The sequence below is a fragment of the Corythoichthys intestinalis genome, chromosome 1 (genome assembly GCF_030265065.1).
Source record: "Corythoichthys intestinalis isolate RoL2023-P3 chromosome 1, ASM3026506v1, whole genome shotgun sequence".
In the NCBI taxonomy this organism is placed as follows: Eukaryota; Metazoa; Chordata; class Actinopteri; order Syngnathiformes; family Syngnathidae; genus Corythoichthys; species Corythoichthys intestinalis.
In genome coordinates this window covers 62,212,658-62,356,836 of record NC_080395.1, presented here as the reverse complement: position 1 = coordinate 62,356,836, position 144,179 = coordinate 62,212,658, and the positions used below count along the sequence as shown (strand labels likewise).

Below are 144,179 nucleotides of genomic sequence, written 5' to 3'. Positions count from 1 at the left end.
ATGAAATGATTATATTTTCCCGACTGAAAGGGATTTGTGTGTGACACGTTTAGTCATCAATAGAAATAAAGGATGCACGACATCAGCATGTAATTTATTTGAAGGTCACTGATAATAACAGTGTCAATTGTGTATTATCTCATTAGCATCTTTCATTTTCATGTTCTCTGCTAACCACTGATAGTACCTATATGTGTTCATGACCTTCTTGTAGGTTTTTCCTTTTTTCCCTGATTGACTGTATAAACAAATAATTATCATAGTCATACCCAATCGTCCATCCATTTTCAAAAGGGTTTGACCTTTTAGGGTCGCAGATGAGCAGGAGCCTAAAATAAATATGAAATCAGCTTTAATGATGGTGATGCAATCATGAGTGGGAAAGCAGAGGAAAGAATTTGGTAGCGAGGAAAACATACTTACTGACATCCATGGGCTGTCAGCACTCTGATTAATGGTGGCTGAAATCTGCGCTTGGTGGAAAAGTATTGTTGAGGTGTAGAGAGAGCCACGTATTGAACCAGAACTAATAGCATTCAACTTGAACAAGCTGTCTAGCTTGCTGGCAGCGCGACACCCAGCTGGAAGAAAGGAGCAAATAAGAAAAGTTGAGAATAAAAAAAAAAACACACACACAGACAAGCTTTAAAGTTGGTAAACATTGGTTAGACACTATTATAGTGTTAGCCATAATCACCGAAATATAGATTCCACAGTACTACACACTATTTTCTATGTTGCCATCTAAGAGTAGACATCAAATGAGCATACATAAAATATCTTAAAACCCACGTTTCCCTGCTAAACTCTGTTAAACACAAACAAAAATGTCTGTTTTCATGGAATGGATGTCGTATTAGCCAACAACATCATTCTGTCATCTCTAGTTTTGCTGAAGGCGACAGCGAGCCCGACAGCTGGGACATAATGAAGCTTTCAGGCACTTGTTCTCCACCTCGTGTAGTGCCAGCCTCTGCCGGCTTCCACCACATGTTCCATCGTTTCACTCCAAAGTCCCTGCTGCAAAAAAAGAAGAGGATGGCTGCCAGCAAACTGGGTACCTGCAAGCTTCACACTGGATTCATGCCTCTAGGGGAGTAGTTGGGTTAATTGCTTGTTTCCTGTTTATTGGCAGGGTTTTGTTATCTCATTTTTGGTGGTTAAAAGCAGCTTTGCTCAAACATTGAACTGGATAGAAACGTAAAAACATGCATGAAAGAAAAGATAAAACTATTGAATATTCCTACATGTTGAAGGGCTGCATAACATCTCCAGGAAGTCACCAGAGTGCATAAAACAATTACTTCAGAAAATATGAGCAAATTATTCCCAGAGAATGAGTTGGAAGATGGAGATATATGAATGTGGGCCAAATTAAGTACTCTACAAAAGATTTTAAGTATTAAAAAAACAATGAAAAAAAAAAAAAAAAACTAATCCAAGCTTCTCAAGCTTTATGAATACTGTGTATTACAAAAGTGAGTGCACCCCTCGCATTTCTGCAGATATTTAAGTATATCTTTTCATGGGACAACACTGACAAAATGACACTTTGACACAATGAAAAGTAGTCTGTGTGCAGCTTACATAATGGAGTTAATTCATTTTCCCCTCAAAATATAGCCATTAATATCTAAGCCCCTGGCAACAAAAGTGAGTACACCACATAGAAACTATGTACATCCCTAAAGTTCAAATTGAGTACTGTTTGTCATTTTCCCTCCAAAATGTCATGTGACTCGTTACAGGAGTGCTGTCAGCATAGCTGCAGGGATTATAGAGGTGGGGGTTCAGCCTGTTAGTGCTCAGACCATACGCCGCACTCTACATCTAATTGGTATCTGCCTGTCTCATCAGACCATCGGACATGATTCTAGTAATCCATGTGCTTTGTTGACATGTCTTCAGCAAACTGTTTGCGGGCTTTCTTGTGTACCCTCTTCAGAAGAGGCTTCCTCCTGGGGTGACAGCCATGCACACCAATTTGATGTACTGTAGAGTGTGGCGTATGGTCTGAGCACTAACAGGCTAACCCCCCCACCTCTTCAATATCTGCAGCAATTCTGACAGCACTCCTGTAACGAGTCACATGACATTTTGGAGGAAAAATGACAAATAGTACTCAATTTGGAGATTTAGGGATGTACGTTTTTTCATAGGGGTGTACTCACTTTTGTTGCCAGGGGTTTAGATATTAAAATTAGACTAGATTATTCCACCACGGACCGTTGTGATGTCGGCTTTTTTTTCACGGACTGGCAATATGTGTCAGAAAATTACAGAAAATATAAAATAACACGACATAGCTAAAAACGAATTTTAAGTACAAGGAACATTTTACGCTCTGAACGTTGAATCAGTGGGAGGCCTGAGTGTCAGGCCGAGATGATGAGGCAGAATCAGCTGCGGAGTTTTGGCACAAAACTTTTATTCAGGAAACAAAGGTTCGTCCGCTTGCATGCGGGGATGAGGAAAAGTACAAAACAACAAAAAACATTAATAACAATAAATCAGGACAACTTGGATCAAAAATTCAAACAAAAAGCACTTTAAAAAGAGGAAAAGTGCAAACACAAAATGCTCCAAATGGAGGGAAAAGTCAAGATAACTAGGATCAAAAGTTCAAACACAAAGCACTCCAAATGGAGGATAAAATCTAGATAACTATGACTGTCCAAGCGGGAGCTAATATGACCCGCTAGTAAACTTACTGGGTCATATTAGCTCCCGCTAATACAGTTGAAGTTGACAGTTGAAGAGGTTCGAGAGTTGCTCGGTCTAAAAATGTCTCTCATTTCACTTTCAACTGCGTCATAATTAGCACTGTTGGGTGCAGTTGATTGTGTCCTTTGCCGCCGCTCGAGACAGGAAGCCAAAGAAGTTACAGTTTCTGGGGTCGACAAAATGTTTTGCAAAAGTCCAACTGCTTGCCGAAGTGATTGTGCGTCCTCTTCCATGCTGACCCTTAGTTGTTATTTTATGAACAGTAACCCGCGTCAGGTTCTCAGCCAATCAGAGCTTACCAGTCAGAGCTAGCCAATCAGCGTTGGCTTCCTTTTCAACTAGACTCCTTCCGTTTTCACTATACCTTCACTCATACATACATACATTCTCCTCTCACGTTCAGACATACTTTCCTCACATACATATATATTCACTCCTATACACATATATTTTATTTATACAAACATTTCACAGACTAAAAATGTGTGAATGTGAGAGTAAACATGTATGAATATAAGAGTGAAAATGTATGAACGTGAGAGAGAAAATGTATAAACGTGAAAGTAAAAATGTATAAACGTGAAAGTAAAAATGTATGAATATAAGCGTGAAAATGTATGAACGTGACAGAGAAAATGTATGAACGTGAAAGTAAAAATGTATAAATGTGAAAGTAAAAATGTATGAATGTAAAAGTAAAAATGTATGAATGTGAGAGTGAAAATGTATGAATGTGAAAGTAAAAATGTATGAATGTGAAAGTAAATATGTATGGATGTGAAAGGAGAATGTATGCATGTGAGAGGAGAATGTATGTGTGTGAGAGTGAATATATATGTATGTGAAAGGAGAATGTATGTGTGTGAGAGGGCCAGAATGAAAAAATGTCTTGTACGGCCCCTCATACCAAAGTTTCACTCCACACACAGACACACAAAAACTTTTACGAGTTGTTCGAATTTTTGGTATTTTGAAGTCTCCATATCCTCTCAAGTTATGAGTTCTCTCTTTCATTGTAAAAAAGTTTTGCAATTTAATTGGTAATAATTTATTGAATGCTTTATAGAGGATTATTGAGGTATTATAATTTACAAGATCGTAAAATTTTAGCAGCTTTGATTGAATAAACAAATTATGTGTGTGATCCAAAAACCCTACCTTATGTATGATCTGCACGGCCCGTTTCTGTAAGGTAACTAAAGGATTTATCGTGCTCTGATAAGTGTTTCCCCAGACTTCAACACAATATGAGAAGTATGGGAGAACCAAAGAGCAGTACAAAGTGCGGAGTGCGTTCTCATCAAGGAATTGTTTAACTTCATTTATAATTGAGAGAGACTTGGAAATTTTTGGTTTTATATGTCTGATGTGGGGTTTCCATGTCAGTTTACTGTCATTTGTGACACCCAAAAATGTATTCACATCTACGTTTTCAATTTGGATACCATCGATAATTACATGCAAATCAAGATTAGTTTTAAAGCTACCAAACATCATAGCTTTGGTTTTACTTAAATTTAATGATAATTTATTTATATCCATCCATTTTTAAATTTTAATTAGCTCCTTGTTCACGACCTCAACCAACTCATTATAATTATTACTACTATAGAATACATTGGTGTCATCTGCAAAAAGAATAACTTTTAGAGATTGAGATACATTAAAAATATCATTTATATATAGATTAAACAGTTTTGGCCCCAACACTGACCCCTGAGGAACACCACAAGCAATACCAAGTTGTTTTGATGTATACTGTCCCATTTTGACATGCTGCACCCTTTTGCTTAAATAATCTTTCAACCAATTCCCTGCAACCCCACGAATTCCATATTTTTCCAGTTTATGAATCAGAATTTGGTGATTGATTGTATCAAATGCTTTTTTTAGATCACAAAAAATACCAATTGCATATTTATTCTGATCTAACGCATTAGTGATTTCTTCAGTTGCTTCAATCATAGCCCTTGAGGTTGTTCTTCCAGTTCTAAAACCATACTGGCCTTCATTTATTATTTTATGTTTCTCCAGAAATTTTTCTAGTCGAGAATAAAAAGTTTTTCAAGAATTTTAAATTGGTCTGTAATTGTTAAAACTATATTTATCGCGACTTTTAAATAGTGGTATTACTTTTGCAATTTTCATTTGTTCAGGAAAACAGCCAGATTGAAATGATAAATTGAAGATATGAGTTAATGGTTTTGCAATGTTAAAGATGACTCCCTTAACCAATGTCATGTCAAGATCGTGGCAATCGGTAGATCGCTTACTTTTACACTTGAGGACAGTATTAATCACTTCCTGCTCGTTTGTTGCTGAGAGGAAGAGTGAGTGTGGATTTGGTTCAATTCTTACACATCCTTCGCCACCTCCGTGGTCCGGAATGTCAAAAGCCAACTCTGGGCCAATATTTACAAAAAAATCATTGAAACCATTTATTATATTGTTCATATTATGTTGTTTGCCATTTTTGCCAATGAAATAATCCGGATATGACAATTGAGTAGGACATTTCTTAATTAAATTATTGAGCACATCCCAAGTTCCTTTCATACTGTTTTTACTTTCATATATTTTTTTCCTATAATATAACTGTTTACTTGCCCTTATAATTTCAGTTAATTTGTTTCTGTACGTCTTATATCGTATTTCTGATTCTTCTGTTTTCAGCTTAATAAATACTTTGTAAAGATTATTTTTCTTTTTGCAAGCATTAATTATTCCTTTGGTAAGCCAGGGACCTTTTGTTTGTTTTTTCTTTATAGAATATTCTTGTACAGGGCAGTATTTGTTATATAAAGAGGTAAATATGTCTAGAAAATTACTGTAAGCACTGTTTACACTCAGCTCACTGTAAACTGTTCTCCAATCCTGAAGTGCTAAACTGTTATTAAATGCATTAATTGTATCGTCACTTTTTATGCGTTCATAAAACACCTCAACAGAAACCTTAGATTTCTTATGATCACAATTACACAGAGTAAACACAGGCAAGTGGTCAGTGATATCACAAACAAAAAGGCCACTAGTGGTTTCGTTGTCCATTGTATTAGTGAAGATGTTATCAATGGCAGTAGCACTGTGTGATGTTATTCTGCTCGGTTTAGTTATTGTCGGGTATAGTGATAAACTGTACATGGTATCGATAAAATCATCAATGGTTTTCAGTTTAGATGGATTTAATAAATCAATATTGAAGTCACCGCAGACAAATAATTTTTTGTGGTTCATGGTGGAAATTGTTTTTTCCTTCAGTTCACCAAACATTTCGATACTTGAACCAGGCGTTCGATATACACAGCTCAAGATAATATTACTCTGTTTTTCTATTTGAATCTCCACTGTTAGACATTCCATGGTCCCATCAACTGCAAATGTCGCATCTGATAACACTGTGAATTTTAAGGTTTTGTGAATATATAAGGCTCTCATCATCAAAATGGTGAAGGCGTGTGTGGCGGTTGGTTGCAGTAACAGAGAAGATAGACGTAGAGACTTGAAGTTCTACCGTATTCCGAGAGACCCACAGAGGAGAGCGAGATGGACTGCTGCAATTCGACGAGAAAACTGGGCACCAAATGATCACCACAGATTATGTAGTAGTCATTTTATATCTGTTAAGATGCATTTAATATATATTTAGAGGGTTTTGGGTGTGACAACCACAATTAAGATCATTGCGAGGCTAATCGCCGACAACATACAGTTTCAAATTCAAGATGTTTATTTCTTCCGCCATCATTATTTTTTGAATAATATTTAGCTGGTACCAAGTGAAAGAAGCTGGCCTCGTCTCCGGATCATCAGTTAAACAGGGGTGTCCAAACTTTTTGCAAAGTGGGCCAGATTTGGTGTGGTAAAAATGTGGAGGGCTACCTTGGCTGATTTACGTAGAACAATATATTTAAACAAATTTTAGCAAGCCCTTCTGTGTGTCACATTTGCTTTATTTTATTTTTTTTTAATTCATAATTTCAACAATCTCGCCTTTGTGGCGTTCTCTTTTGACACTCGGGCTCTAGCGAAATATTGCTGCTGTGAAATTAAACTAGCTTCAAGTTGCTATAATTTCTCGCTGCGTATCTTCCCTGTATTGTTGTTGTACATGTCAGCGTGTCTTGTTTGGTAATATCGCGTCACATCGAACTCTTTGAAAACAGCGACTGTCTCTTTCCAAATGAGGCAGACACAGTTGTTGCATATTTTATTGAAGAAATAGTCCAATATCCACCTATCCTTGAAGCGTCGGCCATCGCAGTCAACTGTTTGTTTTTATTGATTGTCACCATTTTAGAAAATTGGAAGGGTCACACGGGGTAATGTTGCTTGGAGTGCTGCTCTTAAAGTTTTTCAAAGTTTCGTGAGAATAGGCTAAGTTTCTGTGGACAAGATAGTTGTAGATATCAGGGTAGCAGATGTCAGGCAGAGACGGCGAAGACAGCGGGTCGAAAAATATCGATTTAGGCATCAAATATGGATCTGGCGAATGGATAGACTGAAGCTTTTCCACATAACACCTTTTATGCAACGCATCCAATGAGTTTACAGCGTCTGAAAGCACCGGGGCTTCCATGAATTGCACTATAAATTGCACGACAAATTGAAACCATTGAGAATACGGATAAACAATGACGGACAATATGGCGGCCGGATACAGCGACATGTCGTTGTGTGACGTTGGTGAGTGGGGTCTATAGGCGATTAGGCGACAAGAGGAAGGGCAAGTACACAGACATGAGGAGGTTGAAGCCTTCAAAATAAAACAGGAAATGACATGAAATGACACTGAGCTTGTTTCGTTGAGACAAGAAGACAAACACATTTTGAAATGACTAAAAATGTGAGTAAAACTAATAAGTATTATCATCCAAGAGACTATGACTGAGATGAAAATTCAAAGCACTGCTAAAAAACAACAATAGTTCAGGCCTCTCAAATACTAAAAGGGTCAAGTGGCTACCAAATTGCCACTGACACAAGGCAAAAAAAAGCTATAAATTCTCTTGTCTTTGAGGTATACATGAATTAAATTGCGAGTCTTTGTTTACTTATTGCAGGGGGTGTGCAGGACCAAAAGCACCATGTTATTGGTTCTGTTCTCTGAATGCCATCCTAATATTAGCTTTTACAAAATTTGAATTAGCTATTGCAAGTTCTCCCAATGCTCGTGCATCATTTCTCCAGGTACTCTGACTGGAGACTACAAAATGACCATAGGCGTGACCATGAGCATGAATGGTTGCTTTTCGAGATGTGCCCAGTCCAGCACATGCACATACACACCATGCGCATGTGGCATAGAACAGCAGCGGAAAGTGGATGCTGGAAAAGTTGTTAGTATTTGTAAAATTTTTCTATGTTCATTCTCACATCATATCATTTTTTTTTTTTTTTGGTTTTGTTTTGTTTTATTAAAACGATCACTTTTGCATCTCTAAAATTGTATCCTCCATTTCATGTGAAAATGAACCCAACAAACTCATGAAAAATGAATTAACAATATTTTGAGGAGAATACCACAGAATGTCCTTTTGTGTTTTCATTGGGGCTGTCAAAATTATCGCGTTAACCGGCGATAACTCATTTTTTAAATTAATCACGTAAAATATTTGACACAGTCAACTCACATGCCCCGCTCAAACAGATTAAAATGACAGCACAGTGCAATGTCCACTTGTTACTTGTGTTTTTTGGAGTTTTGTCAACCTCTGCTGGTGCTTGGGTGCGACTAATTTTATGGGCTTAAGGACCCATGATCATTGTGTAATTATTGACATCAACAATGGCGGACTACTAGTTTATTTTTTTGATTGAAAATTTTACTGATTTTATCAAAACGAAAACATTAAGAGGGGTTTTAATATAAAATTGTACTTGTACTAAACTTGTACTAACATTATCTTTTAAGAACTACAAGTCTTTCTATCGCGTTAACAGAATGTTAATAATGTTAATGCCATCTTGTTGATTTATTGTTATAATAAACAAATACAGTACTTATGTACTGTATGTTGAATGTACATATCCATCTTGTGTCTTATCTTTTTAAAGACATTTAAACAATAATTTACAGAAAAATATGGCATATTTTATAGATGGTTTGAATTGCGATTAATTACGATTAATTAATTTTTAAGCTGTAATGAACTCGATTAAAAATTTTAATCGTTTGACAGCCCTAGTTATCATTGAACTTTTTTGCGGGGCAACAGTTGCGAATGTAATTAGGATTAGCTGTTGGTTTCTGTTCATTAATTAAATCATTTCATTTATGCTCTACTCATATCCCATTTAGATGTGGAACATTGTCAAAAACGGCTTTATTTTTAAGTAAGTGAGGACGTCTCAAAAGCCTAGCTCATCACTGATCCATGCACATTTAGACTTTAAACATCTGGAAATTGGCTTCTATGGCAACATTGCTTTGCCATCATCCTCCCATCATTAGGTTTCTCTCCTGCCCCGGGGTTCATAATGTCGTTATCTTACGTAGAAGAGCACTATAGTCACGTTACATGATGTCTCTCCACTACTTTACTGAAGCAGCCTGCCATGCAGTGAGCTTGTCCTATTCCATGGACACCACAGGGAAAATAGGCCTGATGAGAACGCAGGCTTGATGACAGGCGGTTTAGCATTTCTTGCGTCAAACATCATTGAATTTGGGGATTAGGCAAATAAAAAGCATCGCTGCAGTAAACAGGAAAGACTCGTAGCGGTACTCTGCGTTTAGAATGGGCTGTTTGGGAGTTGCTATGATGCCACTTTGCCTGCATGAGCTTTTCTACTTTTTTCACTCTCTCTTTTAGATACAGACTCACTTCATTGTATCTCCTGCTCACAGTTCTCCATACAGAATTTTAAACATGCGCCATCGCAGCTTTAGTTTTAATGGAATGTGCAGTCAAAATGATTAGCCACAATGTCTTAAATAATGTAGTTGTAATTACAAACAGATGGGAGGCTTTATTTGCACTTAAGGCGGCTATGTGCATGGGAAATGCAGTGTGAAGAAGAATAATTAAGAAGTTAGAGGCTTCTTTTTTCCAAGTCGCCATTAAATAATTAACACAGCGATGTAAATTTGTTTTAAATTAACTATACGGCTATATTAATACTTTGCTTGCAGGCTTAAGGCCTTCGGGCTGCCAAGAAATAGTTCATTATTGAGAGTTCAGTTGGAGGCATTGTTGAGGGAAGCAATGTGGAACTACTATGGCACATCATGCCTCGGTGCTTTGTTACCTAAGGGCTCATCGGGGAGACGATAAATCGTGGAACAGCCGCTACAACCCGTACCCCCAACTGGAGCGTTTTGTGGGTTTGCTAGCTCCTATTTTAAATGAAGGAGAGGCAAGTGGTGCTCTTTGACAACTTTTAAACTTAATAATAAAGGAACATTTTTCCATTTAATGTTCATTAAATGTATGCTGTGATCTTCCTTATATTAGTTACTCTTCATCTTAGTGTCTGACTACAAAATGTTGTGGTGCACTCGTTTGTATGCACGAAAATGTTGTAAATAAATACCCTTGTCTGCTATGAAAGTTCTTTGCTGAGGCACCTCCATTGTACAGCAGAGGTCGCTAGACGCTACTATTGCACAAATTGCACGAGTTGATCTCATTTTGATACCCAAAACCAAGTAAGGCAAAATGCTTCCACTTCTACCCTTAATGGAGAAAATGACTACCATATTTGGGTAATTTTAAAAATAATACTGCAGAAATAATAATAATAATAACTTAACCCCATGAAGACCTGGTCTCTACATACGTAGGCATCACATTTTGGGTCATGTAGGCAGCATGATTAACATTTGGTACACAAGTGTGGCCAAAACATGTCATACCCACATAATGTACTGTATGTTCTATACTATATTAATAATATTTTCTGAAAATTTTAATCATTATTTTTGTGAATGAAAAAAAATTAAATAAAAAAAATAAAAAAATATTTCTAGTTATGGCTGCCCAAAGTTTCCCCCCTTTTCTTGTTGTTGTTGTTTGGTGATTTTCTTTGTTTTGTTTTAGTTTTTAAATTTCAACACATTGCCTGCCATTGACTCATTTAAAAACAGGAGGACTGGCTGTGAAAGCACATCTTTTTATGGCAGCGAATGAGTTAAATGAATGTTCTATAAATTGATTCAACCCTTTATGATTGACTGACATATTTCTTGATTTCCGAGTTGGGTGCTTAGGGTGATGTGCTCTGCATTTATACTGTATATATTTGCGATTCATTAAATATAATAGTACAAACCAACTGTGAGAATGTTTAATTAAATAGTTACATCGAGTGTGGTTCAAACATACTGTACCAAAAAACAAAACAAAAAAAGCGTACTGTTTTTGTACACAATGGTGTTTTGTTGTTTTATCACTACTGTGCTTCAAAATCAACTTTAAAAAACTGGTTGAATGCACCCAAGTACATGAAATTACAATCAAGCAATGTTAAGTCAAACCAGAGTATAAATATTTTTAACCACTTGAATTAATGAAAATAAGAAAAAAAATTAAATACTTACAGTGGTTATATGAAGTCTACACACACCTGTTCAAACAGCACATTTTGAGAACTAAAACAGTAAAATTAAGCTAAATCATTTACAAACTTTTCGGCATTTACATTTCCAGTAACCTGTGGAGGGGGTGTATTTACAAAAAGGGAACAATCAACCTCAATGATTGCACCCTACTATCCATAACTGGGGAAAGGCTGTGTTAAAACTCCAACACATGTTAAATTGGAGTCAGCGCATCCCTTATACCATTTACAGAGCCTCCTAATATACTGTACATTTGAATCCTCACAATGTGGGTGAAATGTATTTTCTTCAGATTAAACAAAGGTTTTAATTACACAGTAACACAAGATGTGCCATATCAACATTGTGCACTTTGTCATGTGCATGATCATGCCTTCTATGATGAAAATAGCACAGCAATGCAAAAAGATGGTTTGTAATACACGCTAATGTAGGTGGATTTACCTACAACAACACACACGGTTGCTTGTGTGCTACTCATTAGGTAAAGATGCTCCAGCAATTCAAGCTAAACATGCTTTGATCATCATTCCATCTGAAACTACACTTAGCTCATGACAATAGGAGTGTGCGTTTAGCTCCTAATAGTGTCATTACAATAAATTACTATAAAAGCCATATCCTTGTGAAATTGGAACCTGATATTTCTGCTTTCGCAATTATAGCCTCCTTCAGGAGGGGACGTATTTATGCACAGCAGTTAGCGATGCATTGATTTAATATGTTTCTAATCAGGACATACAGCTAGAGGGCCCAAAATGTTAATTTTACATGCTGCTTACAAAGTAGCCTTTGATTTTCTGTCAGCGCAGTAATTACAGTGTTTTGCCACTAGATAGAGGGAGCGCTTTGTCTCCTCTAATTATGAGATAATCATTGCTGCAGTGCCAACACGCTGTCCACACCTTTGTTCTTAATATTGTTTGCATTTTTATTTTTGCCCTACTAGCTATTGCCTTTTTTTCCATCCACAATGCGTCATTGTTAACACTACGCGCATGAGTGTGTAGTCCGGAGTGTTTGTTCGGGGAGTGGTAGCCTTGTGGCTGCAATTGTCGGGGTATGGGTGCTGTTAATTACTGGAGTAAATGGTTGAATTGCAGCCAGGGCCCACTGTGATTGTGAAGTGGTGAGTAGAGGCAGAAAGAGGCAGAGAGCTGGAGAATTGTTTTTACCATCTGGGGTTGGAGGGATAGAGAAGGGAAGCAAAAAGCAAAAAGGGGGGACCGTGTCCCACACAGGGCTCAATAGGTGGTCACAGCCTTAGGGTGCATGGGCCCATATGGAAGGGAACACTTTGCCTTGCGCTTTATTGCACACCTTGCTGTTTTAATCATTGGCAAGCCTGTTCACAGAGCCTAGAGCAGCGGTGGTTGTTTGTCTGACTTTCTCTTTCACTGCTCGATCACACTTCTTATCAAAGCACTCCCAGCCACACTACTTTCACGGCTCTCTGGAAGAAGTACTTGTGCTTTGACAACATTTGCATATGTGTGAGTTAAATGGTCTTAGACGTGATATCATTTTGGCCTCTAATTGCCTCTAGGTAATTACGCGGCTAAGCAAGAGGAGGGTATTATGCTTTTCATTCATAATTTTGAGTGTTCAAGAAAAATGAAGTTGATTAACCAACAAATAATGTAATGTGTTTTATGCTCCTGAATGAAATGGACAGCTTGGATGTGTGTGAAAGCGATCGTTTCATATATTTAATTAATGAATCCCGCGCCATGAAAATTAGTGACTTCCGGCTCCAGTCTCGGGTTTAGGACTAATGCGAATGTGATGTCACCCGGGTTAGCATCTCACCATACAGCATAGCATGCAGATGGACTGCGATTCAGTTGATTTTGCGGATTAATTCGTTTATTTTTCGCATCACGCCAGCCAAACGGCTGCAGGCTTTTGTAGCTGCACCAGAGACAGGCGTGTGAGCCTTTTTGGGTTTCTGAAAGTTCCCGTTCACCCCAAGATCGGCCAAAACAAGTGTGCGACAACTGTGGGACCATTGGACTTACGAGGAAGTGAGTAAACATCGTGTTTTGTATTATGTCAAATACTGGGATCATGGCACATGTTTTAATATGTAATATATAATAGGTGACTTGGATTTTGTGGCTGACAGGCTCCTTGTCCACCGAGAATGCCACTCGGCACAATAAATCGGTCTGGATTGGTACTGTAAATTGATTTAATGAGCGCAATCGAATCAAAATCAATCAAAGCACAAAACATTGATTAATTTCATTATGTTTTAGTTCGGCAGTTTTGTTAAAAAGAATTATTTTCATCAAATATTTGAAATGTTATAGTGACAAAACTGTCAAAAAAAAAAACGGATTTATTTATTAATTTATTTTTAGTCCTTCGCTGAAATGGAACTAATAGTGTTAAACTTGTACATACATAATATCGAATTGAATTGATTGAAGGCCCTTGATTTACAGTGAATCAAATCTGTCTGTACAATCAGCTATGCGACACAATACTCTACCAGAAAGGTTTTCAGAGCAAGAAGTCAAGAAGTCTCTGCTCCGGACATTGGCCAGCTTGTTGTGTGTGCACTTCTGGCCTTTGCCACCGCCGCGATGGCCAACTGTGATCACTTTCATTGTGATTAAATTTAGCGGAGTGCTGCTGATGGCATGGCCAAATTGTTCAGCCACTCCCCATTACTGTCTTGGGAGGGTACCACAGAATGCTTAACACAGCAATTAACAACTTCATTAAGTGCCACAGCCATTGTGGCACTTCTGGAGCCATACAACAAGGACTATATTGATGGCAGGGAATTGCCAGTTGGCCCTCAATTGATTGCTCAATTGATCGGCTCGGATAGGCATTCGTCAATGACCCAGGGAAAGATGCGTATGTTGTGTTTCTTGTCTCAGAGGAAGAAGTCATCATGCGGTTGCTGTGTGACACGGTGATAATGACCTGCCAAACTGGTTGTGCGGCCGCTCCAAATCCCCCTGGGTATGACACACACAAGCCATATCAATCAGTCAGTCTCACCTTGTTGTTGTTGACACACACATAGACACAATATCTTGTAACATCAAACACGCATAATTTGGTAATGGAGTCATCATTTTGACTTGAATTTATTGACTTAAACTAAACCTGGGATGTCCATACTTTTCGCTTTCAGAAAAATGGAAAGGATGCAAGGTCCAACTTGAAATCCTTCCACTTTCGTTTGTTAAACAAAGGATCGAAATCAGGTATTAAAAGATCGGATTTTTATTAAAAAAAAAAAAATTCTTAAGTATTAACTACTTGTCTGTCCAATTTGACTCTGACAAAATTGATTAGACATCCATCAGAGTCAATAGCAGTAAAACATGATCACTCCATATTAAATATCACCCTTACCAATTGATATGGATTTGATGCCTATATACATATATACTGGATGTATTATATATGTATGTATATGTTCCATGTATCACTTAATGCAATTTATGCAATATGTATGTTTTCTGCACAGTGAATGCAGGGGTCACGTTAACCGAATATTTTCCGTCGTTGACCGATTTTTTAAAACGGTGACGGAAAAAACTGAAGTCCATCTGTCATTTTGACAGGTTGCAATTCACATCCCAGACCACAGGGTGGCGAGTGAGCATATTAATTAGCTATTGTCTCTCTTGATGCATGACGTCGTTGGCCTTATTCTGAAAAATGTCAAGGCAACTGAGTGTCCGAAGTTTCTTCAAAAAGCCCCAAAACGACGATGGTGTTGATAAAAGAGGTAAAAAAAGAGGGACTGCACAAGCGGGCACGCAGTTCAAGTCCAGCCGCACCAGGAGGAAAGTGTGAGACTGCGTTCAGGCCACAGCAGGTGAACTGTTAATTTCATTGTTCCATATGTAACCTCATCTGCTTGATGTGTGATGATGGCACGGTGTGGATTCTCTGTTAAGCTTGTTCGGACAGAATATTAATTTAAAATGAATGAAAACTAAATACTATTGAATATGTTGAAGCGGTATGCAATGTTAAGAGTCTTGTTAGCTCGAATTGCAGTATCCAGCCGCTGTAGCTCTGCTGCTGTCTGTGAACTCTCTATTCAAGCCGGAAGGCGCGCGGCTCTTAAGGGGGAAGTTCAGAATTTTTGACATCAGGCTTATTCTTCGTGTTGGGGGGGGTTGAATAGTCAGTGGAGTTGATTGAGAAAAATTCCGTATCGTTTGTTAGTCTTTTATTATTTTCAGGGCTCCACAGTGATTATGCTAATGCAAGTCAATATGGCCAGTTAGCATGCTAATAAAGACCGATATTCACAGATCTAACATAGTCAAATAAATTAAAAACGCAGCCCAATGTTCAAGAGACCCCTGCAGCCAAAACAATGTCTCACCAAACTGCCGTAATTCATTTAATTCTGCGGGACTATTTTTTTCTATGCGTACTGGCACCACAATAGAGGGGAGTGCTGTGGCCACTCGTATTCACCTTGGTCTGCTATGCAGAGCGTTCACGGAAGGACGTCAAAATGGTGAAATGTGCTTTTAGAAGTTGTGGAAACATACAGAAGAAATGGACAAAGGAAAGTGTCCACCGCCTGACTATGAAGAACGAGGAACGATATAAAATGTGGTTACTCTGCTGGATATGACATACACACACACCGGTGGAAAAGTACTGCTTTGGAGTATTTGCAGCGCCCATTTTCATCGGTATCCTCTCCTGTTACCCAATTGCTGTGCTTTCGAGTGTCCAAACGTCTTCAAGAGCTTCCGATAAACAGATAAAAAAAAAAAATTTTTTTTTAAATCATATATGAAAATATATCACATATATGTGCATGCACACCTCGATATCGCAGCTCGCGTTAGTGAGGCTTGTAACAAACGCCATGCATATTTATGGTTCGCGTTTTTAAATTGGAAACAATGGTCAATGTTCTGTCCAATATCTCACGAAGTGCATTTTTCCTTCGTGCTATTATTTTAAAAGCCGTTTGACAGGAAGGAAGTACTGTGGCTGCCATTTTTGTAGTATTTTAGTCAATCGGTCGTTTGGTGAGAGCTGGTTGTGTTGTTTGTACCTTCGAAGGGATCGTCTTTTCACTCCGATTCATTTTTGGATGCGATAGTGCAGCACAATAAAGCACCTGGAGCTCGGACGCTACCTCCCGACTCCCGTATTCATTTTGAATGGAGTTTGGCTGACTGTACACTTGTGTTCACTCACACACACACACACACACACGCACACACGCACACACACACACACAAGGGGAACAGTACAGTCAATTTCCAGATCACCATCCCGAATGCAGTAAATCCTTCCACATCGGGTTTGGATTTGGTTTACGAATCGTTCGTAGGTTATGTGTGTGAGCAACCGCCGTTTTTTGCACACTCCCACACACAGACACGTACTCTGACTCTTCCTCATTGGGACTAGTAGTCGGTAGTATGTAAATACCGGTAATCAATATGTCAATCATACAATATTTTTTTTTACCTTTACTATTCGCCCCAGACACCTCAGCCAATCAGTTATTGAAGGGTTATTTATAATAAAGATTGTGAGTGAACTGGGGGATATTGGAATACTTTATCACTTTCATGAAAAATTGAGAAGAAAACTTTTGAGCGTACAGAGTGATAACTTGGTTTTCTATGTCCTTAGATAAGTGACACCTACCTAGCTTGTAATAAATAAAGGAATAAACCAAGAAGTAATCTCCGATTTGGTCTTTGGGAAAGCGTTGAACAGCGATTTAAAAAATAATTCTAAAACTTTTTTGCTGAACATGACATTCCGCGAATTTTTTTTTTTAGATATTAGGGTTTACCTTATTCCGTGGTGCGGTTGTGTCTACAACACAGGCATATTATCATGACACATCTAACAAACTACTTTTTACTGTGATGTTTAGGTGACCTGGAGATGCTTTATGTACACCCAGAAGAGGCTCCACTTTGTTTTCAACTCCATGGAGGCAAGGGCACCAGCAAGCGAGGAATGCTGATGGTAGGCTCTATCAACTTTTTTTCCCATTAACAATTGCAGTCTACCCTTCTTATGTGTACATATCTCAATCAAATTTACTCTATTAGGGACTTCGAGATACAGCTTGGAGTTTCCAACGCAAACAAAAAGGTGGGTTGCCCGGAGGAGTTACGAGCCAACAACGCAGACATTCTGACAGAATTTGGTGGCGCATGTCCTGGAAAGACTGCAGGGTTCATCAGTGAAGTTTGCTGATCCAGACTTTTATTTCAAGCATCCAACTACAATTCCACAGGCATCAAAAGGCCTGATAAAGAAAGTCATTTTACATGTCAGTAGATTTAAAAAATAATTAGGCTGACATTTTCCTTTTTTCTTTTTAATAGATATTTTTGAATGTACTATAATAAAAAAAAAACACACATATTGTCTTATTTGTGAAATGTGAAGGTTTAAAAGATCAAAAGTTTCTGGGTATGTAGGAGTTGTACTTAGAATAATTGCAAAGCATCTTCAGTTTCACTAAAACCATTGTAGTTCCCAATGACAGAAGTGCACTTGTCACGGATGCAGGAGACGACACATGATGGAAGAACACGTCGCTGGCCTCTTCCCAGATGTTTACCTTTCAACGCCCACTCAAGAACAACCCTATATGCCACCAATCGGAGTTGCCTAAAACAACAAAACCATAATACAGGGTGATTAAAAAAGAAAGTGCCAAAATCATCATGTGATAGATCAAAAAATTATATATATTATTTAAAAAAGTTACAGAACTCTAGCTTGGACACATGTTCAATATTCCCAACACATAAGCAGCACTCTACTACTATATGCAGCTGGATTCAAAATGAGGGGGAAAAAAGTAGCGGCTTATAGTCCGCAAATTACGTAACTTCAAGTTTTTAAATCAAGTGCTCTAAGGGGACAATCACCGGCAATTGAAATACATGAAATAATACTTGAAGTTATGTTCAACACATTTGCCTATGTCAGTTTTATAATGTTTTTAATTTTTGACATATTGCGTGATAATTTAGACACATCCTTGTAAATAATTGCCATACTGCTACTGCTTTTTATATTGACATGCTTTTACTCTCACAATGCATTACTGTTGAGATGATATAGCTGCTTTCCTGAAGTAGAACTATGCTTAGAGAATACGAATATTCGCCCAGCGACAAAATAAAGCATGCAGGAATCCACTTACCTCATTGATAGCTGCCTGTTTTTTTCTAGTTGGTCTTGTCTATGAAGAAAAGTCGCTTCGTTGCCACAAAAAAAGAAGAAAAAAAAGCGGTGAAAAGACCAATGTGATATCCCTCCGCGCAGCCAGCTCGTTCTCTTCTCTGCAAGGCAACTGAATTACTAATGTTGCTGTTCTTAATGCAGTTATTGACATACAATGGTAAGTTTTAATAACTTTATCCTGAAAACATAGCCAACACTATTGATTGCGTGCGTCATCGGTGATTCTCCTACGTGCATATGTTGTTTTCATGAGCATGCTAATTGGCCATATTGACTTGCATTAGCATAGCCACTCCGGAGCCCTGAAGAATAATAGAAGACTAACAAACGATACGGAATATTTTGAAATCAACTCCACTGACTATTTAACCCCCCCCCCCCCAACTCGAACAATAAGCCTGATGTCAAAAAATCTGAACTTACCCTTTAAGTGTCTCTGTCACGTGACTGTGTCGTAGCCGGTAACGCGCTCGGCCAAATGGACACACAAGTACGGAAGGTGAATTATGCCAAACAAAGGGTCACCACAATGTCATTATCATCATTTTAAAAATTTAAGTAACGGGTAAAATTAGATTATGACCGGATTTTTATGACCCTGTCACTCAAAATGACAGACAACGAAAAAGTCTAGTGCAACCTCTGAGTGAATGGGAAAGATTTATTAATATTATAGGAGGAAAATTATACTTTTTCCTCCGATTAATTGAATCATTTACAGAGGAATTCTACAGATTAATCAAAGTTTCAGGCCTGACCAATATCAGGACAACACATATTGAACACACACATACACACCCACCGATGTATCTGACACACGCACCTCCCTTCCCCTACCCACCTCCATACACACACACACACACATACACACGCACACACACACACACTTACATTGCTCCCAGGAGAGCAGTTAAGGAAGCAGGGCAGGCATCTATATCGGAGGGGAGTGAAGTGGTGGTAGGACGTCAAATAAACTGTCATCTCTTATTGTGTCACTGAAGTAATTCCCTTTTAAAGGCTTGACCCTCGACCTCAGAGGAGCTCAGACAATTGCACAGTGCATCGGGAGCACCAAGAGGTAATAACAAATGACTCAGATGAAGGGGGGCAGCTGCTACACCTCAATCAGTTGGACCCAATTACTGCATGCAGTTTAACCAGGTGGAGGTTCTTTGTAAATAATATACATTTAAGATTATTGAACATGGTACTAGATTTAAGCGCATGCAATATCTGAATGTGCTTTTTTGCATTGTGCGTTCTCTTTCTTAAATAATCTAATTTTCATTATTCATTTTGTAGTACTATAAATCACCATTAGCACATAGGCTTGATTTGAACTTTTCATTCACGAATTTTGACAAGCCAAATGGATTGGACGTCTAGGGCTGTCAATGGCACTGGCATCCTCCCAGTTTAAAGGAATTAAGGAATTTGTTGTCGGTCACCGTTGATGGCATGCGATGAGTTAAATACTTATGCACAAACAAATCTACTTTAGAATGTTACTTGAGGCCGTAACTAAAATGCATTTCTTCATTTTAAAAGCCATTATTGTAGCTTTTTTAAACATTTGATTAAATAAGACAATAATATTACAAAGTGATTAATCATTTTAAAAAATTACATGATAATTTTTAAGTTTTTTTTTTTTTTTTTTAATGAAAAATAGTAATTTGCCCTATAATGGTCTTAAGAGACAAATGTTGAATGGCTGTTCACTGTTGTTAACACTATCCCTGAAAGGGTTAATGCAGGATTTAAAAGTTACGTATCACATCACCCAAAATAAGGCGAGCAAGTGTCAAAAGTATTTGACAGTTACCGTTTGTGTGTGTGACTGCTATGGTTCCAAGGTGGTCAACTTATGACCTGTAATTACATTGCCGTAACTTTACTCTCATGTCGCAGCAGAGCAGGTTGGTCTCCTATACTTCAATTACTTCGGCTCAGCACCACTGTGACTCTCACATTCCTACAAAATAATAGTGACAGACTGGGCTACTTACTAATTCCAGAGGATTTCATGCAATCCATACTATCCATGACGCAACAACGAAAATGATTTGTTTCTGTATTTTTATATCACAATTATTAACAATTTTGCCACTTCTTTTGTTCAGTTCTAGACACTTTAACAAGGGTAACCTAGGAAAAGCACAGCAAGGTCAACACTGATGTCCAACAAATGCACCTTTTTTTTTTTTTTTTTTTTTTTGAAGAGGTTGAATCCATTTGCATTTTAACATGGGATGGTGAAGACTGTCCCAGAAAATTTGAAGGTTGGGTCCAGGTCGAAATGCTTGCCCTTGTGTGCTTCTGTGCCATTGTGTAACAGAGCCTCAGCTGTACGACAGCAGAATTTAATAAAAACGCGGAGGCTGCCACGTCCAGGTATACCCTTTCAGGTTGAATTTTTGCCATGCTTTGTTATATCCTATAATGAACCATGGAGAAAGACGCATGCACACGCTTTTAATCGGGCAACCATTTCAATTATTATTTATCAGACACGCATAAAGGTCGACAATGGAGGTAGGTGTATTGTGCATAGAGTGCTGTTAGGCCACATCCTTGAAGAGGTTGTTGCAACAGATTGTAGTTGATAAACATTTGAAAACCTCCCTCAGATGTATCTAAGTAGTAATACAGTGGTACCTTAACATACAATCCTTTTGACAGCAGACGTAAAATTTGACTCGTCATTTGTCTGGACATATGACGACATGCTCGAAATATGACGATTTATGACAGCGTTGCAATTTCATTGTTTTACTGCAAGATGGACACACGGCAGATTTTCTTGTGAGAAAAATCAACATGGGTCCCAAGAAGGTTAGTGCAGGTGGTGAAAAAAGGTGACACTTACCATTGAAATTAAGAAGGAAATGATAGAAAAATATGAGCGTCGTGTGCGCATCGGTGACCTGACTCGACAATACGGCCGGAATATGTCTACGATCTCGAGAACGACTCTCAATATTATTATAATTATTGTAACATCGGCAGGAAGTCTCCAGCTTCATTAGGATTTTGATCATTTATTTCAGAACTTGTGCAACACAACACGGCTACTGTCCGCCATAGTTGAAGCCAACAACAGAAGAACATGAAAAAGGAAAGTAACACCTTGCTACTTTTCCACACCTCTCTCACTCTCGCGTCAGTCACTCGGCACATTCATGAACAGCTTGCAAAACACAGCCGTCACATTAGAACCCGATTCGTTACATTATTAATCATTATAATTATTGTCCTATTCCAATTTGTATGTATAATTTATTTGTTTTGCTATGTATAATTGCTATTTATAATTGCACCTGCGGCATTTGTTAGTTGAAAGACACTCGACTTACAACTACAGTGGTACCTCTACATACTGTACGAAATTAATTCGTTCCAGGACCTTGTTTGTAAGTCGAAATGGTCGTACGTTGAGCAGGGTTTTCCCATAAGAATACATTATAATATCATTAATTCATTCCACTGTCTGAAAACTACACTAAATCTTCAATAAATAATGCTGGTACTATTACAAATGGCAATTAAACATAGCAAAACATATAAAAAAAAAAAAATCTGAATAATATTATAATAAAAATAATTGCTGAAACAATGTAATGATTCGAGTTCTAATGTTGCGGTCGATTTTTGCGTGCTGTATCTGAACGCACTGAGGCACTGAGGCTGATGTGACAGTGAGCTCGAGCGCGCGGTAGAGATTTTACTTTGTCTTTTAATGTTTTGTTGCTGGCGTCAACTGCGGCAGACAGTAAGCGTGTTGTGTTGCACAAGTTGATCAAATAAATGATTAGAAACCTGACAAAGCTGGCGATTTCTTTGGCGATGCTTCCACAATAACTGTCACCTTACCATATGAAGACTGGCGAACGGCGGTCGCAAGAGGACCATCGAGATCCTAGACATTCTACGGCCGCTTTGTCGAGCCAAGCGGTTTTTCGCAGTTATTTTGTCTAAAGGTTGTGCTACCAAGTATTAGGCTGAGTGTGCCAATACTTTTGTCCGGCCCAGTTTTGGAGTTATGTGTAAATTGATAATGATTTTTTTTTTTTTCCATTCTCTTTTGTGTTTTTTCATTGCAAGCAAAATAAATGAAGACTACCAAAGCATTTGTAATTGCAATCATTTTCTGGGAGGGATTGAGCATTATCTGACAGAATTGCAGGGGTGCCAACACTTTTTGGCAGCAGTGTAGATTATGAACAGTAGGGGCCCAAGGACTGAGCCCTGAGGGACACTGGAGGTAACGGGTGAGGGAGTAGATTTAAGGGACTTCAGTTGTATGTAATAAGAACGTCCAGAAAAACTAGGATGAGAACCAGTTAAACGGGGTGTGGGTAATGCCAATAGTGGATAGACGGTGGAGGAGGGTGGCGTGACTGATGGTGTCAAAAGCTGAAGATAGGTCCAGGAGGATGAGGATGGTGAGAAATCCAGAGTCAGCTGCCATGAGGAGGTCATTGGCTATTTTAACAAGTGCTGTTTCAGTGCTGTAAAGTGAACGAAAGCCAGACTTGAACTGTTCATAGAGGTTATTGTGGTATAGATGAGAATGAAGTTGAGAGGCAACAGTTCTTTCAAGGATTTTAGAGATGAAAGGTAGGTTGGATATGGGACGGAAGTTGTTGAAATTCAAGCAGTTAGGCCAGGTTTCTTGAGAACTGGAGTGATGGCAGCAGTTTTAAAAGAAGTGGGGACAATTCCAGAGGTGAGAGATGAGTGGATGATAGCGAAAATGAGTGGGACTAGGGAGCGGGAGCAGGTTTTGACTAGCTGTGTAGGTATTGGGTCCAGTTAGCAGATGGATGATTTGGACTTCTGGATAAGTTCAGAGATCTCAGAGGGGGAGGGGAGGTGGAAGGAGCAAAATGGGCGTGAAGGCGGGTGCCAGTTGGGTGAGATGCTGGGATGAGGGGTTGATTGGAGGTCATGGTGGATGTTCTTGACTTTTTCGGTGAAGAATCTAATGATGGAATTGCAAAAGGAGGCTGTGTAGCAGTAAGAGGGGAGTAAGTCTTGGGGTTGGGTGATGTTGCTGAGGAGACTGAACAGAGTTTTGGGATTACCTTGACTGGCGGTGATTAGTCTGGAGTAGTGGAGGGTTTTGGCCTTGGTAATGGAATCCTTATAATAATCCTATATGGTTGTTTGTTGTACATTTCTTTGTAAATGGTGTGTCCTGTTGTCCTGAAGAGGCGTTCCAGCTGACGACCTTTAGCTTTCATGAGACGGAGAGCAAGGTTGAACCAAGGGGCGAGATGAAAATACCATGACATTTTAAAATTGAAGCACATTCAATGAAATTCAGTGCTTCCAGTATGAACATTGTGCATTTATTTATAAGTCATACATTCCATATAGTCATCTGTCAATCACAGATAAGAACACACAGAAATAATAATTGAGGCATCATGACTGTATTAATAAATACTGTATCTTAAGTGCACCTTTTGATACAATATTTATTGATCTCGTGTGATTTGTTCATGTTTAGCTTACTTTGAGTGTATTCCTTCAGAAAAAATGAAAGTAACACTTTAACTATACCAGCATAATCTGAAGTTGCTGTCAGATGACATTGTTTTAACCTAGCTTTAAAAATCAGAATTTTATATCGTACAAGCTAGCCTAACAAAACACTAATATGCAAAATATTGATTGTTCAGGATTATTTTTTAAGACTTTTCTCATTGCAGCAATATTATTTCTCCCAAACATACAGCATTTACCTCCCGCAGCATGGCAATTTCAATAGTAGATTTTATTTAAAACCTATACTTTATAGTCACGTCAACAGTAACTAGATTTTTTACCAAAAATCAAACAATTCATGACAAATAATTATTTACATTTAGTTTGGTGAGCATTTCAGGATGCCCCCCCCCAAAAAAAAAATAAAAATCAAGGAATTTTTGAGACCATGAGCGTCTCATTTGTATTTCAAGAGATCATTACACTATTACCATGGCAGAGGAGTTACCACAAATGCACGACTTTTTCATTTATAACATTTTCAGACAGAGATTCAACATTTATACAGGTAAAAGGTGCACCCCTACAGCCCTTAAGTTCAAAAGCATCACTTACTTCCAGAAAAAGAACTGGCTAAACACCTCCAAACAAGGTGACCTGTTCCTTTTTTCCTTATCAATTATTGAAAAGTGGTTGTCTGCTGTAAAGGCAGCCAGACTTTCCACTGATGTGTTCAATGAATATTTCAGCTAACAAACAGGCCACCTGACACCGTGCACTGAAATGCAACCTGCAACCATGATGTGCATTTACTGCACATTCACTGTAAAATAACACGATTACTATACTGAAGCAACTACAAAGTATTTCATTTTCAAATGTGTGTTTTCTGTTCATACAGTTCTCGGCAGGTGAATTTGTATTCCACCTTATTACTTTGTAGTCCACTACTATTAATTTCTTGTAAGTTTCTACCACCTAACCCACATGCATGAAAGTATAGTGGTATGAAAAAGTATCTGAACCTTTTGGAATTTCTCACATTTCTGCATAAAATCTCCATCAAATGTGATCTTATCTTTGTCAAAATCACACAAATGAAAAAACACTGTCTGCTTTAACTAAAACCACCCAAACATTTATAGGTTTTCATAGTTTAGTGAGTATAGTATGCAGACAATGACAGAAGGGAGAAAAATAAGTAAGTTAACCATCAAATTTAAGATTTGGCAGCAATAACTTCAACCACACGCTTCCTGTAGCTGCAGATCAGTCTGGCACATCGATTAGGACTAATCTTTATTTATTCATTCATTCATTTTCCATGCCGCTTATTCCTCACGAGGGTCGCGGAGGTGCTGGAGCCTATCCCAGCTAACTTCGGGCAGTAGGCAGGGGACACCCTGAATTGGTTGCCAGCCAACCGCAGGGCACAAGGAGACACACAACCATTCACGCACACACTCACACTTATGGACAATTTAGAGTGTTCAATCAGCCTACCATGCATGTTTTCGGGATGTGGGAGGAAACCCACGCAGGCACGGGGAGAACATGCAAACTCCACACAGGAAGGCCGAAGCCCGGGATTGAACCCTTGATCTCAGAACTGTGAGGCAGACGTGCTAACCACTCAGCCACCGTGCCGCCTTAATCTTTATTTATTCTTTATTTATTTAAGGATCCCCATTAGTCTCTACCAAAATAGAGACTATTCTTCCTGGGGTCCATTCACAGTAATTTAACAATATATACAAAACAATTAATAGCATAAAGCAGGTTTACATTTCTACAGTGTGGAAAAAATCAAATAAAACAACTACATCTATTTACAATGGCTAAATAAGCATCACTTCCTTACAAATTATAAATTTTGTAAGACTTGTTTTAAAAGAAATGTGATTGCTTGTTGTAAGCATTTCAGGAGGCAGTGAATTCCAGCATGAAACAGCTCGATAAATAAATGTTCTTTTAAGTGCATTTGTTTTTGGCAGTGGCAAAATAAACGTGGCACTTGAAGCACGTCTCGTGTTAAACCCATGTCTGTTACAGGTGGTCTGAAGTTTAGAGAACAGGCTAAAAGGTTTGTGTGAGATCCAGATTTTGTGCAAAGAAAGCACATTATTATATGTCAATCTGTCCTTGACTTTCATCTATGACAGTCTTTGATGCATTGCATTAATATTTGTACGAAAAGGACAGTTTAGAGCTAATCTAGCAGCCCGATCTTGGCCCATTCTTCTCCACAAAACTGCTGTAGTTTTTAGATTCCTGGGATGTCTGACATGAATTGCTGTCTATGGGTCATGCCCAGTGTTGTCAATAACGGCGTTAGAATATAACAGCGTTACTAACGGCGTTATTTTTTTCAGTAATGAGTAATCTAATTAATTACTTTTCTCATCTTGGCAACGCCGTTACCGTTACTAAGGCGGGAAAGACGTGCGTTACTATGCGTTACTAAGTTGGTTGAATAAAAAAAGGCTGAGAGAGACGGACTCACGGAGACGAGAGAGCAGAGCAGGAGTGGGGAGGACGCCGTTGCAAACGCGATGCTAGGTGGCTCAAATCGGTCTTTGTCAGTCACGTGCCCAAACTAGCGGACACGCCTCCACGCGCCATTTTGAGTGTACCACGGATGTAAACAAACCAGAACAGGAGTAGCTCCGACGCCACATAACTGCTTCCAACTTCATCGCTGGATATAAAATAAACTCCCTCGTTTACCCGAGTGTAGCCATAGCCTACAAACTACGCCCACATGATACGGTAGATATCACATATTATAGAACTAGATGCAAATGACAGACACGGCTGCATTGGCAACATGTTTTAATGACTACATGTGTTAGTAAACAGCCGCCATCTTAAAGCAGTAAACCTCGCAGGAAGGCTCTGATGTAGAGATCCTTCCTCGCGAACCTAAGTAACTTTTTTAAAATTTTGTTTTAAAATGCTCCTAAATCGGCAAAATCTTGACTTAAATCTATCTTTAAATGACGAAAACTTAAAACTTACACATGTTGATTGTTGAAAGTTGACAGAAGGGAACTAATGCAATAACGTGAGCAATTTTAACACCTTTAACGGTTGATTCACAACTTTAAATGACTTCCACACATAGCAAAGGTTACTATCTAGTTATCGCAAGACCCTTGTGTCTAGTTATGTGGAGGGTGAAGAATTGGGCTAGGGCCAATTGTTCCCCAAACCATTTAAACTTCACATTGTGTGACCTTTTTTTTTTTTTTTTTTTTGAGAAAAAAAAACATGAAAATTATCACTAGTTACTTTGCCAAGTAACTAATTACTCTTACATTCAGGTAACTGAGTTACTAACAAAATTACTTTTTGGGACAAGTAATTTGTAACTAATTAATTACATTTTTAAAGTAAAATTAATAACACTGGTCATGCTACAGCATCTCAATGGGGTTAAAGTCTGGACTTTGACTTGGCCACTCCAGAACGTGTTTTTTTTTTTCTTTTGAAACCATTCAGAAGTTGTTCTACTTCTGAGGCAGCAAGACAGCCCCAAATCATGATGCACCCTCCACCATGCTTTATGGTGGGAATGAGGTGTTGATGTTGGTGAGAGCGGTTCCATTTTTCCTCCACATATGACGTTGTGTGTTACTCTCAAACAATTCAACTTTGGTTTCATCAGTCCACAAAATATTTTGCCAAAACTGCTGTGGAGAGTCCAAGGGCCTTTTTGGAAACATTAAACGAGCAACAATGTTTTTTACACAGCAGTGGCTTCCTCTGTGGAGTCCTCCCATGAACACCATTCTTGGCCATAGTTTTACATATAGTTGATGTGTGTACAGACATATTGAACTGTGCCAGTGATATATCTAAGTCTTTAGCAGACATTCTAGGGTTCTTTTTTACCTCTCTGAATATTCTGTGCTGAACCCTTGGTGTCATCTTTGGTGGACGGCCACTCCTTGGAGGGAAGCAACAGTGCCGAACTCTCTCCATTTGTAGACAACTTCTCTGACTGTTGATTGATGAACATCCAGACTTTTAGAGATGTGTTTTTAATCTTTCCCAGCTTTATACAAATCAACAATCCCTGAGCAGGTCTTCAAACAGCTCTTTTGACCGAGTCATGATGCACATTAGACAATGTTTCTAATCAACATAATTCTTACCAGGTGAGTGCTTTATAGTGGGCAGGGCAGCTTTAAACCACTCATCAGTGATCGGGCACACACATGACTTAAATTGTTGTTAAAAATTGGTTTCAATTGCTCTTTAAGTCTCCATAGGCAGAGGGTTCACTGACTTATTTGTACCCCTTTTGTCATTGTTTGCACGCTATCCTCATTAAAATATGAAAACCTATAAATGTTTGGGTGGTTTTAGTTAAAGCAGACACTGGTTTTACATCTGTGTTATTTTGACAAAGATCAGATAACATTTGATGGTGATTTTATTCAGAAATGTGAGCGATTCCAAAAGGTTCAGATGCTTTTTCATACCACTGTAAGAGGAAAGGATAAGCACATGTAGGTTCTAGGGTGCTCTATATTTCTAAACTGAACAGCGCTACAGTAAAGTTAAATGTCATGTAGCCATGGTGGTTGATGCATAAAATAATTTAGGGACAAATAAAAATCCAAGAATTTCAATCTGATACGTTTGTTCCAGTCATTGTATCATGTGGCAAAACAACACATTCAGCATTCACTAAAGTCACTTTAGTGGTGAAAAAAATAGAGCCAGTGGAGCTCTGGTGTTGTTATTTATGTTAGACACAGTGCGAAAGCAGCCTCTATGGAGAGGACACAGCCCATAAATCTTGCTATGGCCTCTATGAGCAGGTCAGGAAGGCACCAATATTTCCTCTTTATTAGAAACAGCAGAGAGAACACGTAGCCATAAAGGGGGCCTAAGAGGTGAATCACAAACGCGAGTAAGAGCAGCTAAAGCATACTGCTCCCAGCTGAGAAGTACTCACGCAATCCATTCCGTTAAAGAGCTTGTACATTTATTGGGGCTTTTCTCACTTACAATTATACTCTCCCACCTGTGCTGTTTTTGAAGGGGAATAAAATGTTTTTTGTTGTTGTTATTTTGTAAGAATATATACTGTCATTTCCCCCCCCCCAATTGCTTAAAGCGTTCTATATAGGCTTCTTCCAGAGGATCTACTTCTGAAAGCATTTTGATACTTTGATTACATTTTAAGTGAAATGGAGAAGCAACTGAAAATGGTCTTTGGATGGCGCCTTCAAATCATTAAAACCACCCCTGTTCATCACATGTCAACTTTGAGATGAACTTTACAGGAAGGTGTAACAAATGACGGCCGCCACGGTGGCGATTCATGGCTGACGGCGTGCCATAACCCTCTACATACCCTGACCTCAATTTGGAGTGCTCGTGTTGAAGGCCCATCTGAGGGAGAATGGTATCGATCTGAGTCGCTGCTCAAACAACGTCAATAAACAACAGGCTTGAGGCTTCAAGGCCGAGGAGACACATCTCCATTTTAGCGGGAGAGTTCATATTTGGATCACAGAGTTTGGACAAAAGAGTTTTGGTGAATTCACAGCAGCCGCTTTAAGTCAGTGACAACTTCCTCACTGCTGCCGCTATTGAGGTAAGTAACCTCAAGCAGGCCTGTGCATGTTGACTTTGAATAATTAATATTTATGTTAAGGGACACAGCCAATTGATGTACCTGTCAATAACTGGAAGAGCAATCAGTGCTTAAAAGCAGAAGATGAATGGTGTTTCAAGTTCTCCTAGATCAGCATTACTGTGAAAGAAGAAAGAAGAAACTTTGGATCTACAATCGATGAGCAAAACAATCCTACAAATGCACGTGACTAATGAAATAATCATCATCATCACATCAACAGAAAAAAGCAAGCGCATTCAATTACACACAATAATTCTTGCTTCCTTCTTGACGTTTTTCCCCCCACTACTGAATCCTTAAATAAAGTGTGCCTCATATATTTAGAGTCAAACTGGGCTCTGTGTGTGTTAAGCAGCTTGTCAATAGTGAGAAAAGAGGTAACAGGCAAGAGAGGACGTCTGATAAAATTACTTTTAATTACCAGACAGTGAACGCTGGCTTTCCTCACTTTCTCATCAGAGCTAAGTCAGGAGTTTGATTTCTGATAATGCAGATTGCTGACTGAGCTTCATCCCGTTGCCCCTAAAAGCAGAAGGACCGAGCGTCAAGCCCTGGGAGAACGTGTTTGACAAATGGGCCAAATAGATCCTCTGCTGCTTGAGAAGGCACTAATCAGAGAACGGGATAGCCTCCCTCGTCTTACTCATGTCACAATTAGACTTGCAATAAATTTGGCAACAGATGGAGATCAATAAACCTTCACCCTGAAAGTTGGTCCTGGAAAGTTACGTTGGCAACAACCACAGTATGACTATCCAGTAAATATACTACTGTATGCAATGTATCAAACATATACAATTAAGCAAGGGCGTAGGTTTGGTCTCAACATTGGTAAGGACGATATAACGGCTTAACCTGCAGGTACACTTTTTGCTAAGGGCGGGACATTATTAAGACCAAACAGAAACGGGGATCAGGGCTACATTTCTCACAAATATGAACCTAATTAAATGATCGGCTAAATGATCAATACAAAATAAATCTGTATTGACCTACAGTATACTTTCATATGGATTGGTACAGGTGATACACCGTTTGATTCAAAACTTTGTTTTCAAAAACTACTAAAGACACATTTTGAAAACTTTCAGAATAGATGTCTGGATTTTATAAGCAAATTCAAATTGCAATATTTGAACATACATTATATTAATTTACACAATAAATACAAACTTGTTAATAATCTCTTAACTATCCAGAAATGGAAAAAAATAAACATTTGCCACTCAAAATTGTTTGTCTAAATAAAGAAATTAAGTATAACTGAAAAAATTTCTTAGGAAATTAAAAAAATAAAATAAAAATTGGGCCTTTTTCAGTCAAAACACTACTGCTTTTGTCTAAAATCACAGCCAAACTCAACAAAAAATGAAAGCTCCTTTGGGCTGCTTTAAGACCCCATAAATAAAATAAATATGAAAATTGGCGTGAAAGGGGTAAACCTCGGTTCACTACATTTCTATCCGTTTAATTAACGTTAACAATAGAAAACACGTACAGGAAGACACTTCTCTCTAAGCAGCTTCCTACTTAGGTTTTGCAGGTTAGCAAATTCACACAGTTTAACGTTATGCTAACTCTGATGCAGGTCCGACTATCAGTAGAAAAATTATTGGTGTGTTCCCCACGTCCACCTTTTTACATTACCTACAGTGGCTGCTGCTGGCTGAAAAAAAAAAACTTGAAATATCCCTCCTCTTTGAAGGAGGTGGAGGAGGTGGCATGTTGTCGCCATGTTGTATTTCTGTTGGAGCTATGAGTGTGTGTGTTTGTGTAGTTCAAGTCATCAGCCAATCAAACGTGAGTTTGGGAAAAAAATGGACTGTCACATTCAGCAAGTGAAAAGGTTTAAAACCTCACTTTGAACATAATGAAAACAATTCACATAATAATAGTAAGGTCGATTCTATCCTTACAACATATGGATATTACCTATATAACTGAAGTCATTATATAATGCAAATAAGGTTGCTTAAAGGTTCATGGGGACAATTTGAGCATCTTGAAAGTTGCGAGTGTCTTGTCCCTACCGTCCCTTTGCAAACCTACGCCCTTGCAATTAAGGAGGGGGTGGACCACCTGACTCGTCGTCCATTTATCAGGTTTCGAGACAACAACTGTAAAGAGGGTGGACCACCTGACTTGTCGTCCATTTATCAGGTTTCGAGACGACAACTGTAAAGAATAAAACATCATCATAGATCAATATTAATATCATCAATACAGGAAGCTGGACACATAATAGACAACTATTCACACTTATAGAGGGTATTCAATATGTGTTTTTGGGACAAGGAAGGAAACCTTGGCATGCTGTGAACGTGGAGAAAATCTACGCAAGCACAAAGGATGGCCCGAGCTAAGATTCTTACTCTGAGTATCAGAGCTGCGAAGCAGATATGCAAACCATTTGTCCATGACTAAAAGTTCATGAGGTCTAAGAATTATAAATGTGTTGCAAAACTAATAACGGCTATTAGCTAAGTTGTTAAAAGGGTGATTCAAAGTTGTAATGCCTTTTTTTTTTCCCTTTAAATAAGTACAGTATAGCCACACAGTATATACGTAACCATTGTGTACAACAAACTCATGGATTGGCAATGACATCGACGGAGGTCAATCCATTTCAGTGCCAATGAAATGCTGGCACAGCATTTCATGCCAGCCTGGCAGTGATCAGACACTGCCAGCCCCGCCCTGTCAAACGGATTTGACGTTTATTGCTGTCAATGGCAGCCACTAAGATAATTATTGTGAGAATGTTCAAAATTCGCAGAAGAAGTGGGGAGCCGAAATGAGAGAACCTGAAAACTGGACGTGCAGACCATTCTTTCCTCTGTGCTGCCTGCATAATCCAGCAAATTTAAAATTTCTAGGCAACATTACAATTTTAATTAAAATGCAAAAATGTGACAATGAGCCATAACATGTGAGCCGTTCTTACTTAGACTCACAAATTAACTAAATGACGCGTCTGCTTTCGATGAGAAGCGTAATTGATCAATGGCGAGAGACGTCTTTTAATTTGAAAAGAACTGAACGGATGTGTATTCTGTCATAGTATTGCGGAGCTTGTGATTTCCTTTCGCACTCATCTACAACCACGGCTAAACACCCACAAAATAACACGCTAAAACTTTACCAATCCCATTTTTTGCTTTTGTTTGGCTTGTCATGCAATCATGATGTAGTTTTGACTCTCTCACAGTTACTGTTACGCCTCTTTAGGTGTGCGCATCACTTAATAGAAGTATGTGGACTGGACAGGATGCTACTTCGTGTTAGCATACCATAACAGGAAATTATCTCGTTAGCATCGTCAGATGTTATGAACCTTCTTTCCTCGGCTTCTTACTAATGCTCGACCTCAGTAGCATTTTCATCATGGACTCTGAGGGGATTGTCATCCGAATAAAGACTCCGTTAGGGGACATGGATTCTTCTGTTGACTCTCCATCACTGCTTAACTTCACTGACTTGCTGGTAATGCTACACACTTAGGAAAGATCTTTTTCCCATTAGTAATAATTATTTGTATCTGTTTTGATTGAGAATTGATTACGTCATCTGTCATAGGTTGCTATCAGAGATGTAATGCCTGAAGCGACTGTCACTGCATTTGAATGTAAGTATCTTTGAAACTTTGCCAAAGTTTATGAGTAGGCCAACAGTATTATGCATTTCCAGATCCCACAACTTCCTGTCATGCACTTTCAATTTGTCAATTTTTTTTTGTAATGCTCGGGTCAGTTTGTTTTGATCTTGTGTGCCATATCTGGATAACATAATAAGTCACTTTGGTGCAATTGACGGTAATGGACATCCAATCCATTTCAAGTGGGAGAGCTGCCAGTGATCATTCACCCAGTTCAAATGGATCGGACATCTAAAGCCGTCAATGTCAATGAAACATATTCATTCACTGAATCACCTGCCAAAATGGATGAATGCCTAAGGCAGGTAAATAGTTAATGAGACACTGGCTATGTTCACATGGACACTTTTATCCGAAATAAAAGCCTGATCCGAACCCGACCCAGACCATTCCGATCAAGATTCTATTCCGAACGAGAGGTGTGGTTTAATGTCGATTGATAATGCGATGAGCGCACATAAAAACACTTTATTCCAAAATCTTGGAACAAACCGTCTTTACCTGTCTTACCAGTCTTTATCTGTGACGTCAGTATGTGCGTTTGTTAGTCCCGGAAACTTGTTGAAACAGCGAGCAGAAGACGTAACTTACTCAAGACTAAACTGTCTGTGTCCGAGACGAACACCTTGATGGAGATTTGACATGTGCTGGTATGAGATTCTGACAGGATGATAACTTTGAGCCAAAATATCACGGTTTCACGGCATTGTAATTACAGCTCTAAAATGTGTTACTTTGAGATCTCTGGGTTTAAAAAAAAAAAAAAAAAAAAAAAAAAAAACTCTTTCCCCATTGAACAGGATTTTTATTTTTCAAAACATATTAGCAAATTGGAACATAAGTAAATTGTTAAATTAAAATAAATTAAAAAAAAAAAAAGTAAAATATTCCAAATAAAATGAAAATAAATGCTCTCCTTTAGGTGAGCCTAAACCCAAAGCCACAGCTCAATATTATTACCATCTGAACAAAAGTAATTGAATTATTTTCCATAAAAAAGCACGAGTGTATAACTCATATCATGTTACATTATACACACACTCTCTTTCTCAACACAGTTGCCAGAGAGAAAAAAAAAACACATGTATTACCACCGCTAAACACGGTGGAGTTAACTCTAGTAGCTGGTGGGAAATGTTCATAACAGTGTTTACTAACCTTTAATTTTGTATAAATGCGAAATCATATTGAAGCTATTGCCTCCTCGGCAGCCACCCTCCGCAAACATGTTTTAGATGTCGGTTGATCCTCCTCCTCTAAGCCGCAGCCATCTGTAACTTTTCTGTAGCCCAAGTATTCCCATACCAGCCCCTTTCGATGGGGGGAAAAGTTTAGGAGCTTCGCCTCCTCCAGCCATCATGTAGCACAGCTGACTCACTGACACTGAGCAACAACCGGTAGGAGAGGGTTGAGCCTTTCATCTGCAATCATGGGATTTTTCCATGCATTTTTGGGATATAAAAAATGGCTAATACCTTAGGGACGGTATGACGGAAAATTTTTGCGGTATTGAAACCGTGATATTGTAGGTATTGCCTCCTTGGCAGCCACCCTCTGCAAACATGTTTTAGATGTCGGTTGGCCCTCCTCTCTAAGCCGCAGCCGTCTGTAACTTTTCTATAGCCGTACTATTCCCATACCAGCGATTTTGTTTTCTTTGATAGGGGAACAAGTTGAGGAGTTTTACCTCCTCCAGCCATCGTGTAACACAGCTGACTCAACCGGTGGGCGAGGGTTGAGCCTTGCAGCTGCAAGCGGGGGATTTCTCCATGCATTTTTGGGATACGAAAAATAGCTAATACCTTAGGAGTGGTATGACGGAAAATTTTTGCGGTATTGAAACCGTGACGGTTTAATGCCATGGTACATACAGTGGGGAGAACAAGTATTTGATACACTATCAATGGGAAAACCCATTGGCAGTGTATCAAATACTTTTCTCCCCACTGTACCTTGAAACCAGTAATTGGCACATGTCTACTGAAGATGTATATATTTTTTTAATTGTTGAAAGACTTGAGGGTGGAAAAAAAATACTTGAAATAACGTTAAGATTTAAGGTTGAAACGGTGCTATGTTTTGTTAAAACGAAATTCAGTACGGCTTTTTCTCCCTTTTCTACTATTCCCGGTATATTTGGTCATGCCGCCTTTAAATGCTCTGGGAAGGATGATCCTTACTGCAATCTTACCTTGGTTTACCACATTGGGAATCACGAGTCCATTTTAATTTGTTGCTTGGGTAAACCGTGTAAGTGTATACATTATGTTATTATCATGGTGTAAAAAAAGTGCAAATTGATGATAAATCTTCTTTAAAACCTTTTTTTTTCCTTATTTGCCATAATTACGAAAACAACTTCAAGGCAGCATCAATCTGTGCATGTCAAAATAACTTGTTCTGACGCATGAACACGTAAATTCTAATCAGATCAATATTTTTAGTATCCATTAAAACAGTGTACCCGATCATAATTTTAACTGGAAAACTGATGGGATTAAGGAAATGTTGTCCATGTAAATGTTGGTTTCTTGGCTTTACCAAACTTGTATATCTGTCATTCAGATGAAGATGAGGTTGGTGACAGAATCACTGTGAGAAGTGACGAAGAGCTCAAAGCCATGTTGTCATATGTGAGTACCAGAATTAATTTTTATTTTTTTGGAAGAAGTGAAAAAAAAAATCTCATGTGGTGTATGTTTTATGATATATATTTTGCAATTGATTTTTTTGTCAAAACATTAGGATGCCTTCTATATTGCGATGTGGTCCTTGAACTGTACACTGTAAAAACAGAAATGCATTTTCAGATTGTACGTGTAAGTAAAGAGTAACAATGTGCAGTGGTGTCAAATTGCTAGGGTGTTCAAACTTGCTAATTGCTATCTTGCTTATTGCTATCGTAATACATATGGGATGAAGTAGAACTTCGCATTTCCATGACAGTACCGAAATTTCTAAGCCCCTGAATGCATCACTCTCCTATTTCCTCTCAAAAACATGAGTTTCAAAACAAAATTATGTACAAACAAATGTGCCCCACGGGCAGAACAAACCCCATGGGCGGATGTTGACCTCCTGGCGCGCCATGCGTTTTGAGCACTCTAGTCTATACAATACTTTGCAAAGGTTGATGGTATTTGACAACAGATTTCTGGATCGTCCGATCCATTCTGTTTGATTGCTCATTTTTTTTATGTTAAATTTAGAAATGTCCTGATCCGATTATCTGATTGGAAATCTGATCCGGTGACACCATGTTCAGAAGATTGGAATCCTGTAAAATTGATTGGTATTACTTACCAGATCAAAACGTCTTATGTACAATGCTTTCAAGCCTTTTATTACACTCCAGTTGAGTTTGATGTTAAAACTGAACACACTCAACAAATATAATTCCTGTGTATTAAACACACTTCACTTTGGCGTTTAAAGCTAACATACAATGGCAGACGTCACAAAATTTAAAAAGAGAATCTGCCAAATGGAATTACAAAAGCTTGTTTTATGGTTAACAATATGGTGTTTTTGGTTTTAATTGCATGAAACACACACACGCACACACAATCAAATCTGAAGTACTGTATCCAGAAACTACGTGGCTGCCAAGTCGTTTTATGCTTTTAGACAAGTGTTTATTAACCGATGTGCCATGAGCGATTGTCAGGTGTGCCGCGAGAAATTATCCAGTATGTTTTTTTGTTTTTTTAACGTTACCAGGTGAACTGCACCATAATAAATTGTAAAAGCTGCCTGCGCACAAAATGCATCGCTGTCACTTTAATAATCGTGCTAGTCCTGTGAAAACTGGCAGCGCAGGTGAGATGTGACTCCGGAAGTGGAGAGAGAAAGACCACGACTACAGGCAGTTGCCAGGAACGGTTCATGAAGTCAGTTGCCAATAAATACACTGAGAAACTTCATGGTGATCCAAGATACACTTTAATACAGTGATAAGGTCCGGCATGTGTTCGAAGATGGCTGCTCTGAAATGCATCGGTAAAAATGGCCTGAATTTACAGCTTCAAATCGGTTTCCTAAGCCAACGCCTTTACCTGTAAAGTCGTGACATCAACCTTGTAGCTAGAGAGCGTGAACGAGCGCGAGTAACCACCGGCCAGGGGCGGAGCTTGGTTGGGTCCTGGGGGTGTGGCCTTGCCTAGGACAGGTGTAAAGAGGACGTGGTTGGGAGAATGGAAGTTCTAACACAACCGTAAGATGATGCACAGAACTATAATATACATACACTGTAAATGCAAAAATTGTCCTGACTCAACATTAAATAGTTCATATCACTTAATTCATACTAGTTTTTAAAGTTTACTTTCTCATATTGAGTTGTCTGCACTTTTTACCTGCTTACTTGTTTTATTAAGTTGTATGAACTTGAATCTACTAAGTGAGTAGCATGGTTTGTGGTATGAGAGCTGCGCACCTGTGGTGTGCATGTCCATTTCCGGGTGGCGCAAATCTACCTCTGGAGGAAAATTCGAGAAAGCGGTCAGAACAGAACCATTACGCCAACTGAATGTTGCCCTGACTTGGTTTGGGTAAGTAAAGCTTTTGTTTCTAACCTTTTCAATATCATTTAATGTTTAAAATGAGAATTGTTGGAAGGAAGTCCACTCTTAGACTTCGTGTTGGCATGTTCGCCTGTGTGTGTCTGCCTGCGGGTTCATAGACCAGTCGGTGTAGCCGTGAGCTACGTGTTATGCTAACAAGTCTCCGCCGGCCGGTCCTGTCTGTTAGCTGTTTGCGTGATGCTTCTGAGTTAACTGGTTAGCTCAGTGTAACAAGCTGTAATGTCGGGTGAGAAGTGTGTGTGGACGTTAAATGTTGTTTTACTTCAAAAATAAGGTGTCAAATGCAAAGGGAAAAAATACTTTTTCCAATTTAAGTGAGGATGTCACAAAAAGTGACGTATTCTGAATCATTTGGGAGTTACAAATTTGATATCCCACATGTGATTTTTTAAAATCTTTTTGTGCATATATAGTGATGAAATGCAGCCATTTCCACCTGCTCGTAATCTAAAGGGGTCTCCAAGACTGTATTACAGAGTTTTGGTTTATTCTCTGTGATTTTGTGCAGGCACTTCAATAAGCAAAGTGAACACACTATAATGTGTGTGTGATGTCTTACCATCTTAATTGAATTTGTGTTTTTATTTTAAATGCAGGATTCAGACTCTTCCGATGACTTTGTCCAAGTTCCTGTTGGGGCTCTGCAAGTCATACCGTAGGACATGCCTCTAACGCCATGCAGCAATGTGATCATCCTTGAAGGGAACCTTGTTATGAATGAGGTTCCCAACAATGTCGAAAGCAATTTGTCTTGTTTTTGCTTTAATTTTTGCACTGCATCTTGAATACCCCAAAACTATGAAAAACATTTTTGAGTTCTTTCAGAAGGTTTTGTTGAACATGGGACACCAAAAGCTAAGCCAAAACTGCAAACGTTAAAGTATGCACTTTTGGCCTAGGCCTAGTGTTTGCAGCTTGCAGGTCTAGGCCGTAGATGTTGTGGCAAGGAATATGTGTAATGGGAAACGATGTGTTCTGAATGTTAGTTTTTATTTATCAGTTTGTATTTTTATTTTTCCAGACTAAATGTTGCCAAGCCTTTTTGTTGCGAAGTCTGTTTGTTGCTGTGTTGTCATATTGTTTGGAAATACTGAAGTAATAAATAAATAAATAAATAAAACATGTTCATAATGCCATTTTGTGAATTCTTATTTTAAAGTTGGCAAAACTAGGTATGTTATAGATACGGCAATTTCGGTAGAAATTTCCAGTTCCTGCTGATTTGGGGTCATTTCTGGGACATGTCATGGTCATATTAGGTCACTTCCTGTTGATTTGGGGACATTTGGGGGACATGTCCTGGTCCTATCAGGTCACTTCCTGTCTATTGGGGGGGCATGTCCCGGTAATATCAGGTCATGTGGGGACATTTGGGTGGCGTGTACTGGTCATATCAGGTCATTTGGGGACATTTGGGGGGCGTGACCTGGTCATTTTGGGACATTTAAGGGGCGTGTCCTATTGATATTTGGTAATTTCCTGTTGATTTGGGAACATTTGTTTTTTTGCCATTGAAAATGAATGGGCAGACAATTTGAGTACTGCCCACTTACTTCGGCATAGTATATTAAGTTATTGTTACTTATCTTTATTGAGTTCCTGTCAACTTTATTGAAGTGGATTACACTAAGATACCTCAAGTAAAGTAATACAAATTTCAAGTAAAGCCCCCTTGTTTTGGCACAATATATTAAAGTTCATTCGACTCAAAGTAATTGAGTTGTAACAACTTGATATGAATTTAACTTTACTAAGATACATTAAGTTCTCACAACTTAAAAAAAAAAAAGTACCACTCACTTAAATTTGATAATTCCACACTACTTAACACAATAAGTTTGTTTACTTACTTTTCCCAAGGTAATCGGTTTCCTCAATTTATTTAAGTAAACTTAACTTCTTAGAATTTACAGTGTAGTGTTTAAGTGTTGAAATATGTCTGTCAGCACCTCAACCCCCACTATATAAATTATATAATTCGTTCTGTGGTGGAGGTTAACTTCAACGTTCATTGTGTCTATGGGTATGTGCGCATGTGCATATACTGCATTCATCAATCACACACATCCGTGCACACACACACACACCGACACATTATTTAGTGTTCATGACACGGACAGTAAGTGTAATGATGTGTGATAGGTCTTTTTGCAAGGAGGACACACTGTCAGATAAATGGCTGTCGATTTCTGATTATTTATTATTCAGTACTTAAAGATTTGCCTCATTAGGAAGCAGGCCCCTGCAGGCTGCAGATTTGCTCCAAATCTACGTTCATCTCAAAATGTCTTTTACCCCCCATCAGCTCAGAATGCTGCGGGACCCACAGGCAGAATTTCTGTCTTCCTGGTCTATGTTGAGCCTGCAATGTCTTCGGGTCATTTCTTTTTACCACAGTTTGCTGTATTTGTTGGATTATTATGTAAAATAAGTTTAAGAAAATCAAAATCTCATTACAAGCTACTTTTTTGAGCACATCCACAAGAGCTTGCATTGTTGTTGTGCATTTCTTACACAAACGGTCAAAGGTTGTCAGTAAGTTAAAGCTGAGTTGATGTTGGGTAAATAACTATTTTTAAGCACTTACATATCCTTGTGTGGTTGTAGTTCCAAACCATTTTATATCCATGATTGCTGGTTGACTGACTTTCATTAATACGGTTGTGTTTGCCAAATACTTAGCTTTCTATGAATGATCCCAAGCACCAGTGATGCACCATAAAAACATATGTAGCTTTTCAATTTCTGCATTAATTTGTACACAGCATTCGTCATTTGTATTATGGCAAGCTAGAGAATAAATGCTATACAGTAGGTCTGTAATGGTTTTCTTGTCCCATATCTGCTGATCACTGCGAAAGCTAACATACAAAGCCCGCAAACAGTTTGCTGAAGACATGCCACTAAAGCACATGGATTAGTGGAACCATGTTCTATGGTCGGGTGAGATGGGCGGGCTTTCTTGTGTACCGTCTTCAGAAGAGGCTTCCTCCATGCACACCTATTTGATGTAGAGTGCGGCATATGTTCTGAGCGCTAACAGGCTGACCCCTCACCTCTTCAATCTCTGCAGCAATGCTGACAGCACTCCTGTATGTAACGGGTCACATGACATTTTAGAGGGAAAATGACAAGCAGTACTCAATTTGGGCATTTAGGGATGTACGTTTTTTCATAGGGGTGTACTTACAGTGGGGCAAATAAGTATTTAGTCAACCACTAATTGTGCAAGTTCTCCCACTTGAAAATATTAGAGAGGCCTGTAATTGTCAACATGGTTAAACCTCAACCATGAGAGACAGAATGTGTGAAAAAAAAAAAAAAAACAGAAAATCACATTGTTTGAGTTTTTTTTAAAGAATTTATTTGCAAATCATGGTGGAAAATAAGTATTTGGTCAATACCAAATCATCTCAATACTTTGTTATATACCCTTTGTTGGCAATAACGGAGGCCAAACATTTTCTGTAACTCTTCACAAGCTTTTCACACATTGTTGCTTGTATTTTGGCCCATTCCTCCATGTAGATCTCCTCTAGAGCAGTGATGTTTTGGGGCTGTCGTTGGGCAACATGGACTTTCAACTCCCTCCACAGATTTTCTATGGGGTTGAGACCTGGAGACTGGCTAAGCCACTCCAAGACCTTGAAATGCTTCTTACGAAGCCACTCCTTTGTTGCCCTGGCTGTGTGTTTGGGATCATTGTCATGCTGAAAGACCCAGCCACATCTCATCTTCAATGCCCTTGCTGATGGAAGGAGATTTTCACTCAAAATCTCTCGATACATGGCCCCATTCATTCTTTCTTTTACACAGATCAGACGTCCTGGTCCCATGCAGAAAAACAGCCCCAAAGCATGATGTTTCCACCCTCATGCTTCACAGTGGGTATGGTGCAAGTCAGTATTCTTTCTCCTCCAAACAAGAGAACCTGTGTTTCTACCAAAAAGTTCTATTTTGGATTCATCTGACCATAACACATTCTCCCAGTCCTCTTCTGGATCATCCAAATGCTCTCTAGCGAACCGCAGACAGGCCTGGACGTGTACTTTCTTCAGCAGGGGGACACGTCTGGCAGTGCAGGATTTGAGTCCCTGGCGGCGCATTGTGTTACTGATAGTAGCCTTTGTTACTGTGGTCCCAGCTCTCTGTAGGTCATTCACTAGGTCCCCCCGTGTGTTTCTGGGATTTTTGCTCACCGTTCTTGTTATCATTTTGACGCCACGGGGTGAGGAGGGAGTTGGAAGTCCGTGTTGCCAAACGACAGTCCCAAAATATCACTGCTCTAGAGGAGATCTGCATGGAGGAATGGGCCAAAATACCAGCAACAGTGTTTGAAAAGCTTGTGAAGAGTTACAGAAAACATTTGGCCTCCGTTATTGCCAACAAAGGGTACATAACAAAGTATTGAGATGAACTTTTGGTATAGACCAAATACTTATTTTCCACCATGATTTGCAAATAAATTATTTAGAAATCAAACAATGTTATTTTATTTTATTTTTTTTTCACATTCTGTCTCTCATGGTTGAGGTTTACCCATGTTGACAATTACAGGCCTCTCTAATATTTTCAAGTGGGAGAACTTGCACAATTAATGGTTGACTAAATACTTATTTGCCCCACTGTACTTTTGTTGCCAGGGGTTTAGATATTAATGGATATATTCTGAGTTATTTTGAAGGGAAAATAAATTAACTCTATTACATAAGCTGCACACAGACTACTTTTCATTTTGTCAAAGTGTCATTTTGTCAGTGTTGTCCCATGAAAAGATGTACTTAAATATCTTCAGAAATGCGAGGGGAGTACTCACTTTTGTGATACACTGTATGTGGCATAATTCCATACTCTTGTAATTCAAGTGTCATGTCTCGGGCAAGAATTTGGCTTTAAATTTACAAGATTTGCCACGGAATCATTTTTTTCTGGAGTCTTTTTGGTGTTTAGGCTACTGATTGGGAAGTTTGTGTACATCATGATGATGACAAAATATTTTTTTCTTTCTTTTTACCCCAAAGAAAAAGTCCTTTTCTGTCTTTGCTGAGCAAAATTAATGCTCAAATTCAACAGTTAATTAACATCAGTCTGTGGAGGACATTTATTGTGAAAACTATCCCCATCAGTGCAAACACTGATTGCTACATGCTCCTGTGAGACCCACTAGTCTTGCAGGCATCCCTAATCATTATTGGACACCTTGAAAGACAGATGCCCCTGTTCAAAGTTAAAGACTGGCCTCTGTCAGGTGCTAAAAAAACGTGTGACCTCATCTGTTCCTCAATCAGCTCCCCCTGGAGGTAATGGCTCTAATTCCACCATTCTCGCTCCCATCGCCCCTCAGCTTGCTAATGATGATGAGACCCTCTCTCACTCTGATCTTGTCCCTTTAGGCTGAGCGATTGTATTTGGGATTGGACACAGTTTAGTTATTGGCCAACAATGGGGAATGTCTTTTAATAACACACCTTCCACAGATTTGGCGGTAATTGCCGCCTTAATCAATAAGCTATCTGAGCGGAAAATTAAAGGTACGTGAAGATCACACCCCCAATACGTACAACATGTTTTTGGTATTGGGCCCATTGTTCAGAAGTGGACGACCGAGAATGCCGGAGGGCAACAGCGTAGAGCTAGAAGCGAGCAGGGATGTGACAGTGATAAATAGGCCTTTTAATAACAGCTGTGCCACATGGGTAGCCATTCTGATCCATTTCTATCCAAGCTGGCCCATCGTCCTCCATTTCTCTCTTCCTCCTCCATGATGAGGAAGCAAATTTACATATGTGTAAGGACTTCTTGGTTCACGCTGGAGTGTAAATGAAAAGACACAATTAACACATGTACATAAAACTTACACCAATTTGTACATATTTGCAACTGTAACTGCGACAAGGTCACAGTGTTAATTGTTGTTGATTTCAAGCCTCCGCCACAAAGAAGGAGGCGCAAACACTCAAACCCACACCGATGTTCACAAACTCACAAAAACACAACCACCCACACACAGTTTAACAGATGGTTTGGTTAAGTGAAACATCAATTATTGCATTGGCTTGGCAAGCGTTTGAGAGGCTCCCGAGTGTGTCTACACGTGTTAGTCCTGTAGGATATGAGTGTTTGGTGAGCTGTTGACCTGGAGGAGAAAAGGGTTAATACTACACTCCTTCACAACAAGCCCATGGGGTATCAGTTCTCATCGGCAACAGATTTCAACACAGCATGCTTACATTTTTCAAACCCACTGGATGACAATTGAGCATTTTTGCATATTTTGAATCCACTAAAGCGAATACTGCCAAGTTTATGTTCTTGTAATTGGGTTTTGTGCTGTAATAGCACACTTCTAAATGGTGAGTACTTGTGAAAGCTTGTAACCGTGACTTTATTTTCCAACTTTAGTACTGCAGCACAATGAATGAACAACGGGTGAATGGACAGCTTCCAGAGCCTCTACAGATCTTTCCACGAGGTATGGTATCATTGCACTTAATCATGAATGCAAATTTCCAAAAGATGTGAGGTATTTACCGTGTTTTTTGGACTATAAGTTGCACCTCAGTAAAAGTCGCACCAGCTATAAAATGCCCAACGAAGAGGAAAAGAAAAACATATGCAAGTCGCACCGGAGTATAAGTCGCACTTTGGGGGGGAAATTAAAATCCAACACATAGAACAGATATGTAATCTTGAAAGGCAATTTAAAATAAAACTACAATAGAGAACAACATGCTGAATAAGTCTACAGTATGATAATGTTACATGATGCATGAACAATGAAATGCGAACGTGGCCGCTATGTTAACGTAACATAGCTATTAAGAGTTATTCAGATAAGTATAACATAAATAACATGCTAACAAGTTTACCAAAACATCAGTGTCACTCCATACACCAAATAACATTTGAAATGTTATAATAATGTGTTAATAATTTCACACATAAGGTTATCTAGAGTATAAGTCGCACCCCCAGCCAAACTATGAAATAAAAACTGCGACTTATAGTCCGAATGTCTTAGCTCTAAGATTCGAAAAACTGTAGCTCTGAATTGCCTATTAGACTGTATTTACAATTACCGTGATTTTCAGACTATAAACCGCAGGTTTTCACATTGAGTCATGGGATATTTACACCAAAGGACATGCATTACATGCATCTCATTAGCCTTTAAAAATCCATAAATTAGCTGCACTGTGTTTGTGTATGGCACTCATTTAACTCATTGGCTACCATTGACGACGCCGGCGGTCCAATCTGTTTTTACTGGAAGCGCTGTCAGTGACCATTCACTGACCATTCACCTTTCCAGTCCAGATGGACTGTGCATTTAGAGCTATCAATGGCACTTATATATAGGAGAATTCACAGCCAGTTCTCCCAGTTTAAATGAATTGGACATGATCATTGTAAGTGGCAGGCAATGAGTTAAATAGTATAAAATTACTGTGGGGGGGCATAGCCAAAGTATATTTGGTTTTATTTTTTGTAATTGTATTTTATTTTGTTCATATTATTAATTTTTAATTGTTACCTGTAAACATAGGTAGCTTTGAAGGGCTACAGCACCCAGTGGTACAGATTATGAATATATAAATATTTTATGTATTCACAAAATAATTCTATACTAAAATGCCAGATGGCAGTTTGACATCACAAAAAGTTATAATTAATGCTAATTAAAAAAAAATGTATACATGCTAAATATACTTGAGACCTGGTGTCCGCATAAAGGAAATTCTTTTTGATGCCACACTTGTATACTAAATGTTAATATTGTGGCCTAAATGACCCAAAATGTGATCTCGGATATATATTACGTTCTTAAGTTGCAGGGTTCAAAGCGGGCGACAAAAGTAGCAGTTTATTAGTTTCTCAAGAATCCGCAATCACGGAATTTACTGCAGATTTCAACCACTTGAAAATCAAAAAATCGAAAATCAAAACAGTCCTCGGAATACAGAAAATTTCATTTCACCTGTTGATTTTTTCCTGGACGGTAAAGGTTGCAATGAAATTAGCCATAAACTTAGTTAGCTTGGAGGGGCTCCAGCACCCTCATGGGGATAAGTAGTATAAGAATAAGAATAATTATTTTACTTTATAATAATAATAAATAATTTGGATTGCGGAATATTTCATTTGACCTGTAGTTTCTTTCCTGGCCGCTAAAGGTTGCTATAAAATTGCGCAAGCCAGTGGGCCCTGTTTGTCATATTAAAAAAGGTTGCTGGAAAGCGTCAGGCACATTGATTGACTGGATAGCTGGTTGGCAGACTGACTTGCTGACAGACTACAGTGGTACCTCTACTTATGACATTATTTGGTTGTGGAAGTAGTCTCGTAATCTGAAAATTCCTTAAATAGAGATGCATTTTCCATGTAAATGCCCTAAACCGTTCAAAGCAGTACTGACAAACCACATTAAATTTTATAATTGGGGTAAAACCCTAATAAAACAACAGCCAGAGAGAATGTTTTTAAGAATTGTGAACAATGCGAGCACATGGAAGTCAACTGCCTTGCTGCTCGGTCGAAATGCATTTACTGTATTGCTTGGATTACGCGGGTGCGCTAATTTGAGGGTCTGCTCATTAGACCACGGAAACCCAAACGTCCGCTCGTTTACCGCAGTCACCAATTCCTATTTATTTTTCACCCAATACTTATTTTTCCTGTGTACGTGTAAAATGTGTAGGGTCACAGGTCGCGCATGTGTAGTGACACCAAACCATACTTATTTTACGAATGATGACTCTACTTATTTCTCCTGACACCGGCCCACCGGGGAAATCCCCGGTATCCACGTATGCCAGTCTGACCTTGGTGATATGCTGTACGTAGATAGTTTTTGATAAATCATTTTTGCTTTTAGTGTTTCGGGGTTAAAATACACACTTTAAGCACATGGTAGATGTATTTGTAACACCTGACCTGCTGTGCCTCCCTGCTTTTGGGCTGGCCAAAACGTGATGGAGAACCCCTGCATCTAGCTTGGCGTATGCCAAGTAAAAGCGGGCCAGTCTCTTTTGCCAGTGAGTGTGGTGCTCATTGAAAAACAACAAAACTCGAAAGAATCACTATTAACTAAAAATATCTGTAATATTGTGATAATCTCCCTGGAAAAAAACTAAATATATATCTTGTTGGAATATGATTGGTCAGCCAAAAAATTGAGATTGTTTTAAATATCTTCGATGGAAATTTTACTTGTGTTCAAACAAAGCCTTTATTATGATGTTTTGTGATTTGCATCATGTTTGCAGTGCAAAATGCCTTTCGAACCTATCTACATGTCATTTGTTCGCACATCTAAGAAAGCCCCTAGGGCTTAGTGACGAAGAATAGTATTGTTGCCCAGCTCTTTTATATACATATTTCTCTCTCTCCTATCTTGTTCATTCCAATGCTTGTAATGGCTTTCCTTTCGACAAACTGTCAGTAGTCTCAAGAGGACAGCATCTCTAGCACTTTTTTTTTCTTTAGCTAATTTTGAAGTAACCCTCATTTCATTTTTCTTTTTTTTTTCTTTTTAAAACTGAACTGATGCATTTGTAAATGGCCTAGTGATGTGTTCTTCAATCTAGTCAATTACTGTTTCAGCCGGCAAGACTCCAGGGATCCGGAACATACATGGCCTGAAGGTACCTATCTCAATAATTGTTTCAGCTGCCTTACACAGAATGAGGAGAATGTCTTGAAGTGAATGGATTGGTAACACTGTGTTCCACTTATTGAAATGTCAATTGCAGTTGAGGCTGTCCCTCTGTCTCACTCCGGTCTGTTTTTGTATGGGGGAGGCTTGAATGGCTGTAGTAGCACTTGTTTTCTTCTTCAATGCTCACTATCGTTCACAAATTTTATGTAACACTCTTGAATGTTGTTGCAACTGGAAAATTATTTACCATTATAGGAAGGTAATTTTTTCTTTTTGGTAATAATTATACCCACAATTCTGAAGTACCTAGCCTACAAAGGTATTGAATACTCTGTGGCGCTTTGAATCCAACTGCTGCTCTACTAAGGTCTAGGGTTTGTTATGACACGATGTTGTTTTCCCCAAAACCTTTGGTAATCCTTTACCTCTTTTAACTCATGTTAATATAGGAGTAATTGACTGTGTAGAGTGGTGTATGCTGTTTAAATTAGGTCTTCCTGGGCACTAATTAAAGAGAGAATCTCTTTGCTGTAGTGGACCCAGCACACATGCCTTTTGACCCCAATTAAAAGAGTCATTTTCAGCCCTAATAGTCTTTTGGCTATTCTTTCATGTCTTTTGTGTAAACATGGATACGCATGAAACAATGTAGAGAACAATGCCCCTAGTGAAGCATAGCAATTTCAATCCCCCAATGTTTGAATTCTTCAGTCCTTTGTCTTTTAATAATTTTACATAATCACTGTATTGGAATGCGGAATCATTGTAAAAACAATTTGAGTCTGTGTGAATTTTGCTAGGTGAATGGGCATCTGTTGGTTGAAAATAATATAAGCAGTGGTAAAATGAGACTGCAACAATTTTTGTTGGACATCCATCCCATCCATTTCTATACCTCTCATCCTTATAAGGGCCGGAGGTGAGCTTGCTGGAGTCTATCGCAGCTGCCTTAGGCTACGTCGACACTAGGACAGATAATTTTCTCCAGGGTATTTTGCCGACTATTTTTATACCTATCCACACTTACGTTTAAGGTGCTTTTAAGCCCCCTCCCCCGCTTCTGCAAGGTACGCCTGCATTTGCACAAACTACGCATGCATGGAAAGGAGCCGCCTCATATATTACATCGTCGCCCGTACATTTTACCTCTGAACCGGAAACTCATTACTCGACAGTGGCAAATTTCGAAATTAGTACACCTTTTGGAATCTACACTCTCATTATTTTGTGATCACTGTTTTTTTCGTGAACGCAGTTGAAGGTGAAGGCATCACGCAGGAGCGAGAGTGAAGGGAGAGCACACTTGCTTTTATGAACAGTCGCCGAGTTGTGATTGAAATAAATCTTTAGAAAACAACGAAAGCCTGACATCGTTACTTGGGGAGTTACAATCGATGCTCAGTTGCGCTCTCACCACTTGGAAAACAACTAATTGAAGGACATGGTATGGCGCTGCGTATATTTCCTGGAAGCCGCAACCAGGAGTGCTTGTTCATAACAGTGGCGACCGTTTTGACAGGCAGAAATGTCATGGAAAAAAACTGATCGCGTGCCTCTTTGACTGGAGGTACCACGCAGGTCACTTTTCGGGGTTTAATTTTTCTCTACACATTTTGATATACTCATGTTCGGCCTGCTTTGAGTTGGGAGGCGCAACTGGCTGATCGGAGACAATGCGGGAGACGAGCTCTGTAAAAAACGCTCATCTCCCCGTCATCCGCGATGGGAGGACCACAAATGGGCACTGAATTGAAGCATATTATTGAGACGTAGTTTGAAGGTTCAAGAAAAAATGTGTGGAAAAGAAAAGAGCAGAAATGCCACGTCATGATCGTCCGCCTTTATTGTTTATGATGCCGTCATGCCGCACTAAAAATGGCGACGGCATGACGTCACTTCCTTAGTATCCGATAGTTGTACGGAGACAGCAGTCCATTTTAAACAGTGGGTAATATTACCCGCCTACATTATCTGTCTAACAACTAATCCGGATACTAGGCGTACTAGTGTAGCCGACATACCGTATAGTCCAACTAATTACACGTTTAAGGCCATTATCCGTCCTAGTGTAGACGTAGCTATAGGTGAGCTTCAGTCTATCGCAGCTGATTTAGGTAAGCTTGAGTCTGTCGCAGCTGACTTGGGAGAGAGGTGTGGTAAACCCCTGGACTGGTTACCAGTCAATAGCAGGGGATGGACAAACAAGCACTCGCATTTAAGGCAACTTAGTGTCCAATTAACCTATCATACATGATTTTATAATGTGTGTGTGGGGCAGGGAATGCGGGGGGGTCAAAAGCACCTGGAGAATTCCAAACACGCCGGGATGCAAACTCCACAAAAAAGAATTATCAAGAATTGAAGTTTGAAATTGAGTTTCACATTCAGACCCTCTTGACTGTAAGGCAGAACTGTAAATCACCTTAGGACCATATTATTCATTGTTCGAAATATAATATATTACGATAATGACTCAAATCCCTGATCTTTTCTGACAATTTGGTGCATGCTGTACATATACAATACATAGACTCACAGGCCACTTTATTAGGCACACCTGTCCAACTGCTTGATAACGCAAATTTCTCATCAGTCCGTCAAATGTCAGCAACTCAATGCATTTAGGCATGTAGACAGGGTCAACATGATCTGCTGTTCAAAGCAAGCATCAAAATGGGGAAGAAAGTGGACTTAAGTGACTTTTAACGTGAAATGGGTTGATGCCACTTGATGGTGCTTGATAGTAAGCCTGTCGCGATATGCATTAAGGCAATTAATTGCATGGTAAATAAAAATGAGGTCGGTAATCATCAACACACCCTAGAATTAATGTTCAGACATACGAAATAAGGAACCACATCTATATTAAACATTGTAAAATGTCAGCATTGCTACATTGATGCTAATAGGAAAAGAAACAATGTATTAACCACTGCTCCACCTGCTTTAAAACATTGGCAGTCTTCTCCAGGACGCAAACTTCAATTTAATTCAATAAACTTCATTTTTCAATCATGGAGACTCGCTGGTTTACAGCGTTGGCAAACGATGTGTGAAAAAGAAAATATCTATGACTGACACCACATGCATGACCGAAATAAAAGAGAAGTTTTTAAATTTTTTCTTCATTATTTAATTTTTTTGACTGAGTGTAAAGCTTACGGTTAGTGGCTAGCTGGAAGTACTTCTGGTGAACATGTAAATAAAGTTTATGGAGTGAATCTCACATACTTCAGATTTTACACTAAGAATAGCTTTAAAATGATACCCACAATGAAAAATATGATTGGCAATGAATAATTTGGCTTCATAATTTGGCTAACATGCGCACTTTGCAGGACAAGATGACAGTCATTTTGATCAAATAAAGACATTTGGCAGATAAAAAATTTGGCGTTGGGTTTCTTACCTATTTCATATTTTGCACTTACGTAGCTAGCTTTTAAATTAAAAAAATATTTATTTTCAATTTATTAATATAGTTTTATTTAAGATTTAGCCATTTCTTGAATTTAAATGGGTGATTTATTAGGATGTATTGTAGCTACATTAGTGGTTAAATTGGTTATTAAAAAATTGACAATAATCGCATATTGGCAATAATTTATGAGGCCGTATACCTCCTACTAAAATTTGTTATCGCGACAGGCCTACTAAACGGGCAGGTGAGTATTTCAGAAACTGCTGATCTACTGGAATTCTCATGTACAGCCACCTCTAGGGTTTAGACGAATGATCATTTAAAAAAAAAAAAAAAAAGACATCCAGTGAGTGTCCTTGCAGATGCCAGAGGTTAGAGGAGAACGCCTAGACTGGTTCCAGCTGGTAGAAAGACAACAGGAACACAAATAACCACTTGTTACAAAAGTGGTATGCAGGAGAGCATCTATGAATGCAGAACACGTCAAACCTTGACGCAAATGGGCTTCAGTAGTTCTTGTCAGCGGAGAACAAAAACTGAGTCTACAATTCGACAAGACGACGTGCCACATCTTGAAGCTCGAATAATCTCAGACTGGTTTCTCCCCAGTCTGATACCATAAATACAATTAACATTGGAAAAAAAGGCCACAACAATTATGAAGAAGAAAAAACCTAATCCACTTTACCTCGACTTAGCTTGCAGTGGAGGACATTCTTACCATTCGGCTTGGTGAACTGGGCTACGCACTAGCATAGCAATTTAAAATATGTCTAACCTTCCATCATTTCATTGTTCATATTTAGTGGCACCAAGGTCCTCTCAACACAAGTTGGCATGTATATGGAAGAAACTCACCTTTTGACAAACCTAGCCTTTGTATTTTCACCCTTAGCTTGTAAGAGTGCGATGGCGAATATATTTTAAGCATGTGCAGATACACATGGATGGTATAACACAACACTCGCACTAGTTGGCAGAGACTTTTGAAGACACCCCCCCCCCCCCCCCCAATCTTCATCATGATGTACCAGCCTTCTACGTGAAATATAAGTATGAATGAAATGGTGAATGGAAATGCAGGTTTTTATATTCACGAGAAAGCATAAAGACACCCCACCACCAAAAGAAAAATCCACTTACTTATTAAAAGAGTAGGGCTAAAATGGAAGTTGAGAAAAAAAAAATAGCAGTTTATGATATAAAAAATTGCATTATACATCTCTTCACATGCTATTGTCACTATGAAAACGTTTGTCACATTCTTATAAATTTTTTCCAGCTGAAATATACCCTTCAGCAAATAATTTACTTAAACACTAAATTTGGCCAATCTATTAATAATTTATAACTTTTTTTTTTTTTTACATGCCACTTTTATTCCTTCTGTTGGTTTGAAAATTTTAGGTTAATACAAGACCTAATCCCGCCAATGACTGTACACATGGGGTAACAGAGCCAATGGCCAACAACAGGTGAGCTCCGTGAGCAAACTAAAAGTGAAAGACTGGTGAAGCTGGAACGTTCCATATATCTGTACAAATTGTTAAATGTTATTCAGCTTGAAGAAATCCTCTGCTGAGCTGAAGAGGATATTGACAACTGGTCAGGTAAGTGGTTTTTTTGTTTGTTTAAATACAGTACATTTAATAGGGCATCAACGAACAATACAGTATTTTTCTTGATTTCCAAAGCCCGCATGGCTATATTTATATATATACACACACACATATATATATATATATATATATATATATATATATATATATATATATATATATATATATATATAAAATGCATTTTAATGCTCAAAAATTACAAGTCACACTGGACTGCATTTTTTTTTTACCATGTCTCCTAAAAGTATAACGATATTTAAGTAACAACAATATGAAAACAGTGAAGACAGATATTATTCTGATGTTGTTGGCTCTTTTTGCTCACTCTGCATCAGTAGTTACTCTATTATATCTCATTCTTGTTTCTTTTCAGATAAACGCCCAGGATATCCAATACCAAGAGCAACTTGGACAAGGAAATGGAGGCACAGTCTACAAGTAATTGTTTTCTGACTTGCACAGTAAGGTTCTGATAATACAAAGTCAAAGTGCAGTATTGGGTATTGGCTCAGAAACCCTATACTGTATGTCTCACCATAATGGGGATGCATAGAGATGGTAGGAATAGGAGTAGGGTTGGGATCTCCACATCCTCTCTCATTCCACCTTTCCACACTGACAAATGTTTATGGCCATGTTTGTCTATCATATTTTTCCGGTGTCTAATTAGTCCATGCTGTCATTTATTTATTGTGTTGTAATGTTTACAAATGTGCAATCAATTGAAACTATAAGGTCAATGTTGATTGACAGACTGTTTTTTTTAAGTGCACATGAAGTAGTTTTATAATATAAAAATTTAAAAGTAAAAACTTTTCTTTCCAAACTAATAAATTCCATATAACTTCTTATGAGTTATAACTTCCGTCCAAAAATACACAGACACTAATTTTTTTCGCAAAAAGAAAATCGCAAGGTTTCGGTAAATGGCTCAATTACTTTTGAGAACAGAACTACTAAAATATATTAGATCTCTTTTCCCACATCTTAATGTTCTTTAATTTGGAAATATTTTGAATTGGAGTCAAATGTATGCATTCACTAAACAGGTATTATCTGCCTGAATTCACCCACAAAAAATAATGAGGCCTACTAGCAGCTCACAGTGACTACACAGTGACTCCCTCACATATCAAATTACCAAAGAGGGCAGATGTTACAATTGTCAACATGTTTTGAACAAAAAGTAGGAAAACACCCAACAAATTACCTTTTATGCTCAATGACCACGAATGTCTGCGACAAAAGTTAGTGGGCTATTGTACAAACTGACTCTAGAGGCAATCGGCGGATAAGATCGGTTATATCTTTAATGAGTTACTGATCCCCTTTTTTTTTTTTTAAATTGGTCCGAATCGATTAGTGCAGCTTTCCTTTTTATGGTCATAAGATATATCGGGATGATATTTACGGCTTGTATTTAGCACAAACAGTACACTACCGAAAAGAGCAGTGTGTGAACGAATTGAGGTGAAATGTGAGACATGAAAGTGCGTTCACTATAGACGGCTAAGGTTTGACATGCCCTTGTACAAAATCTGAAACGATTTGTTTTTTTGATAATATTTGACAATTTTTATGCTGAAGCACATCAGACGTTTCCATTAAAAAGCAGTTTTAACAGAACGACATATTAAAAACACGACAATGTTAAACGATGTTTCGCGTTTTGATCAATTTGATTTCATTGCTGCTTAACTGGTGTATCAATCCAGATCGATGTGTCATTACATACCCACCATACCTTGTCCTTATTAATAAAAATTATATGATGATACTGTAGATCAACTCTTACCTTACTGGTCAAACATATGGCTTTTTGAGTTATGTTAAGTTTAAGTTATGACAGGAATGTTGCTTCTGTCCTTCTTTCCCCCTCCTTCCCTATTTCCGGTTTCCATCAATCCACATACATTGAGCTGTTTTATTGAGATTGAAGTATTGATTACTGCTTCAACTAACCTTGACTCGGCCCAGTGTTCTCTCACATCTCAGCAAACTCAGTAAATTTCCAGCCGAGCAAGGCCACAACGCTGCCTTTTTATTTTCTCTTGTCTCAATCCAAACACATTTGACTCTTTTATCGCTTTGAGATTGTTTCATTAAAGTCCAATCTCTCATAGTTGTAGGACAAACAGAATGTTGATGTTTAGTCGTACAAATGGTTACAGTACACTTACGAAGGCCAATATTGCAAATCCAACAACTTCTCAGTCAATTTAGCTCAGCAGAAAATCAATATGGTTTGGTACTGAAGATTTTATGGTTGGGAGGAGAGGAGAAGAAATACAACTCTACCTTGTTTTGCTGTTGTGCATTGTTTTTTCAAAAGTACTTAATAGTTGAGGCAAGGCAATTTATTTATACGTTAATGCATATTTCATTCACTTGCATGGTATGCTTCAGACAATTAGAAAAGAAAGATAAATTCAGGATCTGATGATAGTCCATAGACATAACTACATGAAACCAATTAAAACAATGTTTAAATGTTGCCACAATATACCTAAATCAGCTTGACAAGTATGACTTAATTCTGATTATTTCATGACTCAAAAATGATACTTAGAATATTCTGTTTTTGCTCTTCAGCCATAACACACTGGTCCATTTATTCTTTGGCATATCAATTCGAAAGGAATCACTGATGGCTCCCCACATTTTTACCCTTTAACCTATTTATGACCCACAGCCATTTAAACTCAATTGGATGTTACCAACACCTCTACTCAGGAAAGCCACACGGCCGGACCTAGGCCTCTTATCAGTGTTGGTCTACCCCAACCCCCTTTTATTTTTTTTTTACTGCACACTCCCTGAGGTCCATCTGTTCTACAAATTTAATGTACTACATAGTTTATAAATACAATTACAAGGACACACACACTGTTTATTTGACCCTTAATATGCATGTAACAGGTTTAAAAAAAAAGTCTTAAATAGCATTATTATGTGAATTAGAATCATTTTGAGACAATTCGACTATATACAACAAATTGGCAAAGTGCAGATGACAAGAAATTTGTCTTTTAATCTGCGGTTTAGCCACGCCTACCATTATAGGGCTCTAGCATCCCCAACAGGAGGATGACGTCGGCAGGACAATGTTTCATCTGATTTAGACTTCAGCCCATTGAGGGGGAATTATTCATAATGAGGAAAATGCGACGAAGAGACCAGCAAAATGTCATTCTTTTAATCTCTCTACTACAATATTTTTACAGGATAAGTATTTTTTCCCCCCAATTGCTAAAAAAAATTCTCATGCTCATGACAAATAAGTCTTGTGCTAAATGGAATATGAAATATTAAAAATTCAGTTATTCAGTACAACATGGCAAAATTACTCCATAATGGTCAGAGTCGACTTCACCTTTACTGTCGCACCTCCCGAATAATATTTTATGCCACCGGAATTGGTGAAGCTTTTGACATTTCCCTGCCCCAGCTTCGGGGAGCGTAAACAAACCAGGAGGCATGACTGCTTGCCAACATGCTAACCCGAACTGAGTGATGTTTCAAAGTCTATTCTTGGCTTTCAAAGCGAAAAACCACTCAAAACTACTCAGGATTATGTCACACAGCGGTGAGGTTGTCGATTGTCTTCGCTGATCAGCAACCCGCCCAGCGGTGATCAAGTTACAGCTAGTCCCCTGCTGCCGGCAGGAGAGCATGTTTGACGGGGAAGCAGCTGGAGAATTACGGACAAACTAGCCGACGTCGGAGGAGCGCGTAGCTGCCACATGGTCAACACGAATATAGCGTAAATTAATGCTTAACTACACGGCGAAGACGTAAACAGTGAGAGCGCGGCTGCAGGTGTTGTGTAGCTAACATGACAGGATGTGTCTGAGAACTTTTCTACATGTCTTCCATGATCAAACGTAAGGAAATAGTCCTGTATTTAAAGGAAGTTTGTAGTGTTTACTTTGTAATCGCTGTATTCGTGGCAAAAATTAACACAAAGTTGCAATTTCTGATGGGGTGGAAAATTTGACAGAACACCGGGCACAGAAAGAGGGCAATAAACCGAGTAAAGTGCTCTCCCGCGGGGGGATGTGCGACAAGCCGCCGGTCGTCAGCAGAGTTGACAAGGAGCATGTCAGCCACAGAATGAAAGCCACCTCCGTATTAAAACAGGCATGAAAATCTCTCACCTTTCGGCGAAATTTGCCATTTTGAAGTCAAAAAGGGCGACCTACGTGAATTGCGTAGATCCGAGGAGAAATTCTTTTTTTTTTTTGGGGGGGGGGGGTAGGGAGGTTTTAGTTAATTATTATTATTATTGTCATCATGTGATTAACTTAGTACGTAAATTGAGCACTTAAGAAATCGGTTCTTTAACTGACGAGAACCAATCATCGGCCCAAGCTGCGTTCCATTATTCCAAACGCGCGCACTCCTTACGCGTGTACATGGAGTGCGCGGAGAGCCTTTGGTTGCATTGCAAAGCTGCTCAAACAAAAAGCAGGCCTTATCCACACCGGGGCAGATCAGAGCGCAGCATACACACTTGCCTGTATTTGCCAGCAGATTGAATTTGGTGAGTAATGGTTTCAATCGTTTTCACATTTTGCGATATAAAAAAGTTACTGCCATTCGTTGCAGCTTGCGTTGAACACTGCCAGAGCTAGCCAAATCTCCCATGAAAAAACAATAGCTCCCGTTAAATTGGCGTCAAGCTTGTGTATTTAGCGGTAATATAAACGAAGAAACACACTGTTGAGTCAAATTAAGCGGCATGCTCTCGGATGGAGGGGGGCGCCTTGTATCGCTCCCGTCGTCCACCTGAGAGGCGTTATTTTCGGCTGGGACTTGAGCTGACGGCAGGCATGAAAATCTCTCATCTTTCGGCGAAATTCGCCGTTTTGAAGTCAAAAAGTGCGACCTACGTGAATTGCGTAGATCCGAGGAGAAATTCTTTTTGGGAGGAGGGGGGGGGGGTCGGCAGGTTTTATTTAATTATTATTATTATCATCATGTGATTAACTTAGTACGTAAACTGAGCACTTAAGAAATCCAGTCAGAAAATCCTTCTAGATGCTTCGCTGACGAGAACCAATCATCGGCCCAAACTGCGTTCCATTATTCCAATCGCGCTCACTCTTTACGTGTACATGGAGTGCTTGGAGAGCCTTCTGTTGCATTGCAAAGCTGCGAAAACAAAAAGCAGGCCTTATCCAGAGCGGGGCAGACCAGAGCGCAGCATACACACTTCCCTGCATTTGCCAGCAGATTGAATTTGGTGAGTAATGCTTTCAATCGTTTTCATATTTTGCGATATAATAAAGTTACTGCCATTCGTTGCAGCTTGCGTTGAACACTGCCAGAGCTAGCCAAATCTCCCGTGAAAAAATATCTCCCATTAAATTGCCGTCAAACTCGTGTATTTAGCGGTAATATTAACGAAGAAACGCACTGTTGAGTCAAATTAAGCGGCATGCTCTCGGATGGAGTGGGGCGCCTCGCATCGCTCCCGTTGTCCGCCTGAGACACGTTATTTTCGGTTGGGACTTGAGCTGACGGCCGGTGTCGGCACAACACCGGCCCGACGAGTGATGGGAATGACTCTTGCTTCTTAAAGCTTTTCAGAAATACAGGGATCCCTCGTTTTTCGCGGTTAATGGGGGCCAGAACCCGCCGCAATAAGTGAAAACCGCGAAGTACCCCCCACCCCCCGATTTTTTTGTGCGTGCTCGATGTATGTATTCAGATTTTACATTGGAAAAAAGATACATATATATATATATACAGTATATATATAAGACATGTTTTTTCACTTTTTTCACCAAAGTATCATTTATAAATGGTTTTCAAGCACTTCAAAATGTAAGAATTATGAGTTTTAAACATGTTACTGCCCCACCGAATTATTTTTAAACAAGAATAAAGTAGTAAGAAAATGCTTGGCTTTATTAAATGCTTCATAGTGAGTCTACTCAAACCCTCTCAGGCTTTGTTAAACGGTGATTGACACATGTGCAAAGTTTTTCTTTTTATATATATTTTTTTGTTTGAAGCAACTTATTTGATTGAATAATAAAGACACAAATGTCCTAGCCAAAATGTGGCCCAAACACAAAACAACATTACTTCAATGGAAAAATTTGTTTCAATCAAGAAAAATAGTTTTCAAATGCTTTTTTTGTCTCAAATTTATTTTTGCAATCAATAATTTTTTTTTGTTAAAGTGACTTTTTTGGGATTAAAAGTATATACTGTATTTTGATTGAAGCAACTTTATTTTTGATAGAAGTAACTTTGTTTTTTGATTGAATAAAAAAAAAAACACAAATCTACCTCCATCGTTATTGAGAGAAAGAAATTAGGAAAGCTTTAAAACTAAAAGCCACCGGGGAGTCTGTTTTTTTAAAAAAAAAATTTAATATTTATATTTCATTACATAGACATGCCTCGTAGGGAAAGGAGATTGAGGGATAAAAAAAGGAGTTGGATGAGGCTGCTAAAGGCAGTGAATATCTCATCAGCTGGGTGAATAGCAGACCTGGTAAGAACAAGTTTGCAAGGATAGTCGGGTATTAAATACAATTATAAACGCAATTACAATGTTATTTTCCATAAGATTTTATGTCATTGCTTTATTAATCAGTTGTTGTTAAGTATGGATAATAATGGAATTATAGTTTTGAGAAAACTGTGCTGTTGGTGGCTCAGTGACCATCTGATGTGGTTTGTTCTCAGATGAACAAGTTGAGGAAGGAAGTTTTGATGCAGACGTTGAAGGAAGAAAAGAGGCAGACTGACTGAGTCACAGCCAGAAAGTGTTGATGACAGTTTTGATTTCTATTCACTGTTGCCCCCTCCCAATTAAAGTATGTCACAGTCGCATCCAATTATTATCTAAAGCTGGTTAAAATTGAAGTTATGTTGTTTTAAGGTGTATTAAATACTTGTTCATGTGCCCCTTTTGATCTACGAGCACCCGCCCCTCCACCGGTCTCTGCACGGCCCTGCTGAAACACAGTGTGGGTCGACAGAGCTCAATATTTTGTTGGGGTGTACAGTGTACTGGAACATATTTCCTCCACACCCATCTCACCTTTTTAACCCCTGACCCATTTTCATGCCTGTAAAATTATCCCAGTAGTTGACATAATACAAAACACGATGTTTACTCACTTCCTCGTAAGTCCAATGGTCCTACAGTTGTCGCACACTTGTTTTGGCCGATCTCGGGGTGAACGGGAACTTTCTGAAACCCAAAAAAGGCTCACACGCTTCTCCCTGGTGCAGCCACAGAAGCCTTCAGCCGCTTGGCTGGCGTGATGCGAAAAATAACCGAATTAATCCGCAAAATCGGCTGAATCCCCAGTCCATCTGCATGCTATAAAGCAATGCTGTATTGTGAGACCCTGACCCTGAGATCATCTTCGCATTCGTCCTAAACCCGAGACTGGAGCCGGAAGTAATAATTTTCATGGCGCGGGATTCAAAAATTGAATATATAAAACAATCGCTTCCACACACATCCAAGTGGTCTATTTCATTCAGGAGCATAAAACACCACGTGAAATATGAATTAAACATGCTTTTTGGAGTCATACGCACTTTAAATAGAGACTAGCAATTAACATGAAAACATTAGCATGGGTGTGACAGGTGCTACATCTACTTGGAGACCTTTCTTTAAGCCTCAACATGTTCTTGATTGATTTTGTTTCTCACCACATTGATTAGATTTTATGGTCAAGGCTCCAACCTGTTTGGTTAATTGGTGTTTAGCTTGTACATTTGTGGTCAAAAGTTTACATACACTTGTGAAGAACATAATGTCATGGCTCTCTTGAGTTTCCAGTTATTTCTACAACTCTGATTTTTCTTCGATAGAGTGATTGGAACAGATACTTCTTTGTCACAAAAAACATTCATGAAGTTTGGTTCTTTTATGACTTTATTATGGGTTAACAGAAAAAGTGATCAAATCTGCTGGGTCAAAAATATAGATACATGGATCTGAAAAAGCGAATCATTGACTTGAACAAGTCAGCTGCAGGTCCCGAAAGCAACAGTGCAAACAATTGTTTGTAAGTATAAAGTACATGGCACTGTTTTGTCACTGCAATGATCAGGAAGAAAACGCAAGCTATCACCTGCTACTGAGAGAAAATTGGTCAGGAGGGTGAAGATTTAACCGAGAATCACCAAAAAGCAGATCTGCCAAGAATTAGAAGCTGCTGGAACACAGGTGTCAGTGTCCACAGTCAAGCGTGTTTTGCATCTCCATGGACTGAGAGGCTGCCGTGCAAGAAGGAAGCCCCAAAAGCGGCACCTTAAGGCTCGACTGAAGTTTGCTTCTGATCACATGGACAAAGATAAGACCTTCTGGAGGAAAGTTCTGTGGTCAGACGAAACAAAAATCGAGCTGTTTGGCTACCATGCCCAGCAATATGTTTGGAGGAGAAAAAGTGAGGCCTTTAACCCCAAGTACACCATGCCTACCGTCAAGCACGGTGGTGGTAGTATTATCCTGTGGGGCTGTTTTGCTGCCAATGGAACTGGTGCTTTACAGAGAGTAAATGGGATAATGAAGAAGCAGGATTACCTTCAAATTCTTCAAGATAACCTAACGTCATCAGCCTGAAGACTGGGTCTTGGGCGCAGTTGGGTGTTCCAACAGGACAATGACCCCAAACACACATCAAAAGTGGTAATGGAATGGCTAAATCAGGCTAGAATTAAGGTTTTTGAATGGCCTTCCCAAAGTCCTGACTTAAACCCCATTGAGAACTTGTGGACAATGCTGAAGAAACAAGTCCATGTCAGAAAGCCATCAAATTTATCTGAACTGCACCAATTCTGTCAAGAGGAGTGGTCAAAGATTCAACCAGAAGCTTGCCAGAAGCTTGTGGATGGCCACCAAAAGCGCCTAATTGAAGTGAAAATGGCCAAGGGACATGTTACCAAATATTAAGCGCTGCTGTATGTATATTTTTGACCCAGCAGATCTGATCACTTTTTTTTGTTCACTCATAATAAAGTCATAAAAGAACCAAACTTCATGAATGTTTTTTGTGACAAAGAAGTATCTGTTCCAATCACTCTGTCAGAGAAAAATCAGAGTTGTAGAAATAACTGGAAACTCAAGAGAGCCATGACATTATGTTCTTCACAAGTGTATGTAAACTTTTGACCACAACTGTATCTTGTGATCTTGGTGTTTCTCTTAGCCTGTTTTTTACTTGTTTTTGACACTGTGCCTTACCCTAATGTGCATTTCCACATAAGCACAGACACAAGCGATGTATCAAAATGTTTTATTCTAACCGACATTTGAAATATAAACATACGATTGGAAACAACCATACATGAATCAAAAAGACTGAGGATTTCATCATGTTTAGATTTACAGTATATCAGTTGGTGATTATACATCTAACTGCCAATTACAATTACAGTAAATACATGGGCAATAACTGTTGTGAAAGATAGAGAATTAAAATTAACATTACCAATAATCATTAGGGTCATCTTCAACATTGATTCATCCAGTGGGATTTAATGACAATAAAGATAAGAACATTACAGCCCACCCACCTCCACCCAAAAAAACAAATGTTTTCCCTGAGGCTACGTCTGCACAAGGACGGATAATTTTTTCCCCCTTGTAATTCAGGCAATATTTTATACCTGGTACGCATTAAATTTAAGGTGTGTTTATTAGGAGTGCAATGGTTTGCGGTTCAAAGCCGAACCGTACGGTTCGCCCTGTACGGTTCAATACGCCTTTATGAACCACGCCTTTTCGGTTCTGCAATTAATTTATTCCGAACGCTTGTGTAATGAATTGGTCGAGCTCTGTGTGCGACGTGAAGCACAGCTGTGGAGAAATTCCCGCACCGCCGCAAGTAAATGTCCGATCGCTGTCAAGCACCTGTGTAATAGAAGCCGAGTAACGCCCTCTCTCGCTTACGACCGAAGTGAAAGTGAAACAAGATGGAAAACAAAAAGCTATGGCGAGCGGAGGAGTGGAGTGACCGAATTTTGAGGAAGCACTGGCTTCTTTCAAATCTGCGGTGTGGCAACATTTCGGTTTCCCCGTGGACTGCAATGCAGTGGGTGAGAAAATAGGAGGGAGGGAAAATATTGAAAAAAACAAAAAACAATTTGCAAGCATTGCTCAGCGCTTGTTCCCTATGCTATAGGCAACACTTATATAATCTAACTGCGGCACCTCAGCCGGCATCACCCACAGATGTCACTTTCTCAGAGCAGGACAACCCCGGAGATGACACCAGTGAAAACACACAGCGGGCTTCGTTAATTTATTTGCAACGCTTGACCCGTGTTACATTGTTCCCTCGCGGACATATTTCTCCAACAATGTATTCCCCGACATTTATGAAATGGCATGCAAAGCCATCGAAGATGACTTCGTTAAAGCACATAGTTTCGCCGTGACCACTGATAGTTGGACGTCCCGTGCTACAGAGTGCTACTACCTAACTGTGACAATTTTATCAACTTTAATGGTTGATTCAGAACATTAAATGACCTCCAAACATCGCAAAGGTTACTATGTTTTTTTTTTTTTTTTAATGAAAGAAAAAAAACATGAAAGGTAACACCAGTTACTTTGCCAAGTAATTTTTTTTACTACTGTGTGTGTATTTCAGTAGTCAGTCACTAAACTAGCCAAAGAGCTAAAAGGCATTTTAACAGTCGAACATTTTTACATTTTAAGTGTTTATTTTATTTTCTTAAAAGCAAAATAAAGGCAGTTTAAAGAAAAAAAAATGCAAAAAGCAAACCGAAACCGAACCGAAACCGTGATCCCAAAACCGAGGTTCAAACCGAACCCTGGGCTAACTGAACCGTTGCGCCCCTAGTGTTTATAAACGCCATACTACTGCAAGAGATGCCTGCATATGCCTGTGCAAAAGAAGCAGACTCGTGTGTGAAGTCATCGTCTGCGCAGGTCACCCTTAAACAGTGAGCTTATCCTTTTTTGGCGTTGTTCGATGTCTTCTCTGGACATAATCAAGAGTAAGATTTACAAGCTCCTTCAGTTGTAAAAAGAGGAGCAGGAAAGCCGCGATTGTACCATTCGTCTCCATTGTTTACAATGCCGTAATGCATAATGGTGATGGCGCGCTCCATGACATCACTTCCTTTGCATCCGATTAATATATGGATTGCCTGGCTTAAGCGCTGTTCATGAAATTACACGCCCCCCTACCTCGTGTAATAAAATCTCTGGACAAGAGGCACATTAGTGTAGCCGACGTGCCGTATAGTCTAACTAATTACAAGTATAAGGCCATTATCTGTCCCTGTGTAGATGTAGCCTCAGATTGTAAGTTTAGTTAGACACTTGCACTGTAACTCCATGGCAATTAAAATAGATTCATTGGTTCTTTGAAAGGATCACCATTGTTTAATACAATCAAAGCAGAAACATTCTAATAATTAATTGTGGGTTTATAGGAAACATTTTCTTTCCTAACTCATTGTGTTGTTCTGTTTTTCCCAAAGCTTTCAGCCACTATTTACGGGATCACTTAATGCATATTATTCCATCCCTGTTTGTTTTTAGCCCTTTGCGTCTGTGTGTTGTAAGTAAAGCCATAATAGCTGTCAGGTAGAGCGAATGGTAGCTCGTCAACCATGTGGCAGTGTAAAAGTACTGCATTAGCCCTGATCCAGAAGGCCAGCCTTCCCTAACATATAACCCCAACTTGAGACACATTGTGAGAGGACCTATGAATACTGCATGATGGAGCTTTTATTACAGAGAAGCTAGAGTGTAAATAAGATCCAGGCAATGAGGCACATTTACTGGGGTCAGATCAGGGGGAAGTAAAGGGGGGTGGCAATGTAACCTTGTCCCCATCGCTCCTACTGTCACGGGCCTGTCACTGTAACTCATACATAAATATTTAGCTCTGAGGTGGTCAAGGACATTCTTCTTTAACCAAGCAGTACCTTGTATTTATCTTTATCATGCCCTCTTAAAACACATTTAAAGATACAATGTGTAGTTTTTATTATTACCATAGTTTGGAGTGTCCTTTCTGACTGACCTTGGAAAGATGCATAATGATCAATTATAAAGGAGCAGATAAGACCCAAGATAAATTGACCTTCTTGTGAAAAAATGGTTGCCCAAATCTAAATATGCAAATCTCAAATTTCATAGGACTATGACAACGAAGAAAACAATGTTTAAACACAGAAAATGACACAGATCATAGGCGGTGAAATTTAGGGATAAATGTGATTTCGGTTATACCCACGCTCCTTTGTGCTGGAGGTAATTTATGGACTGGCAGCCAGGATGTGTCAAAGGGCCAAAAAATTCTACATTCACTTTTGGGCTGTGAGGCAAAATTAAATGAAGCTGATGAAGTTTTTAACTCAGATAGGTCGAGTGGCATATCATAGAAATACCAAGTTATGTTTAGAAAAGCTAGGGCTGCAGGCTAACAGTTTGAGCCGAGTCGAGCCGAACATTGGATATAGCATCTTCATTGGGAGAAGAATCTTTGTTACAATCAAAGCAAAGTGACTAAGGACTCGATGCGGGAATGAATCGTTAATCATACATAAATGCATTACACACTGTTGCATATCGATGAAAAATATTCTATTTTACGATGATCAGGCAGAATTCTTAAATTTTACAATAAAATCTTACACAGAGCTTCTGTTTTTGTGCATTCAGCCAGATCCTTGGTAACTCAGGCTAGAATAATGGGAGGACTCCAGGTAGTTTGTTTGATAGCTTTCTCGGCTTCCACAACCTGCTCATTCAGCATTAACTTTTCTACCCCTGCGATCTAGCCTCAATTAACATCCTCGTTTTAATTACGAGGCAGCAGTCATGCTTAGCTGATATTGATTGTTGTTTAGAACAACACTGAGACATCAACAGGAAAACAAGGACATCAGCCTTTTGTGAAAATTGCTCTCTCGTGGAGAACATGACAGCGTAGTTCAGAAACACTCTTGGGGCAAAAATAACTAACACTGTGTATTCATGAAGTCATTGTCTTGTCCACACCGTATAGTATGTGACGATTACACATTGATTTACAGTATGTGTTTGAGTCAAATAATGGCCCTCTAGTGATTTGCAATGCTTTGAATTAATAAATGCACAATGTCAAGTTGAACAATGATAAAAAATGAGTTAATATTATTATTATTTTTTTTTTTTTTGCTGATTGTTACCCTAATGATTTTGATAATGGCAAATTTTGATAATGTCAAGCAAAGTAGGACTGTGATATTCATATCTGGCCCAGTGTAAATACACTTTTTACGACGAACATTCTGCTCACAACACTCACTGGCACATGGGAAGACGGTTATGAGGATTTAGTAAGCCATGTGATACTTGGACCCACATTTTCCTGCTGTTCAACTATTCATTCTTGTCCAATGTACAGTAGCTTGGGAGGTCAGTTTTGTGACTGGTAAACTGTCAAAGTGTTAAGTAGGGCAACTATTCTAGGCATTGAAGAATCTGATCACTAAATCATAATAAAGAACTTCACTTGCCACTATAAATTCAGGACTGTTTTGAATTTGTTGCAGTATGGCCAGCTTGACCAACCTCACTACATCTTTCCTATTAAGTTTCGCTTTCTATTACAGTCAATGGTTTCTTCCTAATTGTAAGGACCCTTTAAGAAGAACTCAAAGCATTTACTGTGTGTGACATGCACTTTTATGTGATATTTTTTCCCCCCTTTCTAGAGCTTATCATCTTCTCGGCAAGCGTGTTTTAGCTGTCAAGGTGAGACAATAATTCATAATGTATCATTTTAATATATGCTCCAGAGAGTTTTGTTTGAGGGTTTAGTTAAAGCCAGAACTTTTAGCTACAATTATCTGGTCCACAATGGATGACCTGGTGAAATTGTCAACGCGGTGGTATCACTGTGGTACTTTTGTTAGGCGATGTGTTTATTGCATGCACCTCACACAGATTAGTGCGTTAATCAACAGCAGTTCTGTTGCTTGGTGATGAATCGTTGTCTCTGCAACAAAGAACAGTGAGTCTTAAATGTGCATCACGGTTTGCAGCTGCTTCTTTAGGTTTAGCTCTCAATATTAAGCCACCTCTAGTCATCATTGTAACAGAATCTGTATTTCTTTTGCGCCTGTAGTATGTAGGGTGGAGAGCCTCACTTGAAAATCAAATGGCTGCCCCCTTAAAATTTGCCATTTTCAATCAGACGAAAACAGGATATACGTACTTGCTATACATTTTAACCTAGGGAAACTTTGAGAAAGTCCTGTCGGACCAATGTTTAAAGGTCACCTGGGAACTGTTTTTAAGCATTTTGTATAATGTGATGGGGGTTATCTTTTGTTTTACTTTGATCTAACAGGTAATTCCCCTTGACATCACTGTGGAGTTACAGAAGCAGATAATGTCAGAGTTGGAAATTCTCTACAAGGTCAGTTTCAATGTCCCGGTCATTCATTTGATTGAATATTTATGCTTAAGCATGCTTAAACCCAGATTAAAGGTACATTAGAGTTTCCCAATGTTGCACTTACTGCAAAATAGAATCATCCGTTCATCCATCTATGTGGTATATTCTGCCCTTATTAATTCTTATGTCCTTATTGCAGTGTGACTCACCCTACATCATCACTTTCTTCAGTGCTTTTTTTGTGGAAAACAGGATATCCATATGCACAGAATTTATGGATGGTGAGTTATTTTAAACATCATCAGTCGGTATTCCTCTCACCTGTCTGTAGTGTCTCTCTCGTGTACCCATTTACACTTCTGCTGATCAAAAGAATGTCATGGTGTTTTGAGCTGCTTAGTATGGCAGTGTGCTAAAAGCTACAAGGGTGTAATAAATCCAGACTTGAGTGGAATTTGAGGGGTGAGTGTGTGCGTAAGTCAATGTGAGATGTCTGTGTTAGTAGTTGTGCGTCCGTGTGTGTTAACTGTGTTAATGCAGTGAATCCCCTGTTTCACACCTTTGCCAAAATGTCAACAAAGTACGTCTAACAGCTTGGCACTTATATTTGTCACTTTTTTAAAAGTCTCTGATTACTAAAGCCATAAGGTTTTTGTTTTATAAAAGCAAGTTTTAGGTTAAAAACAAATACATGATACTGAACAAATACATAGGTCTTTCTTTTGCAAATACAAATTATCAGTGCATAGTAGGCTTTTCCCCCTCGCCCCCCTTTTAATTTTTTTATTGTGATCATTCACTAGACACCTCATGAAGGTTTTGTCGTCAAATTGGTTCTCTTCTAGGTCATTAGTGAAGATACAATGACTAATGTATTGGTAGTAATGCGTATTAAGCCAATTGTTCAGTGGTATGTAAGTGGATAACAAGCAAAATTTTCATTCAATGCAGGAACAAATGTCCTGCTTGTTGAATTTCACACTTAAATGTTGCACGGGCACACCTAGGTCAGGAACACAACTATTTGCATGCATACCTTCAAGTCAATTTACCCGTAATATCCCTCCTTTTTAGAAATCATTTGGAACTGAATGCAGTGATTGTTTTTGAAAAACAGAATACTCTTTTTCTGCTGCAGGTGGATCACTTGATGTTTACAAAAGAATTCCAGAGCATGTTCTGGGAAGGATTGCTGTGGCAGTAAGTTTGAATGTAGTCCATGGGATAAACTGTATACAGTTGTGTTCAGAGGATTAGTTGCACTCATTATAGGTGTGAATGTCACGATTTTTGGGCATTCAGTGATAAATTTGAACAATTATTTTCTTTGTTAGAAGAATTTTGCAACATACTTGCACAATATAATCCCGACAAGTTCATGAAAGTAGTACTGGTATACTGTTGAAAAGTCACTTTGAAATGTCATTATCTTTTGAGTTAAAAAACAGCTTTTGCCTATAGTGCTGGTATTACTGATAGATTTAATGCCATCTTCATTAATAGAAATGTTTTTTTTTTTTTTTTTTGAAAAGAAAAGCACATTTCGAAGAGAGCCCCAAATGTAATTCTGTTACAATGTAAGAAGTAGGTGCACAACTTGCACAGAAGTATGAATATATGGGCCTTTCAAAAACTCTCAATACATAGCTGTTAAATGGTGCAGTCATTTTGATGATTTGTTTCGAAATGACAAAAATGTGTTTGAAGATAAGTACTGAAAACATGCACAGGATGAGAGTAATGTAGCTCTATATTACTGAAGAACGGCAAGAAACTTTGTTTTTAAATTTTAGCACCTCAGACACATGTATGTTTGGGCAGGCCTAAATAGGTGACATTATTTAGGCTGCGTTCAGAGTGCAGACATATCTCATTTCAGTCAGATTCCTCCCCAAATCCGACTTTTAGGGCTGACTATACACACAATTGTTTTGCAAGTGTCCAAATCAGATCTTGGCCTGTTTAGACAGGGCTACATTATCGACCCATCTGACAGTTTTTTTGGGGGAAAAAAAAAAACACCATGCGGTGTAGAGTGACGTCCCGGACATCCACAACCCATCTGGGCTGTTCAAAGTAAGAAACATCTGTTACAACTTGGGTATGAAACTCCCTCCCGTTTGTAGTTTCAATCCGTCTCCCAAAAATCGGATTTTTGTACTTTGTGACTGTTTAGACTATAAAAGAGCCATCTACTTACAATCTGGATGAGCTAAAAATCAGATTTTGGCTGCCAGTTTGAACAAGGCCTTAGAACCATTCTTTCTCAGTCAGCGGGTTTCCGGCGCAAATGCAACTTCCTTATTTACATTCCAAAAAAAGGACATTATACAAATCGTAAATAAAAACAATGCAAGGATGTAGATGGTGGACACTTATCATTATCTGCTATTTATTATTTTCATTTGTTTTCAAATAGTCAATCATTAATGATCCTTCATTAGGACTAGCCTTGCCAAGCTAAATTTCTGTGAACCTTCATCAACAATTCTTAAAATAATTATGTATGTTATAGTATATCAGTATTTCAGTGTTTTTGTGAGGTCTCAAAATGTCTTAAAAGTCGTAAATTAACCAATCTTGACAAAGTGTCATAAAAAGGCATTGAGGAGCATCTGGTAAGTCCTAAATTCCTTAAATTTTAAATTGTCCTACATTGCATGAAATTGTCTCAAATTCTTGTAACAATCTCTAATTAATTATTATTATTATTTTTTTTTTCATATTCGCTGTCAAATCCGCCCAGAAATTGCAGATTATATTCTGTTCTATGTGGTCTCAGAAGTCTTCAAAGTCTCAAATTTTACTTGATGAAAGCTATAAGAATAATTTATTTATGAGTTTGTAACATTTGCCATCAACTACTGATACATGGAATGAATTGGTATTTCAAGTTATTCAGGAGAAAGGGGTGACTGAGTCGCAATTAAAAAAAAAAAACGGCACAAGGTAATTGGCTATTGAACATATAAATTGGGTTTTTCTAAAAAGTAGCTTATTTTTTATCAATGTAGCAGAAAAGAAACCATATCAAAAGATTAATTAGCCTCTGTTTAGTTCAGTCCTGAGAACCGCTATTTGCCCAAATGACCCCCACCCCTTTTTTTTATCCCGTTCTACCTATTCCTTTTATAATAATGGCCTTGATGTTGATATGTGAATGGCCCCTTTGAACAATCATTACCGTTCTCCTGTCTCTGTTCTTCTCTCTTCCTCAAACTTTGTCTGTAATCAATGACAGGTGTTAAGTTGGTGTTAATTCAATCATTTGCAACTTTGTCGTCTTTTCACCTTCAAATATTTTAGTTATCACACAAGAGGCACCCAAGAAGTAAAGATTTACCCATGATTTTCACCGCTTTTTTTTTGGCTGCGTGACCGTACACCTTTCTTTTGCTTTTTGAATGGTCAAAAACAGCTTCAGAAAAAGCTCCTGCTGCTTTTAGTTCTATTAGTTTTTACAAGTGCTATACTTTTGTACTTTTTCACACTGCGGTGCTGAAATGTTGGACTAACTGCAGTTTTTAATGTCGTTCAGGAGAAACTCTCTTCAGCTCAATTAACTCTTAGTATTATCTGCACTTAGTGCCTAATTGAAGGTTGACAGAGCCAAAAGTTTGACTAATGAAAGAAACAAACATATACTTTATTATCTATGTATCTGTCCTTAACTAACAATGCCATGTTTTGCTCCACCAAATGAATAAAAACTCATCATTGTGTTATATTAATGATATATTTCCCATTAACAAAAGCGACTTTTACTTTAGTTTTGCTAGAATCAAGGCATTGGCTATTATGAGCCTGGCCTGCAACAACACTAGTTTTTACTATTAGAAAGGGACTAATGGACTGTAGTTGATATTAAAATACATATTTGTCTGTTTTGTCAGGTAGTGAAAGGCCTAACCTATCTGTGGAGCTTAAAGGTACTTCACAGAGGTGAGTAAAGTTTGGTATGGGCTTGGTGCTAGTGAAAGAAGCTGAGTTGCTTAAGATCAGTGTCAGATTGCTGACGATGCAGTTGTATCAAGTAGTTTGTCTCTGCAGATGTCAAGCCCTCCAATATGCTGGTGAACACCCGGGGACAAGTCAAGCTATGTGACTTTGGTGTCAGCACTCAGGTACATGCATTTGTTTGTTGAACGTTCGATAGGGTTGTTGTTAGGATTGAGAGAAATAGAAAGATACTTTCCTATTGTGCAGTCCTTTATGCCTATGTCAAGCCATCACAGTCTGCATTCCTTTTTGATCCAGTGTTTTCCCAAGGGTCTATCTCATATATTCATATTACCCCCACTCCATTGTTCTGTATCATTCAAAATGTTTGGTATAATTATGGCCGCACAACTGCTGAGACTCATTTATATGCATTCAAACAGAGGTGGAGAATGCATGGTTTGCACACAATACCCTTGTAATTGTGTGCATGTTTGTGTCATTGTTTTCTCTCTATCAGAAAATTTAGCAATACGTGTGTTTATGATCTAATCATATGGGACTTTTTCCGAAACGTCAGCTCCAAATATCAGTCTACTTCTTTAATATTGACAAAAAAACTATGAAATAATGTATTTTTATGACAAATGTCTTGTAGTTTTCAATGTCATATCCCATATACACTATAACCCGCATTTACGTCATACTAACCTATAAGCCATATCTACTAGAATCACCATTTAAAAGCATTTTATTTCTGTACTCAAACTCATTTATTATGTGATTCCCGAATTTGCTTTTATAAATTTCCTTAAAAATACACGGCGGGCCGCGACATTAATTTCGCATCTCTTTTAAGGCACCACATACATCATACTCCACGGGGGAGCTTCGGCAAGGGGGGTGGGGCGGTGGGATGGGCCTAACCTGCATGCGGCAGTCCCGCCGCCCTAAACCGGGCTCTCCTATTTTAATGCGTACACAGCACTACCCTCCCCACACAATCCCATCACAGTGCTGGGTAATGGCTACCAGTCTGGGACTTGGCAGTCACAGTAATAAGGTAGTAGGAGGGCCCACACTTTTCTCTATGGCGTGGCTCCCTGAGTGGCCTATTCTCTGCCTGAGCTGCCGGCAGCAGGGTCGGGCTCCGATCCTGCGTCGCCCCGCGGCACTTCTCGGCGCTTTTCTGCTTCCGCCTTTTCTCTTTCTGGGCGTCCTGCGCTACGAAGTCGATCGCCGGCTGGGTACCAGTTAGCTGGCTGGTTGCTGGTTAGCCGGCTGGCTATCGCCTGCGGGTAGGAATCCTTCCCTGCCCTGGGCTTGGTGGGCCGCTGGGGGTCCTGCGGTGTGCCGTGCCTGCTGGGGGGCTGCGGCAGTAGCTTGGTGGCCGGGTGGGTGTGAGGGGTGGTGGCGCGTCCCCTTGTTCCATCCCTGAAGGCCGGTTGATGGGGGCGCAGATGACCTGGGGGACCACCCTGGATCCGGAGGGGATGACGGGGGCCCCCTTGCTGGGCTGCGGAGGAGAGATGGGCAATTGTTCAGCCCCCCCGATTGGCTGGTGAAGGGCCGTGGCCCTGGGGCGCGTCCCGCCGGCATTTCGCCTTGTCTGCAGGACTATCACGTCTGATGGGATTCACGCATGACTAGATATAGACACACTCAAGTAGTAAAACTCGGTGTCAGGATTAGCGATCAGATAGCATAGAATAGGATACCAGCATACTCAGACTCAGCAGACTCAGACAAGGGATTCACACAAATACTGGGTTCTACACCTCACATGAATGATTTGTGTACACTCCACCCCTCCCAATCACTTATCTTTTTGACCCCCCCTTTTTTGTTTTTTCCTTGGTCATCAGTCCCTCCACATGGGGTCAACTGGAAATACAAATGGCTAATGATAGAGCCAACATATTCATAGTTAGTGTAGGCGTTCTATGTATTTCTTGTTGTTGTTTGTACTTCTTCTGTCTCTCCTTCTTTTCTTCTGTCCCCCCATAACTCCTTCCTGTTCGCTACTTTTTTACTAATAAAGGAGGCATGTTGAATGATCGCAATGGGAGTATGTCATACTCCCAGGTGATACATTAAAACTGTTCAGACCAATCGGACACTCAGATTTCCATTCTCCCTTTTAAGCAGCTGAACAGGACAGGTTTAAAAAAAATCTTTAAAATTGGAGAATGGTAATATCAGCAGTCTGCGTAGCCATTCTCTTTGTAAATTGTCACATTCTTATCCTAGGTGCTGCTATTTCTGAGCCTTTGAACGTTACTTGATTTAGTGGGAATAGTGCCCAGAGGTGTTCCAGTCTAAAACATTCATAAACCTTTACATTAAATATTGTGGTAATCATTGCCATATTTTTATAGGTTGTACTGGGCATGAGTACACATTTCATAGTGACAATCTGTGAAATCCAGCATATTGAGGTGGTTAATCTCATATTTTCAGATATGGAACTGGGCATGAGTTTTCAACTCTCCCCATACAAGCTATGGCATAGAAATGTGTGTTGTTTGTGATTTACCATTTAAATTTAAAATGTTCTTGCATCAGCAATGACATTATACTGTAGCTGCTTCATGTCTCCCGTGATCCTTGGTAGACACTAAAAATGTTAGCAACACACACGTACATACATTTTGTATTTACAGTCATTTGTAACATTTGACTTGACATATGAAATTAAAACAGAAATGCCGAACTACTGTGTTGTCAGTGGATGCAAGAGTGTTGAAAACAAAGATTTAGGGATATCAATGTATAGATTTTTCAAAAAAGTATGCACTTAAATAAGAGTGTGTGCGATTTTGAGCGTTTTTCGTGATCTGGATCTGGATCGGGGGCTATGGTGACGCTAGACGGGGAGGCAGGCAAATGAAGCATTTGTCTCATCCATGACCGTCCATCCATCCATCCATCCATTATCTTCCGCTTAGTCCAGGGTCGGGTCGCGGGGGCAGCAGCTTTAGCAGGGAAGCCCAGACTTCCCTCTCCCCAACCACTTCAGCCAGCTCCTCCGGCGGGATTCCAAGGCGTTCCCAGGCAAGCTGAGCGACATAGTCTCTCCAGCATGTCCTGGGTCGACCCCGGGGCCTCCCGCCGGTGGGACATGCCCGGAACACCTCTCCAGGGAGGCGTCCAGGAGGCATCCGAACCAGATGCCCGAGCCACCTCAACTGGCTCCTCTCAACGCGGAGGAGTAGCGGCTCGACACCAAGCCCCTCCCGGATGACCGAGCTTTTCACCCTATCTCTAAGGGAGAGCCCGGACACCCTGCGTAGGAAACTAATTTTGGCCGCTTGTATCCGGGATCTTGTTCTTTCGGTCACGACCCACAGCTCGTGACCATAGGTGAGGGTAGGAACATAGATCGACCGGTAAATCGAGAGCTTCGCCTTTTGGCTCAGCTCCTTCTTCACCACAACGGACCGGTGCAGAGACCGCATCACTGCAGACGCTGCACCGATCCGCCTGTCAATCTCCCGCTCCCTCCTACCCTCACTCGTGAACAAGACCCCAAGAGACTTCAACTCCTCCACTTGGGGCGGGATCTCATCCCCGACCCGGAGAGGGCATGCCACCCTTTTCCGGCTGAGGACCATGGTCTCAGATTTGGAGGTGCTGATCTTCGTCCCAACCGTTTCACACTCGGCTGCGAACCGCCCCAGTGAGAGTTGGAGGTCACGGCTTGACGAAGCCAACAGCACCACATCATCTGCAAAAAGCAGAGATGCAATGCTGAGGCCACCAAACTGGACACCCTCAACGCTTCGGCTGTGCCTAGAATTTCTGTCCATAAAAATTATGAACAGAATCGGTGACAAAGGGCAGCCTTGGCGGAGTCCAATCCTCACTAGGAACGAATTCGACTTACTGCCGGCAATGCAGACCAGACTCTGACACCGGTCGTACAGGGACCGAACAGCCCTTACCAAGGGGCTTGGCACCCCGTACTCCCGGAGCACCCTCCACAGGACTCCTCTAGGCACACGGTCGAACGCCTTCTCCAAATCCACAAAACACATGTAGTCTGGTTGGGCCATCTTCCATGCACCCTCGAGGACCCTGCCGAGGGTGTAGAGCTGGTCCACTGTTCCACGGCCGGGACGAAAACCACACTGCTCCTCCTGAATCCGAGATTCGACTTCCCGACGGACCCTCCTCTCCAGCACCCCTGAATAGACTTTACCGCGGAGACTGAGGAGTGTGATCCCTCTATAATTGGAACACACCCTCCGGTCCCCCTTTTTAAAAAGGGGGACCACCACCCCGGTCTGCCAATCCAGAGGCACTGTCCCCGATGTCCACGCGATGTTGTAGAGGCGTGTCAGCCATGACAGCCCTACAACATCCAGAGCCTTTAGGAACTCCGGGCGGATCTCATCTACCCCTGGGGCCTTGCCACCGAGGAGCTTACCAACCGCCTCAGTGACTTCAACCCCAGAGATCGAAGAGCCCACCTCAGAGGCCCCAGACTCTGCTTCCTCAAAGGAAGGCGTGTCGGTGGAATTGAGGAGGGCTTCGAAGTATTCTCCCCACCGAGTCAGGACGTCCCGAGTCGAGGTCAGCAGTACACCATCTTCACTATACACAGTGTTAATGGTGCACTGCTTTCCTTTCCTCAGACGCCGGATGGTGGACCAGAATTTCCTCGAAGCCGTCCGGAAGTCGTTTTCCATGGCCTCGCCGAACTCCTCCCATGTCAGAGTTTTTGCCTCGGCGGCTGCCGAAGCCGCAGTCCGCTTGGCCAGCCGGTACCTGTCAGCTGCCTCTGGAGTCCCACAGGCCAAAAAGGCCTGATAGGCCTCCTTCTTCAGCTTGACGGCATCCCTTACCGCTGGTGTCCACCAGCGGGTTCGGGGATTGCCGCCACGACAGGCACCAACCACCTTACGGCCACAGCTCCGATCGGCCGCCTCAACAATGGAGGTGCGGAACATGGCCCACTCGGACTCAATGTCCCCCCACCTCCCCCGGTACAAGGGAGAAGTTCTGCCGGAGGTGGGTGTTGAAACTCTTTCTGACAGGGGATTCTGCCAGACGTTCCCAGCAGACCCTCACAATACGTTTGGGCCTGCCAGGTCTGGCCAGCAACTTCCCCCGCCATCGGAGCCAACACACCACCAGGTGGTGATCAGTTGACAGCTCCGCCCCTCTTTTCACCCGAGTGTCCAAAACATGCGGCCGCAAGTCCGATGACACGATTACAAAGTCGATCATTGAACTGCGGCCTAGGGTGTCCTGGTCCCAAGTGCACATATGGACACCCCTATGTTTGAACATGGTGTTTGTTATGGACAAACCGTGACGAGCACAGAAGTCCAATAACAGAACACCACTCGGCTTCTGATTGGGGGGGGGCGTTCTCCCAATCACGCCCCTCCAGGTCTCACTGTCATTGCCCACGTGAGCGTTGAAGTCCCCCAGTAGAACGAGGGAGTCCCCAGAGGGGGCGCTCTCCAGCACACCCTCCAAGGATTCCAAAAAGGGTGGGTATTCTGAGCTGCTGTTTGGTGCATAAGCGCAAACAACAGTCAGAACCCGTCCCCCCACCCGAAGGCGGAGGGAGGCTACCCTCTCGTCTACCGGGGTAAACCCCAACGTACAGGCACCAAGCCGGGGGGCAATAAGTATGCCCACACCTGCTCGGCGCCTCTCACCGTGGGCAACTTCAGAGTGGAAGAGAGTCCAACCCCTCTTGAGAGGATTGGTACCCGAACCCAAGCTGTGTGTGGAGGAGAGTCTGACTATATCTAGTCGGAACTTCTCTGCCTCACCCACCAGCTCAGGCTCCTTCCCTGCCAGAGAGGTGACATTCCATGTCCCAAGAGTTAGCTTCTGCAACTGGGGGTTGGACCGCCAAGGCCCCCGCCTTTGGCTGCCGCCCAACTATCGGCGCACCCGACCCCTTTGGCCCCTCCCACAGGTGGTGAGCCCATGGGAAGGGGAACCCATGTTGCCTTTTCGGGCTGTGCCCGGCCGGGCCCCATGGGGACAGGCCCGGCCACCAGACGCTTGCCTTCGAGCTCCACCTCCAGGCCTGGCTCCAGAGGGGGGCCCCGGTAACCCACGTCCGGGCAGGGGAAACTGGAGTTCATGTATTTTTCTCATCATAAGGGGTCATTTTGAGCCATGCTTAGTCTGGCCCCTCACCTAGGACCTGTTTGCCATGGGTGACCCTGCCACGCAAACCTCTCCACCACGATAAGGTCACTCACGGAGGATCCTTGACCGTATCTTGAATATTGCTTGAATATTAAGCATTTTTAGGAGATACGAAACATTTTTCCAGAATGTTGACTCGATTTCTTCAACTTCTCTCTCATCACCGTTGCCGATTGCGTCATCTGTTAGCGGATTTGCCGCCGGCTCATACATGTATGGACCAATAATATTGGGAAGATTTCCCTCATCTTCAGTATAGTCATGTGCCGGTTACCGGTTTCACGGTTTACCGTGGTATGAAAACGTCGCAGTTTCAAAACCAGTAAAATTTTCAGTCATACCTTAGTACGGTATTCGCTATTTTTCATTTGCCAAAATGCAGCCGAAGTGGCTTGGTGCGGCACCGCTCACCCCTTCCCGTTTGTTGCCGTGAGTGTCACTAAACAGCCAGCAAACCCAAAAACAAATCCTCCAAACACAAGGCGTACTTTTTTTCAATTTATTGAGCTCTCAAATCGTGGTGAAATATACAAATAAATACATTTAAAACGCTCTAAAATTGTATTTTTCCACATGTGATTAGGTTCAACAGGATAGCAGTAGCTCCATTAAAAAGTTCGCCAAAAACAAAACACACATTTTCCTTTCAAATTCAATATACAAACTAACTAAAACTTACAAAGACGAATGTTAGCCTAGGCTAAACTGGGAGAGCAGCTTCTTTTATGTCTCACAGCCGCTGAGTGAGAGAAAAGCTTGAATGTCGGGGGGAAAGAAAAAGAATCGCGTCAAAGATCGCTAATTGTGAGAGGAGGTCTCACTCCTCACTTTTTTTTTTTTTTTTTTTAGATGAAACCTTTCCTCAACAATATTTACATTTTAACTAATTTATAAAACTAACTTATACATTTTTAACTAACTTATTAACTTATGAATTCTTTGTCCTTTTTAACACAAAGGCATGGCATCATGTAGACTAGAGTTGACACAGTGGCTGAAAATGGCGAAACTCCACTTGAGCTTCCCCCCTCAAAAAAAAGTCATACAGTACATATTTTTATTTTTATTTAGAAGTGTTTTTACTTTTTATAGCAAATATGTTGTTCTTACTCTAATATTGAGCAACTTGAGCTGTGGCTGTGGGTATAGTCTAGGTTCTATTTATTTTAATTTTATATAATATTTGTTATTTTTTGTTAATTTATTTATTTTCACATTATATTCATGTTCCAATTTGCAAATATGTTTTGAAAAAATCCTGTTCAATGGATTTTTTTTTTTAAACCCATACATCTCAAAATTTTGGAGCTATAATTGCAATGCCGTGATACCGTGAAACCGCGGTATTTTTGCTCACGGTTATCGTACCGTGAAAATCTCATACCGGCACATGCCTACTTCAGTATATACTGTATGTAGTCTTCAAAACCATCAATGTCTGAATCGCTGAAGAAAGATGAGTTTTCTGACGATTGTGCTATATTAAGTGGGTAAAAACATCTGTGAAGCAGTGTCAATATAACTTTGGATTCATCCACCTAAGTTCAATGGGGAAGCTAAAAAGTATTCGCCGTGGTGTTGCTTGGGCGTACTTTGCAACACCGCCAGCCGCCCCAGGCAGGTCGGCCTATCAGTAGTGAAAAGGGAGCCCTGATCATCCGATTCTTAAGGTGTCCGTGCGGAATCTCCCGCAGTTGGTTCCACACGTATCGATTACCTTGCACTAGGGGTGGGCGATATGGCCTTAAACATGTATCACGATAAATGGAGCAGATTTATCTCGATAACGATAAATGACGATAAAGTCGTCCAAGCGGACTGTTATATAATTTGAAAATCTGAATCAATGCATGAAATACAGATTAACAGTTTCTTGTTGATTTAGTTACCAGCATTCAATTTAATATATTTAACAAATGTACATGCAGTCTAGACATTAGGTTTATACAAATGAATTGTAAACAATAAGAATTCAAGTATGAGCATTTATAACAGAGTGTATGGCTTGAACAATGTACATTGTCAAAATCGATATGCCTGTGCAAACATGTCATTGTAACACAAATGACTTGCAGCTCGAACAGTACACTTCAAAAAGACAATTTATTGTTAATGGCTGCTGTGACATAATTATTCAATACAAGTGTTTACTTTATGGTTTCAGGGTCCCCCCCCCCCCAGTGCATTTTTTAATAAATGCACACATACATGAACCCCCAAACAGACAGACAGACAGACACACATTAAAGCTATATTGATCTTCTGCAAATGAAACACTTAAAATTTTATGATAGCAATAATGACACAGAATTAAACACATACAGAAAAATAGCTGGGGCCATTTGTGCTTTATGCTGAATGCTTTACCATCACAAAAGCTATCAGAGAAATCACACACAGTCAGATACAAAATAACGCGACATAGTAATTGCTAGATGCAGTCCATGCCCAATCCACTCATTAAATTCAGCCGTTTCGACAAGGTTAGAGCCGCTATCCGACTCCATCACGTTCATTTGTAGCGTTAGCCGCTAGCGGCCGCTAGCGTTAGCGGCTAGCGTTAGCCTGTGGCCTGGCTACCGGTAGAAAGCACTGAAAGCACCATCTCCGGAAATTGTGAGAACAAGGGAGGACAGCTGGTGAAAGCCCGTCTGGATGCCACCAAGAGTCTATTAAATGTCGGGTGAAAGTTTGGCGAACCTCCCTTAAGCCACACTCCATCACGTTTTGCTTGTAGCATTAGCTGCTAGCGTTAGCTTACCGGGCTTCTGTTTGATTGGCTTCCTGATGATCACGTGACTCCCTACGTAAGTACATTCACTGCTTTCTTAAAGGGGAATGAGCATAGACGAACAACACAGAGTCAAAGCGGGATGAAAAGACTATTTTCTTGTTTTATTAATTTACCGAATTTACCGACATGGTCAAAATTACGTCGGTCATCGTGAAGAATTTCGGTGACGGTAAATTTTCGGTTTACCGCCCAGCTCTACCTTGCACTCACAATAAATGATTTTTTTTTTTTTTTTAATCTTAAAACCGAAACTGTACGTAAGTGAACCAAACTGAAAATGCATAACCGAAACGGTTCAATACAGCCATGGGAACTGTTACACCCTTATGTATGCGTTATGTATGTCTCGTATGTGTGGATACAACTGTCTCCTTTTGCTTACGTCACACGGGCTAGTAAACAATGTTTGGTCACTGTGATAAATTGGCTTTAATCATACAAACAAAATTATGTGATTTTGTGAAAGCGAAGTGTTTTCCTATTAAATGGAGATATAATAAACCCCTTTTTCAAGCCCCAGATACCAGTTCATGACTAGATAAACAAAATTTATTAATTTTGCGCGCAGAACAAATTGTCTCATACTCTCGAAATTGTACAGTGTAATGTGCTTTAAAATGAAACCATAAAGGAATTAATTCACCATCAATCCTCTGTCAGCGAAATAGTATGTTAACACGGCAGCTTAAGTAAGCACTTTGCTTTCCTTTCTGACAAGACCAAACTATGACCTTAAAATGTCAAAATATGTAGGTTACCTAAATCACTAAGTGCACAGCAAGATTTCCGACCTTCAAGATAAAAATAAGGACAGAAGTGAGTATTTAAGAGTAACGATATGTTTTCATGCCTAGGAAGAGCACCACAGATGCATTTACTCTGACAATGTTGTTGTTTATACAGAATAGATCAGAAGGAGCTACATTGTGGTTTGTAGATCTAAGAGAGGAACTGTGGTCCATCGTGTCCATCACAATATCTGGAATGGCAGAGAAGTACTTTAGAACAATTCAGGACATGTATAAAGGAATTAAAATAGTCTGAAATAACAAAATATTTTTGCATAAAAGAGAGCAGCAGAAAATGAAAATGGTGGACTTTAAATACTTGAGGCCTACAATCGAGAGCAACAGTATGATAAGGAGGTGAAGAAAAAGTTTCCAAACAGATGGGTGAAAGGATAGTGTCAGGTGTTTTGTGGCTAAATAGCCTCCGCTAGAATGAAGGACAGATTTGATAAGACAGTGGTGAGGCCAGTCATGATGTACGGATTAGTCTCACTGAAAACAAGCCAGGAAACCGAGATGGCCGGGATGAAGATGTTGAGGTCCTGTCTAGGAGTAACCACGCTGGATGGATCAATAATGATTTTATCAGAGGCCAACAGCCAAGGTGAAATGTTTTATAGACAGAGAGAGAGAGCAGACTTGTTTGGACACATCAAGAGGAGAGGTAGTGAGTACAGTATATGGTAAAAGGATGTTTATGTTGGAGCTACCAGGGTGTAGACGCAGAGGAAGGCCACAAGTTAGATACATGTGGTGATGGAATATATGAAGGGAGTTGTTGTTAGAGAGGAGGATGCACAAGAGAGGCTTACGTAGAAAAGGTCACGATATGGTGACAAGCGGAAAGGATCTCTGTCAACTTGCACCAATGTAATGTACATGTCACATACTGATACATGTCCATATTTCTTATTTACAGTTGGTGAATTCTATTGCTAAAACATATGTGGGAACAAATGCATACATGGCTGTAAGTAAACTTTAATTTTTGTGCCTTTTCTCTGATTGAGTGCTCATAACCATGTGAATGACTTCTTTATTTTACATATTTTTACACAGCCAGAGCGCATATCAGGGGAACAGTATGGTATCCATGCAGATGTCTGGAGTGTTGGTATCTCTTTCATGGAGGTATGCCAGTATATCTTCTGATTCTCAGAGATTCATAGGCTTAATGTGTGCGCGTGTGTGTGCTTGTGTGTCTTGAGCCTAGTGAGAGCTGATGATGATGCAGTGTTCATTGCTCCCCAGGGCCTTGATAAAGTGCCTGACTGACATTGTGTTTTCAAATATCATTAAAATTTCACTATCCCACTCTTGTCACCTGTTAGCTCACTGTTGCTATTGATTCTCAATCGTTTATAGCGACAATAGAACAAATGATTTGTGCTTCTGCCTCAGCTTTTGTGTCAATAATGTTTAATATGAATTACAACTCTTAATAATAATGAGTTGATGGAAAATGAACTATGTCAAATTTATTGATGTTAACTCTGTAGTGGTTTTATTCAACATTATTTTACCTAGCCTCTTTTATTCATTTTATATATGCATGGAGCTATATGAAATTACTTGAAGGTGTACTCAATTTAGATGGATCTTTACCGAAAATGTTTTAGATTTGTATTCACATTATAACTGTGTCGATTATGTCAACCACCAAACTAAGTCGGATCAAAGTACAGATCAGCTTATTCTCTTCACTGTATAATAATGCTTTGTGTTGGTTCGTGTGTGCGTGCACAGGTCCGCGTGTTTAGTTCTTGTAATTCTGGAATCCCGAATTCAAAGTGCAGTGTGTGTTAGCAGTAAAACTTAAAATCACTGCTTTTCCATGATAATCAAATTTTTGGGAAACAGTGAGTACTTTATTTTTTGGGCTGTAAGGCCACTTTACCATCTCCCGCACCCACCAGATTTCACAGGAAAACTGTAGTTTTTCATATGCAGTGCACATCACAATTGAGTACACAGTCTTTGAAAAGTAAGATTTTTAATCCATATATCAATTAATACAAGAACAGTTTTTACGATTTCATTACACCTGTTTTATACAATGTTTTCTTGACTCGTACCATGAAATGTAGGTTGTTGATAGACTAACATTTAACAATTGTATGAAAATTACTAGGTGCAAAAGTGAATAAACCCCGAACAAAGCTGCAATATCTATGACTTTGTATGACCTCTATGACTTTTAAGGACATCAGAAAGTATTTGAGCCATTTAATGAACAAGTTTCTGACAGATTGCAACATATTTGTCTCCAACCCAAGAACTAACCTTCCCCAATCCTGTTTATCTTCCGAGATCAGAAGAGATCGGGCGTTCTCAGGGTAGTATTGCATCTGTCTTTGTCCATTTTTCAAAAATGACCTTTTTTAGAGCCTTGGATGGGGAGTAATGCTCCACTTGTCTCTTCATAATTACCCACAGAGGCTCAATTGGCTTCAGATTGGGAGACACACTTATTCACTGAATCACTCTGACCCTGTTCTTAAGAAATGCTACTCTGGCCTTTGCTGTGTGCCAGGGTTCATTGTTATGTTGGAAAACTGAATAATGACCGAGGTCATGGAGTGATGGTATCATCTTCTTTTAAAAATATAACATTAATGAATTCACGATTCCATTGATTAAATGAAGCTCCCCAACACCAGCAGCCTTCATGCAGCTCCATATAAGGACACGGCCACCACAATGTTTTACTGTAAGCACCATACACTTTTTTGTGTTCTCCTCACCTTAGCGATGTTAGACAGTATTGAAGCCATCGGTTCCAAAAAACTGATCTTCGACTCGTTGCTCCAGAGAATAATCCCAAGTGTTATTCTTTGTCAGCATATTAGGCACTTTTGAATTCCATTCTGGATTTTTTGTGTATTGGTTCAAGGAGAGGCTTCCTACGTGGACAACACCAATGCAAGCAAGCCACTGTAGTGTGTGCCATACTGTGTGAAGGGAAACAGCCACCCCAGATTACTTTATAATTCTGCAGCCAACTGAAGAGAACTTGGATGGCAATTCTTTTCTACCTTTCTCATCAGGTTACGCTTCGCTTCTGTGGAGGTGGTAGCTTACTTGGATGGCTCGGACGGCCAATAGAGATGATTGTATTTCAGTCTCTTTTAAATGTCTGCACCACTTTTACTAGAGTTTTTTGACTAAGAAGAAAACCTTTACTGATCTTCTTGTCTTCATGTAGCCCTCACCCCTTCTGTGTAAAGAAATTATATTTTTCATGAGATCTTGAGACATTTCTCATCCATGTGGTGCCATTGCTGAAGGCTGTGTTGAGGGCTTTCCTTATTAATCATCACCCCTTATATAGTCATCTGCATGCCCGAGACCTGTGTAATGACTGATTAGATTCATCTGTGGTTGAGATGTTGTTAGGGGGACTTTGGGGGGTGTATTCATTTCTGCCCTATGAGCTTTACAGATTTGTTTATTTATTTACTTATTTTTTTTAAAGTACAAATTCTCTAATTTTGCTGTAAATCAATGGTCCATATTTGTGGGATTATTTTGCAATTTAGTTTTTTTATTCAAAATGTTGTTTTTTGAAAGGAAAACAAAGGTTTCCCGAAATATCAGTTTGGGTGTAATCAATTATGATGTGCACTATATAAGCTACATTAGACTAATAAACCGGCGGTGTCCATGTTGTATTAGGTGATAATACACCAATTGACATGTAGCTCATGAGCCTTCAAAATTCCATAAATTAGCTGCATAAACCACTGGTTTTGTGGCTTCATGTCAGAAAATTAAGGAGTTAAATTTAATCTTGTTGGTCTCTGAAAATTTATGTATACAAAAGATCATACGTAAATATATAAAGGTAAAAGAAGTAAAACAACTTTCTTGCTTAATTGCTGTGCAAATTTATTAATGGGAAGAAATAATCAGTTCATAAATGTTCCTTTCTTCATACAGCTGGCCCTCGGAATGTTTCCATATCCGCAGGTGAGTTTTTCTGTCAACTTATTTTGAGTCAAAGAAGTGTTAAAAAAAAAAAAAGCATACCATTTTTCCCCTATTGGTATTCATATAATTTCAAGGTCCTCTTTAGCAAGTAGTGTCAAAATCGTGTGTAAATTGTGTAAAGCGGTCTTTTCCAGCATAATGCATACACAGATGGACACACACTCACACACAGCTCAAATCCATACACGGACATACACACATACATTGAAATGTGCGAAATCCCTCAATTGGTGGAAAAATAACAAAAATTTAAGTATTTGATGTAGATATAGTATTTTCTGAATTTAACAGATCAAGGTTGATGATGATGTTGATGATCTGATGTTAAATGGAGCTGCCCACACATGTTGACGGCGTTAGACATCCAGTCCATTTTGACTGGGAGACCTGGCAATAAATGGTCCCTGGCAATACCCCCCCCCCATTCAAAATGGACTGGACGTTTATCGCCGTCAATAGCAGTGAATGTTAATATACTAGCTGGAGGAAGTAATGAAGTTTTACAAAGTTTTCATGAGATGTCCTGTTGGTTTTTATGTCAAGTAGATTGTTCCATATATATTTTTGAGGGGGTGTGGATGTGAGCGATACACCCTATCTTTGATTTGAGTGCAGCATTTTCTGTCATTACATTACCTTAAGTCCTGCTCAGATGTAATTGCCGACCACAGAAGTGACTTCCCAATCTCATCAAGTCTTAATTAGCCCTTCAAATGGGTTTATCCCACTAATCTCTAGTTGAGCAATCTGATTCTGGTTACCTCAGCTTTCATCTTGGGCCTCTGCACGAAATGAGAGCCTGCGCTTTTCATCTAAAGTGGTGTTACAGCTATGCTTTGATTTTTATAGTAATCATATAAATGAAAAATAAGGACTTTCATGGGAAAAAAGGTTGCTTAACAGCATTTAGAATTTTTTTTTTAATATGTACTGGATATGTGTTTTTCCCCCCATATTTGACCTCAAAATAATAATTTATGCACCTTTTACTCTCCCAGGTGCATTTTTGACTCTTTAGTATTAACCAAAAATTACTTATCACAATACATCATGATTCCATTTAAATCATATCTTTGTATGGCTTTAAACTACGTTGGCAAACTTCCCGAAGTTCCAGGCCCAGACTTAGGTCCGCTTATGGGGTCGTTCTGGTGGTTTAAAAATTGAGGTTAAAAAATAAAGACTATAAAGCATTCACCATCAAGGCACCTCCACTTTAAAATAACCAGCTTAATTGGATAAAAAAAATAAAATTTGGGCAAAATTTTGTTATTCACATTTTAAAACTTCCCAAATGGATTGTTATTGCTCTTGTGAAATGAAAGTGCAATCCTACATGTTTGAAGAAACCCTCAGGTATTTTATTTTGTATTCACATTTAATGCTCTTTTGAAAGTACAATCTTAGCAAGTCAAAATAAATGTTACTGCAGCCATAAACACTTCTGTTTTTCATCCCCTAAAATATATTCTGCAATTCATTAAATATTTGTAATCCGATTACGTCACTATTTGAACTAATTATTCAATACTTAAATAATCGATAGCTGCAGCCCTATACTTGATCATTACAAACACAAGTATAAACTGACGTTACAGACCTCATGGGACACCCATGTGGATACAACTATACCACTTCTGTTCTTTTGGACAAAACGAACTATTTTTTTTTGTAGATTTTAAAAGATTACTGTTGTGATGTTTTTAATAGTCTACAGCACAGACTGAAAAAAACCTCAACACACAGGCTGTATTAAAATGGTCCATGGAAGGTGTAGTACAGACAGCTGTGGCAAAATCTGTAAAAATGACAGCTTAGGCCTGAGGACTTTGGCTAGCTGCGCCTAACTCGCTAGATCCAAGCACTCTTTGCCAGACCACACTGCAACAGCCTGCAGGTGATCGGTCTGCAGTACCATATGGAGGCTGAGAAAAATTAAGAGATTACAAAGCTGCATGACACTAAGACACTCACTAAGACTTTTTTGGGCTTTTACGTATTGCTGCATTTGGCAAGCGTGATCAAGAACCGAAAATTGCAAAGACTGCACTGTGAGGATTTGCATTTAGTAATGAAGACCTCTACCTTAAAAAAAAAAAAAAAAAAAAAAAAAAAGATTTTTTCACAATACTTCGACAAAAGAAAAGCATGCATTCAACAAATTACAAATATGAATTGACAAGGACACCAGCTGTCATTCGATCCATTATATAAAACCCAACAACAAGGACTGAGACAAAGTACCTTATGTAAATTTTTCAAAATGGGAGCAAACACACCAATCACATAAATATTCATTTAAAAATGAATTGAAATACCAGAGCTTAGCCTTAAACTGTATAAAAAAATGAATAAATAATGAGGATCTAAGTTCAACAAAAGAAAAAATGGCCAACTTGCATAGCAAGAGACAGCTAGCTTAAATGCTATAAAATGCTAACGCTTTTTTTCCCACAGTGCTCTTAACGAATCATTCAAACACGTATTCCCACAAAAACAGAACAGTGTATCCACCCAAATAATTAAAACTAAATGCAACACTTTCAAAACAAACCATGACAACATCACTCTAATTCAGGGGTGGGCAAACCAGTCCTCGAGGGCCGCAGTGGGTCCTGGTCTTTGTTCCAACTGATTCAGCACACACAGTATAACCAATAAGGTTTCAGTGGAAACAAGGAGCACCTGACTGCAATCAACTGATTGCACTTGTAAGAAACCAGATTGGTGAAAGGCTGTCCTCATGATGGGTATGAACAAAAACCCGCACCCACTGCGGCCCTTTGTGGAATTAATTGCCCACCCCTGCTCTAATTAAACAAATCCTTGAAGCAGCAAAATTTGATTCGAAGCTTTTTTCTAATTGAATTACTCAAGTTAATCGATTACTCGTTGCAGCAATAATCAAGTATCTTTGTAAAGAATAGGGCTGCAGCTATCGATTATTTGAGTAGTCGATTAATCAATTAACTAGTTATTCAAATAATCGAGTAATCGGATAAGGAACATGAAAAATTAAAATATCCGAGCTGAGCCTCAAACGTTATTAAAAAAAAAAAAAAAAAAAGAAAATAAGGATTTATGTACAGCAAAAGAACAATTGGAACTTACACAGCAAAAGTCTGCTATCTTAAATGCTGTAAAACACAAACTTTTTTTTTTCCCCACAATGCTCTTAACAAATGGTTTGGACACATATTCCCACAGAAAATGGCTAAATATACCTGTAAACTAAATTACGAATGCATTAGAAAACATTAGCTCAAACAAAAACTTGGCTTATGTTGGTCTTAACATGGACCAGCTGGATTCAGCCATGTGAAATGAGGCAGACTTGAGGGCAGTGTAGCCACCCAAATCAATAAAACTCAATGCAAACACTTTCAAAATGAACCATTACAACCCCACTTTAATTAAACGAATACTAGAGGCAGCAAAATTTAATTCGAATCTTTTCTTCTAATCGAATACTCGAGTTAATCGATTAATCGTTGCAGCACTAGTAAAGTCTATCGAGTTCTTGCTCCAGCAGGTTAAAGGTCTTTGAAGAAACTAGATCTGATGTTGTGTCTACAGTCAGTAGCATTTTTGTACTCACTTGTCTTTTTATTTAGCTAAATGTTTTTGTTTGTCTTCATTCTGTTATTTTTCTGGAAACGTCGGGAAACAACACAGTTTTTTTTTTTTTACTTGATATAGCTATCCCGAAAAGGATCTTAATTCATCAGCATATAAGGCTTAAGTATATGTATGGAAAAAAAAAATTAAAATTAGAGGACATTGAAAGGTAGTGTATTATATGTTGGCACAAAAAAGCTTGGGAAAAAAAAGTAAATTATAGGAAATTTATTGCAAGGATGTCCTGTTTGGTTCTAAAAAGACTTAATAATGCTCATATTCCTACCTACCGGTAGTTATAGAAAATCTCTTACGGATGACAGTGTTAAAAAAAAAAAATATATATATATATATCTTTTGATACGTGGTAAAGCTCCCCCATACAAAAATAAGTGTTTGTTATGCTTGAATTGGTTTGTGTTCCACAATACAATTTCAACCTCTGAAGCAGAATGCAATTTGGTCCAAGTAATTATTTCAGGGCAAATTACTTTTACATTGCTGCCTTTAATGTGTCTGATTCAGGCAAAATTGGATATGGAGGCAGTTTAAGAGTCTCTTGATATTTACCGTGTGTGGGAACCTGTATTTAATTGAGTGAATCAATAAGTGCAGTAATATACTGTCAAAAGAGTTGCATATTGAACATTTTTATAGGAAACATTATTAGATTAGACAGACATCTGGTCTGCCTTGATAGTGGAAAAGCCATCACTCAGTCAAATATAAACTTTTGTTTGTGTGAATTTTTTCTTTTACTAAGGTAACAATTTAAATCAGTGGTGTCTAAACTTTTTGCAAAGGGGGCCAGATTTGGTGTGGAGAAAATGTGGGGGGCCGACCTTGGCTGACGTCCTTTATGTTGAATAAAATATTCAAGCAAATTTTAGCAAGCCATTCTGTGTCACATGTGCTTTATTATTATTTTTTTATTAATAATTTCAACAATCTCGCAACTAGCCTTTGTGGCGTTCTCTTTTCGAGTCTCGGGCTTTTGCGAAATACTGCTGCTGTGAAATTAAACTAGCTTCAAGTTGCTTCAATTTCTCGCTACGTATCTTTCCTGTAATCTTGTCGTACATGTCAGCGTGTCTTGTTTGATAATATCGCCGCACTTTGAAAATCTTTCAAAACAGCGTCTCTCTGTTTGCAAATGAGGTAGACACAGTTACGTATTTCAGTGAAGAAATACAGTGATACCTCAGCTCACGAACGCTTAAGCTCATGAACTTTTCGCCTCAAGAACATTAAATTCGCGAGCATATAGTCCCTGCTGACGAACTAGTTTTCGGAGGACGAACCAATTCACGCGGTCGAAAAGCGCCACGAGAAGCTGACGCACGCTCACGGCGTCCCAGTTCGTCCCCTCACTTTCGTTGAGTGCGGACGTGGTTTGTGTTTGATAGACATTTTGGACCATATTGAGTGTACTTTTGCTATTATGGGACCGAAAAAGAGTTACCTACAGTCCTTATGGAAGGTGACTCGTGTTACCAATTCGCCCTCGACTGGTAATTGGCGGTGCTTTCAGCTTCCCACCGTAGTGAGAAGTGGACCGGCGAGTCACGTTGGCTCGTTGTCGTCGGTTGTCTTCGGTTCGCCCGATTTCCTCTCCAGAAAGGTGGCGGCGTGCATACAAACACCCAGAGGCGTTGGATGGCTTTTTGTGGGCACTTTTATTAACAACCAAAAGCATGTGGGGGGCACAGCAGTGGAGTCTGCGCTAACTGCGCACTTTGCCGGTAACACTCTCCTTCCAAACAGTAACTCCCTCCCTCCCTCCCTCCCTCCTCCCACTCCATTCCATCAAGCCATCAACTACCATCACAAAGGTAAATAAAACGACTTTATTATACAGTACAGTTTATTTCTTTAATTATAACACAATAGCACATTTATTATACATAAAATAAGGTATATTTTTGTGTAGTTTTAAGGCTTATTTAGTAGAAAATTATGTTTTATGGGGACCTGGGAACGGATTATTCTCATTTTAATGGTTTCTTATGGGAAATAAATGTTCGGAAGACGAACTTTTCGCCTTACACACACTTTCTGGGAACCAATTATGTTCGTGAGCTGAGGTATCACTGTAGTCCAATTTCCACCTTGAAGCATCGGCCGTCGGTCAACTTTCTTTTTTTTTTTTTGGATTGTCGCCATTTTAGAAAATTGGGAGTAAAGGGTCACACAGGGTAATGTTGCTGTTGCCTTTTAGTGGGTAAATGAGGAGCAGCATTTAGTGTGTAAGCTACTTCATATGCTGGTCGCAGTACTGCTGACCAATTTATTAGGTCTGTGTGCAGGCCAGACATGATTGAATTTTATGACAGAGGCTGGGGGCCGGATGAAATTTGACCACGAGCCGCATTTGGCCCCAGGGCCAGACTTTGGACATGTCTGATTTAAATGGAATGTAAAAGGATTGATTTTTCTTATTGTATAGTCTAACACAGAGGTCGGCAACCCGTGTTTTCAGAGCCGCATGTGGCTCTTTGGCTCTTTAAATGTTTAAAATGGAAAAAGATTGGGGTGGGGGAAGGTAATGTATTTTTCGTTTTGATATGGTTTCTGTAGGAGGACAAAAATGACACAAACATTCTTAACATTTTCCAACGCTATAAAAATGTGTAGAATAAATATTAGATTTCAACATTTCTGTCAAGGAAGATTTGCGTCATAGCCTGCGACACACGTTTCTATCAGCAGAGGGGAATGCCAGGCAGGTGGCTATTGTTAACAAACCGGCGCTGTGTGATGGGCCATGGATCCGAAAGGGAAAAAGAGAAAAATAACTAAGAACAAAGGATTCAATGTTTCTTGGACCGAATCATTTCATTCATTTATTGCCAATGCGAAAGGATTGCCTGAATGTTTACTCTGTGGCGAGAATTTGTCAAATAACAAAAAGAGTAATGTGGAAAGACTGAAAGGGAAGTCATTCTACATTTAAAGCCGAGTACCCAGTTGGGAGTAAGAGAAAAAAGTGCGATTGCATTACTTCTGAAGAACTAGATTTGAAAAAGAGAAGAATAGATTTAAGTGGATTGCATCGCCAAACTCCACTACTGCTGCAAGTTTTGTTGCAACACGGAAGATGATAAAGTATGGAAAACTGTTCACAGATGCTGAGTACATGAATGAAACATTCGTCAACATATCAGAACACCTATTTGCAGACTTCAAAAACAAAACAGAGATAAAAAAGAAAATCAAAGACATGCCCAGATAAGAGGCATGCTATGCACGTTCCATTCTTCTGTTTTTCGAAACCTCAAAATAAAAATGACATCAAAAATAGGATTTCTTTTTTGCATTTATTTAATTTTATAAAAGCAACAAGACAATTCATTAATATTGTAATGAAATTACACTTGAGGTGGCATCATACAACAGAATAGTGACATGGTGCGTTGGATGCACTGCAGAGAAAATAAATATCAAATCATTAAGGCTCATGATGTATTTTTAACCAACTTAGTCATTCTGATAGGCTAATAAAGCAAATACAGATACATATATCATGTTTTGCCTTATTATTATTATTAGACTTATTTAAGACTTTTAATTTTGTTCGGCTCCAGAGGTTTTTTTTTTTTTTTTTGTCCCAATATGGCTCTTTCAACATTTTTGTTGCCGACCCCTGGTCTAACAGAAGGAGGCATTGTGGGCACATTGCCACTGTTGACCTTTTTTTTTTTTTTTTTTTTAAATACAGCGAACCGGGCATAGTCACGGTTCAATGTTTGTTAGGGATGGGAATCGAAATCCGATTCCAATTCCGAACAGGTTCCTAGTGTTTCGAGGCTTCGACATCACAATGAAAAAGCCTAAACGATCCCTTTAACGATTCCTAAAAATGCGCATTGGGTCGTGACGTGTCTTGTTGTCCAGACGCATCAAACTAGCATGGCGCCAAGAACCACTTGCTCCAAAGTTTGGCTACACTTCACCAGGAAAGAGGATGAAAATGAAAGGTTACGATGGTTTAGCACGAGCATTGCAACCGTAAACATAACAATGACAACACGTAGGTTCAAACGCTCGAAAGTCTGTCTTCACTTCATGAGGAAAAATTAAATCAACAAAGCGACTTGCAGTCATTACAAGGTGGAGATAACTGCATCAGGAGGGAATACGACTGCACTGTCCTCACCGAGACGCGAAGGCTCAGTCCTGGCTATACAGCTAGCTAAACTCCCAAATGACGATGCAGAGGACGTTGGTATAATTTGCTGACTTTATTCAACCATCACTTGAAGAATGAAACTAAAAATAGAAATGAATGATGAATTGAAATAAATATAAATGAAACAAATCAAATCAATTTCGTCCACAATAACAAACAGGTTTGCATCAACGTAAATCAGCGATGATTAGCTGGTAATAAATGGTTAGCATGCGTTCGCCAGCATTAGCACATAGTTCAAACCACTACACAACTGGATTTAAGTGTCCGATTGCGAATGGAAACACACAACAACAACGCAAAACAGGATACATACAGGCGTTGCCTCTGTAGGTATTTTACAAACATTAACAAAGAACGTAGGCTCGTAACAGTGTTTCCCTCTCTCACTAACTCGCTCACTCGCTTGGATGCTGCACTTCTTCTTTGCGTGTAAGCGCGCTCTTCTTCACGTGAGCGCGTTCTTCTTCGCGTGAGGCAGCGCAAGGGTGCCCCCACTTGAGAGTGAAAGCGCCATAAAAACTAAAAGGTATGCATTTCAATATAATGGTAAATAAGACACTTTAACACAGGGTCCCCAAACCGGATACGGCCCGCCTCCACATTTGGTCCGGCCCCCTGAACAATACCAGAGAGCATTTTGATTTTTTTCCTTTTTTTCTCTCAATAGTGTTATTTATTTCCTGGCCTTTTTCTGTGAAGAACTCAGAGAGGGTTATTTGGTTATTATCTATTTAATTAATAGTGTTATTATTATTTATTATTATTATTATATTATATTATTATTTTTATTGTATTTACTTTTGTTCCGTGAAGAATCCAGAAAGGGTTATTTGATTGTGGCTTTCTGAAAAACAATACATTTTTACATTTAGGCACTCCTGCAATCATCACACTTTTTCTGTTACAAACTGACCCCGGCCCCTCATCTGAGAAGGGAGAAGTTATGTGGCCCTCACAGGAAAAAGTTTGGGGACCCCGTCTTTACCACATATTGCCAAAGGCAGAACAACGACCTATATGCCAATATATACCAATATTTTTTATTTCTATTAGAAAAATGTTTCAGTAAAATGTTACACATTCTTGTGTATTTGCCACTTATTGCCACAGTTAACATTAAGGCTTTGCGCCTCTTTATCCCCTCGTTGTGAATTTGTAAGGTTGTGACTTCTGATTAAACGAACTTGATGCCAATCAAAACGTTTCTTTTTCCCCAAATTAGAATCGATAAGAGAATCGATAAAGAATCTAATCGTTAAGCAATATCGATAATGGAATCGGAATCGTAAAAATCATATAAATTCCTATCCCTAATGTTTGTATTTTCTCTTTCTCTTTTTATTTTTTTATTTTTATTTTTTTATTTTATTTTATTTTTTATTTTTTGCGCTGTGTCTATTCTCAATGACTTGCTGTCTTAGGTTTAAGTCGATGCAATTAAAGTATTTTTCTTCTTTTTTTTTTTTTTTGCTTAAAGCTATTTTCTGTAATTAAACATTAAGTCTTGAAATTAAAACAGTCTGCAAAATACACGGCGAGGTAGTTTTCATCCCTGCTGCTAGATGTTGCCTTTAAATAGGAACCTGTCACTCACAGAAAAGTGCCTTTATTTGCCTGACTGAGCTGACTGAATATTTGATTTTTTTCCAGCAGTAATGTTTCGATGTGTCGATTTGTTTGGTTTCATGCAATGTATTGCACTATATTTTTTTTTTCTTCAGCATGCTGTTGGCCTGTTTAAAATCTAACCAGGTCAAATGTATAGCTTGCACTTAAAAAAAATAATTTCCTACAATATGACTTTTGCCTCAAATCCATTGCATAATAAATTGTTTTGAATTTTATAAATAATGCAAATAAATCTGCACAAGAGTGACAGAGACAATAGTGATGGTTTTATAACCACAGTGTTTTGGTACTGCAAATTATTTCATAAGAGAATTTTTACATCATTATTCTATCATTTTCTTTATGACTGGACATTATCGTGGGGGGTCTTTCATTGCCCGAATAAAAACCAACTTTCAAGACTCACGGAATCACGAATTGCTCTACGCAGAATCAAAACTGTCCTTTTTGGAAACTGCACTCTTTCGCCACCGATTCCTGGGTAGAGTAGCTAGTCAATTGCAGCTGGTTCTTGTTAACTTGCACCACTGTCAACACATTCTGGACTGAGTCTACTTCATGTTGAGAGGTTTTCCACCCTGCCATCATTGGCATCATCCCTATTAGCTTTGTCTGCCTGTCATACGTGGTCTTGAATCTGCTTGCTGCTGTTCGCAGTACAGGTTTTAGCTTGTTGCCAATTCTAGCTGCATCTCTGCTAACATGGCACTCTTAACAGACTGCAGTTTAATTACCCTGGTGAGTAATTATTACACATCCTTGGATCCGTAGAAATGCACGGTAAATGTAAAGTATTATTGTGAATGTAATGTTGACGGTGGAAAAGAAAATGCTAGATTTAAAGTAGCAAATAGTGTATTACTACAGTATATACAGTATACAGTATATATATATATATATATGTTTGTTTTCTGATACATCTGTAAATACTGAAGTAATTGTAAGCATCTTTTTGAGGAATAATGCTTATAAAATTGTCTTTACAATATAATGGTTTTGTAATAAAGGCTATATTTTGGAACAGTTTCTTTCCTGATATAATCCGAATCCAAACATATCTGACACCTGCATCCTGGATTTAAATTCCCCTGTGTTAAAGATTGGCATTTTGAGCATGCTCACTTTGACATCTGGTCATGCCGATTGTAGCAATTATTGTACATCTCAGTACCTCGGGATAACCTGCAGGGCAAGAATAAAGTGCTACTCTGAGAATTCACATTAGTGGATCTTTTATCCCCATTCTCCCAAATGAGCGCAAGGCCATTAACAATTGTGTGTTTTCATTATGTAAATGGTGTTATGCATACCCACAAATTGCCACCAGGAAAGCTATAATTTTGTTCTAGTGATCATAATGTGTCCAAGTGGATCGTCTTGATTATGATATGCTAATTACATATTGCCATATCGCCCGTTTCTGGTTTGTGTTACAGATTCAGAAAAACCAAGGGTCTTTAATGGTAAGTTTTACTGTTCTTCTCCTTTTCTATGTGAAAACTGTGACCATAGTCTTCTGCTCTAACATACTGGCTCATGCTTAAACTATGGGCATCGCCAGACATTTCACTGGGGCACATACTCCAGTACTGATCTGCAGTGCCCCAGTTTAAATTTCACCAGTTAAAAATAAATAAATAAATAAATACTAATAAATAATACTAAATAGTTTTAAGTCTACCTAGCATAATCTACAGAATGTGCCTATTTAATATGGTAATATTACACTCTTCACTCCATGGAGACAATCTGCACATGGCTCCTTAATATGGCAATTTATGTACGTAACTTTGGCTGTGATAGTTGATACTTCAGCGAAGCACATTCGGGAGATATGCTGCGTTCATGTGTATCGGGAGAGTCCCAAGTTGGAAAATCGTTCTGATGTGTTTTAAAGTTGTAATGTAGATAAAAACGTGTTTTCATCAAAAATGCTCCAATTTTCCTATTTTAATGCTCCAATGATCCAACATAAGTTGAGTGTGACTGTTTGGTGCTTTTTATAGACACCATGTAATAGAAAATAATTTTTTCGATTAATCCAACAACACGTGAATGCAGCATCAATATTACAGTGCAGGTGCCTAACTGCCAATCATACAGGCAAATTACATCTTCCCATCTGTTTTACAGGTTAGTGCCAGATAAACTCCCCATCCTTGTTGTTTTGTTTTTTCCTCTGTGTTGATGTTTCTTTGTTTGCCTATGCCAATTAATTGTGAATTTAAATGGTTCAACTTTACTCTATACGTATCAGGCTGTTAACTGCGGTAAACTGCTCTGGTCGTAAATTGAAGTAGCAGATTAGCTACCATCTTTTAGCTGTCTATGGATACATTCACAATTGAATGCGATTTGATTGAGAGGCTCTCACTCAAGAGCTTTGTCTAATATTGTGTTGATACATTATGTTGTATTTGGACTGTATAAATACTGATGCTATACAGTATATTGCTATTTGTTTATATGTCCAAAACAAATAGTCAATCTGTATGAATTAATTGCCTAGCTTTGGGATTACACCTCTAATTAATTTTGTATGTGTGCTTATCATAATTTCCAGCTGTTTTAAAAGTATTTTATTTGTTATTGCCTTGCCTGTAATCTCTAACAAGATGTCTGATTTTTTTTATTTCTATTTGACTCAAACAGTATTACTCTTGCAAATGGATATTAGAAAGTTATTTGCTCGCAGCAAGGATAAATCAGCAAGGAGGAATGAGAGAGGTAAGCTAGGTAAACCAGTTAGGCAACATAAACCACTTTTAGGTCATAACAAACCAGTTCATAAACACTGATTATTTGAGTGATATATCCCCATTTCTGTCCAGACAAAGTAGAGCAGCAGAGTGTAGGAAGAGGTGAAGGAGAGATGGAAGTTGATGAGCATGAGCAGAGGTGAATTGACTATCAACAAGGGATGTTTGAGCTTTGATTTTGACTACCGATGGCTGAAAAACAAAAAAACACTTTTTAACAGAAACTTCTAGTTTGGTTTGATTCTATATAAAGGGCGTTTTCTAACTTTTAATGATAAGTGCTTAAAAAAATAAAATAAAAAGCTCCCTCGCCGGTGCCCAGCTGTGCCCCAGTATTGTTTTAGGTCTAGTGACGCTCCTGGCTTAAGCTGCTGTTATTACAGTTGATGCTTGCTTGAAATAATACATAAAAACATCACAAGCTAAGGCTGGCTTTGTCTGATGTCCCTATATGGGATTTATCTGAGAAAATGAATCAGAACTCTGGTTTTCCATATTGCCAAGAAATTCCACATCAGCTATAACGTGTTTTTCATCTCTTTCAGCCTCTTCAGTTACTGCAATGCATCGTTGATGAGGTGAGTCGTCATCTTATGTGCTTTTGCATCTAAAGTCAGTCCTAATGGACCAGAAAGCTTATATTTTGTTTCCTAATGAAGCAAACCACTCGGGCAGCTTAGCTCCCCGCTCACTCAGCCTTTCACCAAAAGCAACTGCCTAAGGGGATACAATAAAATACAATATATTCTTGCACATTTGTATGGGGGACCCTTCATTTATTAAGTGTTGTGCACAACTCTCCTGTATGGTGTTTGACAAAGTCAGCAGCATCTCGGAAGATTAAAAAATATTTTAAGACAGAAAGCTAAAATGACTTAACTATAAAATGTGAAATCCAAGGTTTTCACAATTTTAACCCAAAATGACTTAGATGGTCATCAAACTTGCACCATCACAAATTCATGATACAATTATTTTGTTATAAACGATGAAAACGTAAAGCATTGAAATTCAGTTTAACAATATATATTTTTAAAGCCATTAAACCGTGAAAGCATTTCTGTTCTGTTCATGTAATTATTGTACTTTCAACTGCACTCAATGAAATTCTTCTGTGTGTTGAATCATAGTGATCTATTGAAAATGTTTTCAGCTGATACCTTGAAGGAGAGCTTCTCTGTAGTTGGTCCTACCATCTGCCCAATGTCTGTTCTCATTATTGCACCTCTTTTCTGTTTGAGGGAAAGCAAGCAGCTCCACTGAAAAAGAACTCCCTCTTTATTTTCAAGCCTGTAATTACTGTTCTAATTTTGCCTAATAATTACTTCATGGCAATGACATGTATATTTACTCGTACCCTTTTACCCTTGTAGTGTTTGTTCTCATAGTGGAATCATCTTGACAAGCAGAGGAATAATTCACACGGATGAACCACTTTCATCAGCCTGCTTTTCTGTGCCATTGCCTGTTGCCACATCAAAGCTGCAACAGTCTTCGTTTCAGCCGGAAACATGAATACATAATTACACGACTAAATTACGTTATTTTTTTGATAGATATATGTGCCAGTAAATATATGAGCATACAGTAAATTATGTCATACATATTAAACAGCACAACAAAGCACCCATTTAATTACGTATTTTACAAGTTGCCATTTATTTGTACACTCATGTTAAAAGGCGATACTTCCATGTTTGTAAGGGTGCGCAGTGTTCATAGGTGTGTGTGCGTGTTCATCTGCATGGTGGCGGAACTGTAAAGTGCAGTGAGATTAGATTGAACTCATTTCTTTAAATAGGTTCGTGCAAATGTTCACAATACATTGACATTTTAGGTGAAAGTCCCCAGAATGATGACTTTTCTTTTATTACTCTGTCTGATCAGTAGCCTGCTGACCCCAGCTTTCTAACTCTTGGAAACTGAGCATCAAGTATACATTTAAAGGATTTGGGAAGTGTTTTGAAACCATGAAAGAAAAGTCAGAGCTAAAGACTGCTTACACATTATGGACTACTTGACTGGTTGCATGGTGCGTTTATTGACTTTGGAATGGAGGTCTTGCTTGTTGTTACTATTTCAGTGTAATTTAAGATGAAGACATCACTACTCTCTGTGGAATTCTAGCAATACAGGTCTGCGGCGTGAATATGCTCTGTGGGAGCTGCAATGTGCTTCTCATGTGCTTTTTTTTCCCAGAGGCTTGAATCCTTCTTTGGTGCAGTGTGTAGTTGTGATGGTAATGCTAGCTGTTTTTGCTTGGCACACCCTGCACGAATGTGGGCAGAGTGAGCAATGGCTTACTTGCATGAGACAATTGAGCCTTAGATTTATTCGATGAGGCTGTAAAAAATGGGTAAAAAGTTTGTTGTAAATCATAAATCTTGACCCGTGACCAAAGCAATTTGTAGAGGAAGAAAAATGCATAAAGCTACCATCAGCTGTAGCACAGTGGCTGGAATCTACTTTAGATGCCCCTAATGACATCCAACCTTTAAGTCGGAATAGACAGGATACGACAACGTGATGAGTTGTCCATATAGATGTCCCAAAAATGAAAGGTCTTTGTTTTGGGAGGGGCATTTTTGGTCGTGGGCTTGTGAAAATGATTTCAGTTTTTTTAAAAACAACTTGAAAGACAATGGATAGTAAGCGCCAAAATGTTTTTTGTTTGCTGTAGATAAGAATAGCGCTGTTGTATTTTCTTATATTTGATTTCGTTAGGTGGTTGTGCTACTAGGTTTGCTTGTTCCAGATTGTTCCCATATAAAAAGAATGTTAAAATTACATGTAAAATAGAGACAACATGCACAAATGCACCAATATTTAGATAAATACTTGTCCCAAATCATTTTTTTTTTTTTTTTTTCACCGAATCTGAATTTGAACCTCTGATATAGCAGAATCCAATGGATGCATAGCAAATGTCATGCAAACACTGGATTTTGTTGTTGACAGATAAATGAGATGTTTATAGGAGAAAAAAATGATTTGTACATGTATACATGCATATATATTTTGCACGCATATACATTTTTAAATAACATAGATTTTTTTTTTTTTAATCGAAAAATCTGCAATGAACTGAGGGCGCTAAGTTTGAAGCGCGAAGTAGCGAGAGATCACTGTATACTCCTCAAAACATAAGTCTCATATGCTCCTTTTGATGATATTTATCATGTTTTAATCACCAATGTTGATAATTTAATGAGTCTTTCTTAATAGAAGAATTGAGATTTTCATATCAATGACTTGATATTCTCCAGGTGTGTGCAGAATAATTTTAATAGTAATAATAGTGCATTGCATATAGTACATAGCGCTTATACAGTATAGGTAGTTATATAGGCACTTTACATTAGGAGTGGGAACCTCAGGGCACCTCACGATACGATACGATTCACGATACAAGGCTCACGATATCACGATACATTGATTATCGATATATTGGTCAGAAATTTGATACATGATATTCTAAGATACAACTGTTGAAACGGGGAAAAAAAAGATATTTCAAAATAGAAAAAAAATACTGTTTGTATTTTTTAAACAGTGACGTCTTTTCTGAGCAACATTGCTGTAAAATATAAATCTACTGCAAATTTTGTACCTGCACATATTGAGGAAACACACCACAACCACTGATATCTCTTGGAGAGATATTCATCATTGATGAATGGCACCCTTAATTTCTTTAAAGTTTTAAATCTTTTAAAAAATATTAACAGTGCTGTAGGTGTCAGTCAGCAGTTGAGCTTGGAGTGGGGCAATGATAAAATTGGTGGGTCTTTCCTTCGTATATGACCTTTTTTGCCAAAAGCATTGGTTTGAGCACTTCCACCATCTGCTTTAGCATTTGAGATGTCAGACTCGGTCAGTCACATTCTTCCTCACCTTGGAAGTATTGAGTGAATTAAAAAAATATGAATTGAATGTATAGAAATTAAAAATGCAATAATTACCTATTTTTAATATGTAGGCCACATTAATTATCATGCACATCACCTTATATATCTCGGAAGCTATTCAAACCATTTTTATAGCTTATTGTATCAAAATGGCTGTAATTAATGTTTCTGTAGTAAACTACATGGAAAGTGGTTCTCAAATAATATCAGGTAAATCAGTAAATTCATGTAGGCTTGCTCGATATTCATTTTCATCCAATTTATGGTCCTGGTTTATTTTATATCCTTCAACACCAAATGTCATCAAAATAATACATGTAAATTAAAAAATCAATTACATTGCAAAACTTTCTTACCTCAAGTGATGAAAGCGAAGCAGTGAAAAAATCCGGTGTCCACTTTGTCACCAGATGCCAGTGAATGTTATTTTTGTTAGACAATTCTTGCATACAGCAAAGTCCTTGTTCACCTTACTTCCTTTCTTGTTGGTGTAAAATCTAAGGTGTGTCCACATGTGTGATTTGTAGCGATATTTTTCTCACTTTTTCCTCCACCGTTCTCACGAAGCTTTTTTATTTTTTTCAACCCACCTGGAGCTTCCTGTCTTCTTCTGTAGACGACTTGTTCGTACTTTACCTTCACCGCCACTCTTTAGTGCCCATAGTGGAGCGCTAAGGAATTGCTCAACAAATATTGAGCAGTTTACAGCATCCATACTCCATTGTATGGCCAATATGTCAAAGAAAAGTATCGATACCTGGTGGGAGCATATCGATAAACGATCGGGTTGCAAAATAACGCGAATAATCGCTGTATCGAGGTATTGTCACACTCTTACTTTACATTGTATTGCATTATTCAGTCACATTCACCTCCTATCCACACACACATTCATACACATAACTGCTGCCATACAAGGTGCTGCCAACCCATTGGAAGCAAATTAGGGTTCAGTGTCTTGCCCAAGGACACGTCGACAGTGGGCAGTCACAACCAGGAATTGAACCGCAAACTCTTTGGTCCCAGGATGACTCACTGTCAACGGCGCCAAAGTCAGTCAGTTCTATCTTAGCAACAGTTCCCCATAATCCAATCCACCCTTCCCTTGTCATACAGTGAATGTATTTTTTTCCTTTTATGTCCAAGCCGAGGGACAGCAATTCAGTTCTGACATCTTCCCCACTTATAGGCATTTTGCGGAAAATAAGAAACAGCCATAAATGGAATTGACCAAACTTCTTTTTTCTTCAAAGGATCCTCCAGTTCTTCCAGCAGGACAGTTCAGCGAGACGTTTGTTCACTTCATAACTCAGTGGTAAGTAATGTTTTATACAGGGTGTCATTGTTGTTGCCTAATCGCATTCACTACCTTTTAATAATCTCACACACGTTTTCATGGTTCAAAAGATGCATTTGTACATTGTACTCATGTACCTTTTTTGTACTGAGTAGATACTGACGTCCTGCCTGTCTTGCAGTATGAGAAGACAACCGAAAGAGAGACCTGCACCAAATAACCTAATGGTAAGTTAAACCAATTTGTTCTATTAAGCAGTTGTAACCTTCAAAATAATATAATCAAGAGTTTTGTATGATTATACCTCTGGTTAAAATCAATGAAACACCCCCCCCCCCCCCCCACACCACCACCCACCCCCAATTTTCGCTTTAAAGAGCTTTGTAGCTTATGTCAATAATTGTACTTTTTATGAGGTTGCAGCATTCTCAGTCAAGGACCTTTAAAAATTCATACTGCTATGTGGAAACAACATAAATGAACGTCTTGCTTATAATGAAAAATGTCACAGAGGTCTGCAATAAACCTTGAGACTGGTTTCAGGTGCACTTCAGCAGTAAGTCATTAAATTAGCAGTTTGACGATTCTGACCAAAGTAGTGTTCAAGAGTTAATTAAATCTATTTGGATCATTTTTATTATACAAAAGAATGTGTATCACAAGCTTGAAAGCTTGGGTATCGTTGAGGATTCTGCATCATGGAAAAAAAATAAAGCTTACATTTGTAATTATATAGGTTGTTCCAGAATTGGATGATATTTTACATCCCACCCGTTAAATTTTCACATGGAAAATACTAAGACCTGCAATTTCAGAGTAAATTTACTTTTCCTTATACCAAATCTAAAAAAAATAAAATAAAATAAATGCATTTAAAAAATTAAAAAGACAAAGCTGGAAAATATATTTTTTAAATATCGTATGTCTGGACGACCCCCGAGAAGTCTATTTTTCCGTTTGTCCCTCACCCTAATGAGCAAATTGAATCTCAAATAAAACATTAAGAATTAAATTTAGATGTCACTTTTGGGTGTCTTATTTGTTCCTTTGGCTTCTCTTGTAACGGGGAACATTTGTTGTAAGAAAAATAACATTTCACCTAATTATTATTTGTAAAACGTGTCCACAGCATGCACACAACCCTGTTCCCATACCTTATTAATATTGTAGAAGAAGAAAGCAGTGAGCCATATAAAAACACCGGGCCTGATATTATCATGCAGTTTTCCAAAAGAAAGGGTGAAAAAGTTTTCTCTGTTCAGTTTTTCCTCTTTTTATGAAATATTTAACTATTTTTTTAACGTCTCAATCTGCCTCATGCAACATAAGTCTATGAAAAGACTGACTTTTAAAAAAAATATTTTTTTTTCATTTCTTGAGTTTGCCCTCTTGGTCCGCTGTGCAAGCTAGTTAAACAGCTGACTTCTACTCCCAAAAAAAAAGCAAACATTGTTATAATGTGTCTGCACCGAATATTGTAAGCACAGAATAAATCATGTCATTAAAATATTACCATTTATCTTTAGGATGATCTAATCAAGCCGTTGATAGTTTATTTATTACTTATTATTGACGACTATTTAGTGGAAAATCAGAAAAGCAAGGTTAACACACAAATGTTGAAAAATTAGAGAGATGAAATTGTCAGTATTTGTAGATAGAGCAAATGTGTACATTTTGCATATCTAATGTATCAGTAAAAAAACAATCTCTCTTTTAATGCAAGTAATAAAAGCTCATATACATCACAAATCTTATCATTGTAGGTCTGATTCAAGGCCAAGGACCATAGACAGTTAGTTCCTTAGAGAGTTATGGGGTGAATTTTTTCATTGTGGTGACAGCACATTGAAGGGTGTAAATGTGGAGCTGCGAACAGATAGCCAGTTTGCAGTCTCACACCATACTGGGCTAAAGGGAAATCACGGTCTGACACTCAGTGGAAGTGTGTCTCATGACAAATGCCGTGTTCTTAACAGTACATTTTAGGCAGAGATTAGTCATAGGTTTTTATTTATTGTACCCGGTTTATCATACTTTGAACAAATGTTACCACTCTTTCACCATTCACCTTAATTCATCCAAATCAGAATTCTTGTGAGGTAGATAATGGTTTGAGATCTGATGTGTTTGTCTCTAGGATAAAGTAACGTTATTACTTATGCCCATCAGAGGTCGGGAACGTATGGCTTGCGTGCAATATCTGGCTGTTGGTGATTGCATCAGGTTCACTGCCAACTACACTTAACATCTTAAGTGTGGAACCAGCTGGCTTGCCTAACATGAACGAGGTGTTGAGCTGATCATTTATTGACACATTGATCTTGGACACTTCAAACGTGTCACAATAATAGACCAAGAAGGTGGAGGAGTTTAAGTATCTAGGCTCAACAGTTCAGACCAAAGGAGAGTCTGGAAAAGAAGTGAAGAAGCGTGTGTAGGCAGGCTGGAACGGGTGGAGAAACGTGTCAGGTGTGATAGAAGAGTTTCAGCTAAAATGAAAGGAAATGTCTATAAAACTGGTGAGACCAGGGACGTTGTTCGATCTGGAGACTGCGCCACTGTGGAAAAGACAGGAGGCAGAGCTGGAGGTGGCAGAGATGAAGATGCTGAGGTTCTCTTTGGGCATGACCAGGATGGATAGTCTCAGGATTGAGCATTTCAGAGGGACAGCTCATGTGAGAGGATTTGGAGAGAAAGACAGGCCAGTTTGGGCATGTCCATAGGAGAGATAGTGAGTATTGGCAAAAGAATGCACATACCAGGCAGGAGATCTGGAGGACGACCGAAGAGGAGGTTTATGGATGTACCGTAATTTCTGGACTACTGGGCACCCCTGATTACAAGCCTCACCCAGTACATTTTTAAAGGAAAAACCATTTTGTACATACATAAGCCTCTCCTGTCTATAAGCCGCGTGTGCCCACATAGTAACAAGAGATATTTACAAAGAAATACAGTTTTATAAATTTTAATAACAATAAATAAATATTAATGTGGGTGGCGTGGCTCAGTAATAGAGCAGTTGTCCCCCAACCCAGAGGTTGTGAGTTCGATTCTCTCCCTGATGAACTCGTTTAATTGTCCTTGAGCAAGATACTGAACCCCACGTTGCTCCTGGTGCTGCGTCACCAGTAGGTGGATGGCGAGATGGTGTAAAGCTCTTTGAGGGCCTTGAAAGGTGGAAAGGCGCTATACAAGTATAACACCATTTACCAACATACCTTAACTTTCCTTTCCAAACAGCGCCAGCAACATGGAGTACAGCACTAACAGAGCTGGTTATTAGAAACATTTAAGTGTTTGTTAGCCATCTTCATCTTCTTCCAGTGCACTGAAACCATGGAAGTCTTCACCCTCAGTGTCGGATATCAATAGGCTCAGATACACTTCGCCACGCACCTTCCGTCTCTTTCGTTGTCGCTTTCAATGTCTCTCATAATGAAGCGAATTCACTCCTGAGCTTGTGCCGTCTTCTTCGTCACGCAGCAGATCGGCTTTTCAAAACCCGTTAGTGATGGTGGATTTTTTTTCACACTGCTCCACGCTGTCAGGAGCCACTGGCAGACTTGTGCAAAAGTTGCTCTTCTCATGCGGCCAGTTTTGGTTAACGATCTCTCGCCAGTGGTCATCTAAGTCTTCCATTCAACTCGGAGTCACTTTAAATGCACGATTCAAACTTATGTCAAGTTGCAAGTGCATTTCGTCTAGCTTTTTCTATGATGAGGGTCTGCTACTTTTATTCATGCACAAAGCACAATGTTAAATTACCGGTAAAAGTGCAAACTAACATCTTCATTTACATTTCTCTGCTCGAGCACCCCTGGCGGCCGTTCGAAAAATCGATAAATTGGCTGTATCATTGCAAACGCCGCAGGATTCAAAATAGGGGAAAAAAATAGTGTCTTGTAGTCCGGAAATTACGGTAGTTAAAGAGGACACGAAGGTAGTTGGTGTGAGAGCATCAGATGCAGAGGACAGGATTAGATGAAGTCAACTGATTCGCTGTGGTGACCCCTGAAGGGAAAAGCTGAAAGGAAAAGAAGAACAACACAGTGATTACTCGTCTACTCTTTCTCGCCCGTGTGCCGCGTAAAGCATTCAAAAACAACAAGGCAATACCAGTGCTCATTAAGCAGATTGAGACAAGCTACTGTATATTCTATCAAAAGAACACAGATTTATATACTACTGTATGCCTATAGAGTGGTATGCCAAACTTTGGGCACACCTGATCATTTTTAAGGTTTTTGTTTGTAAAACACTGATTGTTTGGAACTAAAATTTCTGTTAAATACAGTGATTACTCGTTTTTCACGGTTAATGGGGACCAGAACCCACCACAATAAGTGAAAAACTGTAGAAATGAGGGTCTGGATTGTGGTTGAAGTTGTTTTTGACCATTCTTCAGTGAAAAACTGTAGAAATGAGGGTCTGGATTGTGGTTGAAGTTGTTTTTGACCATTCTTCTATACAAAACATCTCGAGCTCAGTCAGGTTTGGTGGCTGCCGAGCATAAACAGTCCACTTAAAAGCAGACCACAGATTTTCAATAATATTCCGGTCTGGGGACTGAGATGGCCATTCTAGAATCTTGCACTTGTTCTTCTGCATGAATGCTTAAGTAGATTTGGAGCAGTGTTTAGTGTCATTGTGTTATTGAAATATCCAGCCCCTGTGCAACTTACACGTTGTTACTAACTCTGGAACATTGTTTGCAAGACTTTTGGTATTGACTGGAATCAATGCAACCTTCAACTTTAACAAGATTGTCAGTGCCTGCGCTGGACACACAGCCCCAAAACATGATGGAACCAACACCAAATTTTACTGTGGGTAGCAAGTGTTTGTCTTGGAATGCTGTGTTCTTCATACACCATGCATACTGCCCCTGGTTATGCCAAATTAAAATTAAATTTTATAAAATTTTTGTTTTATCAGTCCACAGAATCTTGTTCCAAAATGAGGCTAGTTTATCCAAATGTGCTTTGGCATACCTCAAGCAACTCTCTTTGTGGCATGTGTGCAGAAAAAGCTTCTTCTGTATTACGCTCCCATACAGCATCTCCTTGTGCAAACAACGCTGAATAATTGACCGGTGCATAGTGAACCCCGTCTGTAGCAATATCACGTTGTAGGCCTTTGGAGCTGGTTTGTGGGTTCAATTAGCCTCTTCTCGCCATCCTTCACCACTGCCTACCCGAGATTTTACTTGGCCTGCAACTCTGGACCTTAACTTGAACTGTGCCTGTGGTCTTCCATTTCCTTACGATGTTCCTAGCAGTGGAAACTGACAGCGTAAATTTCTGGGACAGCTTTTTGTACCCTTCCCCTAAACTACAATGTTGAAAAATCTTTGCTTTCTGATAATTTGACAGTTGTTTTGAGGCTCCCATGTTTCCACTCTTCAGAGATGATGCAAAGAGGAGAACAATTTGCAATTTGACACCTTAAATACTCTTTCTTTTGATAGGCTTTACTTGTGTGTGTAGGTCAACGTCTGTCAGCTTTTCAAAAAAAAAATTGAATTCCAAAAATTAGTAATAAAGATTTTCCAATCAATAAAAACACAAGGGTTTGTTGTTCATTGTTCAGATGCAGTATCAAGGACCTTTTTTATTTTTTATTTTTTTAATTTATTTATTTTTAAGTAAATCACGTTTCAGACTGTCTCGACAATGCAGTTAGCAATATACATAATTCAGTTTTTTGTTTTTTTTTTAAACCCAAACAATTTTCCCCATCATCCTTTTCCTTTACCTGTATTTTGATCCTCCTTGAGGCATTTTATTTCATTCTCCTCACTATGAGTCCTGAGATATAAGGTCATGGATGCATGCCTTTGTAATGCCAGCTTACTGATTGTCTTTCTTTTTCTCTTCTCCACCTCATTCCCTCTTTCTTCCACATTCCACCAGTCTCCTGAGTCCATTAAAACTCTTTTACCTATTCTATCTGTATGTTAATGCGCTAAACACCATCGACCTGTTTTGCTTGCGCTACCATTTGCCTTTTTATGTTAGCTACTCCTTTCTACTGGTAGGCAAACTTGTCAAATAATAGTACTGTAGGTATGATGAGCAAATCAACATACGCAAGTATGTTATATAAAAGGTATTGGGTTTTGACTGTATTAGGATCAGAATTTATAAATTTGGACTTTTACAAATGTCTCCTTCATTTTCCCTAGTTGCACTTCGAATTGCCTTGTGTTGAAATGCGCTATATAAATACATTTGCCTTTGCCTAGTGTCTAAATGCAACATACTTTTCTAAAACAACATAAACAAAACCAAACTTTTCATTTTAAAACTCAGATTTTCCCACCAAAAGTTCAGCTCAAAGCTCTCAAAAAAATAAACACTTTACACATTGTTACTCACGACAGCAAAACAATTGAAAATAATGTTCAATTTGTGAGAAGGTTCTTTATTTCTCAACTGTCATTGCTTATATTTTGGAATTTTAATAGATGTTCTTAGAATAGATCTCTGTAGAGGATTGGGTGATTAAATTTGTGAGTTTATTCTGAAGAGTATACTGTAAATCTTTATGAAATATTGTATATACACTACTGAACTATAACAAGCTACCCAACTCAATGCAAAAACATCTATTGCACAGCTCTTGGTGCTCGGGCCCTAAATACAGCAACTTTTGATCAATACATTTCAATGTCGCACTAAATAAAGTGCTGATGTATGCCCCATCCATTTCTGGCACAATACCCATTTCCGGTATAGACACCGCCCCTACAAATGCGTACAGTATACAGATAATTTTGATAGTTGAACTGGTACAGATACAAATAGATGTGTACTCGCTCATCCCTACTTGTTAGCAACACTATCTTCTTTGGCCTGTCAAAATATTTATTGATGATGACTTTCATTTTACAGTTTAAGATTTTGTAATGAACATACAATGCGCCATCTGAGAGGAAAGTGAGTTTTTTTTGTTCTTTTTTTCTGTTTTACTAATGGGCTTTTTTATTGTGAACACTATACTGTTGTCATAAGTTAATGATGTTGCTCAGTTGAGTAAACTTTCCACTTATCGTTCTCCAGAAGCTTAACTGGTCAGATTTCATGATCACCTATCCTGTATGTATGTATCCTTGCTTTTGTTTCTAATCAGATTATCCACATCCACCCCCTTTGGTTTCTAAAGTTGTTTTCCTATTGTCATATTACCATGTATGAATGATTTGATATATATCATACTTAACTGGTCTACTTTATCTTATCTAAGTGCGTAGTTTTATTCTACGAAGGCCAGAAAACAAGTGCAAGGATTCATCAGTTACATTTGATTGTGATTTGGCTGGCATGTCATCGCGCCTTCCCTCTTATTCCTCATCCCCAAGCCAGTAGCCTTCACACAGCCTTTTAGCACCCTTGTCAATGCAGACTACCCCCCACCCCCATTCTGTTTCTCTATTCAAAGGCGTGCAGAGAGACATATTCAACCCCAGAGACACCAGATGAGCCCCTCTGTTATTCACAAAGGAATTCTTCCCATGTCTGCCCATCAGCAAATTAACACATACAAGCTGTCTTGAAATACAATGTGGTATATTATACGGGTTTTGCTCAACACTTGTGGAAAGAAAAAATCTGTTTCCTTAATTATCTTTGATCAAACCAATATATAGTAACCACAGAAACCTAGGAGCCTTAACAGTGCTTAATTGTATTTTAATTGCGCGCGATTCAGATGTATATTTTTGGACCCTTTCTTGCAAGAACCCTTTCTTCATTTCTTTGTCAGACTGTAAACAAGATAACTAAATGATGTATTAATACATATTGATTAATCATTTTGTGGAAATAGTTGGAGGGTTTTTAACCAAAGAATGTCGTCAATACAATTTTGAGAAATTTGTCTCAATATTGGGACGCAGGTCAATCCCTTTCTTTTTAAGAAATTTTCGGTTATATTTTACCCACATCAAGGTGGGCAAACTGATCCTCAAGGGGCGCTGTTGGTACTGTATTTTTTTCCCCCCAGCTGATCCTATACAGACAGTTTAACCAATGTTGTTTTTGTAGAAATAAGAAGCATCTGACTGCAATCAACTAATTGCACTTTTGAGACACCAGATTAGTGAAAATGTGTCTTTGTGATGGGTTGGAACAAAAACCCGCACCCACTGCAGCCTTTTATAGAATAGTTTGCCCACTAGATGGTTCCGTAGCATTGCAAACTGTGGACTCTGTTGTGTTTAAAACTTTGCTTTTGTATTTTGCAAACCTAAGCCACACCTACAGGTCTTTAAATGTTTCTTTTTTCGTGACTGGCAACAACCATCGGTTTGAACACATTGTAAGATGTCTTTTCATTGATTCTGTTGCCTCACAAGGTCAGCATATCATTGCACCTCATATGGGTTCCCCTATCTGTTGTCAGATCTCTTCTGCCCACCCAAAACTTCACTGTCAGCACCTTCTCTCCAAAATGCTTTCACGTTTGACCCATGGGTTTTCGTTGACAAATATCCCATTCACACATACCGCTGCAGTATGGCACTGAGGCATAGTCAGTCAATCCATTAGGATGTCATTGAAGTACAAGTACCATATGCTTGTCAACTTTCTCTGTAGTTGTCTGACGCCCAGGATTTTCTTTTGGTTATATACAGAGGCCCTTGGTTTTATGTCATGGTTTAAGAGCAAAACTTCCTGAGACATAGATGCAACCAATTATGTTGGCACAAACTAGTCTGTAAATTATTTGTGCTAAAGCAGTAGTAAGATCTACAAGTAATTACAAAAAACACCTGTATGAAAAACACTTTGGAATGCAAAATGGTATTTTTACTAACCACACTGGGCAGTAAGAGCACCCTATTGTTGACCACACCAAAGAAACATGCTGTACGAAGTGTTTCATTACGACTCAGTGGACTTACTGTTTTTTAATTGAGTCCCAACCTCCTGTCTTAAAATGGCCACTGAGTCTGGCTCCTCTGGTTGCTTATGTGAGTAGTTTGCAGTGACACTCCATCCTAAACTGCCCAATTTCACCATCAAAATATACCTGTCTAAAGCCTGGTTCAAACTTTTAATTTTGACTGTATGACGACATATATGCTTCTTGACAATCATACGTGGGGTTTGTTTTTTTTCCCTACCATAATCGTTAAGTCGTAATCTCCCTCCGATAAAAATTAATGAACGAGCTGGGGCCACTTATTGCACTTATTGCAGTCAGGTGCTTCTTGTTTCCATTGAAACCTCATTGGTTAAAAGCTCTGTGCTGGATCAGTTGGAACAAAGACCAGGACCCACTGCAGCCCTCCAGGACCGGTTTGCCCACCCCTGATGTAGAGAAAGCTTACTGCCCAAATACCCCAACTATGGGGCCAAGATCCCCTCTATTCCTCCTACCCTGAGATCTGCCAGGTCATTTGCTGCTGGATAGCTACCTTGGAATTTTGGAAAGCCCTATGGTTAATCCCTCTATTACATTGTTTTGTCTTTCAAACTATTGGTATTCTTATGATGCAAAACCAACCAGTCTTTTCCTATTGTTGCGTAAAACACCTAAATTCACAGTATTCATAATACTGTTACTTAAAGTTGCATTTTTAGCTTCCGTTTAACATTACCGTTTTGAGACCTTATACAGCGTACAGGTTAAGTCAAATGCTCGATTATGAAATCTGAGAGTCAAAGAAAAAGTTTGCCTTTCTAAAGTCCCGAGCAACCTTTTTTTATGCAAATCCCAAACAGACTTATGATGGTGGCAACGTTGGGTCGATCTACCACTCAGTGGCTATTTGGGTAGTGTGAATGGTTGTCTATAGACACTTTACCAGCTCAATTTAAATCCCGGGATTTAAAGGGGTAGCCTTTATGTCTCAAAGCAATTTACCGGGTTAACTGACACGGAAATGACACAGAGATTAACCGGGTCATGTCCTAGAAAAAAGTAATGTCCGGGATTTAGCCGGGACGCGGCATGTGTGAAAGCAGCCGTTTAATTACCGTCTCACAGTGTGAAGGCTGCTGACGTAAATATCATGGCGGGCCGATCGACATTTCCTCTTTCATCGTAGTAAAACGAAAGTCGTAATTAAACATCGCAATTATCAACAAGGCAAACTGGCAATAGCAAAATTTAATTGAAAACATAAATTGAAATTGCAGTTCATTTACCAGCTGACAAAATTCAGATCAAAGATCAATCATTGTGTAGCCCTTATTATATATTTATTTTCTAAATGCTTTTTATGAGTGTGTACAAAAGTATTCTAAATGTGCTAAAAACAAAGTGTATGGTGCTGGGATCTAAATATACAATGAGAGAAGCCCCAGAGCTAACGCTTTCTCTGCTTAACCAATCATGAGAACAAGTGTCAGAGATTAAACTCTTGGGGGTCATTTTAGATCAAACTATGTCATGGACGACTCATATAAATAACAATGTGACCAAAATGGGTAGGAATATTTCTTTAATAAGGCGTAATGTCCACTTTATGCCAACAGAAACAAGAAAACATGTACTACAATCTTTAGTTTTATGTCACCTAGACTACTGTCCCATTGTATGGTCCAGTGCTGCCAAGAAAGACCTTGACAAAATCCAGATAGCTCAGAATCGGGCTGCTAGTTTAGCTCAAAACTGTCCTTTTCGTACAAATAATAATGCAGTGCATCAAAGACTGTCATGGATGAAAGTCAAGGACAGATTGACATCTAGTACTGTGCTTTCTTTGCACAAAATCTGGATCTCACACAAACCTTTTAGCCTGTTCTCTAAACTTCAGACCACCTGTAACAGACATGGGTTTAACACGAGACGTGCTTCGAGTGCCAAGTTTATTTTGCCACTGCCAAAAACAAATGCACTTAAAAGAACATTTATTTATCGAGCTGTTCCATGCTGGAATTTACTGCCTCCTGAAATGCTTACAACAAGCAATCACATTTCTTTTAAAACAAGTCCTAAAAAATCTATAATTTGTAACGAAGTGATGCTTATTTAGCCATTGTAAATATATGTAGTTGTTTTATTTTTTTTTCTCTCCACACTGTAGAAATGTAAACCTGCTTTATTGTGTTGTATATATTGTAAAATTACTGTGAATGGACCCCAGGAAGAATAGTCTCTACTTTGGTACTAATGGGGATCCTTGAATAAAGAAATAAAGAAATATTCTCAAACACAACTTTACAATACAAAGCTTAAAGTGAAAGTTTCTTAAGTGAGTTTTCTTAAATCCTTTAAATATAACAATACAATTGATAAACACACAGTGCCACTCGAATGCATAATAGCTCATTTTAACCTTGGATTTGTTGTTTAATTGCAGTATCCCCTTTTAACGGTGCTCTACCTGACTCTGATGTTATTGTGCTTTCATATACAGGACTGTCTCAGGAAATTAGAATAAGAACTTTATCACAATATTCTAATTATCTGAGACAGTCCTGTATTGCTGCTGCCGGTCCTCGTTACTTCGTACAGTGGGGCAAATAAGTATTTAATCAGCCACTAATTGTGCAAGTTCTCCCACTTGAAAATATTAGTGAGGCCTGTAATTGTCAACATGGTTAAACCTCAACCATGAGAGACAGAATGTGGGGGAAAAAAAAACAGAAAATCACATTGTTTGATTTTTAAAGAATTTATTTGCAAATCATGGTGGAAAATAACTATTTGGTCAATACCAAAAGTTCATCTCAATACGTTGTTATGTACCCTTTGTTGGCAATAACGGAGGCCCAACGTTTTCTGTAACTCTTCACAAGCTTTTCACACACTGTTGCTGGTATTTTGGCCCATTCGTCCATGCAGATCTCAAGAGCAGTGATGTTTTGGGGCTGTCGTTGGGCAACACGGACTTTCAACTCCCTCCACAGATTTTCAATGGGGTTGAGATCTGGAGACTGGCTAGGCCACTCCAGGACCTTGAAATGCTTCTTACGAAGCCACTCCTTTGTTGCCCTGGCTGTGTGTTTGGGATCATTGTCATGCTGAAAGACCCAGCCACGTCTCATCTTCAATGCCCTTGCTGATGGAAGGAGATTTTCACTCAAAATCTCTCGATACATGGCCCTATTCATTCTTTCCTTTACACAGATCAGTCGTCCTGGTCCCTTTGCAGAAAAACAGCCCCAAAGCATGATGTTTCCACCACCCCCATGCTTCACCGTGGGTATGGTGTTCTTCGGATGCAATTCAGTATTATTTTTCTTCCAAACAAGAGAACCTGTATTTCTACCAAAAAGTTCTATTTTGGTTTCTTCTGACCATAACACATTCTCCCAGTTCTCTTCTGGATCATCCAAATGCTCTCTAGCGAACCGCAGACGGGCCTGGACGTGTACCGGCTTCAGCAGGGGACACGTCTGGCAGTGCAGGATTTGAGTCCCTGGCGGCGCATTGTGTTACTGATAGTAGCCTTTGTTACTGTGGTCCCAGCTCTCTGTAAGTCATTCACCTGGTCCCTCCGTGTGGTTCTGGGATTTTTGCTCACCGTTCTTGATATCATTTTGACGCCACGGGGTGAGATCTTGCATGGAGCCCCAGATCGAGGGAGATTATCAGTGGTCTTGTATGTCTTCCATTTTCTAATAATTGCTCCCACATTTGATTTCTTTACACCAAGCATTTTACCTATTGCAGATTCAGTCTTCCCAGCCTGGTGCAGGCAGGTCTACAATTTTGTCTCTGGTGTCCTTCGACAGCTCTTTGGTCTTGGCCATAATGGAGTTTGGAGTATGACTGACTGAGGTTGTGGACAGGTGTCTTTTATACCGATGAGTTAAAACAGGTGCCATTAATACAGGTAACGAGTTGAGCCTCATTAGACCTCGTTAGAAGAAGTTAGACCTCTTTGACAGCCAGAAATCTTGCTTGTTTGTAGGTGACCAAATACTTTTTTTCCACTCTAATTTGGAAATAAACTCATTCATTCATTCATTCATTTTCCATGCCGCTTATTCCTCACGAGGGTCGCGGAGGTGCTGGAGCCTATCCCAGCTAACTTCGGGCAGTAGGCAGGGGACACCCTGAATTGGTTGCCAGCCAATCGCAGGGCACAAGGAGACACACAACCATTCATGCACACACTCACACCTATGGACAATTTAGAGTGTTCAATCAGCCTACCATGCATGTTTTTGGGATGTGGGAGGAAACCGGAGTTCCCGGAGGAAACCCACGCAGGCACGGGGAGAACATGCAAACTCCACACAGGAAGGCCGAAGCCCGGGATTGAACCCTTGATCTCAGAACTGTGAGGCAGACGTGCTAACCACTCAGCCACCGTGCCGCCTGGAAATAAATTATTTAAAAAATTTAACAATGTGATTTTTTTTTTTTTTTTTTTCTCCACAGTCTGTCTCTCATGGTTGAGGTTTACCCATGTTGACAATTACAGGCCTCTCTAATCTTTTCAAGTAAGAGAACTTGCACAATTGGTGGTTGACGAAATACTTATTTGCCCCACTGTATATTATGCAAAGATGCATACCACCTATAGAGTACCTTACACATCTCATACTCCAGTAGCCACTGTTGACCTGGCAGGGTTAATTTCTTGACCAAAGGAGGGTAGCTGTGTTAAAAAAAAAAAAAAATTTGACTTCCTCCTTTTTACCTGAAGTTGTTGGGGAAGAGTATCATGGCAGATGATATGGGCATTCAGCACATAGGGACACACACGTGTCAACTCCACCCTGTCACTCGTGCACACACCCTAACAATTTGATGTTAGTAATTAACCTCAGACTGTGTTAACCCCAGCTTCCCATTAGAAGAACAAAAACAATTTGAGGCTTCTCACTCCCTCAGAACGCTCAGCTTTTTTTGGAGTATTGTAGCACTGTGTCAGTATTTCCTGATCTCCATACTATAAAAAACAAACAGTCACCACCCAAAAAAAAAAAAAAAAAAAAAAGGTCATATACTCTAATATTTCACAGGACCATCTTTAGCTTTGAATACGGCAAGCATACCTTGTGGCAGATGTTCGATACGCTTCTGCGATATCACAAGCTTTATTTCCATCCAGTGTTGCATTTATTTTTCACCAAGATCTTGAATTGATTATGGTAAGGTATGATTGCTGCGACCTCCATTATTTCAAAAGGCTTCAATTTGCAGGGAGCATAAAGATTGGACTCTGGAGCAATGATAGTAGGTAGTAGGAGTCCAGATTTACCCTTTTCCAGAATGATGGGCATATCAGGGTAAGAATAGACGCAGATGAAGTGACTCCTCATAGGAATCACAGTAACAACAAAAAAATCATAAAGATTAAAAGCACGATAAAGAGACAAAGATAAAACAGAGCTAGGGATCATGGTGGGTTAGAAAGAGTAAACAGGTGTGTTTTTAGTCTGGATTTGAAAAGTGAAAGTGTAGATATATTGCGAAGATCAGGAGGTAAGGAATTCCAGAACTGGGGGGCACAATGACTAAAAGCTCTGGAACCGAAGGTGGAGAGACGGACACGGGGGACGGAAAGGTGGAGGATAGTGGAAGAGGGAAGTGGACGGGGTGGACTGTTCAAACAGAGTAGATTGCAAAGGTAGGGAGGGGCCAAGCCATGGAGTGCTTTGAAGGTAATGATGAGGATCTTGTAATTGATTCTTTGTTTGACTGTAAGCCAGTAAAGTTGACGGAGGATGGGGTTGATGTGATGGGAGTCCAAATGATGAAGGCGTGCTGCTGAGTTCTGGAGGAACTGCAGTTTTTGGAGGGACTTGTTTGGTAGACCAAAGTAGTGGGTTAGGGTTAGATCTAAAATCTTGACTTGAAGCTATCTTTAAATGATGAAACTGTTTCAAAACTTTCACATGTCGAAAGTAGAAGGGAAATTATGGTATAACGGGAGCAATTTTAACAACTTTAACAGATGATTCACAACATTAATTAAATGTAGTTAACTAAATTAAATTAAATTATTATTATTATTATTATTATTAAATTAAATTAATGTAGTTAATGTAGTTAAGTATTAAATGTAGTTTAAAGCTGCTGATACAGAACGGGAACTTGAGTATTTTATTTACTGTTTAGAACTGTTAACTTGATACTGAAGTAGTAATGTATTTAAGCCTGAGAGGATTTTTTACAATTTTTGTAACTAATGTACGAAACATTAAAAGCAGCTAAAAGCCTGGGGCATCAATAATCGATTTATAATCGAATGGTTGTGTCTGAATTGTAATCGAATCGTTAGGTGCCCCAAGATTCCCACCTCTACTAGCCCCAGCAATAAAGATGACCTGAAAGCAGCTATAGACACAACCTGGGCTTCCGTTACAACTATGCTGTGTTACAAGTTGATTGCCTCCATGCCATGACACATTGATACAGTCATCCATTCAAAAGGACGCTAAACCAAGCATTGAGTGCATAGAAATGAATTCTTTTCAGAAGGTTTTCAATTGTGCTTTAACATCTGTTTTGATTCGACAGGTTCACTTGCTAAAAGGTCTGACCAATAATTATTTACAGTAACATTTATATGATAATATGCTTGTTGTATATGAGATGAACCTGTACTATATTAAGCTCTTTGCCACTCCTTGATGACACAAACGGAGCAATATTCACAGACATCTAATGACTGCTCAGTGGGTTCAAGGAATATTGCTGGAGGTTACAGTACTTTGAGATATTCTTCCTGGTGCATTTTATTCAGTAGACCTCAGTGCTGCCTGACATTGCCTACTAATTGAATGTGTGCACAATTGTAAATTTGGACTTATCTGTATGCAGTAAAAACTCACCAATGATCACTTGATTGCCAAAAACACACACAAAAATAAAAACCAACAATATTTGCAGGGAAAACGTTTTGTTTACACCTGGAAAACAGATAAGAGACTGTATGCCACTAAAATAAAACAACTTTAAATAGATATGTTCATATTTAGTTTCTTAAATAAGGAGTCCGACCATGGGCAAAAACATCAAACCCAGGCTACAGTGATGGTGTTTTAGATTTTTAGGAGTTGTTGTTGCAGGTTATTAAAAAAAAAAAGGACCTAATTGTGCAATCGGACGGCACACATAAATTTCATGGTCTGCTTCGATTTAGTTGTCTCATTTACACCATCCTCCCCTCTTAACTTTTGACCTCTGGCCACACTCACTATGGACTGTATGGTCCTTCGGATAAGGGTGGTGATTGTTGTCATTGAGACGTCGCGCATAACATGGGTGTTTGTCAATATTAGCAAGACAAGGTTGTCACGTTTGAAACAAGACATATAATACTAGCAGCCAAACAAAGGCAGTCTCCAATTGTAAATTAACACTGTAATGATGCACAAGATGTGAAGATGTATTACAAGAAAACATACACTTTTAGAATATGTTCTGTCACTGAACTCGTCTTTAGCCTGTCAAGCAAATCAATAAAGCTAATAATCGCAAATCGCCTAAAAGGACATTATGACAATAAAGTGTAATCTGTTTATCATAAATATTTAAGAGGATTCCATCATGTTCCAAATGATTTATTTGTGGTTATTTTTATTATTATGTGCGCTTCCAAGCTGTTAATAATAAAATTGATCATAAAAGATATTGCACATTCGAATTGGAACCATAGATCAGAAAGAAAAGTGTCCGTTTTTATGTGCTCCTTCTGTTCATTTAAACATCGATAAGTTATCGTGATGACTATAGGATGAAGTAATGTAAGTATTTAAAGGGTTATTTATGGATTAAACACAACCAGAGTGCGTATCATATAGCATGCATTGCATATCATAAATCTTCTTGCAGCCGTCTTTCATGTGGTTGATGTTGCTTTTTCACAATATTTTTTAAAATTTGGAGCAATTATGTCTTATTTATGTCAGATACATAATGTAATCTCAAACTTTTTTCCCCTTCAAAATATGTTCTTAGTAGTAGCCCTCTTGCACTTAAAGGGCACCACGGATAGAAAGACGTAGTTCTTAAAAGATAAATGTTAGTACGAGTTATAATCATTTGATAATAAAACCCCTCAAAATGTTTTCGTTTTAATAAATTTGTAAAATTATTTTAACTAGTAGGTCGCCATCACATCACATCACATGGACACGCTGCCGGAATTCCACCGTGTCACAAGTCCTCAGTTCTGCCCTTCCAATTTGAACCCAAGTGGAACATTAATGTGAAGGACAGCAAAAGGGATGAGTCGAGGAGCATTTGTGTGTCAAGTTTGCTCGTGACAGCACTCCCCTGCTCTAGTGACGAGAGCAGGAGAATGTTTGATGTCCAAAACTTTGCAGATCTTTACGGTAAACTGTTGTGTGATCCAACTTATTCCAGTATTATTATGGAGATAGTTAGCATCCAGAGCTGCCCAGTGCGTTACATATAATTAGGGTATACTGTGAAAGACAGCAGTTTTGATTATTTTTGCTGATAACCGGTGCCGTGCATCACAACACATGAAAACGTTTGCCTTTATCGAGACGTCTACTGGCGTCTAATGACGTCTTACCTTATTTTTGTCATGTGAAAGCAGATGTCTAGATTGTTAATCATCCAGCCGGTTGCTTCCCGGTGAATAAACGACACATAAAATGAATAATCTCCAACAGATTATAATGTTTTATTTTGCACATTGAGATCTGAAAGGCAAGTGGACACAGGCGTTCATTGGACCTTGCCGTTTATTGGCATAAGCTTCGGCAAATCCTTCACAACACACATAGGTATATTATAGTGAAAATAAAACTAAAATAATCTTCATATTGCTAAAAAAAAAAAAAATAATGTTCACAAAAAGAAAAACTTTAATCTTTATTAATGAGGCCCTATTCTCACACAGTTAAACAACAATGCAAAGAGAACTGGCATTCACAATATTCACAATCAAGATATGCAAAATACACATAAAACTTACTCAGACTTTGGTAAAACTCTAAACATTTTAGCAACTCGTTTAGCTCAACAAATACACTGGATGGCAATATTTAGTCGCAATATACAAAGTTACAAACTATGATGATGGGAGCCATTGTACGTTGTGAAGACCACACTCACATGAATGTGAGGCACAATGAACCCGCAGTAAAACAGGAAACTACGGCGTCAGTCGAGGGACAAAACGTACTCGTTGGCTTGAGCTCTAATTAATTTAAAACTCGCCATTGACACCTTGTGGTGTATTTAAATCACTACCTTCAATATTGACACTGTGGAAGTACGGCATGGAGCCCATGTGATGTCACCTTCTGCGACGTCAACAACAATGGCAAGCTATTAGTTTATTTTTTTTATTTAAAATTTTACAAATTTTATTAAAACGAAAACATTAAGAGGGGTTTTAATAACAAATTATTATAACTCGTACTAACATTTATCTTTTAAGAACTAAATGTCTTTCTATCAGTGGTACCCTTTAAAACTGCCAATAGTATTGAAATGACGCGGCAGCTGTTGAACTCAATACTTATTTCATTTTTAAACATTACTCTGTCTGGTTACATGGGGAAATGCTCATTAACATGCTTTCAGCTGTTCAAAAGCCACTTTTGTGTGGACTTTGAACCATGGACCCACTCTACTGCTGCTTCGCTACTGTGCAGACGTCTCTCTGCTTTGCTCCTGCTTCTCAAGCTTCAATCATCTTTTTAATCATTGTTAATCACCTCTAAATTACTCAGCAAGTCTTGGAATTTTCTTTTAATCTTGTTTATATTTAAACAAAGGCTTTTTGAGCATTTTTGAGCCTTTTAAAGTGTTTTTTTTTGTCTTTACTGGAACACAAGTCTGCCTTATCGCGACTGGAACTGAGGAATTCGGCTAATGGAAGCTAAGTAGCAGCAGCATGCCTCCCCTGTCAATGGATGATTACCACAAACTGCTCCAGAAGATAGCAGTACTGGAAACAAAAATCTACCGGCTTGAAGTGAATATGGAGGTAAATGGACAGCTCGGGAATGAAACCACTCTGCCGATTTCCCAAAACAGCGAGGGGGAACCGGCCTACAGAATGCAAACAAACACCATCGAGACTCAACGGGACCCTGGTCAATATCTCACTAAAACAATCAACCCTCCCTGGAATCAGCTTGGTGCAAAGCCGAAGGAATACAACTCGAGAAGTCATTTGTCAGGCAGAACCCAGCACTGGCAGATTTACGATGAAAAGGAATGGCCACCGCTGCAGAAGACCGCGTCATCTACCCCAGCACCAGAAAGAAAATTATCACAGATCAGGGCAACAACAAAGGCTCAAAGCAAAGTGCCTCAAGCAGCTGGAATTCCACTAGAAAATACATTTACGCCACTCTCCGAGACTCCTGACCCAGAGAAAGTTGGAACACCTAGCTCGAAAGAGAGGTACGATGCTAATGCATGTGCTAGCAGGCTACAGAGAAAGCGACCCACTGGGCCCCGCACTCTGATAGTGGGTGACTTTGCTGTGAATGGGATAAGACACTTTTGTAGCAACAATACCAGAGTATGTTGTTTTAATAAAGCAATGGTGTCTGATATCTCAGAAAATATCCTGAGCATTGCTGCTCAGCATCCAACAGCCACTACTCTGATAATACACACAGGAGCCCTCGATATTGCGAAGCAAAAATCAGAGCTTTTAAAGCAAGACTTCACTAAACTGGTAAACAAAGTCGGAACTTTAAATACTGAGGTGTTTTTCAGTGGACCCATACCCGTGCCCAGGCTGGGGGATGAAGGTTTCAGCAAAGTGATGATGCTCAACAAATGGCTCAAAGCTACATGCGCTGGACAATCGATGTATTTCATTGACAATTTCAACATATTTTCAGGGCGCAGGCATCTCTTTAAGAACGATGGCCTTCACCTAAATAAGTCAGGAGTGTGGTTACTAAGCAGCAGCATGTTTTATCTCTTGAGGCACTGACAGTCTGCTTATCTCGAGGAAAGGAGGCAAGCTGTCCCAAAACATCTGATAAACATGGAGGCTGGGATGAGTGCTAAATCAGACAGTGAGCACGCAGGATCAACCTCTCCTCCAAAAATGGAGCCTACAGTCACTGAAGTGGAAGTGACTAAGCCAGCCCTGCCAGGCTGTGACCAACCCTCCTCTGCTGAGGCTCCACTGCCTCAACAGGAGGAGACCCTGGTAGCAGGTGACAACCCCCTTCAGACGAGACCCAAGAAGTGGCTCCATCAGCTCAACAGGAGGAGAACCACCCGACCGTGCAATCCTCTGCTGACGAGGCCCCATCCAGCCCCAAATCCTCACACTCCAAGACGCCACCACGCCGCCGACTCCAGGCTAAGGCCCCATCCAGCCCCAAATCCTCACACTCCAAGACGCCACCACGCCGCCGACTCCAGGCTAAGGCCCCATCCAGCACCAAATACTCACACTCCAAGACGCCACCACGCCGCCGACTCAGTCAGGCTAAGGCCTCATCAAAGCCTAAATCCCCACAGTCCCGGAAGCCACCCTGCCGACGACTTAGTTTGGATGGAATAATGAGTCAACCTGGTCGGGACTCCATGGATCTAAATAGCAAGGTTAACCAGTCTCTTGATCTCCTCAAGTTCATGTCTTCGCTTCCGCCCTGTACCTGTCTCACCCGACAGGTGCCAGGGGAAGATGGCAACAAACCAACCAGCCTCCCCTGGAGTTCTCTCGGGGCAAAGCCAAAGCACTACAACTGGAACTACACAGTATTATCCTTCTATCGAGGAAGCCATGTTGGCGACACCAATATGATACGCACCGGGTCCAGGCTGTGACAACATTACAAAGACTGTTCTGTCCCAGCAAAAGCCGGGGCCCTATGGAGTACAGTCTGTATGCTCAACAATCCCAGTGGTGATAAACAACAGACGTTCAATCAATTCTGCCAACCTGTTTAGCATAGTATGTCATTCCCAAAACTCACCAGTGAATCCAGTCTGGAATCTGCAATTGGCTCTGCTAAATATCAGATCTTTAGCTGGCAAATCTTTCTTAATTAATGATTTTATCAGCAAACATAACCTTGACATGATGTTCCTAACAGAAACTTGGTTAGACCAAGATAATAGCTCGACAGTTCTGATTGAGGCAACCCCCACAAATTTCTTTAGTGCGCCAAGAACCCATAAGAAAGGAGGTGGGGTTGCCAGTCTGATCAGGGACAGTTTTCAATGCACGAATATTTCATGTGGTCAGTTTGATTCCTTTGAATATATTGTCATTCAGCTAAAAAGCCCTTGCACAGCTGCCTTGGTAACAATTTACAGACCACCGAAGTATAACACAATGTTTTTTGATGAGTTTACCAAAATACTGTCTTCTGTCTTAATGGACTTTGATTGTGTTGTTTTAGTTTGTGACTTTAACATTCATGTTGATAATCCTGAAGAAGGATGTGCTAGAGAGCTTTTAAATATTTTGGATACATTTGGGTTATCTCAGCATGTCACAGTTCCAACACATAACAGAGGGCACATACTGGACTTAATAATATCCAAAGGTCTTAACATCTCTGAGGTCACAGTGAATGATGTTGCTCTGTCTGATCACTACTGCATTATGTTTAAAATGACCACCCCTGTCCATCCTATAAAAAGGGAAACAGAGGTGATTAGGAAGCGTTACATAAGTGATAACACTTGTGTGTTATTCACACAGGCCTATGCCTCACCATTAATCCCTACAACAGCTCCAGTGGAAGAACTTGTAAATAGTTTCAGTTCTAGTGTGATGACTGTAATTGACACTATTGCCCCGATTAAGACAAAAACTTTGTCAAGAAAGAAGAGGTCACCCTGGAGAAATGCCATACTAGCTTTAAAACAAAAGCAAGATTGTAGACGAGCAGAACGCAGATGGCGAAAAACCAAACTCCTAGTTTTTTATGATATCTACAAGGAGAGTCTTCGCAAATACAACCAGGAACTGAAAAATGCTAGACAGTCATATTTTTCAGAGATCATTAGTAGAAACACCAACAATACTCGAACACTATTTTCTGTTGTTGACAAACTGACAAACCCACAAGCATCAATACCTCAGGAATTGGCATCTGAGGTGTCCTGTAATGATTTCGCAACATTCTTTACACACAAAGTACTAAAGATTAGACAGACAGTGTGCAACTCCAGATTAACAATTGGTACACTAAATGCCTCCCAAAATGTCCCCCACGTCAATCTTAAGCAGTTTAGCCTCTTGGACTATGCCACTTTAACAGAAATTGTGTCAAAATTAAAGCCCACAACATGCTGCCTTGACATCCTTCCTTCAAACTTTTTCAAAACTGTTTTTCATTGCATAGCCCCAGACATACTTCAGATTATAAATACTTCTCTCCAAACAGGAGAGTTTCCACAGACTTTAAAAACTGCAGTAATAAAACCTCTCCTAAAAAAAAACTAATCTGGATGCCTCAACCATTAGCAATTACAGGCCAATATCAAATCTGACATTCCTGGGGAAAATTATCGAAAGGGTTGTGTTCGAACAGATCCAGACTTTTATGATGCAAAACAATCTTTTTAACTCATTTCAGTCTGGATTTCGGCCACAACACAGCACTGAGACCGTGCTTATCAAAGTCCCAAATGATATTCGTCGGAATACCGATGCAGGCAAATCATCTGTTCTGTTACTATTGGATCTCAGCGGCGCATTCGACACGGTTGATCACAACATACTACTCAGCAGATTGGAACAGTGGGTAGGGCTTACTGACACTATTCTTCAGTGGTTCACATCCTATTTACATGATAGGGAATTCTTTGTGTCAATCGGAAACTATCAATCAGAACGAACCAAATTCACGTGTGGAGTCCCTCAAGGGTCAATTCTTGGACCACTCTTATTTAACATCTATATGCTTCCGTTAGCTCAGATAATGGAACAGTATGACATCTCCTATCACGCCTATGCAGATGACACACAACTGTACATTTCTGTGTCCCCACATGATTATAGTCCCTTAATCTCCCTGAGTAAATGCATTCATCAAATCAATGAATGGATGTGCCAGAATTTTCTCCAGTTAAATGTGGAGAAGACAGAGGTGATCATTTTTGGGCCAAAAAAGGAAAGGTCAAAGATCAGCAGGCAACTTAGCACAATGTCACTTACAGCTACAAATCAAGTCAGAAACCTTGATTATTGATTCAGACCTAAAATTTGATAGCCATCTAAAGACCGTCACTAAATCCACTTATTACCACCTAAAAAATATAACCAGAACTAGGCCTGCAAGCAGGACTGAACGGGCCCTCGCAATCTAGCGCAACTCGGACGTCATGCAACTCGGACAGTGTGCAGGTCAGGCTGGTGGCAGATCGTCCTCTCTAATCATCTCATTAGAACCTAACATGCGTGAAAGTTGCCTCTTTACATTCACACACCTAAGAGATAAAAACCCCTATTGGACAGAGGACTACAAAAAAGGAGCGAATAAAGGGTCATCACAGCAACAGACAGAGACATGTGGACATGGGCCGTAAAATAAGTATTTTAAAAGGTCTTGAAACTACAATGACCAACCTGAAAAGAACTGGACATATATTTTAAAAAATGAGTGACTTTCTATTGCCACTAGTTGGCGCTGTAGGGTTGATGCAAATGACCCCTACAGGACCCTTCAGACTATGACTCAACAAGCACGATATGTTTGGCGCAGAAGTTATGACTGTTCAAAACTTGTGGTGAGACGAAATGGCTTCAGTCATTTTTACTTCTCCTGTTGGACCGTTTTGCTTCAACCAAACCTCAGTATTTTTCATCAGGCACCTGAACACATGTCTTAAGGCTCCCCTGATGCAGGTTTGAGGTGAATAGATTTTTTTCCTTGGAGGAGGAGCCTGTTTCGTAAAAAAGGCATTTCCTGTTCCCACTAGGGGGCGCTAGGCCTAATGAGTAATATTTCAATGCACTCGTGTTAAGGGTGGGATGCCGCATATACATGCCAGATATGAAAAAGATTGAACGTTGTTTCAAGGAGCTATTAGTCCTTTACTGAATTTGTCATTTTGCCGAAAAAATGGCCGACTTTGGCACCACGCCCAGGTCAGACCCATGAATGAAAACGCACCATTTTGAAAAGTTTAGATTTCATATGTCTCCTGAATTGTCTAACCAATTTTGAAGATGATCCAACTGATTCCCTCTGTGACAAGGTCTCAAATGTGCACCCTGTTAATTGATAAAAATTTCACATTCGATCCAAAATACCCGATTTCCTGTTGGGTTTGGAATATGGGTGCAAGAGACTTTTTGGAGCAGTTTTGCACAAGGTATCGACTCCCCAAATTTCATTGCTCTACGTTAAAAAAACCTAATAGGAAACGCCTTTTTGAAAAATTCAAGGGGGCGCCACTGAGCCATTTTGTTACATTTTTTTGTAACGTTGCAAGATTATCGAAATCCACACAAATCCGCATGTATGTGCAAAATTTGGTGAGTTTTCGTGCATGTCCAGGCCTCCAAATGTAAACTGTACTAGAAATGGACAGAAATTTCACATTCGATCCAAAATACCCGATTTTCTGTTGGATTTGGAATATGGGTGCAAAAGGCTTTTTTGAGCAGTTAGGCATAAGGTATCTACTCCCCAAATTTCATTGCTCTACGTTGAAAAAAACAAATAGGAAAGGCCTTTTTTAAAACTCCTTTCTGTCGCCACTAGTTGGCACTGTAGAGTTGATGCAAATGACCCCTACAGGACCCTTCAGGGTATGACTCTCAACAAGCATGGGAAGTTTGGCGCAGATATGTTGTATATCTGCTGAGTTATGACTGTTCAAAGTATTTTGCGAGACAAATTGTTGACGATCATTTTCACTTTCATGTTTGGACCCCTCCGCTTCAACGAAACCTCAATATTTTTCATCAGGCACCTGAACACAGGTCTTAAGGCTCCCCTGATGCAGGTTTGAGGTCAACAGATTTTTTTCCCTTGGAGGAGGAACCTGTCTCGTAAAAAAAGGCATTTCCTGTTCTCACTAGGGGGCGCTAGGCCTAATGGGTAATATTTCAATGCAGTCGTGTTCAGGCTGGGATACCGCATATACATGGCAGATATGAAAAAGATTGAAAGTTGTGTCAAGGAATTATTAGCCATTTACTGAATTCGGTGTTTTGCCGAAAAAATGGCCAACTTTGGCACCACGCCCAGGTCAGACCCGTGAATGAAAACACACCATTTTAGAAACTTAAGATCTCATATGTCTCCTGAACAGTCTCACCAATTTTGAAGATGATCCAACTAACTCCCTCGGCGAAAAGGTCTCAAATGTGCACCCTGTAAATCGATAAAAATTTCATATTCGATCCAAAATAACCAATTTCCTGTTGGGTTTGGAGTATGGGTGCCAATGCTTTTTTGAAGCGGTTTTAGACAAGGTATAGACTCCCCAAATTTCATTGCTCTACGCTGACAAACCCTAATGTTATAGGCCAATTTTAAAATTTCAAGGGGGCGCCACTGAGCCATTTTGTTACATTTTTTTTGCAACGTTGTTAAATTATCGAAATTTACAATTTTCCGCACGTATGTGCAAATTTTGGTGACTTTTTGCGCATGTTCAGGCCTCCAAATTGGCCGTTTTCATTTGCCCTGGAAAAAAAAAAAAAAAAAAAAATCCTTTGCAAAACAATAGGGCCTTCGCACGCCTAGTGCTCGGGCCCTAATTAAGGGGCTTCTGACTCAACAAGACATGGAAAAACTTATGCATGCATTCATTTTCAGCAGATTGGACTATTGCAACGGTATATTTACAGGTCTTGATAAAAAATCAGTCAGGAAGCTGCAGCTAGTACAGAATGCTGCAGCCAGAGTCCTCACAAATACAAGGAAGCTGGACCACATTACACCGGTTTTGAAATAGCTACACTGTCTTCCAGTGAGTCAAAGGATAGACTATAAAATACTACTGCTCGTCTACAAAACGCTTAATGGCCTTGGACCAAAATACATGCTTGACTTGTTAGATTCCTATGAGACATCTAGACCCCTAAGGTCGTCTGGAACCGGTCTTCTGCATGTTCCAAGAACAAGAACAAAGCAGGGTGAGGCAGCATTTAGTTATTATGCTCCTCACCTCTGGAACAAGTTACCTGAACATCTGAAGTATGCTCATACTGTTAGCTCTTTTAAATCAGGGCTAAAAACGTTTTTGTTTAGCACTGCATATCCATAACTGGCTATATATTTCAATCTACCTACTTTCTATTCCTCTTGTGCTTATCACCATTGCTGATTTCAATTATTATTATTAGTAGTAGTTTTTGTTTATTTTTATTTCTGTTTTATTTTTATTTATTTTTATTCTATTTGTGATTAAATGCGATCTTTTGTCTGGGTTTTTACGTTGTATTGATTTAAATGTGATTTTTATGATCTTCATGTGATGTAAAGCACTTTGAATTGCCTTTTGTTGAATTGTGCTATATAAATAAATTTGCCTTGCCTTGCCTTGCCTTGCCTTGCCTTGCCTTGCCTTGCCTTGCCTTGCCTTGCCTTGCCTAAGGACCTGAGCACGGTGGACTTGGAATTCATGCGCAATAATTTCTTCGGCCAGCAATTAGTTTGGAAAAGTGAAATAATATCTTAATCCACTACAAATCAAAAGTATAGTATACTTGACAGTATTCTTGACTGTATTCATGAATCTTTGTGGTTTCTTCTGTTTTCAGGATCATTCCTTCATCGTGCAATACAACGATGGAAATGCAGAGGTGGTGTCCATGTGGGTTTGTCGCTGTTTGGAAGAGAGGCGAACACAGCAGGCCCAAGGTCATAACGTGCGCCTTGATGGCCCATGACATTTTGAGTCAAGTCCCTGTCTACAGCAAGTCTTCAAAGTCGTGTACTGAATGTCCATTTGGCTTAACAGACTAGGTTGTCAGTCACCAGATGTTCGAGCATTTGTGTGTCACTTTTTGTGCAGTGACAGGAGCTCATATTTTTTGAACTACCTTCTTAAGCTTTGCATTCATTATGAACAACCTTTCAGCACTGGTCGTCTTCTCGGCTCACACTGAATGAACGAAGATGGAAAAGTGATCGGTAAACGGAACATAAACATTTCAGATAGCAATATGCCGAGTGTGATTGCGATTTTGGCACCCTGCTAGTGAATCTTAAGGTGTTTGCCTGTGACTAACTGCAGTGTGTGCTCCTCTTCCCAGTGGTATCATTTATCGCTTCAGCAGCCATAGCTTGTCTCTGCCACAGCAATATTTCATGGCAAAATATACAAATTTATTACAGACTTAGTAGAATATCAGCCCACGGGTATCCGAAACTCCTTGTTAGTGACAGGAATCGGTGTGTTAAACTTTTTCAGCTCCAGACCTAAATTGCAAATTTTGCTGCACCTTGTGAAAAACTTTTAAAATATAGCACCTACACTATTTACCTACCTATTTAGTACATAACCTAAACTATTGATAAACAACTTGAAAGACAATAATTTATCCAAGTAGCACAACTCTGCCCTTTGCCCGGAATATACAGGTAGTCCCCGGGTTACGACGCACCCCACTTATGTGAACTCGACTTTACGACGCTGTAGTCTTGCCCTCCGTGTTTTGTTTTGGGTTTTTTTGGTATCATAATGTTGACTTTTGTATTGTGATGCATGTCTTTCTTTTACCGCAGGTAGTACTTTCACACGCGAGTAAGAGTGCATGTACACACGAAGAAGAACGTATTTGCGCACACGAAGAAGAGCGCATTTGCTCCCAAGAAGTTGCGTAGTAGTTTTGTAGTGTTTATTGTGTGTTTTCAATTGTGGTTAAATATTTGGGGCGAGTTTATGTGATTGTTTATGATGATGTGCGGATGCTAACTGATACATGCTAATAATTTGTGTGGATTGTTATTGCTGTATAACAGCTAGTTATAAACGCAAATTTGAATTGCTGTTATTGAAGATGAAACTGATTTGATTTCATTTTTATTTTAGTTTCATTCTTCGAGTGTTGATGTCATGAGCAGCTGAATAAAGTCAGCAAACCACACAAAGGTCTGACATCGTCATTTCAGACCTTAGCCCACTGTCTACCTAGGAATTAAGTCTGAGTTATGCTTCTGCGTTGCGGTGACGGCTTATCGACTATGATGTCAATGAGCATTCGATAGTTATGCTGCAAGGGAACGCGTTAGTCTGCAATTACCACCAAGCCACTAGAGGGGTGTGGCGTTGTGTTTGTATGGTTTTGGGAGACTTGTCGACTTCCTCTAGTTTTCCGGTTTCCCAACAATGCCAACGGAGATGGAACGCTTGAATGTGGTACTTCATCTCATCAACATTGAACAACAAATGTTGATCATACAAATTTTGAGGCGTAGGCAACGCAGAAGACTGTTGCGGAGGTGGTCGTTAGCGGAAGAATGTTTGTAAATGGCGGTGATTTCGAGCTGAACCGGAAACAACAGTATGAACGGACCAATCACAGTCCATTTGCGTCACGTCACCGTGCGTTGATGCGACTCGTAGTCAGCATTTTGTGGAGCTGCACGTCAGAGGATCGTAAATCGGGTCTGCCTTGACGGCGTAGGTCTGCCACAGAAGCATAACTCAGCCCTTAGCTCCAACTTCTTGGCGAGGACAGTACAATGACGTATAATACATGTTTTTGGATAGTTATTTTGAGATATGGGGGGTATTTAGGGATATTTAAAGGGTTCATTCTTATTAACACGGAAATTCAGGTTTCGTTGCCAGCATAGGAACGGAACTCGTTCATAACCTGGGGACTACCTGTGCTGTATGTACTTGCTTGACAATCAAAAAATAGCTTTTTACTCTGACAATCATTGCCCAAATAAAAACTTAACTCATTGGATACGTTTACATAGGTCCAAAAATCGTATTTATAATCCGATTGCAGGGCCAATACGAATAAAAATGTCTCATATAAACACCTTAGCCAAACGGATTCAACCGGATCGGATTGTGTTTTGGGTCGGAATGTAAGTGGTAGTCTACGCTGATTGATAATCCGCTCCATGCCCCATGTAAACTGCTGAGTGGCGCGGATTGGGTTGATAGAGTGGATTGTTCGGTCTGCGCATACGCTCCTACTAAGAAAGCGCCTGCGAGTGAAGTAATGTGCATGTCAAAAAGAACAATCTGATTCAGATGCAATGCAAATGCGGATTGAGAGTGAATCTTTCCACTTAAACATCATGTATACAGATCAAATCCTATTCACTTAATATGATTGATTACAATTGGGCTCGAGACTGATCTCAAAGTACATCGAAAGAGAATGTTCCAGGCATGTTTTAAGAACGACATAATTGTAAAAACAAAGGGTTCTCTTATAACTTAATGTCTGTCATTCACTGTGATATAGCCAAACCATTTAAACTAGGAGGGTATGCAGTAAATAATTGTAACTGCCACTGAGGGCAGTAGAAGTCCAGATCATTTCGATATTAAAATGGATTGGTCACCCATTGTTGTCCACAGCAGCCAATTGGTTAAATTAGCCAACTTCTTAAGATGTACAAAGACCTGCTAGATATGAAATACAATGATGATAAAGACAAATCTCTACACCCATTTTTTGCTTAAAATAGCAGGCTTGAAGTAGAAAAAAGAAACTGACCATTCGAGACACTTCCTACCTTCAGATCACAGCTTGAGGTGACGTAAATTGATAACGTGGCCGTTGTACAATGAGCTGAATAACGTACTGGGTGAGGAACCCAGCTTTCGGCCTCTGCAACTGCTTGACAGTTCAGTCGATTCCTGTGTGGGTCACTTTTTCTGAGAGTATCATGTGATGTGTCTTTTTATTAATCTTCTCCATATGTGTGTCACTTTAGGGCAGTTATGTACAGAAAATAAAAATGGTGGTATTTACAGCTACACAAAAAGATTGGGTTTGACCCCCCTAAAAAATGGATTTGTGCATTAGACCTGCAGTCTGATCATAGCCAGATTGTCCTGTGATGCAGCTTTACTGGGAAAATAAAGGTTGTAATATGATCATGAATACTGTTATAACCGATACTTTTTTTTTTTCATCAGTTTCATGCTATATTTTACTTTGTACTCGGATTTAAATTTCTGTTTTGCATCAGTTTCATGATATATTTTATTTTGTACTCGGATTTAAATTTCTGTTTTGACATAGCAATTATAAAAATTACAATGTTTATCATTTGCCCCAAAAATATAAACCAGGTATGATGTACAGTTTGGCTTGAACTGTTAATTGCATTTTATTGAACCTAAACAGCCATGTGTTTTTTCCTTCTTTATTATGCATATTTTGGCTGGTGCTACTTATACTCCGAAGTGAGTTATAGCCCAAAAAATACTGTACTTGTAAGAAAAATATTTATATAATTATACAGTATATACAACATTTAGCCTTATCAAAAACATGAAACAAGCATACAAGGGTATGTAAATTGGTGGTTAGATTTTAAAAAAATGACCAAAACTGTCACACAAGTTCAAGGTAATGACCTCATAATGCCTTCACTCATTGGCTGACATTTGGACACCTTGGCATGGAGTCACCTAAAGTTGTAAGCGACTTGCTGGCTGAAATTCTCCTTTAATTTGCATTTTGTAATTAATCTGAGTCAACCTTTACTTATGAATATGGAAAAAGGTAGTTAAACTGTAAATGCCAAAGCAGTTGATGCTTTTTTGGTGAGGGGGGGTGGGGGATGCCTTTCTATTTAATTCTGTACAATTCATTTTTAGAAAAAACAACTCAGGAGAATATTTGCCTAAAGTCAGTCACTGAAGTAACAAATACACACGAGCATCATGTGAAAGCTGTGCAGCATATAAAAAAGTTGAAATATGCACATCAAAATATAGTACAGCTCATTCAACAATGCTTTTACATTATAACAATGCTATAAATCTACATTGCAGATTTTATCCTACCTTTGAGATTGTAATTCTTTACACTATTGGGAGTTAAAACACCCAAAACAAATTTTTTACAAGTCATTCTTCATGTTTAAAAAGCAGGGCTCCCTACCCTTTTTTGCAACCGTGTTATAGTAGACTCAAGCAGCATGTGTCAAACAGCATGTGTTTAAAAGCTTGTCTGTCTCTATAGGTGCCCTGTGATTGATTGGTGACCAGTCCAAGGCAGGGTCTAGTCTGTGTTTCGCCCCAAGTCAGCTGGAATAGGAACATTTGACAGGAAATGCCCACAATTTAAGGTTGTACCACTTAGGTTTGCATCAATGACAGATATTTTGAACCGAAGAACTTGTAGAGGATGGCCCCTTGGCAGGGTTGTCAAATGGAACGACAAGTTTCCAGCCCAATCACATTGTAAAACCTGCCCAGTTTCATAAAACAAGCCTAAATTACAACCTTCCATTCAAAATGTTTCCTTTATCCAACTCTATGAATATTAACGCGCGAGATGAGCTCTGTAATAATAAAGCTCATTTCCCAGTAGTCCGCGATAGTAGGACCACCAATGGGCACTGAATTGAAGCATATTGTTGTGACATACGTTCGAATGTTCAAGAAAAATGTGTGAATGCATTACCAGCTCACCACAGCTAGTTTAGGTCGAACGAGCCAGCTGATACCACATTTAACACTCTATAGGATAAACTGTGAACAATGGCTGTGGAAAAGAAAAGAGGAGCAGTAATGCAACGTCTTGATCGTCCGCCTCCATCATATACAATTCCGTCCTGCTGCACTAAAAATGGCGATGGCACGCTCCATGACGTCACTTCCTTTGTATCCGATTGTTATACGGAGACAACCGGCTGTATTAAGTGGCGGGTAATATTAGCCGGCTGCTTATTAAGAGGCACCTTAGTGTAGCCGACATGCCGTACAGTCTAACTAATTACACGGTTAAGGCTGTTATCCGTCCTAGTGTAGACGTAGCCTAAGTAAATGGCATTAATACTCATAATACTCTTGACAAACCATTTCTCGTTTATGTTTTTATTCAGTTGAATTGATTGTTTCTATAACATATGCATAAAAATAAACTTGCAGGTTAAAACTGATAGTTATTTGAGATTTTTTTGTGTTTCCTGGTCTTGTTATTTCAGGAAAACCATTAAAAAAGTACTATTCCTACGGCCAAATTACACCGAATGCATGTGCGGTGCGGATCCGCCAAGCTCCGTGTTGACTGCATGTACTGCAGTACGTCAAAAATAATTCAATTCAATTCAATTCAATTTCATTTGTATAGCCCTCAATCACAACAGAAGTCTCAAAGGGCTTTACAGAGGCAATATGATACACAATTAGAAATGAAGCAACAAAGATGAATAGATGCAGTTCAAGTCCTGGGTATCCCCTATCCTTAAGACCCTCCATGCCGGCAAGGAAAAACTCCAAAAACTCCAGAGTCAATTGGGAGAAAAATGAGAAACCTTGGGGAGTACCATAGGACAAAACATACCGACTGCGCACAACCGCCGTCCGGCAGCTCCGTCACCGTCGTGAGCTCTCGCACGATAATGTGGCATTAAAAGCAACGACAAACACGCAGAGTCTGTACTTCCAGCATCATTACCTGCACTGGACAAGGTGATGATGGTGGAACTTTGGTTTGGTGCTGTTCCAGTGAGATTTACAAAGATGATTGCCTGAAGAAAACATGAAAATTCACTCAGTCGTTTATGATATGGGGCTGCATATCAGGCAAAGGCACTGGGGAGATGGCTGTGGTTAAATCTTCAATAAATGCACAAGTTTACATTGAAATTTTAGACAGCTTTCTTATCCCTTCAATTGAAAATATGTCATTTTCCAAGATGGCAATGCATCATGCCACAGAGCTAAAACTGTTAAAGCATTCCTTGGAGAAAAACTCATCCAGTCAATGTCATGACCTGCAAATAGCCCATTGGCCTATACTACGAACGGAGTTCAACCTCCCCAGAAGTAATCCTGCTTATCAGCGGGTAACCGGAGTTGACAAAACCTGGTTATCTAGTTTGTGGTCAATCGGTGCTACGACGCTGATTATGAGGTTGATTAGTTGAACCTGTGTCAACCCAGTCAGAGTTACTGCGCGTTCACATAAAGGGGGCGGAAAAGTTCATCTCAATACTTAGTTATGTACCCTTTGTTGGCAATAACAGAGGCCAAATGTTTTCTGTAACTCTTCACAAGCTTTTCACACACTGTTGCTGGTATTTTGGCCCATTCCTCCATGCAGATCTCCTCTAGAGCAGTGATGTTTTGGGGCTGTCGTTGGGCAACACGGAATTTCAACTCCCTCCGCAGATTTTCTATGGGGTTGAGACCTGGAGACTGGCTAGGCCACTCCAGGGCCTTGAAATGCTTCTTACGAAGCCACTAATTTGTTGCCCTGGCTGTGCGTTTGGGATCATTGTCATGCTGAAAGACCTAGCCACGTCTCATCTTCAATGCCCTTGCTGATGGAAGGAGATTTTCACTCAAAATCTCTCGATACATGGCCCCATTCATTCTTTCCTTTACACAGATCAGTCGTCCTGGTCCCTTTGCAGAAAAACAGCCCCAAAGCATGATGTTTCCACCCCCATGCTTCACAGTGGGTATGGTGCAATTCAGTATTCTTTTTCCTCCAAACAAGAAAACCCGTGTTTCAACCCAAAAAGTTCTATTTTGGTTTCATCTGACTATAACACATTCTCCCAGTCCTCTTCTGGATCATCCAAATGCTCTCTAGCGAACCGCAGACGGGCCTGGACGTGTACTTTCTTCAGCAGGGGGACACGTCTTGCAGTGCAGGATTTGAGTCCCTGGCGCCGCATTGTGTTACTGCCTTAGTTACTGTGGTCCCAGCTCTCTGTAGGTCATTCACTAGGTCCCCCCGCGTGGTTCTGGGATTTTTGCTCCCCGTTCTTGTTATCATTTTGACGCCACGGGCTGAGGAGGGAGTTGAAAGTCCGTGTTGCCCAACGACAGCCCCAAATCATCACTGCTCTAGAGGAGATCTGCATGGAGGAATGGGCCAAAATACCAGCAACAGTGTGTGTAAAACCTGTGAAGAGTTAAAGAAAACGTTTGGCCTCCGTTATTGCCAACAAAGGGTACATAACAAAGTGTTGAGATGAACTTTTGGTATAGACCAAATACTTATTTTCCACCATGATTTGCAAATAAATTATTTAAAAATCAATCAATGTGATTTTCTGTTTTTTTTTTCCACATTCTGTCTCTCATGGTTGAGGTTCACCCATGTTGACAATTAGAGGCCTCGCTAATATTTTCAAGTGGGAGAACTTGCACAATTAGTGGTTGACTAAATACTTTTTTGCCCCACTCTAACTTTGTGACTTTCCAACTCCAAATTGAGTCGTTCATCGTCCATGTCTACTGGTGTTTAAACTGTTAATAAGCACTTGCCCTATTGACTCCAGGCCTGGCTCCACCCATTTTGACGGATGTGTCTCCGGCAAAAATAAAGAGCCACCCATTCGGCGGGCTCCGGTATGGCACAGTTTATCCAGTCAATCCGCAGCGCATATGCAGCCGGTATAATTTGAACAATATGATGGAATGGAAACGGAATGGCTCCGTTGCTATATTTTGGCGGATAAGCACCGCACATGCATCTGGTGTAATTTGGCCTTTAGTTTTGTTCAATACGATTCATGTTTCCTTTTCAGGCCAAAAGAAAATAATCCAGTGTCCATAAAACACTACATTATGCTGATGCGATTTTACAGTTTATTCTTTTACAATGAACAACTCATTCTTTGGCTTTAAGTCCCTATTAAAATGAATCCTAATTTGGTCATTTCTGCATGCAAACTTATGTTATTATAAGGTAGTTTGGCTTTAGCTTTGAATCACTTCCTAAAAATTGAGACTAATTCGGACATCCCATATCATGGAGAAAGATAATGAAACACCTGGTACTCGAACTCGATAAACTCTTTACAAAGATACTTGATTAGTGCTGCAACGATTAATCGATTAACTTGAGTAATTCGATGAGAAAAAAGCTTCGAATCAAATTTTGCTGCTTCGAGGATTCATTTATTTAGAGTGGCGTTGTAATGGTTTTGAAAGTTTGCATTTAGTTTTATTGAATTGGGTGGATACACACTCATGGCACAGTGAATATGACATAACCAATCTAACATGACTGCTGGATTCTGCTGCTCCCTGTTAAGACCCGTTAATACAGTTGTAAGTGTTTGAGCTAATATGATTGCTTATGCATTTGTAATTTAGTTTAAAGGTATGTTTAGCTGTTTTTTGTGGGAATATGTGTTTGAATAGTTTAGGAGCATTATTTAAAAAAAAAAACAACAACAGCATTTTATAGAATTAAAGCTAGCTGACTTTTGCTATGGAAGCTAGCCAATTGTTCTTTTGTTGTACTTCGATCCTCATTTATTTTTTTATACTATTTGAAGCTAAGCTCAAGTATTTTATTTTAAATGCATTTATTGCTCTTGTGAAATGAAAGTTCAAACACTTGTTTTATTTTGTATTTGGTGCTCTTTTGAAATTGCAATCTTAGCAAGCCTTTGTTTTACATCTCCTAAAATTTATTCTGCAACACATTAAATGTTCCTAATCCGATTACTCGATTGCAAATATTTGAACTAACTAATTGATAGATTAATCGATTACTTAAATGATCGATAGCTGCAGCCCTAAACACATCACATTGGTAAAACAGAATATTGTTTTACAAGAAGAGGGATTTTAAAGTCTACTTTAGACTTGCATTCTATTTAGCATGTGATTTAAGTTCTAAAGAAGTGAGTAAATATCTTCCGTAAAAGCCTGGGAAAGCAACCTAAAAGAGCAGTGTAAAACTTGATGCTTTTTTAAAATCTTTTTTTAAATTATTATTAATCAAAACGATTCACAACCAATATAATTCTCCTTCACATTTGTCAATTTTAAGTTTATACTTTTGCTCACCCAAGGACTTTTTTTCTCATTGAAATCTTCTGAGCTACTGTATATATCATATCCACATTCAAATACCTGGAAATACAAACTGAAATGTTCACTCCTATTCATGGTCTGAGTATCCAGCAAAAGTACAGAAACAGACCTTAGTTTGCCAATAATTTTTGAGGGGGCTGTGGAGGGCTTTTGTAAGCTCGAAATGAATGGCTTGAATTAAACAGTTATTCAGATGTAGCATTAACACCGTGACCTTTTTGAAGCTTAATTAGAAGAGACAAATGCTTCATGTCTATCAATGTTTATCTTAAAAATACCTCACAAAGTTCTATTTCTTTTTCCCAGCAAGTCAAGTTCACTAATTAATTTTGTCGCCACTATAACATTCAATTAAACAAATGTCGTCTTTGTCTCATTTCGGCTTTAATATGGATTTTCAAACTTCACGTTTGTTTTACTTACTGGTATCAAAACGTTGCCTTGTCACCACAGACCTTGTACGGTGTTATTTATTCAAGTAGCCATCTTCTTTGTTCAGACGCAATCTAGATGGTTACACAGCTTTGTGTGTGTGTGTGCGGTAGTGGTGTTCGAAGACCCTGACACACACACAGCATGGAGTCACTCACTGCTCATTGCCTTGCATTACATGTATTATAGGTTTTTAATCAAGTTCCTCTGCATGCAGAAGGACAAATTTCTTGCTTTGAATGGGTCTTTATCTGCCTTTGCTCTTGCCAAATTATCTTAAAAACATAAGTCTAAAAGTAAGGACATTTTTTCTGATTTGTTTTTAAAATGTGACACGGTTGGAAAAGTGTGTATATACAGTATTTTTTTTTTTTTAAGTGGTGTTACGTGTAAATGAATCAGAGACTATCTACACTGCTGGCCCAAAGTATTGGCACCCCTGCAATTCCGTCAGATAATGCTCAGTTTCTTCAAGAAAATGATTGCAATTACAAATGCATTGGTAGTGATATCTTCATTTACTTTCCTTGCAATGAAAACAAAACAAAAGAGCTTGAGAAATAAATCAAATCATTATTTGACACAAAACTCCAAAAATGGGCCGGACAAAAGTATTGGCATCCTTTGAAAAATCATGTAATGCTTCTCTAATTTGTGTCATTAACAGCAACTGTTACTTACCTGTGGCACATAACAGGTGGTGGCAATAACTAAATCACACTTGCAGCAAGGTTAAAATGGATTAAATTTGACTCAACCTCTATCCTGTGTGTATGTGTGTACCACAGTGAGCATGGAAAAAAAGACGACTAAAGAACTGTTTGAGGACTTGAGAAGCAAACTTATGAGGAAGCCTGAGCAATCTCAAGGCTACAAAAGTCCATCTCCAAAGACCTAAATGTTCCTGTATCTACCGTACGCAGTGTCATCAATAAGTGTGCAGCCCATGGCACTGTGGCTAACCTCCCTATATGTGGACGGAAAAGAAAAATTGACTAGAGCTTTCAACGAAGGTTGTGCGGATGGTGGATAAAGAACCTCGACTAACATTCAAACAAGTTCAAGCTGTCCTGCAGTCCGAGAGTACAATAGTGTCAACCCGTACCATCTGTCCGCATCTGAAGGAAAAGGGAATCCATGGTAGGATACCCAGGAAGACCCCACTTCTGACCCAGAGATATAAAAAAAAAAAAAAAACAAGGTTGGAGTTTGCTAAAACTTACCTGAGAAAGCCAAAAACGTTTTGGAAGAATGTTCTCTGGTCAGATGAGACAAAAGTAAAGCTTTTTGGGAAAAGTCATCATCATAGAGTTTACAGGGGGGGAAAAAAACGAAAAAACTAGGCCTTCAAAGAATAGAACATTGTCCCCTCAGTCAAACATGGAGGATGTTCCCTGATGTCTTGGGGTTGCTTTGCTACCTCTGGCACTGGACTGCTTGACCGTGTGCATGGCGTTATGAAGTCTGAAGACTACCAACAAATTTTGCATCATAATGTATGGCCCAGTTTGAGAAAGCTGGGTCTCCCTCAGAGGTCATGGGTCTTCCAGCAGGACAATGATCCAAAACACACTTCAAAAAGCACCAGAAAATGGTTTGAGAGAAAGCACAGGAGACTTCTAAAGTGACCAGCAATGAGTCCAGACCTGAATCCCATAGAACACCTGTGGAAAGATCTGAAAATTGCAGCTTTGAGAAAGCACCCTTAAAATCTCAGAGACCTGGAGCAGTTGGCCAAAGAAGAATGACCTAAAATTCCAGCAGAGCATTGTAAGAAACTCATTGATGGATACTGGAAGCGGTTGTTAGCAGTTATTTTGTCTGAAGGTTGTGCTACCAAATATTAGGCTGAGGGTGCCACTACTTTTGTCCAGCCCATTTTTGGAGTTTTGTGTGAATGAGAAAGATTTAAAAAAAATAAAATAAAAATAAAAAATCATTCTCTTTTGTGTTTTTTCATTGCAAGCAAAACAAATGAAGATATTACTACCAATGCATTTGTAATTGCAATCATTTTCCGGGAGAAATTGAGCATTATCTGGCTGAATTGCAAGGGTGCCAATACTTCTAGAATTTTTTTTTTTTTTGTGTAGAAGATGACCTGACCTCGACTGTTGAAGAATTGTGGGATGTAAATGGGCATGCTAGCTCTAAATGTAACTGGTTGACTTGAGGCAGTTGTTGAAAAGCCACTTTTAGTTCTACAATTTATTTTTCGACTAAAGAACAAGGAAGAGTTAACAGCAAAAAGCTGTTTTCCATTAACATACACTGCTGTGGAATGCATACCCGTCAACTCGTACAGTTTGCACATACAGTATTTTGCACGGGATTGTCAACCCTTTTTAACAGATACGGCCCACAGTAAAGAACAAAAAAAAAACACACACTGGGAAAACAAAGTTAAGAAAAAACTAAACATGAACGGTATATTGCATCTACAAGGACAACGGCAACTTTGTTATGATTTTTGGTGGTTTATTTGCAACCGAACATGGCGCCCGACGGCAACAATACAAAGGCCTTTGCGCTCTCGGAAACTTGTCCACCCCTCACACTCTCTCTCCACCCAGTCACATGGTCTGTTTAAAGACAGCATATAAAACAACACTCACACATCAACTATGTTTCTTTTTTGTTTTATGTTTTTTGTTTTCCTAAAAGGAAAATTGTGGTAAATGGAGAATTGGAGAAATGGATAAAACTAGTAGACGAGTAGATTCATACACCACTATTTCTACTTGAGAAAAAATTCATCGATGGGGTTGGAATGCTCCTTTACACATACTATCTCCCACTTTGGTTGAAACTAGAATGGTCGCCAACTTTTCAAATTTGCGGAAGATTTGGAGAAACACATACCTGGGTAACAAGATATAATTTCCTTCCACCAAGTGTCACTTTGGAATTTCAAGTTCAATCTAGAGACTATGCTAGTTTGTAGTTAAAGTGATTAAAAACAAAACACACACACACACAAGGCAACCAATACTGTGCCGCAGGTTTGAGACCCCTGACATAAACATTTCACAGTTCGCATCCGTTTTACGCGTTTTGGGCGGAAGTTTCAACCACGTAATGTAAACTGCCAATGTATATGGTTACGTGAGAGTGTATGTGACTGCTTCGTCTGCCACGCGTAATATCCTTCAACAGATGATCTATGGGTCTGCTTCAAGTGACCTATGGTGCTAAACATGTCGCATTGAGAATGTGGATGTGCCACATGAGCTCATCTGGTGATATTGAGCGCACATTGTTTGGAGATGCGTCTTCATTTGGCTCATATTCCCAAACTCCCAGCGATCTCTTTTGAATGGGACGATGACCTTTTCCACCCCTCCCTTCTTCCCTCAGCGTCAGTCCGACTTGATTAGCGCGTCAAGCGGGACAATGACTGGGCGTCCCGCGTCCTGCCATTAGCCACATCCTTTTATCAATGCCCTGTAATTAAAATGTCACCGTTTAATTTTCAAGCCATCGCTTTGCTCTCTGCGGAATCTGTGCTCCAATAAAAATAAAAAAAGAGTGCAATCGAAATGCTTTTTTCACTGGAAACAAAAAAAAAAAAAGGTTGAGCAGAGAGGGATCAATAGGCCCTTTCGTCCAGGAGGAGGATTGATTGCTCTCTAAAATGGGATTTGTAGGCTCATGCTTTTATGTGGTGCTGATACAACTGTTAATTATAAAACATTTGGCCTCTGATGTTTCTCTTATTAAAGCTGCCCCATCTGATTTATCTTCGTACTCGAGTATGTGTACTTAGAAGTTGGCTAAACAATGGGAATATTGAGTCTGCGTTATCAATTAAAGCTAAAACATACAACGACATGTCTGCTGTGTTCCTTTGACTTTAATAAAGGCTTGCGATGTAATATGGGCTCTTTAAATAATGATAACCTATTTATATACTACATGCACATTGAACCTGGAGAAATACAATACTGTAGCTGAGGTTGACGTGTTTATAATTTAATGAAAGACGTTACACCATTAACCCTTCATATGGCAGCACCTTTAGCTGCCATGCCAATATAAAAGTCTAGAGCTGTCAGTGGCATTAAAAGATGAGCATTCACAGCCAGCCCTCCCAGGGTAAATCTATTTGACATCCGTTGTTGTCAGTGGGCTTGAGCAATTATGACTTATTGAAGTAATATCTATATTTTTTTAGTCAACATAGTGTTATTGGAGCATACCCGTAACATATTTATCTTTTTATCCATTGTTGTAAATGTATTAACATTTTATTAATATTATTTATTGATGAAATAAATGTATGTATATATATATGTGTATATATATGTGTGTGTATATATATATATATATATATATATATATATATATAATATATAATATATAATATATACAGTGCCTTGCAAAAGTATTCGGCCCCCTTGAACCTTGCAACCGTTCGCCACATTTCAGGCTTCAAACATAAAGATATAAAATTTAAATTTTTTGTCAAGAATCAACAACAAGTGGAACACAATCGTGAAGTGGAACAAAATTTATTGGATAATTTAAACTTTTTTAACAAATAAAAAACTGAAAAGTGGGGCGTGCAATATTATTCGGCCCCCTTGCGTTAATACTTTGTAGCGCTACCTTTTGCTCCAATTACAGCTGCAAGTCGCTTGGGGTATGTTTCTATCAGTTTTGCACATCGAGAGACTGACATTCTTGCCCATTCTTCCTTGGAAAACAGCTCGAGCTCAGTGAGGATGGATGGAGAGTGTTTGTGAACAGCAGTCTTCAGCTCTTTCCACAGATTCTCGATTGGATTCAGGTCTGGACTTTGACTTGGCCATTCTAACACCTGGATACGTTTATTTTTGAACCATTCCATTGTAGATTTGGCTTTATGTTTTGGATCATTGTCCTGTTGGAAGATAAATCTCCGTCCCAGTCTCAGGTCTTGTGCAGGTACCAACAGGTTTTCTTCCAGAATGTTCCTGTATTTGGCTGCATCCATCTTCCCGTCAATTTTAACCATCTTCCCTGTCCCTGCTGAAGAAAAGCAGGCCCAAACCATGATGGTGCCACCACCATGTTTGAGAGTGTGGATGGTGTGTTCAGGGTGATGAGCTGTGTTGCTTTTACGCCAAACATATCGTTTTGCATTGTGGCCAAAAAGTTCAATTTTGGTTTCATCTGACCAGAGCACCTTCTTCCACATGTTTGGTGTGTCTCCCAGGTGGCTTGTGGCAAACTTTAAACGAGACTTTTTATGGATATCTTTGAGAAATGGCTTTCTTCTTGCCACTCTTCCATAAAGGCCAGATTTGTGCAGTGTACGACTGATTGTTGTCCTATGGACAGACTCTCCCACCTCAGCTGTAGATCTCTGCAGTTCATCCAGAGTGATCATGGGCCTCTTGGCTGCATCTCTGATCAGTTTTCTCCTTGTTTGAGAAGAAAGTTTGGAAGGACGGCCGGGTCTTGGTAGATTTGCAGTGGTCTGATGCTCCTTCCATTTCAATATGATGGCTTGCACAGTGCTCCTTGAGATGTTTAAAGCTTGGGAAATCTTTTTGTATCCAAATCCGGCTTTAAACTTCTCCACAACAGTATCTCGGACTTGCCTGGTGTGTTCCTTGGTTTTCATAATGCTCTCTGCACTTTAAACAGAACCCTGAGACTACCACAGAGCAGGTGCATTTATACGGAGACTTGATTACACACATTTGGATTCTATTTATCATCATCGGTCATTTAGGACAACATTGGATCATTCAGAGATCCTCACTGAACCTCTGGAGTGAGTTTGCTGCACTGAAAGTAAAGGGGCCGAATAATATTGCACGCCCCACTTTTCAGTTTTTT

At 39.3% G+C, this 144,179-nt stretch overlaps 1 protein-coding gene across 1 annotated transcript; it reads left to right on the top strand.

The window, feature by feature from the left end:
- The first annotated feature begins 32,722 nt into the window (after positions 1–32,722).
- Positions 32,723–132,648, top strand: map2k5 (mitogen-activated protein kinase kinase 5). Its single transcript, XM_057834566.1, has 22 exons — positions 32,723–33,137; positions 33,231–33,279; positions 35,875–35,942; positions 44,295–44,364; positions 47,496–47,536; positions 52,379–52,446; positions 52,533–52,581; positions 52,964–53,028; positions 66,310–66,349; positions 66,948–67,016; positions 67,195–67,276; positions 68,134–68,195; positions 70,889–70,937; positions 71,046–71,119; positions 81,613–81,663; positions 81,753–81,824; positions 84,633–84,662; positions 95,559–95,585; positions 97,427–97,459; positions 102,043–102,104; positions 102,268–102,313; positions 128,692–132,648. The coding sequence occupies exons 1-22, from the start codon at positions 33,012–33,014 to the stop codon at positions 128,818–128,820; spliced, it is 1,362 nt and encodes a 453-aa protein (XP_057690549.1). The 5' UTR covers positions 32,723–33,011; the 3' UTR covers positions 128,821–132,648.
- The last annotated feature ends 11,531 nt before the right edge of the window (positions 132,649–144,179 follow it).

Bases quoted from the DNA above. Each gene is read 5' to 3' on its own strand.
- map2k5 (XM_057834566.1), top strand. From the start codon at position 33,012: ATGCTCGACCTCAGTAGCATTTTCATCATGGACTCTGAGGGGATTGTC. The intron at 81,664-81,752 runs GTAAGTAAACTT...ATTTTTACACAG, and splicing joins GAACAAATGCATACATGGCT to CCAGAGCGCATATCAGGGGA. The intron at 102,314-128,691 runs GTAAGTTAAACC...TTCTGTTTTCAG, and splicing joins CTGCACCAAATAACCTAATG to GATCATTCCTTCATCGTGCA.